The sequence below is a fragment of the Ceratotherium simum genome, chromosome 32, assembly GCF_057802395.1.
Source record: "Ceratotherium simum simum isolate JZ-2026a chromosome 32, ASM5780239v1, whole genome shotgun sequence".
Lineage (NCBI taxonomy): Eukaryota > Metazoa > Chordata > Mammalia > Perissodactyla > Rhinocerotidae > Ceratotherium > Ceratotherium simum.
In genome coordinates, this window is record NC_141931.1 from 10,643,263 (window position 1) to 10,787,441 (window position 144,179).

The 144,179-nt window shown below is 40.0% G+C and overlaps 1 protein-coding gene across 1 annotated transcript; it reads left to right on the plus strand.

The window, feature by feature from the left end:
* The first annotated feature begins 18,357 nt into the window (after window positions 1–18,357).
* Window positions 18,358–111,426, plus strand: PRTFDC1 (phosphoribosyl transferase domain containing 1). The gene is made up of 9 exons (XM_004425293.3): window positions 18,358–18,499; window positions 26,742–26,848; window positions 32,313–32,496; window positions 94,624–94,689; window positions 104,074–104,091; window positions 105,478–105,560; window positions 106,017–106,063; window positions 108,966–109,042; window positions 110,167–111,426. The coding sequence occupies exons 1-9, from the start codon at window positions 18,452–18,454 to the stop codon at window positions 110,212–110,214; spliced, it is 678 nt and encodes a 225-aa protein (XP_004425350.1). The 5' UTR covers window positions 18,358–18,451; the 3' UTR covers window positions 110,215–111,426.
* The last annotated feature ends 32,753 nt before the right edge of the window (window positions 111,427–144,179 follow it).

A 144,179-nucleotide genomic window follows, 5' to 3' on the forward strand; every position in this document is an offset into this window, starting at 1 on the left:
GGTGATAGCTAATGTCTTTCAGCCTTGGGTGTGTCGAGCCATAATTATTTGGCCAGCTGAGATATATTAAAAATATATATATATATATATCAGCTGGCCAAATAATTATGGCTTTTATTACACACATACATGTAGGTGTCACTACTCTCCAAGTAAGGGCAGAAAGGAGGGTCAGGATCATGATGAGACTGCTGAAAAGTCTATTGTAAAATTTTTGTTCAACTTGAATCTCTATGCTATACACCTGAAACTAATATAATATTGTATGTCAACTATACTTCAATAAAAAAAGGGTTTGCTCAAGGATCTAAACATAGAATTAAGCAAAGAGTAATGCAGTCAGAAATACTAGGGCTTAACTGAAAGAAAGAAAAGAAATAGAATTCATGATCTTTCATGCCCTACCTCCATGGTGAGTGTTCAGCTCATTTGGAGGGATATTCTCATTTGTAAGAGCCAAAGCCTTTCATCATTTCTGGGCAGGGCATCCATTAAAAGCAGACCAGGTGGCAACAGCTGCACATGATGAAGGAAATCACACGGTTTCATTATGTAGAGTAATGACAGAAGAATGGGCAGTCCAGACCAGCTGGATCCATCTCTGCCACTTTTTCAGCATGTGCGGGCGTGCACACACACACACACACAAACTCATTCAAAAGAAGACTCAGAAGCTCTGAATTTCTGGAGGCAGAAATTGAACCTGGGACCCACAGAACCAAAATCTTCCTGGTCTGTTATGATGAGCAAAGCAGTGGGTCGGACTCATAGTGCAGAGTAAAAACTGCTTATTAAATTAGGTAAAAAATAATAATTAAATTTTTATAGGGCTTTTCAAAGCCATGAATAGCCAGTAAAATGAAAAACACAGATATTGCCACATTTTCTTCTCTATAATAGTAATAATAGCAAACAAATATAGCAGTTATTAGGGTCTGTATTGTTCTAAGTACTTAAACTCAATTCTCATAATAATCTTGTGATGTAAGTATGATTATCACCCTCTTTTAGCAATAGAGAAACTGAGGCACAGAAAGGTTAGGTAATTGTCCAAGATCTCACCATTAATGACTGGTAGTGGAAATGTTGATGGGGGACAGTGTAGATACCCATAAGTAAAGGCACATACTCAAGCACCTAAAGGAAACTGACATACGCCTCACAAAGATTTCACTTAATCTCTAGCATCCTTCTTATACCATATTCCATCCACTTTCATGCCTACTTATGTGGAGTGGCACATTCTAACAGAGCAAGATTGCATAATAGAAAAGGCGCCCAGGAACCAGGCTGGCAGCACTGGCTGCTCAGTTGATGCTAGAAAGTGTCTCAGAGGAAGGTGTTTCTGGTGTCCAGAAAAAACCCCAGGGCACTGGGGGAAAGGATGCAAGGAAAGAGGATGGTGCTATGGTCCAAGAGAAAGTCAGCACTGGTTTCAAAGTTAATGAGAAAGTTGCATATAGCACACATAACTGCGTCTCTCCTTTCTTAGCCACTTTATTAAGACCTTTCCACATATTTCATATTCTCTCTAATTATAAAGGCGGCGTAGATGCCAATATGTCAAATTGCATAAGAATAAAGTTCAAGTTTCTTTGGCTATTTTCTGGACATACCATTGAGGTTTTAATTCATACTTCCCATGGAGTGTTTTGACACTTATCCTTCTGGAGGAAGGCTGCGAATCTGAATGCGGTCTTGGCAAAGTATTCTTATACGCATCCTCTATGAAATCAGTATCCGAATACCATTGCGGGCAAAAACAGATATAACTCATTTTCTCTGCCAGTTAGTTCTCTTATTCTGAAGTTTCGATGTCCGTACTCACTGTAAACCTTTTATCTGAAGATTCAGATCACTGAGAGTTCAGTCATCTTCCAAGTTATACAATCCCCACTAAATGTAAGAAATGAGACTAGGTTTCAGATGGTTGTGTGGCTATAGAATTAGTTTCATTATTTTGTATTTGATATATTCACATGAGGTGTTTAAATGCAGCAAATGTGTAAGCTGATGACTTGCCGATGGCCGTGAAGCCCATTAGTGAACGAGGAAGGAGATGCAACCAGTGTTGTTCCAGAAGAAAACCCAAAAGATACAGGCAGCACAGTACAGAACTTTCCAGTAATTAGAACTGCTCAAAAATGAAGTGGGGTGCCTGCAAAGGGCTGAGTACCCAGCAGTGACAGTATCCTGACCATGTGGTGAGAGTGCTATACTGGGGATCCTCTCTGGACCAGATGACCTCTAATATTCCTCCTGCCCCACCGTGAAGACTTTGGCTATTATTTTCACTGAGAACCTAATTTTTTATATTCATATACATCTAAGCATTTGAAAATTTAAGGAAATCATTTCAAGTAGTAAGAAATTGAAATATAGAGCTCTTGGTTAATTTTATGAGGCCCGCGAACTTGGTTTTCTAAAAACCCCAGATGAGTGTTAGCCAGCTCTCTGCAGGGCTGGGACTCAGAATCCGGGCTGAGCAAGTACACAAGCGCTGCAGCCCCTGAGATCCTAGGCGTGCGCAAGGAATAGACACAAGTGGGGAGGAGAGGAAAAAAAAGGAGAAAAAGTGGAATAATATGAGCAACAGTCGTCGTGACACTCATGTAATCATCACAACAATCGCATCAGTTAATCATGGTTGTTCTCATCTTGCACACAGAGGAACTGAACCTCAGGGTCATGAGTCCCAAGGTCACATGGTGAGTGGCAGAAGCAGGGCACAGACATCAATGCCATGACTCCTGATTCCAGGATCGCCCATGAGATCAGGAGGGCTCACCTGTGCAGTGGCTTGCTCAGCCTAGAATGGATGGCTCTGTGTTAAAGACAAGTCTAAGAAGGGAGGCTCACTTCAGAGTCCTGCCATAAGCTTCATGAATTTAAAATATCAGTACTTTGGGCAGTCTTAAGGACATTGCTCATCTTCCTCTGAGACTCACCTTTCTTTATATGAAATGCAAATAATATATTTTTTTTAATGGGAGAAAACCAAACAGAAGCTTAATAACATGCATGCCTCCTGTATACATGGGAGATACCCAGGAAAACTGAGTAACTCCAAAATGGAAATAATATTAATGAACCTTAGAGGCCTCTTAATATTATAAACTCAAATTTCTATTTTGAAGGACTAGGAGAAAATGGAAAATGATTGAGTCCCTATTAAACAGAAAGTGCAGAAACCAAATTTGGGTTTGCTTTTTGATCTGAATTTTATTTGATTTATTTTTCTCTGTGTTTGAAACATCATCAACGTTTTCTTTATGTTTGGTTATGTTTCTCTATTACAGGAAGCATGAAAGAAAGAAAACCTTCCCACAAACCCTTCTCATATTATTCCATAGCCAAGAGGGATATAGACTTATTGTTTACGGGTCTATTGGCTATTGACTGAACATTCTCCTTTACCTCTTCAAAATAGTGTTGGAAAGAGTCGAGGCCAGTATAAGAGCTGTTACTCCAGGACAATGATTCTTAAAGCGGGATGATTTTGCTGCTCCCCACCCCCTCATCCCCAGGGAACATTGGCACTTTGTGGAGATACTTTGATTACCACAACTGGGAGTGCTATTGGCTTCTAGTGGGTAAAAGAAAGGGGTGCTGCTAAACATCCTACAGTGCACAGAACAGTCCCCACAACAAAGACTGATTCAGCCTCAAATGTCAATATTGCTGATGCTGAGAAATCCTGGTCTAAGGCCAGGTAAAACGTATGGGAGTTTACGTGCCTGGCACCCCCATTGGCAAAATCTTCTAGGGCTCCACATCAAGAAAATCTCAGCTATAGCTTTTGACAGGCAGAGAGGGTACATCTTTCCCTGCATTCTCCATTAACTTTCAGAAGTTCATAGAATGGGCTTAAATAATTATTTCCACCATCTTCCTTCTCTATTTTTCTCATTACACAAAAGCAAACTGGCTTTAGAGAATTTTTGCTTGTCTGTTTATTTATTTATTTATTTATTTATAAGCAGAAGATAATGTGGAAGAAGATTTTGAAAAACATTTTTAAAATGTCTAATCTCTCTAAGAATAAGAAAAATCACTGGGGGGCGGGTCCAGTGGTGTAATGGTTAAATTCACATGCTCCGCTTCGGTAGCCGAGGGTTCACAGGTTCGAATCCCAAGCACAGACCCACACATCACTCATCAAGCCATGCTGTGGGAGCCTCCCACATACAAAATGGAGGAAGATGGGCACAGATGTTAGCTTTGAGCCAATCTTCCTCAGCAAAAAGAGGAAGATTGGCAACAGATGTTAGCTCAAGGCCTATCTTCCTCACCAAGAAAAAAAAAAGAAAAAGAAAAATCATTGGAAACCTATGTTTTAGGTTTTTGGAATTAACACAAAGAGATTTCTGAATAACTACCCAAATGACAACTTCAGTAACCATTCTCAATATTTATCATTTTTAAAAGTCTGCTATTTCTATAAATTCAATCCAGTTGATTAGACAACTGGACTGAACCCAAAAAGTATGCCTAAAGCAAGAACTCAGAAACACAAACTAGTTTTCAGACTTAGAAAAAAATGTTAGAAAAGAATGCAGAAAGGTCACATGTAACAAAAAAGAAAACCCGTAATATAAAGGTAATATGACTTGACTGTCAAGATGAAAAGGTAATGAGCCTAAAGCCCAGGTATGACATTTATAATTTTTAAGACAGTCTGTCTATATCACTTAAGCGTTGGCAAAATCCCCAGATCCACAGAGAAGCCTGAGCCACCCACCTCTCATTCTTTGATTCTCTGTAAAAGGTGACCCGGGTGTATGTTCTGTGACTGATTGTGCTGAACATGCTGAGAAATCTGAGAATAAAAAGCCAATGACATCAACCCTACAGTGAGAAATAAACTATTTCTTCATGAATCATTTGGCCTTACCGTACAAACTAGATTTTTCTGGTATCATATTTCTTTGAATGGCCTTAATTTAAAGATGTGTGGAAAATTTCTCACCTTTGTGACTTTTAGAATTGTTTGCTATCTGTGTGTTTGGTATGAACCAAAGAAAATCTGAAGGTTAGATTTTCCTTCAAGAGACAAAGTCAACAACATTGGCCTGAGCTTTGAGTGCAAAAGGATCATGACAGTTTTGCTGAGCTAAGAAATAGTGGAGAATTTGAGGTAAACTGAGTGCTAAAGCAAGAAACCCACTGACCACAGTAACTGAATGGCATCTAAAATGGCCCATGGAAACAGAACACTGCTTCCCACAAGTACCAAATGCAGTGCCCACTTCTGCATCGAGGGCCAACTTTTCACTGTAAGACTTTCCTCAGTCACTCCCTACAGAGGCACATAGAAAAACGTTGTCATTTTTTAATTTGATCCATTTATCCTTGTTTCTTAGGCATAAACTATAAATATTGAGATTATTGATATATTTACATTTGATATAAGCTCACTTGAAGAATATTCATTGATTTTGAAGTTAACTTTTTTTTCGGTGAGGAAGATTGGCTCTGAGCTAATATCTGTGCCAGTCTTCCTCTATTTTGTACGTGGGATGCTGCCAAAGAATGGCTCAATGAGCGGTGCGTAGGTCCACACCCAGGAACCAAACCCGCGAACCCCGGGCCACTGAAGCAGAGCATGTGAACTCAACCATTATGCCACTAGGCCAGCCCCTGAAGTTAACTTTTATTGTTGTTCTTCATATTCCAAACATTAAAAGCATTAAATCAAGCTAATCTTTTCTTTCTAAAGTAACATAAAAAAATAAAACAATAAGTAAAAAATACACCTCTTCCTTAATTCAGAATCCATTACTATTTGTACAAATTAAACAAGGGCTTTTCTTGTAGCTTACTTTTGTTTTACACACACACACACACACACACACACACACAGGATATACAGAGAGAACAAGGTGATAACACAACAATTATAATTTCACAGAAAATGTTAGCTCATTTACATGAAGAAACTTGTCTAGATGGTAGGTTTATTGATTAAAAACTCTTCAACTGATCTGTTTATTAATGCAGAAATTCTAACTGACCAGGAATTCCTTTTAAAATTATTCTATTTTAATAATAGGTAAAATATACTGGGTACTCCTTAGGTACTCAGTACTCTGAATACATTATTTTATTTAAGCCTCACAATAATGTTAAGAAGTAGAAACTAACATTATCTTCATTGAACAGACACAGAAAATAAGGCAAAGAAATTAAGACACTTGCCCAAGGTCAGGTGGTAGGTGGTAGAATCAGATTTTAAGGCTGAGTCTGCCTGATTTGGAGCCAAAACCCTGAAACAGAGAACCATAAACTTTTCATTAGTCTGGGTACTACTTTATGGACTACAACAATAAAAGCACAGTGTTTTAAACTAGTCTATAGTCAAGAATTAATCACAAATCCAAGCTGACTTTTCTTATTAGTTCCAGTTACTAGGCTTTTAACATATGTTAGCTAATATTCTTTTCCCTCAAACCTCCAAGTGTTCTTGCAGTAAAATTTTATTCACGTTCAGTTAAAAATCCCATGAGATTTACTATAATTTTCCATTGAAGAAAGACATTAATATTGTAAGCTAAATTTAGAAATATAAATCAAGAGCCTTAAAATATTTATACCCTATAACTTAGAAATTCCATTTCTAGAGAATTTATCCTCCAGAAATAGTTAAAATGCATATAAATGTTTTATTACAAACATATTTATTTATATATATTTATAAAATAAAAATTTGGAAGTAATAAAAATGTATTGGGGAGTTATCAAATACATGATGGCATCGCCATTTCAGGTGATGTTTATAAAGAGTTTCTTATACCATGGAAAAACACTTGTGTTATGTGCTTATTTTACTTAGACTGTGAAGCAGAGAAGCAGGGTATAGAAATATAGAGGAAGCATTTAGTCACAACTATGTGAGATAAACTCCAGAATCACAAAATTGGAAGACACCAAAACATGTTTAAAATGCCTTTTATTTTTCTTTTACTTTTCTATATTTTCCAATTTAAAATAATTTGTACATACTAATTTTGAAATGGAAAAATACATTTTAATTTACTTTTTAAAGTTATAGATCAGCAAGATGGTAGAATAGGAGGTCCTCTGCTCATATCCCCCTAACAGCAACAATAATTCAGCAGCCATCCTTTGACAAAAGTGCCTTTGTGGGAGCTTTGGATCCAGGTAGGAGGTTGTGAAACCCTGGCGGGGCCCAAGACCAAGGAGGGCCATTTCAAGAAGGCAGGCCCACACCCAGGTGGCAGGATCACTGACCATGGTCCTGGCTACAGACCCAGAAATAGCCCCTTCACCCCGTGGACTTGCTACAGCCCCATTTGGCCTTGTTCCCAACACCAGCACCATCTACCGAGGTACGCAAGAGGAGTCACACCTGCCGGTGCCTTGAGCATCAGGCCCGCCAACCTCAGTCCCAGCTGTGGACCTTGAAGTGGCCTGTAACCCAGCCCCTCTCAGCTGCAGTCCAGGAGCAGTCCTGTGCACTCAGGGACCCAATGGAAAAACATACTCATCAGAGCCCCGGGAGGAAGACCCACCAACATTGGTCTTATTGTGGAGCCCGAAGTGGTCCTGTACCTTGGCTCTAGCCCCTTAGCCGTGGTCTGGGAGAGGTCTTGTCCACCTAGGAATCCAGTGGGAGACATGGTCCACCATGCCCCCAAAAGCAGGCCTGCCAATTTGGCTTGATTACAGATCCTGAAGCAAACCTGTGACCTGGCTCCAGCCCTGCTTAGCCACAGTCCAGAAGCAGTCCTGCTCACCCAGGAAGCCAACAGGAATGCACCCTATCTACTTCCCTGGAGGCAGGCCTACAGACCTTGGTTCCAGCTGTGGAACATGAAGCAGCCCTGTGTCTTGGTTCCAGTCTCTCTCAGCCATTGTCTGGGACTGGTCCTGCCTGCCTAAGGGTCCACCCAATGACCTGGAAGGAGCCCTCTCAGGGACCTGGTGGGAGCCACACCAGTCTGATGTGTATCTGGTAACAGTCTTGTTATGTGTAGACCCAAATACAGACCCTGAAGTGGGCCGTTGTCCCAGTGCCAGCCATACTGACCAAGGTCCTGGAGGCAGTCCCATCTACCCAGGGACCAAACAGGGTCCTCACCCACCTGAACCCCTGGTAAAAAGTCCACCAACACCACAGACCCCACCGTGGACCCAGCAGCAGCCACACAGCCCAGCTCCAACCTCGCTCTTTGGCAATCCTCAAGGCAATTTCATCAGCTCAGGGACCCAACGGAAGAAGGTCTCTACCTGCCAAAACCAGTCTTTCAAGGGTGGAAGAGGCGTTTGCTCCTTCAAATGCACAGATACTAATGTAAGGATACATGGAACATGAAGAATCAGGGAAACATGACACTACCAAAGGAAACTGATAAAGCTCCAGTAACCAACTGCAAAGAAATGGAGATGTACAGATTGCCTGAAAAAGAATTCAAAGTAGTCATCTTAAAGATGCAGTAAAACACAGACAACTAAATAAAATCAGGAAAATAATACATGAACAAAATGAGAAGTTTAATAAAGAAATAGAAACCATAAAAAGAATCTAACAGAAATCCTGGAGCTGAAGAAGAATAAAAGAACTTAAAAAAATTCAGTACATGGCTTCAACAACAGATTTGATCATGTAGAAGAAAGAATAAGTGAACTTGAAGATAGGTCATTTAAAATTAGTCAGAGAATCAAAAAGAAAAGAGAATGAAAAAGAGTAAAGTAAGCATATGAGACCTACGGGATATCATCAAGCAAATGAATGTACACTTTATGAGAGTCCCAGAAGGAGAAGAGAGAAAGAAAGGGGCAGAAAGCTTACTTAAAGATATAACGGCCAAACACTTCCCAAATCTTGGTAGATATATGGACATCTAGATTCATGAAGCTCAAAGGACCCCAAGCAAAGATCAACCCAAAGAAGATTACCCTGAAAACACATTATAATCAATGTCAAAAGTCAAAGCCAAAGAGAGAACTTTAAAAGCAACAAGAGAAAAGCAATTCATGACATACAAGGGACCCTCCCAACACACACACATTAAGGCTATCAGCAAATTTCTCAGCAGAAATTTTGCAGGCCAGGAAGAGGGATAACATATTCAAAATGCTGAAAGAAAAAAACACTAAGAATACTACACCTGGCAAAGTTGTCCTTCAGAAATGAAGGAGAGATGGATTCTCAGACAAACAAAAGCTGAGGAAGTTCACCACCACTAGAACTGCCTTACAAGAAATGCTAAAGGGTGTTCTTCAAATTGAAAGGAAAGGACATTAACTAACAATATGAAAATATATGAAAGTAAAAAACTCACTGATAAAGGTAAATATATTTACCTTTGTTGTTATCAGCTTAAAATAGACTGTTGTAACTATAACATATACTATGTAAGCCTCATGGTAACCACCAAGAAGAAACCTTTAGTAGATACACAAAAGAGAAAGGAATCAAAACATACCACTGCAAATAATCAACAAATCACAAGACAGCAAGAGAAGAATACAGGAACAAAGGAACTACAAAAAACTCATAAAACAATTAACAAAATGACAATAAGTCCTTAACTATCAATAATGACTTTAAATGTATATGGATTAAATTTTCCATTCAAAAGACACAGAGTGGCTAAGTGGATAAAAAACAAGATCCAACCATATACTGCCTAAAAGAGACTCACTCTACCTTTAAGGACACACACAGACTGAAAGTGAAGGGACTGAAAAAGATATTCCATGCAAATGGTAGCCAAAAGAGAGCACAGGTGGCTACTCTTACTTCAGACAAAATAGACGTTCAGTCAAAATCAATCACAAGAGACAAAGAAGGTCATTATATAATGAGAAAGGGGTCAATTTATCATTAGGGTATAACATTTGCAAATACTTATGCACCTATCATTGGACACCTAAATATATAAAGCAAATATTAACAGAACTGAAGGGAGAAATAAATAGCAAAGCAAAGGTAGAGGAATTCAATACCCTGCTTTCAACAATGGATAGATCATCCAGACAGAAAAACAATAAAGAAACAGCCGACTTGAATATCACTATGGACCAAATGATCCTAACAGACATATACAGAATATCCTACCCAACAGCAGCATATGCATTCTTTTCAAGCACATATGGAACATTCTGCAGGACAGGTCATATGTTAGGCCACAAAAAATGTCTTAAATTTAAAAAGATTAAAATCATGCCAGGTATCTTTTCTGATCAGAATGGTAAGAAACAAGAAATCAATAACAGGAAGAAAGCTGGAACATTCATAAATACAAAAAACACACTCTTGAACAACCAATAGGTCAAAGAAGAAATCAAAAAGAAAATCAAGTATCTTGATACAAATGAAAATGGAAACACAACATGCAAAACTTATGGGATACAGCAAAAGCAGTTCTAAGAAGGATGTTTCTAGTGGTAAACATCTACAGTAACAAAAAAGAAAGATCTCAAATAAAAAACTTAACTACACCTCAAGGAACTAGAAAAAGAAGAATAAACTAAGCCCAAAGTTAGCAGAAGGAAGGAAATAACAAAGATCACAGAATAAATAAATGAAATAGAGATCAGAAAAACAATTAGAAAAGATTAACTCTAAGAATTAGTTTTTTAAAAAGATAAACAAAATTAACAAACCTTTAGCTAAACTAAGAAAAAAAGAATAAATAAATTAAAATTATAAGTTATAATTTTATATAATACATAATACAATTATAAAACATCAAAAATAGAGAGGAAATATTAAAATTGATACTACAGAAATACAAAGAGAATACTATGAACAATTATATACCAACAAATTGGATAACTTAGAAGAAATGGATAAATTCCAAGAAACATACAATCTACCAAAACTGATCATGAAGAAATAGAAAATCTGAAGAGAGCAATTACTAGTAAGGAGATTGAATCAGTAATCAAAAATCTCCCAACAAAGAAAAGTTCAGGACCAGATGGTTTCACGAGTGATTTCTACCAAACTTTTACAGAAGAATTAATGACAATACTCAAACTCTTCCAAAAAATTGAAGAGACAGAAACACTTCCAAACTCTTTTTATGAGGCCAGCATTACCCCCATACCAAAGCTACAAAAGCACACAACAAGAAAAGAAAATTACAAGCCAATATCCCTGACAAATATACAGTCATGTGTTGCTTAACGACAGGGATATGTTCTGAGAAATACATCGTTAGGCAATTTTGTCATTGTGCAAACATCATAGAGTGTACTTACACAAACCAAGATGGTATAGCCTATTCCACACCTAGGCTATGTGGTACTAACCTTATGGGACAACTGTATATGTGGTCTGTCATTGACTGAAATGTCGTTATGCAGCGCAAGACTATAGATGCAAAAACCCTCAACAAAATACTAGCAAACCAAATTCAACAGCACGTTAAAGAGATCATACACCATGATCAAGTGGTATTTATCCCTGGGATCCAGATGGTTCAACATATGCAAATCAAAAAATGTGATACACCACATTAACAGGATGAAGGATAAAAATCATATGATCATTTCAATAGATGCAGAAAAAGCATTTGACAAAATTCAATATCCTTTCATGATACAAACCCTCGATAAATTAGGTATAGAAGAATTGTACCTCGACACAATAAAGGCCATCATGACAATCCCACAGCTAACATCATACTCAGTGGTGAAAAGCTGAACACTTTTCCTCTAAGCTCAGGAAAAAGACAAAGGTGCCCATTCTTACCACTTCTATTCAACACAGTTTTGGAATTCTTAGTCAGAGTAATTACGCAAGAAAAAGAAATAAACAGCATCCAAATTAGAAAGGAAGAAGTAAAATTGTCTCTGTTTGCAGAAGACATGATCTAATATATAAGCAACCCTACAGGCACCACTGAAAATCTGTTAGAACTAATAGATGAATTCAGGAAAGTTGCAGGATGCAAAATCAACATACAAAACTCAGTTGTGTTTCTATACACTAGTAATGAACTACCTGAAAAAGAAATGAAGAAAACAATCCCATATACAAAAAAATCAAAAAGAATAAAATATTTAGGATAAAATTAACTAAGGAGTGAAAGATCTCTACACTGAAAACTATAAGACTCCAATAAAAGAAACCGAAGAAGGCACAAATAAATGGAAAGATATCCCATGTTCATAGATCAGAATAATTAGTATTATTAAAGTATCCATACTACCCAAAGCGATCTATCAAAATTCCAACGGCATTTTTCACAGAAATATAAAAAACAATCCTACATTCATATGGAACCACAAAAGACCCCAAACAACCAAACCAATCTTGAGGGACAACAAAGCTGGAGGCATCATGCTTCCTGATTTCAAACTAAATTACAAAGCTATAGTAATCAAAACAGTATGTTATTGGCATAAAAACAGACACATTGACTAATGGAAAAGAATAGAGAACCTAGAAATAAACTCAGGCATATATGGTATCTATGACAAGGCACTAAGAATACACAGTGGGAATAGGATAACCTCTTCAATAAATGGTGTTGGTAAAACTGGATATCTACATGCAAAAGAAGGAAATTGGACCCTTATCTTACAACATAAACAAAAACTAATTTGAAATGGATTAACGACTTCAACATAGGACCTGAAACCATAAAACTCCTAGCAGAAAACATAGGGTAAAAGCTCCTTGACATTGGGCTCAGTGATGATTTTTTGCATATGACACAAAAAGCACAGGCAACAAAAGCAAAAGCAAAAAAAAAAAAAAAAACCAAGTGGGACTGCATCAAATTAAAAAGCTTCTGCACAGCAAAGGAAAAATCAACGAAATGAAAAGGCAACCTACAGAATGGGATAAAATATTTGCATACCATATTTTGGATAAGGGGTTGATATCCAAAATATATAAGAAACTCATATAACTCAATAGCAAAAAACCAAATAACCAATTAGAAATGAGCCAAGGACCTGAAAAAACATTTTTCCAAAGAAGACATCCAAATGACAAACAGGTATATGAAAAGGTGCTCAACATGACCAATCATTAGGGAAATGCAAATCAAAACCACCATGAATTATCACCTCACACCTGTTAGGATGACTAGTACCAAAAAGACAAGAGATAACAAGCGTTGGCGAGGATGTGGAGAAAAGGGAACCCTGTGCACTGTCAGTGGGAATGTAAATTGCTGCAGCCACTAAAGAAAACAGTATGAAGGTTGCTCAAAACATTAAAAATAGAACTACCATATGGTCCAGCAATGTCATTTCTGGTATATATCCGAAGTAAACAAAATCAGTTTCTCAAAGAGACATCTGCACTCCTATGTTCACTGCAGCATTATTCACAATATGCAAGATATGGAAACAACCAGTGTCCATCAACAGATGAATGCATAAAGAATATGTGAGATATCTCGACCTATACCTATCTCTATCTCTATCTCTCTCTATCTCTATCTCTATCTCTATCAAATTGCCTTTGGAAGCCACCACAGTATCATTGAGAGAGACCAAAGGGAATTGCCACAATGAGATGGCTTTCATCTCTTTTGCTACTCAGAAGGCTGACCTTGTTCATACCTAGGGGGAAAGGAGAAAGTATGAGTGGTGGGGGATGTGCTGGTGGGAGTAAGTTCCTTGTCTTCTAGGACAATACAAAGGTTCATATCAACCTGCAGGATGGCACAAATTGCAAAGCCTGGGCCTTTCTTATTGCATATTTTTAGGAAGAAAAAAAATCAATGTACAGTTTGAAAACAATGTTATATTTTAAATATTTAGTCCTTTCCAGTGTTATCTTTAAGACCATATAAAACCTCGTCCTTCAAGATAACATTAAAAGTATAAATTTAAATATTTCATAATAATGCAATTTTTTAAAACTTTTATAAAACATCCCCTAAAAAGATTTCCATGGTCAAAAAAGTTTGGGAAACACTGCATCTTGCTACAATCTTCTTGAATATTGATGGTGCACACTGGCTTATTAAAGGCGCCCAGAAGTCCCACAAGATAGAAGTGTGTTTAACTTTATCTCATTGTTTCTCAAACCTAAGGGATCACAAAAAAGTGAATCAAAACACACTTAGGGAAGTGTTACTCTAGGTAGGTCAGTGTCCAGTCTCTTTTTCTTTCTCAGTCTCTTCCCCTATGTGAGACAACTCCAGACTCCAGGCCACATCTCCCCAACCTCTTTCCCGAGATCCCCCAACCTCAACTCTAACAGATACTCCAGAACCTGGCAATAACTGGATCAGCTCCTGGGATGTTGCCACCGGGCGCTGTACATCAACTCTGATCAGAGGAGAATCCACGTACGGCTAAGAGAACAAACAGCTCAGTTCCCATTCCAGTTGCTCCTTAGTGTTCCCACTACACAAGCCAAAGATTTTGTCGACTAAGGAGGTCTCCTTTTTTTTTTGAAGTGGACAACTTTCCATCAGAAACTCAGCACCGGCTGAGGCACCAATTAATTTTGCATAATCTGCCACAGCACCATTAGATGCTAATCTGTTCATTCACAACCACAAGGCATTGTGTTAGGGTCATGTACATGACTTGTGCCTCCAGCCCTGTGGATTTATTTAGTGCTTAGCCCCTCATTCCTGCAGCTGTGTCCTTTCAATGACTGCTTTATGGTGGCCAAGAGAACTGAGGTTGGCTGCCAGGACTCTGAGATCTGGAGGAACACATGCACACATTATTCTTCTACTCTGAAGCAATCTAATTCCTGTTCTGGTCAGATGGGGAGATAGCGGGAGGATATCTCTGAAGCAGCCCAGCACTTACTGTCGATATTACTCATGCCTCCTCAAAAGAGCAGGCTAAAATTTACCTGCAGTGTATTCTTTGGTGGAAGGTTAATTACCAATGAAAGTGTAATAATACAAAACATAATTCTGAATGTAGCTCCTGCCTGTATTTGTAAAAACTACTATGGAGCCATTATTTCCTTTACTCTAAGACTACACATTGGATCCAGTCTCCTTCAAACAAGGGGCCAGGAAAGAGGGCTTACTATGCTAATTGAATACTAATGAGGTTTTTGCTTAAGTCGTTTTGTGTTACAATTATTTGCAACTATATTTCTTCTGTATTTATGTAGAGGGAAAAAATATATCTCAAAGGTAGCAAGATTCTTACTTAGCCTGAATATTTGGAAGAAAGTGTCTTGCCACTTTTTCTTTTGTACTTGTAACATTTGCAGAGGATTTTGTTCAGCACTGAGGAAAAGCAAAATGTCACCATCATTATTGCTGGCCCTCGTCCACAGTGGATTTCATCCAGATTCTAACCAGTGACTCTGTGACTAACAATCTGAGTCACTAAGTTTCATATGTTTATGTATTTCAACACAATTCCCAGGCTGAGAGTTTTTTATTTATTTTCATGTTTCAGGACTCATAAAAAATTAAATGCCCTTTTGTATTTCGAATCTAGTGTCACTGAGTGACTGGCTCTGAGCAACTCAGTGCAGAGATTGAATTGCTCCTTCAATAATCGATTACTATTGGCAAAAGTTAAAGAAATACCAATCTGTCAAAAGATTAGTATATACTTTCAGGACAAAAGTCTTTAGCTAGGTGGAGAACTCAGGTAAATATAAATATTTGTGTTTTCACCAGTGTAGTAAAACAAGATAATTTCAGAATTTAAAATGCAGGGAAACTACAACTAAAAGAGAATAAAGAGAATGACAGAAAAATACAAGTATGTTTACTAGTTATTAACTTTGTAAAGATGTACAGCTTTATTCTTACAGCTCTTCCAAGGAATATCAGAAAATGGACAGTCTGAACTAAAATATCCCTTTTTATGGAAAATTCCATTATTTTAATAATTTTCTCATTTTACTGTATCCATTCCCATACCAGCCCCAACTAGTCCCTAGGTTATAACTGTCCTTGATTGGTCACCCTACACTCATATTAAAAAGGCAATTACCCTGTCATTTTCACATCAAATGACTTTATAAACCTCTAGTCATACATTTTCACAGTTTCTCAGATTAATAACACCTTACAGTTTTATAGCATTTTTCACAGGATTCTCTTGCATGTTATCTCATGTTAATATCATCATATGTGGTAGAGTGGAAATGTACTGCCCCCACTTACAGATGAAAAAATTGAGACACATTACATTGATGTAATCGGCTTACCCTCATTGGCTAAGGTCAAATGGATTGTTACTAGAAAAACTGGAATCCTTGTCCAAAGCTATTCCACTAGACATGTAACAGAAATTTGAGATTTAAAAAGAATTTTGCCTCTAAATCCTCATAATGCAAGATTAAGAATAAAGCCCGGACAGATGAGGTGTTATTCTTGGATACCCGTCCTTGCAAATACGATTTGTGATATCAAGTATTATATTGTATTACATTAACGCTGTCCAAAGAATCCAAGTGAAATCAGATCATACAAAGTCTTATCAAAAAGATAAAAAAATAAAATAAATCCTATTTTCATCATTCTGTGGTCTTCATAGGATGTCCTATATAGGTCTAGATAGGATGTTCTTGGATGTGCATTCATAAGATTCCTGTTGTCATTCAAGCAAGTTTCATTTTTTTCATTGTGAACCTATTGGGCTTTACATTTCCTTTCTAAGGAAAGATTTATCAACCGTTTATTTCCCGTACATCTCTCAAAATGCCTGGGCTAACCCACAGTTGTTGCTTTTTAACTTCTGTATAGTGGCTACACCTGTAACTTATTTTGAAGTCCCTTGCCCCTAATCTGGCCCCTGCACCCACACCGAGCCTCTTATGGGTGAGTCTGACTTGGCTGCAGTAAGACGGTCCAGTGGGATACCTTACAGTATGGCTCCTGAACCGCCCGCATCACCCTCATGTGAGTGTCTCGGCAGTGCCGATTGCCGAGTCCCATCACACAGCTTCTCCACAGTAACCTGCCAGATACAGGGGTCGGCTGGGGTCGGGGGGGCGGTGGCGGGCTCCTCAAGAGAGTCTTGTGAACCCTAAAGTTTGCTCATCACGACAATGATAGCACTTTTCAGTTCCTGGAAGTTTCAGTGACATTGGTTGTGAAGATGCTTCCTAGGGCTTGGTCTCTGACAATGAAAACAGAAGACCGTCCTTCCTCTTTGGAAAAGAGGTGAGAGGCAGACTATAAAAATGGCCCCAAACAAGGACCTCCGACAGATACGGAGAGAAAACGTTCACCTGTGCGCCAGGAAACACTGTCACCTCTACGGGAGCCAGTCTCAGCCATCCACGGAGCTGTCTTCCTTCCTCGGCGCTGGCTTCTCGGAGAGACTGACAGCAAACGGTGCTGAGCACGGCCACGTCTGAAATGACTAATATTTTTCCAACCTAGAACGACATTGACTGATAACTACCTTCCCCTCAAACCAGGCAAAATCAGCATTTCTGTCCCTGCCGTGTGCCAGAACGCCAAGACGAACAAAATAGTCTTCTGGAGAGGCCTGAGTCAGAGAATGTGTTCAGCTCGAGGCTTCAAACCCCTAGCGAGGCTGCAAAGAATGCGGCGAGATCGCGGACACCAGGGGAGTGAATACATATAAAGGGAAAGCAGGGCCCTTGACGGACGGACAAAGAACCCGTGAGAGAAGCCTTGGATTAGGGGTGAATTAACAAAAGATTCACAAAAGAAGCCTTTCTAATCTGAGAGCAATTGCCTTAAACTGCAACCTGACACAATTAAAATCTGACCATATGTTCTTACAAAAGTGGTAAAGTAGATAATTTGTAAAAATCACCCCCCCACACTCCCACCCCCACCCGCCTCCCTCGGCCAGAATGCGGTTAAGGAAAGGCCCTATTTCAAAGGCCAGATCCTATCACCGCGGGCACGGTCCAAGGTAAAAGCGATCGCATGTTCTTTGAAACTCCTAGCTGGCGGTTCAAGGATTTTAAAAAACACATCCGGGATGGTTTCGTCCACAGCCGTACTTTCTATATCGCAGGCTCGTTCACGGATTTACTTGGGATAAAAAGTGCATAAAAATTAGCAGGAAGGATTCAAGACATTGTTAGCCTGAAAGCTGGGACGACAGCCGTAGGGAGGCAGGGGACGGGGCCACACTTTCTCCTCCCGGAAAGATCGAGCGGCGGGCAGCCTGCTGCTCCCGGGTCCCCGCGGGGCGCGGCGCAGGCGGCGGGGCTCCCGAGCTCGCAGACGGGCCCGCGGCGGGCGGCGGCCGCGAGGGACGCGCCCCGGGCCCGCGCTCAGGTGGAGCGTGCGCCGCTCCGCAGCTGCTCCCCGCGCCGCCGCCGGCTCCGGCGCCCCGCCCGCGCCCCGCACCCCCGCGTCCCCGCCCCGTGCCCCGAGCACCGGCCGGGGGAGGGGGCGCCGCGGCCGAGGCGCTGGAGCCGCGCCAGGCACCGGGTCGGCGCCGCTTCCTAACCGCCGGCCGGCCCGGGGCGGGGCGGCCCCAGCCCCCTCCCAGGTCCGTCCCGCGCCCTTCTGTCCTTCCCGCTTTCCCTGGGAGAAACATGGCCGGGAGCAGCGAGGAGGCGCCAGACTCCGGGCGAGGCGTGGTGGTAAATGCAAACTCTGGATTTCGGGCCTGAGCCGTGCGCTCCCCGCTCTCCCCTCCCCTCCCTTCTTGGCACCCTCCTAGATTAAATGCCTGAAATGCATTCGGGTGACAGAGCGGGCCGCTGCTTTGTCTTCCCTCCCAGCGAGCATCGCTTCCGTCCTCCCCTCCCCGCTCCGCCCTCCCTGCGTGCAATCTGACCCAACGCTTAACATCCCTTCACCCGGTTTCCCAGTGTCCCCCTTCCGCATCCCCCGCGCCCGGGTATCCGCTACTCCAGCCTTAGGCCAGTGTGGTGCCGGGTCCCCACTCCTGCTAGCCACCAGGAGTCACCTCGGGGAGCGGGGAGGGTCTGGGAAGACCCCCGCGTGCTACTCTTGTGGGCCTCTTTCCTTCTGTGCTTCCTCCCGACTCCTCCAGCGCGGGCTTCGAGTTTTGTTTTCCAGAAGGATACTGAGGATACTCGAGGGCAGCTAGGAAATAAAGTAGCTCAAGTGGATAGAGTTTGAGCTTTGAAACCTGTGCTAGGACCTCGTCTATGGGGCCTTTGCTAGTGCCTCTGAGCTCAGTTTCCTCTTCTGCAAAAAGGCGACGCAGCACGCTGGGCCTGTTGAGCGAATTGCAGAGGATGTGTATAAAATATCTAGTAGTGTATGCAGATGGGAGGATGTGGGATGATGGGTTCCCAGATCAGAGCCGCTTTATCCCTGCGAATCCCTTGAGGAGCCAACCAGAGGGTACCCATCTCTCAGTGTTCTGGAATCAAATCTAGTCTTGACCTGTGGCCGCCAGCTTCCACTCCTGGCTCCCTTCAAGAATGGTTTCTATAGAAGGTGGTGGTTATTGCAGTTTCAGGTTTAGTGGAAACTAGTGGTGAGAGTGGTGGGTGGGGTCAACTTGCTACCCTGAGATTCTTTGTTCAGATAGCCTGTAATTCACAGATGATCTGTCTGTGATTATGAATGAACTGCAGGAGTAAGGGAGTTGGGAAGGAAACACCTCACACTCAAACAGAACTGTTCAGATTTAAATGTGTTGCTCAGTCCTTAATTTCACAGCAGGACCTTTCCCTCTTAAAGCATGAGGAGTTCGTTTAGTTATTCATTCCACACACAACGATTGTCCTGCTGGGTTCCAGGCGGTGTTCTAGGCCCTGGGACACAGCAGGGAACAAGACACAGCCCTGTCTTCGTGGAGCTTACATTCTAGAGAAGGAACGTAGGCAAGCAGTGTCACAGCAAATAAACAAAGAAGATAATTTCAGATAGTGATATGTGCAAAGAAAAGAGGGTCATGAGATAGTGATTGGAGGAGGGCTGAGGAGCACTGCTTTTGCTCAAATGGTCAGGATGGCCTCTTTGTAGTGATGCTGGAGCCACAATCTGAAGGATAAGCAGGAGGTAGCCATGGGACGACTCGGAAGAAGAGAACTGCGAGACAGCGCATGCGGAGTGCAAGGAAATCATTATATCCTGAGAAGCGATCATTACATGCAATTTATGCTTTGAAAAAAATCACTCCAGTTGCCAAGGAAAGGATGGTCAGGGTGGGGTGAGTGGGAGGAAGATGAAAGTGTAAAAATGGAAATAAGTTCAATTCTGGACAAATTGAGCCTGTAGGGCCTGTAGGGCCTAGAGGTCGGGATGCACTGTAGGCAATTTGAAATTCATATTTGGAATTCAGGGGAGTGATTGGATAGATCTGGAAATCATCAGCAAATAGAAAACTATCTGATGCTTGGGAGTGGATAGGGATGCCCAGTGAAAATGGAAAAAAATTTAAAACTACTGCTAAGGGTTAGAAACCTGGAAAGCCTCAAATGTGAGAGGCAGAGTGTCCGGGAGAAGCCTGATAGAGAAACCAAGAATGAGTCACAAAGTAGGAGAGAGCAGGCAGAGGGGTAGGCACGTAGGGAGCAGAGCTTTGTGGAGAGGGGTGAGGGGGCTAAGAGGTCAAGAGTGTCGGATGCTGCAGAGAGGGCAAGTAGGATAAAGATGGAAAAGAAGCCATTGTATTCAACAATTACAAAGCCATTAGTAGGAGAATCTTTTAAACAACCATCTCATCAGTAGAATGGTTGAAATATAGTACTACTACTTAATAATAGATACTCTTAAAAAAGAATGAGGTAAATCTATATGACTAATAAGGTAGATAGATTCTTAGAGTCTAAAGAGCAAATGATGGAACAGTGTAAATAGCCCAATCTAATGGTGTCACAAGAAGCCCTCTTGAAAGCAAGGTAATTTTGTGAAAGATGGAGGGATGTAGTGAGAGGCCCGCCAAGGTTGGAAATAATCAATGTAAAATGGAGATAGTCACTGCATTTATGTTATTTTCTCCAGTAGAACTTGGGATAATTAGATTAACCTCAAGTTGGATATAGGCAGGGGGGGCAAATTCAGAGTGAATTCAAGGTGCTGGTGGAAGCCCCTGGCATCTAGGGTAGAGAGGAAAAGGAAAGCTCTAGAGAATATGTATACTGGGAAAATAGAGAGCCCTCAAGGATGGGTTGCAAAAAATCTAAGGGAAATTTTAGTACCGATAAAAAAGGGGGCAGGTTATAATAGTGAGCATTTATTGAGTACTTACTATGTGGTTTTCCTGTATTATTCCGTTAATCCTCACAAGTCTTTGAGGTAGGTATATTATATTCCTGTTTTACAGAGCAAGAAGCTGAGGCCCTGAGAGATTAGGTAAATCACGAAGCTCACATAACTAGCAAATGGCAGAAGCAGGATTTGAAGCCAGCTTTTAATCACTGTGCTACGTAGGAAGCTGTGATTGCAGGGAAGGATTTCAGAGGTGGGGCCGCTCTGCAGGATTGGATGTGGCTAATACAGAATAAAGATGAAGTGGTTTGGGTTAAGGCAGGTGAAGGAGCTACAGGATGGAGTAACAGGATCATCAAGGTAGGTATTGGAGTTGTCCAATTGGAGAAGAAACTTCTGAGTTGGTAGAAACTTGGTGATGAAGATGGCAAGGGGCATTGAGCCAGATGACTATGCTTAAGTCATATGCTTAAAACGAGAAGTATATTTTCTGCAAGAGAAGGGAATGTTAAGAGTTTTAAGATGGCTCTTGTCTGCAGACAGCTTTCAGTTGTATTGAGGAGATAAGACATAGTAGATTATTAACAATAAATGGTAGCAAATGCTAATTGCCAAATAAGAGAAGTAGATCCTGAGTTCAGAAGCTTTGCTTGGGGTTGACTGGTCACTTGATCTGATGCTAGTAAGGTCTCCAGCCCCCGCTTGGTGCATCTTTGTTTCTTCTCAGGGAGAGATGAAGATCTCTTCTACCCGTCTGTCCTTTTTGGATCAGGTTCTTAGATATGTTTTGTTTTTACCAAGCCATTATCGAAAGAACCATAGTTAGTACCTACACTGTGAGTTTGGTAGGGATAAAGAGGAGAGAAAAATCTAAAATGATTGCTGTGTCTCTGTTGTGGGGGGCTCTCCCCTCCCCCCTCAAGGAGATGGCTTCAGTATTGGAGATAAGTAATCAGATAATCCGTCTAAAACACAATTTTACTAGGTTGTAGTGAGTTTCACTTTCTGGGTGCCAAACCCACCACAAAGAGGAAAGCATGTGTGATACAAAGTGTTAGTTGGTGTCGGGTGTCCCCGTTCATTCCTCTGGTAGCAGAACCTGGGGCCTTTCTTTTAGGGAACTGCTTCTCCCCATTTTCTCGGCATATGGTCTGAGGTGCCCATCACAGTGCATCTCCTTCCCTGGGCCAGTAGACGTCAGCATGTGAGATTCTTGGAAGCAGAGCTGAGGGATGAGGGGTAGATGTGAGCCTACATATTGGCAGCAGCCATGGTCACTGCCTGAAGGAGAGAGTGGGGCCCAGAATTGGGGGGTGAGTGGCAGAGAGGAGCAGAGAGTCACTTTTTATAAGTGTTTCCAAATTATTTTTCTCTCTGGGGGAAAAAAATGTGAAAAATAATGTAAGAAATATTCTAAGCAAAAAATTATTTTTAATGACTCAGAAAGAAGGTTTTCAATATATCTTCAAATGAGAAAAAAGAGAACTCAAAGGAGCACTGGGATTTGGATGTTGTATAAAATGGCTCGGTTAATGTGTTTGTCACTTCCTCAGCTTGGCCGTGTTTTGAGTCTTTGAACAGAGAAAGCACTGTTCTGAATACACTTAGAGCATATTATCTGTGATACTGAAACTATTTAAAGACTTCTTGTTTTGATTTTTAAAAAGCAGATGAATAACATAATTATCTACAGTTCATAACAGCCTCCATTCCTTCAGGTTTAGAACTTATTTACAATGCAATTTACGTGCATCACTGAGGATTACAAAGGGCAAACCAAGTAGTTCCTTTATCTCTAATTGTCTTTTATCTCAGCAAGGAAGACTCACTATTTCAGACTCATTGGAAATAAGGCCAGTTTGGATTATAGAAGAGTTTTAGAGAACTACATTTCTCCTACTTTAAAGTTTCTAACTTTGACTAGAGTGATAAGATTTTGGCAAATAGGTTTGAGGCATTTCTTTGAGTTAATTAAAACATATAATTTGCAAGTAAACTAGTGATGTTTCAGTACATCTAAATGGTTCATATTTATTGTGTAAGTACTGTAGACCAGATACTGGTATAAGAGTTTTATAACCATTATCTATTTTGTTTAATCCTCATAATAGCCACGTGAGGCTGGCATTGGCTCCGTTTTACAGCTGAATACACTGAGACTTAGAGAAGTTAAAATGCCCAAGTTCCCATGGCTAGTAAACTCTCCCCCAGGTGTGTTCGACTTCTAAGTCCATGTTCTTTTTTTTGTTTGTTTGTTTTTTGTTTTTTCTTGTGAGGAAGGTCAGCCCTGAGCTAACACCTGCCAATGCTCCTCTTTTTTGCTGAGGAAGACTGGCCCTGGGCTAACATCCATGCCCATCTTCCTCCACTTTATATGGGACACCGCCACAGCATGGCCTGACAAGCGGTGTGTCGGTGCCCGCCTGGGATCTGGACCGGCGAACCCCGGGCCGCTGCAGCGGAGCGCGCGCTCTTAACCACTTGCACCACCAGGCCAGCCCCATAAGTGTGTGCTCTTAACCAGGGCTCCTTGCTGCCTCTGAGCTATGGTTTGTTTTGTTTGTCATTTTCCTATCATTTTTTCTTTGGCATCATTTATTAGGCACTTATTATACACCAGGAAATATACTAGGAACTCTGAGTACATTATCTGTTCTGTCTCTGCATCCTCACAACAACTCTGTCCATAGGTTGTGTTGTGTCTTATTTAAAGGAGGGGGATACTAAGTCTCAGAGAGGATAAGTAATTTCTCTGCCATCACAGTTAAGTGTCAGAGCTAAGCTCTAGAACATGGAGTGGGAAATAGTCTCTGAAGATTCAGCCCGAGCAGAGGGCAGCAAAGGATTTGCATGGTGGGAGGAATAGGCTCAGAAGACCACTAGTTAATGATGCCACCACCTGGAAGGACTCTGGAAGGGGAACCAGAATGTGCTGTGCACTTGGATGATCTCCGGGGCCTGGTGCTGGTCAGGGTTCTTGTCTGGTCTTTAGGTGGCCTGCCAGAGTCTTCTGGAGGCTCCTCATGTATGGCTGGTGGTTCAGGCTCTGACCAGCCAGTGTGGTATGGATGGTTACAGCAGGCCCAAGGAGTTCTCAAGGGTGGAAGCCAGAGTTGCTCTGTGCAAATTCAACAGTTGCATCCAGCCAATTTGCTGGTAGAGGCAGAGCAAATGTGATACTCTTCAAATATGCAGATGACATACACCATTTGGCTATCAGTCTGCCCGTGATAGATATGAATTTCCAGAGCCTTGAACAGTGGTGCTCTTTGTCACGAGGAGACAAACGGAGAGTTGAGGCTGGAGTTCAGGGAGTATCGGGTAGTTAGTGGCTGGAGAGTGTGTCATTCATTCACTCATTTAACATTTTTGAGTGCTTACCACATTCCAGATCAGTGTTGTGAGCACTGGGGTTTCAACAATGAATAAGACAAAGTCTCTGCCAGAAGGAGCTAACATTCTGGTGGGAGGAGACAAGACACAACACACATGCAGACATACATATGTCACATTCAGTGGGACTAATGCTATGAAGGAAAGTAAAGCTGGGTAAGAGGGAATCAGAGATGAGTGGGAAGGAAGGGGGTACTATTTTATATAGGTGGTCAGGGAAGGCCTATCTGTGGAGGTGACATTTGAATGGAGACTTGAAGAAAGTGAAGGGTAAGCCACGTGGATATCTGAGGGAAGAGGACTGTAGGCAAAAGAAATAGATGCAAAGCTCTTGAGGCAGCAGTGTGCTTGGCACATTCAAGGATCAGCAAGGATAACAGTGGCTGAAGTAGAGTGAAGGAGGAAGAGAGGGCCTGGGACGAGTCCGAGAGGTAGACCCTGTGGGCCATGGTGAGGACTCTGGATTGTCCTCAGAGTGAAGTGGGAAGCCCTTGAAAAAATATGAGCAGAAGACTTCCGGGATATGATGTATGTTTTTAAAGGAGCACTCCAGCTGCCATGTGGGGGGCTGGTGCCAAGGTGGAAGCAGGGAGGTGAGTTTGGCAGCTATGGCATAGTCCCGGGAGAAATGCTGGTGGCATGGACCGGGGGAGAGGCAATGGAGATGCTGAGAGGTGGTCCTGGTTAAATTTCTGAAGGAATTGATGATAGGATTTGCTAATGGGTTGTGTGAGGGAATGAAAGGAGTCAATGACAACTCCGAGGTTTTGATCTGAGCAACTGGAAAAATGAGTTGTCCTTTACTGAGATAGGGAAGGGATACATTTGGGGGGATATACCATGAGTTTGGCTTGGCTGGCATTCCAGAACCCAGAACTAGGGTGGGAGTGGATCGGGGCTGGACCATAAGTTGCCCTTCTCAGACCTGAGCAAAAGAGAGCTGATTTTGAGTCCTGGGTGAGGAGGAGGGTGGAAAGCAGGGGGATATCCCAGCATTAAATGAAGTACAAATGGATTCTAAAACAACAGAAAACAGATAAGACTGAGTGAGCCAGAGGCTGGAAGGAACAGGAGTCTTCTCAAGGAGCCTGATTGGGAGCCTTTGGGAAGACAGAGAGCTGCGAGGGGCACCAGGAGTTTGGGTGAGAAGATCGGAGAGCGGGAGCAGTCAGCAAGGCATCTGGAAAGAAGTGGGGCCTCACCTGAGCTTCTGCGGAGGGAGCTGAGCTTGGGATACAGAGGGAGAGGGGGAAAGAGAGGGAGAGTGTGTAGGTGCAAGACAGACAAACAGAACACAGTGCTGGGAAGGATCACAACCTGACTGAAGACCAGTCTGAGGATGGGAAGGGCTAGGCTGAGGAACTGGGCTGGAAAATTAGGATAGCTCTGCATTATGAAAGACCTTGAAAGCTTAAGGCTGAATAGAGGAGTCTGATGGAAGTGTGCAGGAGTAACCCAAGAGTGGGAATCTGCGATACAGCTGTGGTATAATTTGAGTGCGTGACATTCTCTCTTTGCATCCTTTCTTGATGATCTGAAAGTAAAAGTAACTCGGTCTTTGCCTTCATTTTCTCTCCGACCTCTTTAGTATTCTAACCATAAAACTTGCACAACCAGTCCTAAGCCAGAGGAAGACTTGCTAGCAGTCTGTCCACTACCTGAATAGGCCAATTTTCTGGAGCAACAGTTTCCCAATAGGACTGGCTTAAGTTTCCACCATAGTACATCCTTTTGAAGTCTTTACTGTAATGGCTAGACCACTCAGAAGTTTGGGTCTACACTAATCCCTGGAGACATATTTTTAGTAGGTAATATTTCCCAGGCAGATGAGGCATTTACAATGCATAGAAAGTAATAGTATATATAATAATAATAATGGATTATGATACTGTCTATATTAATACAGTTACAAACATAATTTTACTTATATCCATGATACTATTCATAATTTAAATATAAATTATGTATTTACATATATACACTCACAAACAATACTGTCAGGTTTGCTATAATACATTAAGTTTATAATTTATTGTATGATGCCAAAAGTTAGGAATAGAGTTCTCCATTCCCTTCAGGACAAGATCCTTTATCAGGTTGCGTGAAACAAATTACCTTATCCCCACTGAGCTTTTCGTAGATTGACAGAATATAATTTAATGCCATATTGATCATCAGACCTATTCTCTATTTTCAATATTATTCTTTTTTTTCCAGTGATATTCTTTTTTTGGGTTTATTTATGTTTTTAAAATAAATTTCCAATGAAAAGTATGGTAACCAAAATAATTTGATTTACAGATTATGGACGATTGGCCAGGATATGACTTGAATTTATTCACATACCCACAGCACTATAATGGAGATTTAGAGTATGTCCTCATACCCCATGGCATCATTGTGGACAGGTGAGTATCATTTTCTGTGTCAGTCTTGGGCCTGCGCTGGTTGGCCCTCTCTTGTGGGAATCATACAATACACTTTAGGACCCTATTCCTGAGTCTCTCTTTTTTTCTTTGAGGAAGATTCACCCTGAGCTAACGTCTGTGCCAATCTTTCTCTGCTTTGTATGTGGGTCACCGTCACAGCATGGCTGACAAATGGTGTAGGTCCGCGCCCGGGAACCGATCTTGGCCCGCTGAAGTGGAGCGCACCAAACTTAATCACTAGGCCGTGGGGCTGGCCCTCTGAGTCTCTTTTATACTGTGGAAGACAGAACTTTTATAGGACAGAGAATTTGGAATAAAATGAGTCTGTCCTTTAACTGAACTGTTTACCTGGACATTTGTTCAGGGAAAATGGTAAGAAGGATATACATATGTAAGGTATTACATTATAAGTAACAGCCTCAAAATAACAAAGTCCTGTACAAACTGATGAAGATGGGGGTTGGAAAAGCATTGCTCCTCACCCCAGGACCTTTGTCTCACGTTTTTCACAGACTCTTGAGTTAACGAGGGAGAGTTAAGAGGTGACTTTTGCCTTCAGTTGCTTTTCCTGCAACTTGCGTTTATCTCGGATCAACTCATGGATCACAGGTCACCCAGTCTGTGCACAATTAAGTGTTCCAGCCAGTGGTAATGTTTTGGGAATAGGAATATTTGCAGCTTAAAAATATCTGCACAGAACTATTTCTAGAATACTATTTCTAGTTCTTTCTGACCCATCCACATAGATATCCTCTGGCTCCTTCGTAGCCGATTGGCTTTCTGAAGGCCAACGTTTCTCTCCTGTTCTAAGCCCCTAAGTCACCCCCATTTGTTCTTGGTTTTCAGAGAGCCTCTTCCAGTTCAGCCCTCCATAAGCATCCAGATGTATAGGTCATACCCCTTCAACAAAACTGCCTTCATGTCCAGACTATTACCTTTCCATGTACCTCTAATTTCTTGTACAAAGGTCAAATACTTAAGCCTTCATATTTATATGGAAAGCAAGCTTCACGGATTTCATAGTGCACTCCCAGGAATCATAGAGATTCTTCAGAGACCCGGAATCGGAGTAGGGGAGGCACTGAAGAGCAGGAGCAAATTGAGACTTTGGGCTCCCCGCCCAACCCTTTTCCTTAAACCTTAGACTTTTGCCTCTATCTTTTTAAATCTGTTGTATTCTTCTGAGTTAAAATTTAACTTTATGAAATAGGTCCTCAGCCAAAGGAAAGTTTTAAAAACTCTAGATGGTCACTCTTCCCAGGATATTACTGTCCATCAATTCCTGTCTGTAAGCAAAAGGAAATGTCATGCTTTCGCTCAAATTCTAAGATTTTCCATTGGATAATACTAGCATATTGTGCATTCTCTCAAACTATATTACTAAAATAACGTCTAGTTTTGGATTTCTCATGGCCTAACATGGCTTTCCATGGAATACAAGTTCTGATCCTCAGAGGAAAAAAAAAAGGTTCTGTGATCAAATAAGCTTGGGAAATTTTGCATCTCCCAAATTGCTAAATCTTCCTGTTGATAATTCATATTAAAGATATGGAAATTCCTGCAAAAGAAAAAAAGGAAAGAAACGTGCTTGACTTTAACAATTAAACCAACTTTTGTCTTTGTACTTAGTTCACCTCTTAATAACTCTCAGATTTTTCCCTTAATACTGGTTTGGGGACCTCCTGGTTTAAACAAATTCCTGATTTTCTCACCTGAGTTTTATGACTTAATTGCATCCTGATTTAGTACATGATTGAGTCCTGGTAAGGTTACCCGAAGCCAGTTCCCTGTACAGAAGACTCACCTACTGAACTTGTTAAAATGAGTATTCGTAAGCTTTATGTCCAGAAATTCTGATTCAATGGTCTGGGTTGGAGCCCAGGAAGGCCCACACCCACCTTTAAAATGAATTTATTAAGATATAATTTGCATACTACAAAATTCACCCATTGTAGGTAAATGATTCAATGATTTTTAGTAAATTTTTATGGTTGGGCAATGATCATCATCATTGTTTTACAATATTTCTATCATCTCTCAAAATTTGTTTGCTGTCAACCCCTGCTTCTACCCCCAGCATCAGGCAATCATTAATCTGATTTCTTTCTTTATAAATTTGTCTTTTCTGAACATTTTATATAAATTAAATCAGACAGTATTTAATTATTGATTCACCAATTGCTGGACATTTGGATTTCTAGTTTTTGGCTATTATGAATAATGCTTCAATGAATGTTCATGTGTAAGTCTTGTGTGGGCATATCTTTTACTTTCTCTTGGTTGGATTCCTTGGAGTAGAATTCTGGGTTTTATGGTAAGCTTAAGAAATTGCCAGTTATTTTCCAAAGTGGCTGTCCCATTTTACATTTCCACCAGCAGTGGATTAGGGATTCAGTTTCTCCACATACTTGCCAGCATTTAGTATTGTCTGTCCTTTTGTTGAATGCCATTCTAGTGGGTATATAAAGGTATCTCATTGTGGTTTGAATTTGCATTTTCTTAATGATTAGTGTGCTTGTTAGCTATTCGTATGTCTTCTTTGGAGAGATGTCTATTCCAGTCTTTTGTCAATTTTTAAATTGGGTTCTTTGTCTTCTTATTGAGTTGTAAGAGTTCTTTATATATTCTGGATGCAAGTCCTTTATTATATAAATGTTTTGCAAATATTTCCCCCCAGTCTGTGGCTTGTCTTTTCATTTTCTTATATCTTTTGAGAAGAATGTTGGATGACATATTCTATAAATGTCAATTAGGTCCAGTTGGTTTATGGTACTGTTCGGTTCAATGATATCTTTACTGGTTTTCTGCCACCTGGATCTGTCAGTTACTGAGAAGGGTATTGAAGTTTCCAACTACAATAGTGGATTCATCTATTTCTCCTTACAGTTCTATCAGTTTTTTGACACTCTGTTTTTAGGTGCATATACATTAAGGATTGTTATGTCTTCTTGGAGAATTGACCTCTTTATTATTACGTAATGCCCCTCTTTATTCCTGATAATTTCTTTGCTCTGAAGTCTGCTTTATTGGAAATCAATATGGCTACCCCAGCTTTCTTTTGATTAGTGTTAGCATGGTATGTCTTTCTCCATCCCTTTACTTTTAATCTGTATGTGTCCTTATATTTAAAGTAGGTTTCTTGTAGACAATGTATGGTTAGGTCTTGTTTTTTTATCCACTCTGACAGTCTCTGCCTGTTAATTGGTGTATTTAGACCATTCACATTTAAAGTGATTATTGGTATAGTTGGTTTAATATCTACCATATTTCTAACTATTTCCTATTCATTACTCTTGTTCTTTGTTTCTTTTTTTGTCTTCTACTTTGTGAAATGTCTCCCCCACAATATGAGGCCTCTGATGACATGCAGATTATTTTTCTTGTTTAATTTTTTAAGCTTCGTTTATTAGGGTTCACCCCTCTGTCTGAATAGTCTTCAGCCTAAGATTGGCTGGAGATTGTACTCAAACACTTGGAGCCAGTAAGGCTTCCACTCTCTGCTGATGAATGTGTGTGGGGGAGCTGGCAAGCACATTGATTTCCAGCCTTTTTCAAGTCGTCTTGGGCTTTCTTGTGTCTCCTCTGCACATGCTTACAGGCTTCATTATCCAGGGATGTGTGGGTGGCTTGGGCCCACGCTAGTCTCTGTCGTGCATACGCATACTTCTGGTCAATTTGGGATATGTGAAGAGGTTACTGTGTACCCCTTTCCCATGACTCCTGGAACTCCCTGTCAAATCTCTAACTAGTTTGCCAGTTAGTTACTCAAACAGGACTGCAACTTCAGGATAATGGAGCCACTGGCCCACCCTGTTCACATGCTACCAAGAAGGCCATTTTAGCTGACAATGCTCCCAGTCAGATGAGCTCTTTCTGGCCGTGCCCCACCATGGTTGAACTATGTGGTTGAACAACAGGGCTGAAAGTGGGGGGCTGGTTGGGAGCATTCTTGGGCAAGAATGCCATAGACTTTTACTGTTTCTACCCAGTGTTCAGTGTTTTCATGAATAAATGATTCTCAGTTTCTTGTATGCCTTTGGTTGATTTCTGGAGTCCTGAAATGGTTGTTTTTGACAGTTTTGTCCAACTTTATAGTTGCTGATTGTTGAGAGGATGTGTTAACTTCCTCACTCCATCATACTGGAAATAAATGTCCCTTTTATAGAATATCTGGCATGTTGATGTACATTTTTTGATGATCATATTTTGAGAAACATTGTCCAAAACCATGGCTGCCATTTTAGATGTATATGTGTGTATGCATATATATACACACATATAAAAACATATATAAAATATATTACATATGTAGAACATACATAATATATGTATATATATATTCAGATCATTGTTCATCTATTTTAAATCTAATTCTATTTGAGGTATCAGTGGAATTTTAAAAAAAAGTATGCTCCTTAGATCCTGCCTCTATTCAAGGTTTTAACGTTGTATGGGTATATGGGCAATGGACTTATGAGACAATTAGAAAAAATACAATGACAGTTCTATATTAGGCATTGGGTGCCAGCCCAAGTCTGCATCACTGCATAATTCCAGGAGGCATCATTCACACTGTGTTCCATGGAAATGGTGCCTACTGGAATTGTACTCTTGGGCACCTTTCACAAAGGTAATATGCTATCTTTGTCAAATATAAGACAAATGTTATTCTTTTAATATTTACTATGGGCTTGACTTTTCCTCCAGTCTCCTATAATGTTGTATGGTGGGTGAATCATTCTCCATTTCCTTTTTCTCTGCTATAAAATGAGCATAATATCACCAGATACCATCATAGCATTGTTAAGGTTAACAACCAGGCCCCGTAGTGATAAAATAATAGCATTCATGATCTTTGACATTATATTTTACACCTTAATGATTTTTGTGACACAGAGGAGCAAAAATGTACTGTTGATGACGTGGTTATCAGAAACATGTTTTGAACACTCTCTCTTTGTCCAACTGTAACAAAGCTTCTTTATCCATAGGCTTCTGTCTCCCAAGCTCTTCTCCACATTCCTCTGTTATGTGTAATACACAATGATGTGTATTACACATACAATACACATACAATGTTACACATCATTCCTCAAGATGTGTAATACATCATCCTTTTTTTTTTTTTGTGAGGAAGATCAGCCCTGAGCTAACATCTGATGCCAATCCTCCCCTTTTTTCTGAGGAAGATTGGCCGTGAGCTGACATCCGTGCCCATCTTCCTCTACTTTATATGGGACACCACCACAGCATGGCTCGACGAGCAGTGTGTCTGGTGCACTCCCGGGATCCAAACTGGCGAACCCTGGGCCGCCGCAGCGGAGCACGTGTACTTAACTGCTTGCGCCAGCGGGCCAGCCCCGTCACCATGCATTTTTTTGAAAGGAACAAAAATATTCAGAAGTAGTTATGCTTTAATACATCTTTTAATCCCTTCTTTCAGAATTGAGCGGCTGGCTAAGGATATTATGAAAGACATAGGATACTGTGACATTATGATCCTGTGTGTGCTTAAAGGCGGTTTCAAGTTCTGTGTGGATCTTGTAGAACACCTGAAGAACATCAGTCGAAATTCAGATAGATTTGTCTCTGTGAAGGTTGATTTCATCAGGCTAAAAAGTTCCAGGGTAAGTTATTATTTATTCCATTTTCATTATGTGATGTTTAGAATGAACAATGTTAAAGAATAAAAGAACTAATAGGTTATGAAAATGAAGAATGTAATTTTTTTTATTGATGTTTTAATGGTTTCTAACATTGTGAAATTTTTGGGTTGTACATTTTTGTTTGTCCATCACCATATATATGACTCCCTTCACCCCTTGTGCCCACCCCCCACTGCCCCTGGTAACCACAGTCCAGTTTTCTCTGTCCATGTGTTGGTTTATATTCCACATATGAGTGAGATCCTACAGTGTTTGTCTTTCTCTTTCTGGCTTATTTCACTTAACATAATACGCTCCAGGCCCATCCATGTTGTTGCAAATGGGACGATTTTGTCTTTTTTTATGGCTGAGTAGTATTCCATTGTGTATATATACCACATTTTCCTAATCCAGTCGTCAGTCGAGGGACACTTAGGTTGCTTCCACTTCTTGGCTATGGTGAATAATGCTGCAATGAACATAGGGGTGCATAAGCCTCTTGGGATTGTTGATTTCAGGTTCATTGGATAGATTCCCAGTAGTGGGATGGCTGGATCATAGGACATCTCTATTTTTAATTCTTTGAGGAATCTCCATACCGTTTTCCATAGAGGCTGCACCAATTTGCATTCCCACCAGCTGTGTATGAGGGTTCCTGTTTCTCCATATCCTCTCCAACATTTGTTGTTTTTTGTCTTGGTGATTATAGCCATTCTAACGGGCGTGAGGTGGTATCTTAGTGTTGTTTTGATTTGCATTTCCCTGATGATTAGTGACGTTGAGCATCTTTTCATGTGCCTATTGGCCATCTGTATATCTTCCTTGGAGAAGTGTCTCTTCATTTCCTCTGCCCATTTTTTGATCGGGTTGTTTGTTTTTTTGTTGTTCAATTGTGTGAGTTCTTTATATATTATGGAGATCAACCCCTTGTCAGATGTATGTTTTGCAAATATTCTCTCCCAGCTGGTTGGTTGTCTGTTCATCTTGATTCTGGTTTCATTAGTCTTATAAAAGCTCTTTAATCTGATAAAGTCCCACTTGTTCATTTTTTCTTTAGTTTCCCTAGTCTGGGTAGGCATGTCATCCGAAAAGATTCCTTTAAAACCAATGTCAAATAGTGTGTTGCCTATATTTTCTTCTATGAGTTTTATAGTTTCAGGTCTCACCTTCAGGTCTTTGATCCATTTTGAGTTAATTTTTGTGAATGGCGATAGCAGATGGTCCACTTTCATTCTTTTGCATGTGGCTGTCCAGTTTTCCCAACACCATTTATTGAAGAGACTTTCCTTTCTCCATTGCATGTTCTTTGCACCTTTGTCGAAAATTAGCTGTCCGTATATGTGTGGTTTTATTTCTGGGCTTTCAATTCTGTTCCATTGATCTGTGTGTCTGTTTTTGTACCAGTACCATGCTGTTTTGATTACTATTGCTTTGTAGTATGTTTTGAAGTCAGGGATTGTGATGCCTCCTGCTTTGTTCTTTTTTCTTAGGATTTCTTTAGCTATTCGGGGTCTTTTGTTGCCCCATATAAATTTTAGTATTCTTTTTTCTATTTCTGTGAAGAATGTCATTGGGATTCCGATTGGGATTGCATTGAACCTGTAGATTGCTTTAGGTAATATAGACATTTTAACTATGTTTATTCTTCCAATCCACATGCATGGGATATCTTTCCATTTCTTTATGTCATCATGGATTTCTTTCAATAATGTCTTGTAGTTCTCATTGTATAGATCCTTCACCTCCTTGGTAAGATTTATTCCTAGGCATTTTATTCTTTTTGATGCAATTGTAAATGGTATTATCTTTTTGAGCGCTCTTTCTGTTAGTTCATTATTAGCATACAGAAATGCAACTGATTTTTGTAGATTGATTTTGTACCCTGCAACTTTGCTGTAGTTGTTGATTGTTTCTAATAGTTTTCCAACAGATTCTTTAGGGTTTTCTATATATACAATCATGTCATCTGCAAATAGTGAGAGTTTCACTTCTTTGTTACCTATTTGGATTCCTTTTATTCCTTTTTCTTGCCTAATTGCTCTGGCCAAAACCTCCAGTACTATGTTGAACAGGAGTGGTGAGAGTGGGCAGCCCTGCCTCGTTCCTGTTTTCAGAGGAATGGCTTTCAGTCTTTCCCTGTTGAGTATGATGTTGGCTGTGGGTTTGTCATATATGGCCTTTATTATGTTGAGGTATTTTCCTTCTATTCCCATTTTATTGGGAGTTTTTATCATAAATGGATGTTGTATCTTGTCAGATGCCTTCTCTGCGTCTATTGAGATGATCATGTGGTTTTTATTCCTTGTTTTGTTGATGTGACAGGTTCGAATCCCGGGCGCCGACCTACGCATTGCTTATCAAGCCATGTGGCAGGTGTCCCGCATATAAAGTAGAGGAAGACAGGCAAGGATGTTAGCCCAGAGCTAATCTCCCTCAGCAAAAACAGGAGGATTGGCAACAGATGTTACCTCAGGGCTAATCTTCCTTACCAAAATAAAAAAAAAAACTAGCTTACTATTGAGTGAGGAACTGTTAGAGTCAATGTCGTGAAAGTATTCTCATTGATTAAACTTGCTTGACGCATTCACTCTTTGAATTCATTTTCTATTGCTGTGTGACAAAGTCACCGCAAACTTAGTGGCTTAAACCAACACACATTTATCATCTTTCAGTTTCTCTGGGTCAGAAGTCCGAGCATGGGTTCTCTGCTCAGAGTCTTCCCAGGCTGAAATCAAGGTGTTGGCTGGGGCTTTGATCTCATCTGAGGTTTGCAGATAAGTGACCTTTTCCAAGAAGACTGGTTGTTGGCAGAATTCAGTCCCGTTTCCCTGCGTCTCTAGGCTAGAAATGCTCTCAACTCCTGGAGGCTGCCCTCAGGTCTTTGCCTCAGGGTCTCCTCCACAGGCAGTTCCCAGCAGGGCAGGAGAACCTCTCCATTCAGTGAGGGCCCAGTCCCTCTTTTAAGGGCTCACCTGATTAGGTCAGGTTCAGCAAGGATAAGCTCCCTTTTGATGAACTCAAAGTCAATTGACTAGTCACCTAATCATGGGAATGAATTCCCATGATATTTACAAGTCTCGCCTACACTCAAGTGGAGGAGATTATACAGGGTGCGTACACCAGGGGACACGAGTGAGCAGGGCATCTTAGAATTCTGCCTACCACTCTCTTTCTGTGATTCGGTTGCCTCAACTCGAGAGCAGCTGGCAAGTTATTGCTCATTTCTTAAGATACTCTGTATATTCCTGATGACTCTCAGGCCAGGTTGAAGCTGTTTTTTGCAGACATCTTAACCCTAATTTATTGGTTTCATCTTCTCTTGACAACCTTTTCTCTCTCTAGGTTCCTTTTACCCTGGATTAAGCAGCTGTGCTTCCTTCTTATGAGATTTTTTTCTCGTTTGCTTGGGTCTGATCTTTACCGTATTTTACCCCAGCAAACGGCTCTTTAAAAATCTTTTTAAAATTAAAGTCAGGTTTATTGAGGTGTAGTTTACATGCAGTGGAATTCACTCCTTTTAGTTTACAGTTCTGTGAGTTTTGACAATTGCATACAGTCATGTAAATCACCACAATCAAGATATAGAACAGTTCCTCACCACAAAACATGCCCTCGTGTCACTTCATGGTCAATCCTTCCCCCAACTCCCAGGTCCTGGCAATCACGGGTATATTTTCTGTCCCTAGACTTTTGCTCTTTCTAGAATATCATATAATGTAACTATGTACCATGTGACCTTAGTAAATCTGTAAATCTTAGCATAATTCGAGATTCGTCCATATCGTTGTGTGTACCAGTGGTTTATTTCTTCTTATTGTCAAGTAGGATTTTATTATGGATATACCACAGTTTTTTAATCTGTTCATCAGCGGAAGGATATTTGGTTTGATTCCTTTTTGGGGCAATTACCAATAAAGCTGCTATAAATTTTCACATTAGTTTGTTGTGTGTTCTTATGTCTTTATTTCTCTTGAGTAAATATCTAGGAGCAAGATTGCTAGGTCGTATGGTGAGTGTATGTGAGAGATTGCCAAACTGTTTTCAAAATATGAATAATTTGCATTCTTACCAGCAGTATGTGAGAGTCCTGGTTGCTCCACATTTTCAACAGCACTTGCTATTTTGTCGGTTTTTCTTTATTTTACCCGTTTGAATAGGTGATAGTTTCTCATTGAGGTTTTAATTTGCATTTCCCTCATGAATAATGATGTTGAGCATCCTTTCATTTGCTTATTTGCTATTCATATAGCTTCTTTGATGAACTCGTTGTTCATATAGTTTGCCTATTTTTAAAATTGGGTTATTTCCTTATTATTGAGTTTTGAGAGTTCTGTATATATTTTGGCTACAAGTCCTTTATTAGATATGTGTTTTGAATATATTTCCAGTCAATGGGTTGTTTTTTCATTTTCGTAACAGTGCTTTTTTTCAAAGAGCATAATTTAAACATTTTTATACAGTCCAATTTACCAATCTTTGCCTAATTCAAGGTGACAAAGATTTTTCTCCTCTGTTTTCTTTGAGAAGTTTCATAGTTTAGGTTTAAATTTAGGTCTATGATCTGTATTGTGTTAATTTTTTAATATAGTATAAGGTATGGGTCAAGATTTCTTTTCTTTTCTTTTCTTTTTTGAGGAAGATTAGCCCTGAGCTAACATCTGTTGTCAATCCTCCTCTTTTTTTTGCTATGGAAGATTGGCCCTGGGCTAACATCCATGCCCATCTTCGTCTACTTTATATGAGATGTCACCACAGCATGGCTTGATAAGTGGTGCATATGTCCACGCCCAGGATCCAAACCTGTGAACTCTGGGCCGCCGAAGCAGAGTGCATGAACTTAACCCCTATGCCACTGGGTCAGCCCCTCTTCTCTTTTTTTAATATGTGAATGTTCGATTGTTCCAGGATCGTTTGATAAAAAGACTATCTTTTTCCATTGAATTGCCTTTGATCTTTCATTGAAAATCAAGTGACTCTATATGGGTCTATTCTGAACACTGTCCAGTTCCATTCATCTATGTGCTTTTCCTTTTGTTAATACCACACTGTTTTGATGACTGTCACTGTGTAATAAGTCTGGAAATCAGGTAGTATGCATCCTCAACTTTGTTCTTCTTTTTCATAACTGTTTTAGCTATTCTAGTTCTTTGCCTCTCCATATAAATTTTAAAATCATGTTATTGATCTCTAAAAAATAATCTGTTAGAATTTTTAATGGGATTGTTTTGAATCTTTAGATCAATTTGGAGAAATTGACATCTTAACACTAGTCTTCCAATCAATGAACAGGGTATATCTGCCAATTTGCTCAGGTCTCATTTAATATCAGTATTTTCTAGTTTTCGAGTCAGATCTTAGACATATTTGGTTAGATTTATACTTAAATATTTAATGTTTTTTGATCCTATTATATTTGGTAAGTTTTTCTTTGAATTGCAGTTTTCAATTGTTTATTGCTAGTGTATAGAAATACTATTGATTTGGTATATTGAATCCTATGACTTTTCAAAACTCTCATTACTTCTAATAGCTTTTTGGTAGATCCTTCAGATTTTCTCTGAAGACAATCATTTCTTCTGTGAGTAGAGGTAGTTTTACTTCTTCCTTTCTAATTTGTATAGTTTTTATAGCCTTATTTCTCTGGCTAGGACCTCCTGTACAATTCTGAATAGGAATGGTGAAGGAACATATCCTCACCTGTTCTCAGTCAGTATGATACACGTTGTTGGTTTTTTGAAGATGTTGTTTACCAAGTTAAGAAAGTTCCTTCTATTCTTAGTTTGCTAAGAGGTTTTTGTTTTTGTTTTTTTAATCATGAATGAATGTTGAATATTGTCAAATGCTTTTTCTAAAAATATTGATATGGTGAATTACGTTAATTGGTTTTTCTAATGTTGAACCGTCTTTCCACTTGGTCATGACATATCATTTTTTTGTATATTCATAGATTCAGTTTGCTAATATTTTTTGAGGATTTTTACATTTACATCTATGAAGGATGTTAAACCATAGTTTTCTTTTCTTGCAATGCCTTTTTCTGGTTCTGGTATCAAGATTATGTTGGTCTCATGAAATGAGTTGGGAAGTGTTTCCTCCTCATCCCTTTTCTAGAAGAGTTGGTGTAGAATTGGTATTAATTCTTCCTTGAATATTTGGTAGAATTCACCAGTGAAACCATCTTGGCCTGGAGTTTTCTTTATCAGAATGTTTTTAACTAGGAATTCGATTTCTTTGGTAGATACAGGACTATTCAGGTTATCTTCTTCAGTGATTTTTGATAGTTTGTGTCTTTATCTGAGTTTTCACATGTAGGGGCATAAAGTTGTTTATAATATCCCCTTACTATCATTTTAATGTCTGTAGGGTCTGTAGTGATATCCCCTCTTTCATTCCTGCTATTATCAAATTGTATCCTCTTTTTTGTTTTTTTCTTCACCAGTGTACCTAGAGATTTGTCAGTTTTGGATCCTTTCAAAGAACCAGTTTATGACTTATTTGATTTTCTCTGTTGTCTTTCTGTTTTCAATTCCATTGATTTATGCTCTTATCTTTATTATTACTTTCCTTCTGCTTGCTTTGGGTTTAATTTGCTTTAATTTTGCTAGTTTCTTAAGATGGAAGCTCAGTTCACAGATTTGAGAACTTTTGTTTTCTAATATAAACATGTAATGCTATAAAATTTCCTCTAAGTACTTCTTTAGTTGCATCCCCCAAATTTTGATATATTGTTTTCATTTTCATTCAATTCAAACTATTTTCTAATTTCCTTTATGACTTCCTCTTTCACTCATGGATTATTTGGGGATTTTCCGGAGATATTTACGTATGATTCCTAGTTTAATTCTGTTGTAGAAACTATACTTTGTATGATTTCAATTCTTTTATATTTGTTGAGGCTTGTTTTTTGGCCCAGAATATGGTCAATCTTGCTGAAACTAACAGCATTGTAATCTATGTCAGATTAGACAATACTGCTATCTCTTTCTAATTTTTCATGCTTTTTCCATTGTCCATTTCTCTAAACATCTTCTCTTTATTTTATCAATGTTTTAACCTAGAGGCACACGTTCTAATACTTATATGCCCTATAACTCATGTTTATGTGATACTAGTTCAGAACAAATATTTGCATTTCTAAAATTCCAGTAACATTTTGATGATTATTGCTCATCTAGACAGATATTTTCAAATCAACCCATTTTTCCTGGGGACAAAGATGTGAGGGCTCCTACCCAGGGTTCTTATGAAGGAGGAAGGCAGTAGCAGACTTGCAGTCTTCACTGCTTTCATCCATTCTCACACACTGTGTATTTTAGCTTTTGTCCCACACTTGAATCCTGTAGGACCCAAGGATGATTGTGGTGTCTCTTCTCTTTCCTTCTAACCAAATGTTCCTCCTCTTGTCTATCACCAAGGTGACACAGATCATCTCCTGAGAGATTACTTCACATAAAAGCCTACCTGCTCACTCAGGGCAAGCTTTTACCTTAAATAAATATCTTCGGAAATGGATGGAGAAACCATATTCATCATCTGCTCATAGCACCTAAGCTGTGCTCATCCAGAGATGAATTAATAGCTGTGTCAGGTTAGGCTTGAGCCTGCTATCCCTTTGCATACTTGAGCTCTTTCAACATTCCTAAGGACAGAGACCTATAAAAAAAAAAAACAACAACTAATAAACACCACTAAATAAGCGGAACGGGACTAGCTCATTTTCCTCTGAAAATGCAGGAGCATTTGGTGCTCCTGCATACCTCTAAACCTGTTCATCGGAAGCAGACATCTCAAAAACATCTCAGCAGAAACAATGGCCGATAAAGTGTTATTTTTATTCCTGTAGAAATTTCTGGAGGGTGATCAGGACTCTGTACTGTTGTGGGTGCTGGTCAAAAGCGTTGTGTGGTTTTACTCCCTCCTACCCTCTTGCTCTGTGACTCTTTTTAAATTTCTTTTTTGAGGAAAACAAGATGACAGTTCAGTTTACTCACAGGCAATGGTTCTCCTTGTCTCAGCCATCAGCATTCATAAGTCACTTTAAGAGCTCTTTTTCCAGGGCTGGGGCTCAGCTGCCTGATGCGCTCCACTGTTCACTCAAGAACCTTCCTAAGGGATGGATGGCTGCAAACATCTCTAGGCTCTAGGCAACTTGACTTGTCTTTGTTGTTACACTAACCTTTCCAAAAGATGTGAAATGAATTTGCATAAATGATAGCAATCTAGACAAAGATGGTTTAGAAATTAGCATTGGGCTAATTCATTGGAGGGCGTGGCCAACATACTCCTGTTTTTTAATGAAATGGGGGGCACTCATTCCTTTATGGGGGGCAACCTGAATTCCTTACTTTACAAGTTTTCCTTCCTCTCTCCCTTTCTTTTTCCTTCTGTCTTTCCACTAATGTTCATTCAGCACTTGCTAGATGAATTCGTTATCTCAGTTAATCCTAACTGCAACCCTACCAAGCATCTTGCATCTCATCTTTTGTTGATGAAGAAAAGGACGCTCCAAGATGTTAATTAACTCACCTAAGTCACATAGCCAATAAACAGTAGACATGGCATCAGAGCCTAGAACCATCTGTCTCTCAAGTCTGTGCCCTTTGCAGCGTATCAACATTTCCCATCGAATTTTCTAAAATTTTCCAAAAAACTTTACTGTTCCATGAAATATTAATGTTTGCTAACATTTATAGAGGAGTTGGTTATATTTTTCTCCTAAAATATTTTTATGTAAGATAAACATTAAGTACATATGTGCAATTATTATTATCGTTATACAATAATTTGCCTTTAAGACGTGGTGACTATACTTGAGAAAATCTGGAAGTTGCATGAGAGAGAGAACATATTACATGTATGACATCCCTTATGCACACAACGGGCTATACTTTGTAGTTTGTAAGATCAACAAAATTTGTAAAAGTATTCAGTTTTTGTTTCATTTAACAAAGAATCAAATAGCAATTATTTCTCAAAAGAATTTATTCAACTAAGGGATCTAATTTTTTGGCTGATCTGATCCAAGGATACACCACATCTCATGAACATATATTTGTTATAACTACTATATTACACATTTTAATAATATTTTCTTTTTCTCAAAGTAATATATTCAAGTTAACAGACCAAACAGAATTTGATTGTGGCAGTTTTATGGAATAGACAACTTGAAAATCCTCTTGCCACGAACACCTAAAAATGCTAGGTGAAATATAATAATAAATTTTAAAAATCCTTTTAAATACTTACTGGAATTCACAAGAAGGTAAGGGATATTGAAGGGGCACAAGTGATGAGTCTGAGAATCAGAACTTTAGTGTGAACTGGGGCCTCCCAAGAGCAGGAGTTGGGAAGGAGTGTCAGTCTTAGTCATCTGATTTTCACACCCATGCAAAGACAGATAATAAAGCCTTGGACCCATATAAAATGGGAAGTTGAATGAGACCCTCATGTAAAGCCAGTGCCCTCAAAGAGGTATGCCTTTGGTGAAAAGATTCTTCCTTTAGTAATGGGAGACCCTATGAAACTGGCTTGTCTTTTTTGGCCTGGGCTGGAGTGGGAAAGTAAAATATTCTGTGGGAACTTTTATTTATTTATTTTTTTTAATTTTTTGTTTATTGCAGTAACATTGGTTTATAACATTGTATAAATTTCAGGTGTACATCATTATACTTCTATTTCTGCATAGATTACATCATATTCACCACCCAAATACTAATTACAACCCATCACCACACACATGTGCCAAATTATCCCTTTCGCCCTCCTCCGTCCCCCCTTTCCCTCTGGTAACCACCAATCCAATCTCTGTCTCTATGTGTTTGTTTATTGTTGGTATTATCTACTACTTAATGAAGGAAATCATATGGTATTTGACCTTCTCCCTCTGACTTATTTCACTTTGCATAATACCCTCAATGTCCATCCACGTTGTCACAAATGGCTGGATTTCATTGTTTCTTATGGCTGAGTAGTATTCCATTGTGTATATATACCACATCTTCTTTATCCATTCGTCCCTTGATGGGCACTTAGGTTGCTTCCAAGTCTTGGCTATTGTGAATAATACTGCAATGAACACAGGGGTGCATGTATCTTTACGCATTGGTGTTTTCAAGTTCTTTGGATAGATACCCAGCAGTGGAATAGCTAGATCATATGGTAGTTCTATCCTTGATTTTTTGAGGAATCTCCAATCTGTTTTCCATAGTGGCTGCACTAGTTTGCACTCCCACCAGCAGTGTATGAGAGTTCCCTTCTCCCCACATCCTCTCCAACATATGTTGTTTCCTGTCTTGTTAATCATAGCCATTCTGACGGGCGTGAGGTGATATCTCATTGTAATTTTGATTTGCATTTCCCTGATAGTTAATGATTTTGAACATCTTTTCATGTGTCTGTTGGCCATCTGTATATCTTCTTTGGAGAAATGTCTGTTCAGGTCTTTTGCCCATTTTTTAATTGGGTTGGTAGTTTTTTTGTTGGTGAGATGCATGAGTTCTTTATATATTTTGGAGATTAAGCCCTTATCAGATGTATGGTTTACAAATATCTTCTCCCAATTGTTAGGTTGTCTTTTCGTTTTGTTGATGGTTTCCTTTGCTGTGCAGAAGCTTTTTAGTTTGATGTAATCCCATTTGTTTATTTTTTCTATTGTTTCTCTTGCCCGGTCAGACATGGTGCTTGAAAATATGTTGCTAAGACCGATGTCGAAGAGTGTACTGCCTATGTTTTCTTCTAGAAGTTTCATAGTTTCAGGTCTTACATTCAAGTCTTTAATCCATTTGGAGTTAATTTTTGTGTATGGTGTAAGGTAAGGGTCTACTTTCATTTTTTTGCATGTGGCTATCCTGTTTTCCCAACACCATTTGTTGAAGAGACTTTCTTTTCCCCATTGTATGTTCTTGGCTCCTTTGTCAAAGATTAGCTGTCCATAGATGTGTGGGTTTATTTCTGGTCTTTCGATTCTATTCCATTGATCTGTGTGTCTGTTTTTGTGCCAGTACCATGCTGTTTTGGTTACTATAGCTTTGTAGTATATTTTGAAATCAGGGATTGTGATACCTCCAGCTTTGTTCTTTTTTCTCAGGATTCCTTTACCTATTCGGGGACTTTTGTTGTTCCATATAAATTTTAGGATTCTTGGGGCCGGCTCCATGGCTTAGCGGTTAAGTGCGCGCGCTCTGATGCTGGCGGCCCGGGTTTGGATCCCGGGCACGCCCCAAGGCACCACTTCTCCGACCAACCCGAGGCCGAGTCCCACGTACAGCAACTAGAAGGATGTGAACCTATGACATACAACTATCTACTGGGGCTTTGGGGGGAAAAAAATGAATAAATAAAATCTTTAAAAAAAATTAAAAAAAAATAATAAAATAAATTTTAGGATTCTTTGTTCTATTTCTGTGAAAAATGTTGTTGGAACTTTGATAGGGATTGCATTGAATCTATAGATGGCTTTAGGAAGTATGGACATCTTAACTATGTTATTTCTTCCGATCCAAGAGCATGGCATATCTTTCCATTTCTTTGTGTCTTCTTCAATTTCTTTCAGAAATGTTTTATAGTTTTCAGTGTACAGCTCTTTCACGTCTTTGGTTAAGTTTATTCCTAGGTATTTTATTCTTTTTGTTGCAATTGCAAATGGGATGGTATTCTTAATTTCTCTTTCTGCTACTTCGTTGTTAGTGTACAGAAATGCAACTGATTTTTGTATGTTGATTTTGTATCCTGCAACTTTACCATATTCATTTATTACTTCTAAAAGTTTTCTGGTGGATTCTTTAGGGTTTTCTATATATAAAATCATGTCATCTGCAAATAGTGATAGTTTCACTTCTTCCTTTCCAATTTGGATCCCTTTGATTTCTTTCTCTTGCCTGATTGCTCTGGCTAGGACTGTTTAACCAGTACTATGTTAAATAGGAGTGGTGACAGTGGGCATCCTTGTCTGGTTCCTGTTCTTAGAGGGATAGCTTTCAGTTTTTCACCATTGAGGATGATATTAGCTGTGGGTTTCTCATATATGGTCTTTATTATGTTGAGGTACTTTCCTTCTATACCCATTTTATTCAGAGTTTTTGTCATAAATGGATGCCGTATCTTGTCAAATGCTTTCTCTGCATCTATTGAGATGATCATGTGATTTTTATTCTTCATTTTATTAATGTGGTGTATCACGTTGATTGATTTGCGAATGTTAAACCATCCCTGCATAAGTGGGAACTTTTAAACATGAGTCTATACCACATGTGAGTTTGAGGTTTTAATTTACTTGCAGAGTCTGGGAAATCCCAACCTGAGAATTTAATACTAAAATTGGTCTCAGACCACGGTACCCCCAAAGTGTCTAGTAGAAGTAAGTCCAAAACCTCTTTGGAGGGAATACCTCAACTTAGACAGGATTCCAGTAGATACAACCTCAGTTAGCCTGAGCTCACAGACCCAACCGGAGGATACATGGAAACAACCCACCACGGACAAGATCAGCTGGCAAGGATAAACAGCAGAAGTAGGTAAACTATCTGAAAGAGAATATAAAATAATTATGCCTAATATGACTAAAGACATAAATGAAAGGATTTTAAAGAAGAGATAAAACAACATAAAAAAATAATGGGAACTTTTAGAAGTGAAATAATAGAATGTCTAGCAGTGAAAAAGATAGTAGTTGAATGGTTAGGATAGTAACTCAAATAATAGGATAAACAGCAGATTGAATGTCATTATGGATATGAATCTGAAAAAATTACCCCAAACAGCATGGATGGAGATGGAATATAAGAAAGGATAGGTGACATGAAAGATTGAGTGAAAAGACCTAAAATATGTCATATGGGAATGCCTTAAGGAAAGACTAGAGAGAATTGCACATAGTCAATTTTTGATAAGATAAAGCCTAATCATATTTTAGAGTTGATGAAAGACATGAATATTCAGATTCAGGAAGCACAGTGAGACCATAGCTTGCCGTGTCATAGTGAAACTGAAGAACAAAACACCAGAGTCAAAGAAGATTGTAAAAGCAACTGGGGGGGAAAATTGCCGCTAAAGGAATTACCACTATCCTATCAGCAGGCTTCTCAAAGGCAATGACAGAAATCAGAAGACAGGGAGTAGTATCATCAACATGAAAATAACAGTTAACCTAAATTTTCATTCCCAGCTGATCTTTAACTCTAGTGTGAGTGTCAGCTAAAGACATCAGTCATCACATTCTAACAGTTTCCTGATAACAGACACTGGCCGAAAGCACCTCCTAAAGGGTATATTTCAGTAAGACGGAAATTGAACCCAAAAGAATAAATGTGATGCCAAGAAATTGACAAGCATGTAGGTAAATCAAAAAAGTTTTGATTGGTTAAAATAATAATTGATGAAATAATAATATGAATTATGACATGCTTTGGTGGTAAAACAAACAGGGTGGAATTAAAATAGCAGTCCACACTCGGTTGTAATTGACCAGAATAAAAACATTCTAATATTCTGCGTATCCTTTAAGAGAAGCATAGAGATGTTAATGACTTGCAAACTTTAGGTATGCCTATTAAAAATTTAATGGTAAACACTGAAAGAACAGGAATGTTATGTATACGTTCCCAGCAAGTAGAGAGGATAAAAAGGAATAAAAAAAAAACTCAAAAGCTTGATTAATTCAGTAGTAGACAGAAAATAACAAACAATTAAATAATCTTATTATACCCATTTTACAGATGAGGAAACTGAGCCCTAGATGTTAAGTAACATGTGCAATGTCAAACGGCTTGTAAGTGAGGATCTAATGTTCAAACCCAAGTTCAGCTTCAGAGCCCAAGACTGTGCCCACTAAAACATACTGTGTCTCTAGAGATATGTTGATATGTCGAGATGTATTAGGCTAAAAGGAGGAAAATTTCACCAAATGAATCAGCATCATTTTTTCCCTAGGATTTATTTTGATATTTACCGAAGTAGGTTAAGCCAGCTCCTGTAATTACTGGAAGAATAGCAATATCTGTAAATAGACAATTAAGTGCTTATTTTTCTGAAATGGTTTATACATTCTATTAATAAACTATGAAGAGGTACCTTCAAGAAAATGAATAATAAATATTGGCACCTAATTTTCTTGCAAATTATGGGAAACTATGATTTTCTGTTCATCTTGCCCCCTACACCATAGAGATTTTCCAAAGGATGTGAACATTGACTACACTTGCTTGCGCTTGGAAGTCACTTAAAGCTGGGGCTCTTGGGAAGCCAATCCAGCAGAATTGCAAAGGACCCGGCACACCAAGCTCCTTACCAGCTCCTGAAGGTGTAGGGACCTGAATCAGAGAGAAACAGGCATAACTCAGCTACCTCTTGAGCTACCCAATTTAGTGTGTTCTGAGAAAGCTCTGTCAGGGGAGCGGTGGGAGGCCTTTAGGATAAGGGGCTTGGGAGAAGGAATAAGGATTTAAGAGGAGTTGGAAGAGAGTATTGGCAGGTGCCAGCGAGTGACTTATCACCCAGCTTTTGGTATGCAGATAGATTATTTGCCAAGCTTGTTTCCTTTATTCCCTCTTAAATGTCGCCCTGATTTAAAGGTTCATTAATTTATGTACAATCCAGTGTGAAGAGAAAGTGCAATTCAGGGTGCAATACTCCAGTTTCTTTGTGTTCCGCCAGTTTTACTGTGAGCAAGGTAAAATCGTCATCAAACTTGGAGACTTTAAAAACGGAAGGGAAACTTAATTTTAAGCAAGCTATAGTTGGCCTGGATCCCCCTCCCCATTGCTATTTGAACATGCTCGGCTTTGTATTAATTAATAATTCCTGTGTATTGGCAGCACCAAGAGAAAGCTTTTTGAAGATAAAAGACAATCCAGAGTGGGACCACAGTAGGGCTGAGAGAGTTGCCATGCAGGGTGTGTGGGCCCCTGGGAAAGCTGGCATCTTTATTAAAGAGGCTCATTAGAGCTAAGGGTTGGCCAGAAACCTGTCCCCATGAGGGAAGGGAAAAGCTAAAACGCCTTTCTTCTCTCTCTTTCCTGGAGTTCAGAACAAAGAGTTGAAGTCAATCCTTTATCATCCATGCCTGTGAGGAGTGGGGACAGGATAGATAAACCAGGCCTCCATCCTTAGTTTTAGCGAGTAATTTTCTCTTTGTCCTACACAGGCCTTTTGCTGAACTTTTTCTACATAGTAAGAGGGCTTTGAGTTGAATGTCCCCTTTCTTTTCGAGGCTGGAAGTCCACCTTAGCAGTGTTCCATCTTGGGCTTGGGGTGAGGAAAAGGACTCCAATTCAATTCTTTGGAGATGACAGGTGGAGAAGAGAGGTCCCCAGTTCTTTAGGGGTGCTGGTTGGGTCCAAGACAGGTGTATATGTGTGTGTGCGTGTATATATAGAACTTGTATATATTCATATCTAAATATAATTTGTATATATGTATGTGGATATAGATATATATAGTGATGCGTTGCTTAATGATGGGGATACGTTCTGAGAAATGCATCATTAGGCAATTTGGTCGTGTGAATATGATAGAGTGTACTTACACAAACCTAGATGGTATAGCCTACTACACACCTAGGCTATATGGTACTAATCTTATGCGACCACTGATGGTCCGTCATTGACTGAAACTTTGTTATGCGTTGTCTGTATACATGACTGTATATGTATATCTTTTTAAGTGAGAAAGGGAAGAAAACTAAAGGAATAGGAAAGTAAAGGAAAATAAAGGAATAGAAAAGGGAAGATGAGAGACAAAAGAAATTCCAAAACTTATCATATTTGCTAAATCTAAGACATCATAGATTGTAAAGTACACCGTTATTTTATGTACCACTAAGAAAGAAAAAAGTGCTATAAATTAAGCCAGGATATGACTTGGATTATAAGATGCATCCTGATTTGGGATATATTAAATTGTGAAAAAAATGTACGACTTGGAATTGATGAAGTGGTAGCTCCTCCTTTTTTTTTCGCAATATAATTTGCCAGTGTTTGAATAGCTGAAATGTAACAGAAAACATTGTCTTTACCCTGTGGTCATCCTTAAATCTTGGGTCTTGTAATGTTATTCCAATATTCTTTTGCAAATGGTGTGGTATTCCTTTGAGGCTGAATATTTTTCCCACCTCAGTATCTAAAATATTTTTAACATCCTCAAAACATTTTTGCAGACTTCAAAGGGAGAGTTACTTACTAAAGAATTAATCAGGGAGAGGCCTGGGTGGTTTGAATCAATCCACATAAATCCTTAAAATTAATCAAAAGCGCTTATGGAAATCAGAACAGAATTTCCCTGTGACCTCTGGATAGAGACGCTGAAACATCTGTCACGTTCATACATTTACTGAAACAAAGAGTGTTGACATTACCTGTTTTGTCTTTGACCTTTGGTTCTTAAGATATATTTACTACTGGCTTTCAGCATGCGTGGATGAAGAAACTTGGCATGAAGCAAATGTCTAGTGTGACCTTAAAAGAGATCATCTAACATTGTTCGATGGAAGTTTACTTTGAGATTTCTAATTCTATCAAGTAAAAGATTAAAAAAAAAAAATGAAACCAAAGCCCATTTGTGTAATCAGGTTAATGGTAAGGTTTATAAGCAACATTTTTAGTTCTCATCCCTTACAGCCTTTATTTTGTAAATATCTATGCATTTTATTAATGTACATTCTTTGTATTCAAATTTAGTTTTTTATAGAGATGCTTTTTAGGATTTGTCTTTCCTTATGAAAAGCAAACACTCAGAGGGCAAATAAGAGAATAATGCAGAAGTAATTATTAAATGATAGAGGCAACCAAGTTTTCAGAGACCACTCTGGGGGAGGCCCTGCTTATCTCAGTAAATGCCACACAGGCTGTGCTTATCTCCCTGACTGCCACAGGTTGAATCCAGGATTGGGAACAAGACCCGGCCTGGAGCCGGGCGCCCTGGGGAATGGACTCTGCTGCCACTGCAAGTTGAAGGCCACTGCCACAGGTGTAACAGATAGCTGAAAGGTGGAATGAAAGACCACAGCTTTTAGGGCTCCAAACACTGGGCTGGTAGTATCAACCGGCTTGTGTTCTACTCTTGGTTCTACTATTAATAAAACCTAATATTCACTGAGTACTTATATATTGTAGCCAACTATTGTTCTAAGTGCTTTATACGTATTAACTTTTCACAAGTGAGGACACTGAGGCCAGAGAGCTTAGCTGGACCCCCAAGGACACACAGCTGGGCGGTGGAGGTCTGTCAGGCTCTCCAACTAGGTCTTTTAACCACAACGCCACGGCCACCTCTTGGAGCTGTGGAGGAAAAAAAGGACTCCAATGCCTACGAGGTGGACAGGCAGGAGAAGGGAGCTCCCCAATTCTTTAGGAGTGCTAGGCAAATATCTAGGAGGGACTTGTGCACAGGAGACAGGACAAGGCAGAATTCCAGAGTGGGTGCTGGATCTTGGGTGCAAGGCAGAATGCCAAAGCCCGCAGGAGAGGCATAATACTGAGTCATGGGGCATATATTTCCAAAGAGCTCCAGTCCCTTTGAAGGTTGAGTTTGTTCCTAGAGATTTATGAAGTTGAGCCAGTAGGTGAGGTGGGAACTAGGGGCAGGTGATATAGCTACTAGGAGAGAAGGCTGCAGAACCTGGGAACTGGGCAGGGCCTGGCCCACTGGAAAGTGTGTGTCCTAGGAGCACAGATTGCATCCGATGCCTCAGGGTTCCAGTCATATCTCATATCTTCTTGTTGCCCCATTTATCTTTCACGTGTATACTGGGCCCATGGAACTTGAGCATGCTGCAATATACACAGTAAATATGCTGTTAATCATTTTATTTGTACCTGACCTTTTCCAAAAAGGATACAATGTGACGTTTTACTAATTATGTACAGATAATTTCTAATTTTTGGCACAAAATAATTGCAGCAGCAAAAATCCTTGCCCATATTTTATAAGTTAGGCTATTTTTATCAACATTTTGTAACTGATGTAGAATATAAAACCTAGCATCAAGGCCATAACGCCTTTATGACATTAGATATTCCGTAGGTATTTTATAAACACATGGACTTTATATGCTAGGAGAGTTACCAAGGAATAATTTGGATTTGGACGGAAAAAAGTAATTGAATAGGGGCCAGCCCGGTGGCGCAGCGGTTAAGTGCTTGAGCTCCGCTTCGGCCGGCTGGGGTTCGCTGGTTCAGAACCCGGGGAACGCACCGAGGCACCGCTTGTCAAGCCATGCTGTGGCGGCGTCCCATATAAAGTGGAGGAAGATGGGCAGCAATGTTAGCCCAGGGCCAGTCTTCCTCAACAAAAAGAGGAGGATTGGCATCGGATGTTAGCTCAGGGCTGGTCTTCCTCACACACACACAAAAAAGTTGGATACAATAAAATGACTTGTGAAAAATATTTATGAGAAATTAATCTCTTTAAAAATCTTTTATGAGGTTCATTGTGCTATAATACAGTTTGAATTGAATGTTTTTATTCTCATTTTAGATTATAGTATGTGTTACTTTATGGCATGAGTTTGTCATTATTAAATATAATATGATTATTAACAACTTAGGTAATTTCAATATTAAAATGCTTGAGATTCATAGCTTTCAAGGCCAAAATTATTTAACTTTCTTTTTATTAATTTGGCATTCATTCGGAGGATGGGTTTGAAAATACTTCTTCTTTTGTTTGCCTAGCATTATTGTCTCCTCAGAAACAGAAGTGGAATCCAAACAGACATTGACAAATTAGACAATAATACCATGAAAACAGGATGACTCTCGGTGAGACAAAGGGCACAACAATACGTCAAGGGCCCTAAAGCTCACGCCACAGATAGAAATGACTAGGCAGAAATGCCTCAGGAAAAGACTCAGCACTCACAGTAGACCAGTAGTCGTGATGAATCAGCAGTGCCTTTGTGAAAAATGCTAATCTAATACAGTAGTAGGAAGTATTGGTAGGCATGTGACTCCTAGAAGCCGGGAATTACTCCTTCCTCTCTCAGAGCCCCTGCTGAGGTGCTGGCGTGAGTTTTGGTGCCTTACTGACCTCTGTGTGTTGTTTTGGTTGTAGAGCCTCTGCTAATTAGAAAAGACAGCTGGAAGGGGCACTCAGAAACTGCCCCACCTAGAATTCTTGTAAGGGCACACTTCTGAAGTCATCTTGGCCTGTGGTTAAGAGATCCAAGAAGTGAAAATGTATGATGTTATCTCTCCTCCTTCTGTTAAGAAAATTTCTTACTATGAAAATAGATTTTTTCTTATTCCGCTGCTTTCTGAGCCCAAGTCACTCAGGAAGCTATTAATTATGCCTCTATTGTCCAATTCTTTAAATCACTTTTAACTGTTGTTGAACTGTAGGCAGGGAAATACTTAACTAGGAAAGAAACATATCCTAGTTTTATTTCTGTATTTAAAGCAAAATCCACTCACTTTGAATGCAGATCAGTTTGCACCAGCAAAAAAAGATACCTTTGATGATGCTTTTAGGTGGTGTGCTTGTAAGAATTAGAACTGTTAGTAATTTTAGCTGATTAATGAGCATATTTTAATTTGAAAACCATTATGTAATTCAGTTTGTTTCTTTCTTTTTTTTTTTTTTTTGGTGAGGGAGATCAACCCTGAGCTAATATCCATGCCAATCCTCCTCTTTTTTTTGCTGAGGAAGACTGGCCCTGAGCAAACATCCATGCCCATCTTCCTCCACTTTACATGGGACGCCGCCACAGCATGGCCTGACAAGTGATGCATCGGTGCGTGCTCGGATCCGAACCCCGGGCCGCCAGCAGCGGAGCGCGCGCACTTAAGCGCTATGCCATGGGGCCAGCCCCTCAGTTTGTTTCTTTTAATGGATAAATTTAAATATATTTCAAATGGATGGATTAATGCAGACTTTTCCAGGGATAATAATTTTTCTGTCAGCAGCATTGTTAGGCTAATCTCTACATACAGAGCATATATATCTACAATAAATTATCTCTAATATTATTTATACAAATTCTTAAGACCTTTCTACTTTAATAGTACTATGCATGAGTTTTTTAAAAGTTAAGTTAGATTTATCCAAACTAATAATAATAATATTGATTGACTACTATGTGAAAGGACTATTTTAAGTGCTTTACAAATGTTAATGCATTAATGCCAACCATAATTAGATAACTATTATTATCCCCATTTTACCCACGAGGAAAGTGAGCCAAAGAGAGTTTAAGAAACTCTCCCAAGATCGTAGATAGAGCTGGTTGAGTATGGGGCTGAGACACAAAACTAGGCACCCTGACTCAAGAGCATGAAAGCCTGACAATGTCTTCTCGCTGCCTCCCAGGAGGACCCCATTACTACGGTTCACTTTGGCAAGGAACTCATTTGTCTGGGCTTTCCTTTCTTTTGTGAAATGCAAGGTCGGCTTTCAAGATGGGTAGGGTCCCTGACAGATTTGAATTTATATAATCTATAAAGTCCTGGAATATCTGTATAAAAATGACAGATTGACCACACATATTTGATTTGCATTATCCACTAAAATGACATTAATATATTTTATACACACACACACACACACTGTATACAGGTCCCCCTCCCCCAATCCGAAAGTAGAGCGTTCCTATGAAACCTTTCGTAAGTCAAAATGGCATAAATCGAAGAAGTAATTACATTAGGACACATCTTGCTAATGGATGCACAAAATAAATCGAGATAAAGCCCAGATGCTCACAGACACAGTTCAAAGCTGCGGCAGTTTGATGCTGAGACGCTGAGTGTATTTCCCGGGGAAGGAGCTTGGCTGCGCCACTCTCACTGCTGCGGGTGCGCACTGCCACTGTAACAGCTCACTGCAAAACAAACGCTAAAATCCTCTTCGGATTTCTTTCTTTAGTGAAAACAGATACTAATGTAGGTCTTTTGTAAAAGGGAAGTGGCGTAAAGCGAACTTTTGAAAAGCAGGGGATACCTGGACGTGAAACCTCAAATGACCAACTGAACAGGAGAGGAGATAACAGCGCCAGAGATGGTGGGCCTAATGTCATGGAGGTGAGCAAGACCCAAGTGTCTGTGGAGAGTGACACCAAAGAGCAAGTTCAGCAGGCCCATGGGAGACCCAGGGCTCCAGAGACCTCAGGTCCAGCAGATAGTGGGCTGAGGTCTGTACAGACCGTCTGGACTTCCTGGTCCTCCAGCCTCCATTATTTGTAGTCAGGTGACTGCTTTCCTCTCCTGGCAACCTGCCCTCATCTCCCTCTTCCACTGTTGCAGGAAACTGAAGATGAATTTTTCAGAAAAACTGAACCAAAGAGGTGCCAAAAGTGTGGATACCACCTAAAGCAGGGGCCTGGGGGAATTAAGCTAAAATTTCTACATGAGATTCTGGAACACCAGCCCCCTTCCTTAGCATCCAGGTGCCTTACCTTTCCCCACCCCTATTAACAAGACACTGAGATTTGAGAGTGAATGTTCTTTTTCAAAGAAACTGAGTGATCCTAAAGAAGAGATCTCCACACATTGCATTTGGGAGTCCCCCACTGAAAAGGACATCTCTCCCCAGGAGAACCCTCTAGTAAATCCATCTGCCATCACTCTCTGCCTCACGATGGACACATAACTCTTTCCAATCAGCTCTTTTCGTGTCTCACTTTTAAATATGAAAGACAAACAAGGAGAACAGTCTCTAACATGAAGAAGAAAGACCGCGTAAAACAAAACAAAATAAAAACAAAAAACATATAAAGAGAACTCTGAGAAAATAGAGATAAAGCAGGGAACAGGGGCTGGCCCCGTGGCTTAGTGGTTAAGTGGGCGCGCTCGGGTACTGGCAGCCCGGGGTTCGGATCCCGGGCGTGCACCGACGCATCGCTTCTCCGGCCATGCTGAGGCAGCGTCCCACATACAGCAACTAGTAGGATGTGCAACTATGACATACAGCTATCTACTGGGGCTTGGGGGAAAAAAAAGGAGGAGGATTGGCAATAGATGTTAGCTCAGGGCCAGTCTTCCTCAGCAAAAAGAGGAGAATTGGCAGGATGTTAGCGAAGGGCTGATCTCCCTCACAAAAAAAAAAAACAAACAAATACAGGGAACAGAAGAAAACTTCAAAATATTATATTTACTTATATTAATATGATTGTTTAATAATATTAAACATGAGACAAAATAAGATATTGTACCTCTAAAGCAAGAACAAGACTCTGTAACAGAAAAAAAGAAGATAGGAGAAGAAAAATGTCTTGGAAGTCAAAAATATGTGCACTGTGGCAGATACTCTTCCTCACCTATCCAACAACATCCCCCCCACCAACTACAGCTTTTCTGCCTCCCATTGCAAGGCTGCTGATGCCAGCAACTCACTTTTCCAGCCTCCCTTGTGCTTAAACAATGGGCATTTGACACAGTAAAGGGAAGCCCACGGCAAGTCTTCCCAGAGGGAATAGTTTGTTTCCTTAATGAAAAACAAACAATGGGAGGACATCTCTCTTCTTAGCAAGATGTTATTTTGGCATAAAGAGACCCTCTGGAACTGTGGCAATCTTCTTGGGACCACAAGAAGAAAAGTATAAGGACTCAGCTGATTACTGAGGATGGCAGAAAGGAAAGGGTTAGAGCCTGGGTCCTCCATGACACCAGAGCCCAGGAGCTAACTCTGATCTATAGGGCAATGGGAAGATGTGAATATATGGCAGTTGGGCCATAAGGGAAGATGTAAAGTTTAGGTGGAGGAGACAGCCTTGTCAGGAAATAGGAGATGATGCTATTGGGTGTTCTATGAGCACAATTGCCATAGCCCAGTCATTCAATAAATAGTTATACTGTGGATCAGGTCCTCTTCCAGGTGCTAGGGAGACAAGAATGAACAAAACACTTTCCTTGCAATTCTGGACCTTAAATTCTAGGTAAAACAGACAGGAAATAGAAATAAAACAAAAACAAGAAAATGTCTCAGTGAAAAATACTATGGAGAACAATAAAGCTGGATCAGAGAGATGAGGTGGGCTGAAGGAGGTTGTGTGAGGAGTGATCAGGGAAGGTGGTCTCTAATTGGTGGTCACTTGAAGCAGAGACCTGAAGGAAACAGGGAGCAGACCATGTGGATAGGGGAAATGAATTCCAGGCAGAGGAAATAGCAAATGCAGCAGCCTTAGGTGAGAATGTGCTTGCCACATTTGAAGAAAAGCAAAGCAGGCCAGAGAAGAGTAAGTGAGGGGAGATTAATAGGAGATGAAGTCAGAAGTAACAAGAGGTGAAATCATGTAGAATCTGGCAGGCCATTGTACAGACTTTGCCTTTTGCTCTGAATAAGTGGGAAGACTTTGTTGGGTTATGAGCAGTGACATGATCTTACTTATGTTTTAAAGAATAAGTCTGTCTACTGTGCTGAGAATAGAATGAACGGGGTAAAGGTTGAAGCAGGACACATTTGAAAGGCCACTGCAGTAATCCCAGTGAGAAATAATAATAGCTCAAACCAGCGTGGTTACAGAGGAGGCGGTGAGAAGTATTTAGATGCTGTATATCTTAGAGTAAAGCCAACACCATCAGCCAGATTTGCTGATGGATTTGACGTTGCTTTTCAGGAATGACTCCAAGGTTTTGAGCCTCAGCAACAGTAAGACTGAGTTGCCAATTACTAAAATAAGGAAGAGTGTGAAAAGAGATCTGGAAGGGGAAACCAGGAGTTTGATCTTGAACTGTTTTTCCTCTTGAACATCCACGATGAGCAGGCCATTGGACATACCAGCCTGCAGTTCAGGGAAGAGGCTGAGGATGAAGATACTGGTTTGAAAGTGGTCAATGTATAGAAGGGATGTAAAGCCATCAGAAAGGATGAGGTCACCCAGAGAGTGAGGGTAGGTGGAGAAGGGATCTAAGGACTGAGCCCTGGGGCACCCCAATATTTAGAAACTAGGAGGACAAGAAGAAACTAGCAGAGGAGTCTGAGGAGGAGCAGCCAGGGAATCGTGTCCTGGAAGCCAAGTGAAGGAGGGGTTGATCATCCATCAAATGTGGCTGATAGATCAAGTGAGAAGACTGAAAATTGACCACCGAATTTAGCACGATGGATCTTGTTAGTGGCCTTGACAAGGGCCCTGATGTCTTTAGGAACAAAGAGAGAAGGACAGGTTCAGCAAATGATGATCTGTCAGCAATAGCAGCTAATCTAGACAACCAGCCATAGGAAGTGGGGTGCGACATTGAAAATGACTCCTTGCCTAGGAGGTGTGTGCAATTCTAGCATCGCTTATGGGGGTATGGAAGCCAAATGTGGGAAAGGGTCGTTAAAAGGAAAATGAGAAGCTCTGGTTTTACCATTTAAGCAGTTATGCTCTTTTCAGCTCTTACTTATTTGGAAGCATGATAAAGGAAGCTGGGTGACCCATTTCCCTGTCCAAATGTCAGACATTACAAAAAGGAATATAGAAGCCATAAGCACCAACTTCAGAATAAAGATGCATCTGGTACAAATTCCAATATCATATACTAATTTTTGATACCAAGTTACTGAACTTTTCTGAATCTTAGTATTCTCATGTGTAAAATAAAGCTAATCATGCCTATCTCAGGAGAAGATTTTATGAGCAACAAATTGGATGATGTATGGAAGGTCCCTAGTACAGAATCATGCAAATAGATGATCGATAAGTAACAACTACTATTATTATCATCACTATTATTATTATATCCTAGTTAGGCCTGATGTAGAGGCCACTTGCTTTGATGTGGAAAAGATGAAGATTTGTTGATATGAACCTAGTCGGAGAGGGGGTTGGCTGTGCCTGCATTTTTAACAAAATTCTTTGAAAGGGATTTATTATGGCCTAGACCTTGTACAAAGGAGAGCAGGGCTCAAGGCCTATTTTCTTGATATATTCCAAAACAAATTTCACTGACTTCTCTTAAACTCTGCTCTTTAAACCAGATCATAGCATGTGTAAGGTTAAGATAATACCACACCCTGGAGATGCTGAGGCCAGAAAAGAGATCACCTTGTTGCCTAAGAATGTTGCCAGGCCAAGAAGTACATCTTTGTGAGGTACTCAATGGCCTGAAGCTCACCTCTGTTGTATGTTTTTCTTCTCAGCCTTATGTGTTTTTACTTTAGAACACTATGTACACATGGGTGTTGGTTTTATCCTCACTGGTTCACAAAATAGAAGGCAGATAGCACATGCTTAAGAAATAATTTTGTGAAAGTACATTATGACTTTTTTTTTTCACAGTAACTCAGACCAAATTGGAATGTTTCTAGTGGACATAGTCACATTCCTCACATTTGAATGAACTATTTGGAAATTTAGCAAATAGGTTCTATGTCCTAAAACAATGTTTACTTATTGCTACTATTAAGTTCATTTTCTTATTTAAATATATAATTTTGAGCCCTGCTTCTATGATTTACTTTTTCTAGCCAACTTGACTGTGAAACTTTATGGCATTAAAGCACTTTAGCCAAGAGATTCATAGGGCAGTGTTAATTTTGGATTTTGGTTTTGTATTACAGTTGTGGTCATTCAATTTATCAACATAAAAAAATTCAAACAAAATGGATGTTCCCAGAAGTTAAGTAATTTCCCCAGAAGCAAAATAAAATTTCATTAGTGCCAAAATTTAAAAATCTGCTAACCCTATTTAAAAATAATCGTGGAAATCCTATTTCTTCACATGTGACTAAAGCAAGGTTTGTTTGTGCATCTTGAAGGCACAGTTGTTTTGTGTGTTTCCTGACCTTCACTTATATGAGTTCTAGTTTCTTTATTAGAGGTTAAATAGATTCTAAAAATTGCTTTAAAATCAATCAGTTGATTTGATTGAATTAAATCAATTGCCCAAGTGGTCTTCCCCTTATTAGCATCTGACCATAGTCTGAATGCAAATACATTCTAATAGGAGCATTAAAAGTCGTAGGCTAACTTGAAAGGATCATTTCTGGCAGAAATGACAATTCCTAAACACTCAAATTAGATGAATTAAGCCTGACTTGGTTCTAATCTCTCTTTGTTGTCATGATAGTAGCAGAATTTTGCTTAACAAATTCTCTGGGCATAAAGAATTGTCAGTTTGGGCCTGAAATAGGTTCAAGTATTTGGAGTCACAGGAACAAGCATGTTAATGGTAACACTCAACAGAGAACTTAATTACAATTAAGAACTGCATAATTAGTCATCTCATCAAGCTAATGTAGATACATGAAGTTACTTAAAGCTAAAAGGAAGAGTAAGATTGCTTGGCATCCCTCCCTGAGAGCACCCCCCTCTCTTAGCTAACCTACCTCTGAACCAACAAGAGGAAGCTAGTTACAGGGTTATCTCTTTTTCAGCATAGACTTACTCAACTAGGTGGCTCTGCCTTGGAAGCTGGGAAACCCTAGAAAAGTTAGTGTTTTCTCCATAAAGTGGCTGAAATTTCAATGGCAAATGGTATTAGAATTTCTAGATGCCATACTTGAAATCCTTTATGTTCGATGTAGTGAAAATATTTTGTTAAACTGTACTGTCAAATCTTATTTCAAAAATGTAAATGGAATGTTCTCTGTTTTTAGAACTGTCTGTAGTTTTAGACTTAGTAAAAGGAAGACTTTGGAAGGTTTTGAGTGGAAAGGTGACGTAATCTGGTTTATGATTTAAAAGGATCACTCAGGATGCTATGTTTAGAATAGAATGAAGGAGCAAGGGAGACCAACAAGAGGTTGCTGCGATAATCCAGGTGGGAGATGATGGAGCAGCGTGGTGGCAGAGGAGGTGGTGAGAAGTGTCGGGTTCTGGAGACATTTTAAGGTGGTCGGGAGGATTGGATTGTGAAGGAAAGGGAATGAGAGGTGTCAAAGATGACTCTAAGGTTTGGGAGTTGGGCACCAATTGGAAAAAAATATCTGCAAAACATTTCTGATAAAGATCTTGTGTCCAGACGTATAAAGAATTCTTACAACTCATTAATAAGAAGACACATAACCTCATTAAAAAAATAGGCAAAATATTTGAATAGGCAGTCCACCAAAAAATATATAAATGGCAAATGAGAACATAGGAAGATTCTCAGCATCATTAGTCATCAGGGAAATACAAATTAAAACCACAAGCAGCTACCACTTCACACCCACTAAGATGCCTATAATCAAAAAGTCAGATACTAACAAGTGTTGGTGAGGGTGTTGCAAAATTGGAATCCTCATACCCTGCTGGTGGGAATGTAAAATAGTATAACCACTTTGAAAAACTCTTTGGCAGTTTCTTATAAAATTAAATGTATATTACCTTATGGCCCAACAATCCCACTCCTGGCTCTTTATCCAAGTGAAATGAAAACGTTTTTACACAAAGACTTGTATGCAAATATTCATAGCAACTTTATTCACAATAACTCAAACTAGAAATAATCAAATATCCGTGAACTAGAGAAGGGATCAACAAACTGGGTACTTCCATGAATAGAATACTACTCAGCAACAAAAAAGGATGGAATACCTGGAGGGAATGATACACGCGACAACATGGATGAATCTCAAATGCATTATGCTCAGTAAAAGAACCAGACTTGAAAAGCTACATACTGTATGATTCCATTTACATGAAATTCTAGAAAAAACAAAACTCTCATAACACAAAGTAGAACACTATTTGCCAGAAGCTGCAGGTAGAGGGGAGGGAAACAACTGTCAAGGAGCACAGGGGAGCTTTTTGGGGCGATGGGAGTATTCTATATCATCATTGTAGTGATGGAGACATGACTGTATACATTTGTCAAAACTCATGGAATTGTATGCTCAAAATTGGTATATGTAAATTAAACCTCAAAAGAGCTGATTTTTAAAAGAATAGTGCTAAGTATTGCTGTTTTTATTTTTGAGGTTGGCACATTTTAATTGTTCGGGATTCGACAAATAAATGCACACGTGTACAGCACATAAGCCATCTTGAGAACAACTACTTTACTCTCTAGGCATCTGTCCCCTCAGCTGTAAAATGGAGACCACTGTTCCTGATTGAGTGCTTTTCTAAATCTGAAAATTCATGTGTAGTAACTATTTTTGTAGATGGTGTTAAATTTTAATCGCCTCAAGTTCAGTTTTTATTTAGTGGAATCCAATGGTAATTCATTTTGTAAAGTATCCTTTGGTAGTGAAATAAGTGGGCTTGAATTGTTTTGTAGACTTGTATTTTTTAATACTAGATTTTATTAAAGCTGGATGGGTCTATAATTATATCGTCTGGAGGGAGAAAAATGCTTGCTCTCATACCGACAACTAGAAATTCTAGGTTCTTGGTTGATTGACCCTCAAGTAGCATTGATTACGGTATTCTCTGTGATCGTACACTGCATTTTCACATACATTACCTTAATCTTCCACAGCCTTTCAAAATAGGTATCATTATCCCCATTATGCACAGAATGAGATAAAAGTCTGTGAGTTGTTAGATGACCTGCTCATGGTCATCCAGCTTGTAATTAGTAAAACCAGAGTAAATCTTAGATTTTCTGGCTCTATGCTCTTTCCTCAACCAAAGCTGCCTTCTTCCCGTAGTCCTTAAGATATATGTAAGTTGTCAAGATAATAATTGTCCTTAACTTACTGAATACCCAGCTTCTACCTTTGCTCAGTTAATTGGACAAATGTATGCATTTTATTGGAATACATTTGTATAGGAGTCTAGCGGTGTTGATGAAGTCTGGCTATGGCATTGAGAATGGTCCTTGGCCTGCTGAGTTAGTCCCCTACCTGATTTCATTGTTGTGCTAAATGCTTCCTAGACTTGCAGTAGGAGGCGAGATGAAACAAAGTGGCATTTTTCAGTATAGAGGGTAAAATACGGAATGAGAACATTCGAAATCTAAATTTAATGCCACGTTTAGTGTGTTAGTCTTTCACTGTTGGAAGAAAGGGACATTTTTTTCCCTATACAAAGCTATAAAAATTAAGAAGAAATATATGCAATATTTTAAAATTCATCCATTCGACTGACATTTGCTGAAAGTCTGTGCATCAGTAATTCTGCTAGATCCCACGCCTTCGGGAAAACATAAGGCATACACGATCCTTGTCCTTAGAGGGACCCACAGCCTAGTGAGGGAAACAGATGTGCCGACAAATGAATGCTGAGCAGTGAGGTAATGGGCACTGGAGATTTTTGTGATAGAAAGAGGGCTTGCATCCTACCTACTTATTAAAAGTCCTGCAATCTCTCTCTCTGATCTTTGAGGTAATTGTTATCTTAACACATGAGGTGACCGAGCCTCAGGAAGATGCCCTGTTTAATGTTGATCATCCCAGGATGGAAGTTTATGTTTAAAACGGCTGCTGCCTTTCCTACATGCTCACCCCAGCCAGAGATCTATTTTTCTCAAAGTAGCTGGAATCAAAGGGGCTCTTGGGAAGAGGGATTGACTCCAAATGCACAGCCCCTGCCTCCACACCCCACCTCAGTTACCAGGGCCAGAGTGGAAATAGGTCTTGGATCCAGTGAGGTGCACAGTAGCACATAGAAAGTTCTAGTACTCACCCTCTTCCCAGCCCCTTCAAGCCCTGGCTATGCCAGCAGTCCTCAGGGAAAAAACAAGACACTGTCACTTGGTGGTGTCTTCCTGCCTGAGATGGTGAAAACATCAAAATGCCTAAAGAAACATTGTTTAGGCATTAAAAATATTGCCTTGAAATATAATCTGGTGGTCTCCCAGTTCTTTATTTGGGAAAAGATAGAAAGCATGTTCAATTAAATATAATTCAACAAAAATGTATTGAGAGTGTTCTGGACCACAGTGGTGGAGATACAAGTGATGTAGGCCTGCCTCTGGGGACTTTGTTGCAGATCGAGCAATAGTCAGTGAAACTTTATTCTAAAAGGCCCTATTCAGCATTCATTTTAAATGTCTTGGACCATATCCTAGAAAGCAGCATTGCCCTCAAGTAAAATTTTCCCACGTTTAATGTTCAAAGCACTTGGTTGCTAGAAAACTCTGTAGAGAAATCTCAATAAAATCAAACTCTTAGGGCAAAGGTCGTGACATTTTGTTGCCTGGCTCCAGAATGAAACAGTCTTTTATTCTATGTTCTCTATTTATACTGGGGTAGAATACTCCACTTTGAAATGCATTTGGTTGTAGCTTTAAAATTAAAAAGGACAGAAAGGAAAAGAAAGAAAACAATCATTCCAAATATTTTTTCTTATTATTAGACGTTACACTTGAAAGAATATAACTTCCTCAATGGTGTTGACGAAGCTCCCAGGGATTTCCAGAACTCAAATGAAGTGTAATAACCCCCAAAATGATTATGTTGCTATTTTCATAGAACGGATTTTTTTTTTCCTGAAGAATTTGCCTTGAAGTGGTTTAAGTCATTTTATCCCGTGGCAATTCTAACTCATACACTCACTCTCTCTCAGTCTCCATCGCCAGGGTAATTTTCCAGTTTCTTTGTTTGTTTTTGGTGAGGAAGATTAGCCCTGAGCTGACATCTATTGCCCATATTTCTCTTTTTTGCTGAAGAAGATTGGCCCTGGGCTAACATCTGTGCCCATCTTCCTCTATTTTATTATATGGGACGCCACCACAGCATGGCCTGATGAGCGGTGCGTAGGTCCACACCCGGGATCCGAATCTGCAAACCCCCGGCCGCCAAAGTGGAGCACATGAATGTAACCACTAGGCCACCAGGCTGGCCCCATCCAGTTTTATACTTATCTACACTAGCCCATTTTTCTGTAATGGGTTCATATGACTTTTATATTCAGGAAAGTCAGACATAAGCTGCTTTATATCCTCAATGGATATAACCATACCATAATTATATGCCTGTACTCCATAGGAAATCCATTTAAGGAAAGATAAACTAGCAGCAAAACCAGGAGGAGTGCCAAGATTTCATGACATCTTGTCCATTTCTCTATTCCTTTGAGCCCATGCCTTTCAGAACCAGAGCCTGTGCTTCTCAAATGGGATCATGCAGCTAGCAGTCCTCAAGACAGCTCTCAAGAGCAGCTGAGGAAGACCTCTTACACGTGAACTTCGTGGCCGCAGTTGCTCATGTGAAATGAGGTCTTGTAGCAATCTCATTTTTATTTCCTTGATAAATAAAATTGTTCCAGTTCACTGGCCTCTTAGCAGAAATGCCAAGGATATCACACAACTAAAGACAGGTTTTCGTGTTCCTTCTGTGTCGTCTATGTTCTGGCCATTTACCAAGGGAGGTATTGTTCTCTTTGTTCCACATGGTGAGACGCATTCATTCATTCATACAAGTCATTTGTTTCAGGTATCGGTGTAGGCCATCTGTATTTAGGAATGTGTGTGTGTGTTTGTATGTGTGTTATGTAAGCATTCAAATTATACCACATTTTTGTAATTCTTAAATTTCTTCATAGTCAGTATATCAGGATCTTCATAAGATGGGTGGCGCAGGCCTCTCTTGACTTCAGAGAGGACCTGGCTGTCACAGTTTAATCAGAATTGCAATGAGGCATATACATAAAGTATGGGAGCCGAGAGGGGGTCGAGTAGGCTTCCTCAGCTGAGTCATGAATGTGGAGTAGGGCTCTCCCTGAAGACGAGAGGAGACGAGGAGTTAGAGGCTGAGAAAGCAGCATCTACAACTGCACGGGGACAGGAGAAAGCCTGATCTGGGATGGGTGGAGGACCACATGCATGGCATGTGATAGGAAGCAGATCTGCAGAGATGAGCCTGGTCTGAGGAGCTGGCCCTGACCCTCTGGGTCTGGAGGATGGGAAACCATTGAAGGATTTTAAATAGGGAATTAATACAATCAGCTGTGTTATAGAAAGTCATTCTGAAGGTAGTGTGGCCCACTAGAGGCAGAAGAGACTAGGGTAGGGAGGCCAGTTGGGAGTCTATTGCAATAGTCCAGGCAAGACATGAAGAGGGTCTGAACTAAGGCAATGATGGAGGGGAGGCAGCAAATACAGCAGGCTTAGCTTGAGACTATGTGGAAATACTTTGAAGGCAGTTGGACATCAATTGAGTCTTCATGAGCCTGAAATTTCTTATCTGTAAAGTGCATATAATAACACTTACTTTGAAGAATTATAATCAGGATGAGAGGAGATAACGACCACCACTAACGAGTCCTCCCTCTCCTCACTCCTCATGCCAGTCATTCTGGCCTCCTTGGGTTTCCTTAAATAAGCCTGTGTGCTCACACTCAGAGCCACCGCAGCCACTGCCCCAAGCTGCAATGCTTATACCCTCACATCCTTCAGACCTCTTCTCAAATGTCACCTTATCAGAGATGTTCTTTCTGATTGTCCTATATAAAATAGTATCCTCTCCATCCTTTGTCCCCCTTATCATGCTTTATTTTCTTGATAGAATTTAATGCTGCGTGATATATTGTTTATTTATATGTTCCTTGTCTCTTTTAACTAAAATATAAGGTCCATGAGAGTAGATACTTTGTTTCCTTCTCTACGGTATCCCCAGAACCTAGAAGAGTGTCTAGCACATAGTTGTTGTGATACTGTGATTAATAATAAAAAAATAAAAAATATCTATTTGGTCTTCCATTTGGTTCCTGTCACAGAGCTCCTAAAACCCTTAGAATTTGCTGTGATGAGAGCAATAAACATGTCTTTGGTTATGTTATTGAGGCAATTTTTGAAAAACACGTCAGGATGGGGGCTGGTTGCCAGAGGAACCAACTGTGTGATCAGAGGATTGGAACTTTCAGGTCCATCCCCTGACTTCCTGGGAGGGGACAGGGGCTGGAGATTGAGTTCAATCACATATGCCAATGATTTAATTAATCATGCCTATGTAATGAAGCCTCTCAAAATACCCAAAAGGACAGGCTTCTGAGAGCTTCCAGACTGGTGAACCAGAACGCGTCCACGTGCGTCTTTTGCCCCAGACTCCACAGGAAAGAAGCTCCTACATTCAAGACCTCACCCTGTGTATCTCTTTATCTGGCTATTGATTCATATCTTTTAATATCCCTTGTAAGAAACCAGTAATCTAGTGAGTAAACTGGTTTCCTGAGTTCTGTGAGGTCCTCTAGCAAATTAATCAAACCCAAGAAGGGAGTCATGGGAACCTCGACTTATAGCCAGTCGATCAGAAGCATAGGTGACAACCTGGACTTGCGACTGGCATCTGAAGTGAGGATAGTCTTGTGAGACTGAGCTCTTAACATGTGGAATCTGATGCTATCTCCAGATAGTGTTAGAACTGAGTTGAATTATAGGACACTGTGCTGGTGTCAGAGAATTGCTTGGTATGGGGAAAGAACCCACACACTGGAATTGGTGTCAGAATGTTAGTCTAGTACACTATAAATATTTTTGAATGAGTGAATAATGAATGTAAAGTGCCAGATACCTGCCATTCTATCTATGCATCTATTCATCTATCCATCTATCTATCCATCCATCCATCCATCCATCTGTCTGATCAAAGCAGCTATAGTAGTAGTGATAATACTCCTAGGACTGATAATAGTAATTCACTGAATATTTACTATTCAGGCACTGTATACATGATTTACATGGACTTTCTCATTTAATTCTCAGAATATTATGAAATAGGCAATCAATAACTACTAATTCCTCTGGGTTATTAAATTAAAAGATAACTCATTGAATATGGTTGATATGACTCTTGGTTTCTGGCTTGGGTATCTAATGGATAATGTGCCATTATTGAGAAACAGAGGAAGAAATCATTCAGCAGGAAAGATGACAGGCACTTTTGTACAAACTGACTTTGAATGGCCCATGAGATACCCTTGTGAAGATTTCCACTAGGCTATTAGGACGATGAACCTTGGCAATGTAAAAATATCTTGCCAAGAGGTAAAAATAAAGCAGGGAGTCATTAGCATACAGGTGGGAGTTGATACTATGGAAGAGATTGCCTAGAGAATGTGACCTTGGGTTGAAGGTGGGGGATAAGATCTTGGATAATATCTACATGAGAGGTGGGTTAAGGAAGAGGGGTCCACACTAGAGAGGATCCGTATTGCAGGTAAAAGACCGAGTAAAAGTGGTCTCTATAAACCATGGTTTCGTCTTTTGTGGGTACTTCTGGGAAAGTTAGAGGTCCCTAGAAGTTCGGATGTATTCTTAGGGTTTCTAGAAGAGAGGGCTCTAGAATGTTAAGTCAGGTAGGAGGGATCTAAGAGGTGTCATAGACAGTGACACTAGCACTAGCGCCATGGGCCTGAAGTGTTCCAAGCCTTCCATGCAGCTGACTGGCATGCCCCCCAGACGTGCCCTCACAAGTACCGGCATGCCTACCTCCTCAAAGCCTTGCAGGAACCCTTTGGTACCACTTTCTTTTGATGTAGATGCATGGTTGGTTCTCTAAACCTCTTTGGGGAGAGAGATCTCAGTGAAGATATATAATAGTGTGACCTGTTCCTCAAAAGAGGGTAATTCCCACATACTAGTTTTTGTCAACTTCAGAAATGATGAGAATCTCAGACTTGCAAACATACAAAAGGAAACATTTCTGATGAAAGAGTGTGTAAGTTTGTGTAAGTTTGTCAGTGGTGCAAGTTTGCAGCCCACTTGGGGTATAGAGGCAACCCGCTTTGTTCCCATCAGATAAACTTCATCTAAGTGAGTACCTCTATTCAATTTCAGTACTTTACAGTTTAGTAAATCAAAAGAAAGACTAAAAATTTCAACTTACAGTCTAGAAAGACTAGAACAAGGCCAGGAAGAAATAAAGTGGTACATTTTCTCAGTGACTCTCTTCAAAGATTGCCCTTAGAACAGAATGCCATACTGATAAAGAGAGGAATCAGTGTGAAAATAATATCAAACCAAGAAAGCCAGGTCCTACTCCTGGCTCTTCCCAAATCAGCTGTGTGATCTTTCTAGGCTTCAGTGCTCTCTTTTGTAAAGTGAAAGAGGGGGGTTTCTTGTCTGTAAATATTATGGGATGACTGTATTAAAATATAAGCTCCTTGAGAACTGGGATTGTGTCTATTAATTGCTTCTTATAGTTTTTATCTTTTAAAAACTTTTTATTGAAGTGTAACTACATGCAGAAAAGTGCTCAAATTGTAAGTGTACAGCTCAATGAACTTTTCACCAAGTGAATATGAATACGCTCATGTAATCATTACCAGTTAAGTACAAATAGAACATTACCACTGTTGGCTTTATTGGTTTTCAACTTATAGGGGATTCTCAGTAAATAACAATTTATTTAGTCAATGAAGATGACCCAATCCTCTTTTTCACAACACCGTCTATACCTTGTTATTCCATTCATAGAAGGGAATTGGTAGCAAATAATCTATTATCATCTATTATAATCTTTTATGGTCTTAGGAAAATCAGCAGATATTTGTTGAAAGAATAAATGAATAACTACCTAAGCCAACAATTACAGCAGAGTGCCAAAACAATGAGGAAGCAAGAAATCTACCTGCAGTCTTGTTAGACTACAGTTTGCTTGCTTTCGCTCATAGTACCTTATTTCCTATTACCATGTCCCTGTGTGGTAAGAGAAGAAAGTTCTCTAAGCTTCAGTGTCACTCGCTTTGGTCCAAATTGTGAAGACAAATGTAAAAGTCAACTTCCCCTGGGGCTTCTAAGAAAAGCCTCCTTTCCTAAAAGAGGCAGTTTACACCGAATTAGATTTATGAGGACTAGATTCCATTGTGACCTACCAAATCAAAAAGGTCTTGGACAGAAGTCGACTGGGTCTCTCATCTGTGAAAGGACAGAACTGGACAACTGCTAGAATTCATTCCTGCTCCAAGATTCCAACAACACACACTTCTTCACAACGACTGGCTGTAGTTAAGGGTGCAGTCTGTGGCCATGGAGCAGATAAAAATGAACCAGGGCCCTGCAATAGTGAGCCATTGGCATGGGTCCACGGCTCTATGAGTTGGCTGATCAAACTAACCAGGCAGAGATTAATGCCTAACTAGAATGGGAATTGTTGCTTTGCAAAAGAGCAATTTAAAGATTAAGAGAAAAAAAAAAATCCTAGGCAATCATGTCCTTCTACCTTCCAGCTAAACGGGCAGCTTTGATGAGTAATCCATCTGTTGCCCTAAGCTATCCATCAGCTTTCTTCTTTCACCCTCTTTGCTGCAGCAGAGTTTTCATTGCCAAAAGCAGCTCCACGTGTGCAGGCTCGCCTACCTAACCACCACCGGAGAGATGGTGCAGGAGTTGCATGACATTCATGGGGGAGATTCCGGGCTTTTGGTCCCTGTGGATGGACTCCTGTGACAAGTCACCATGCCTCCATCCACTTTGGGGGAGTTGGATATTCATATATGTTCAGGGAGAGAAATTCACCACAAATGCAGAGTGATTCGATACAGCACCAAGACGTTGCAGGTGTGACTAGTACAACAGCGTGGGAAAGATTAGAAACGTTCTATTTCAGCCTTTTAAAAAATGCATTTTAGTGTGTGTACCTCAGAAGTTAGGGCATGCGTATAGTCATTTCTCTTTAAAAGCAACTCTCCGTCTCTAAGTTCTGTTTCTAGCTGACAATTTCAACATGCGCGTGCACACTCATGCCAGTTTCCCTGTTCTGATTGCTGACATTACGCGCGCCAAGAAATAGCCGCTTAGTTTCTTTCTCATACGGTTGCAGTTTCTTTTTTTCTTACTGACTTGATGTTACCCTGCTCGGCCATTCAAGAAACAAGAGCCTGACAACTGAGAGATTTTAATGGTGGCCTTGTGATCAAATACACATACATCAAGGAACCCAGGATACAATTTTCTATTAAATTGTGTGATGATGTCTGAGGCATATTGCTCTGAAACATTTTAGAAGACTAGACACATTTCCGATGATAAAATATGATTTCCAGGGTATAATTACTTCGTTCTTTGATAGTTTGAGGTTCAACTTTCAGACCCAAAATTTCAGATTCTAATTTCGTATACCGATCAGTGACAGGTCGCCATGAAATAATCTTATTCCTTAGGGATATGCACAGGAAGTGGGGTTCTTCCTTTTTAAATACAATCTTCATGCATAGATTTTATTTGTATAAAATGTTCATCCTGAGTCTTTGTAAACAGCACTTACCCTAGTTGTTTGTTTTGTAATTCTAAAAATAAACAGGAACAAAATTTAGCAACTATAATTCAGACTCACTGGACTTGCAAGTAATGTTATATAAATTTGTTGATTTGGTTTGTAGAAGAAATGATTGATTTTTTTTTTTAATCCAATGAATGGATTTAATGAGAATGTTTAAAAACATAAAGAGCTACGTTCCCCAAAGACCTTATTTTTTTTTACTGGGTTACTCTTTCACAAATTGGTTAGCACATTCTTCTCTCTTTATCCACTCAAGATTCTAGAAGAGTCTGAGATAGTGCCTCTCTGTTAATTGGCCAGAGTAAGAGGGCAACTTCTCTAGAGTTGCAGAAGTTGATGGCAAAAATTCACTTGCAAAAATATCAAGTTACCTTAGGTTAAGTAAAAAGTCAGCTGCAGAGCCACGGCCTCAGAGTTGCTGGCTTTTTGATTTCCGTTCCTCTTTGAGCCTAGGCATGAAATGGTGTGTGAACTACACACCCAGGGCTTAAAGAGGCTCGGAGCAAGACCACTGCCATGTTCTCTTTCTCACGTCTCCTCAATACTGGTTTAGGTTTTCACAAGAATTTCTATTTGGAAAGAAACTCTGAAGAGGCAAATATTTAAATTCTCTCAAATTAGCAGTATGAGAAATGATATAAAATAAAAGGTGTGGTTTTCAAAAGGGAGAATTAGGTTGCATCAGTAAATTGGATGGGCTGTTGAATTCTACCTATTGATGGGCAGTAAGGAATGACTGGAGTTTTCTTTTTTTTTTTTTTAAACCTTCACCAGCTAGCAGTCTCTACACATCTACTACTCTCTTTATAAATAAAATCTGTGAGTTCATTTCCAATCCGTCTTCTACTCACTTCCTTAATCTCTCAATTCCACGAGATGAGAATACAGATATTTATGACTGTATAATAAAGAAATCCGTAAAAGCAACATTATTGTTTAATTCAGAATACTTCCTGCAACATTCTTGGCTATTCTCTAATGGAATTAGAGCATTTCACTGTTGTGGTAACATGTTTAAAAGGACCATCATTTGTCATAGTCATCTGTCCCTGTTGTCTTGAGATCTTGGATTTGTAAAGACTCATATTGTAATTCTCTCTCTCTCTCTCTAGTTCAGATATGGCATCTCTAATGATAGCATCTAAAAGAGTAATTTACAATATCACTTTTAATGGCTGGGAAGCATCCCATTATATGCATTTTTTACAGATTTTTTTTATTTCCTCTATTATTGGACATTTAGATTGCTTAAAGTCTTCCTGCATCATAAAGAATGCTGTGATAAACATCCTTATTCATAAAATGTTGTGCACATGTCTGATTGTTTCATTAGGCTTGCTCCTAAAACTCGATGTACTTTGAAAGCTTTTGATGTTATCACCCGATTTCTCTGCCAAACAGTTATATTTAATGTGTATTTCCAACAGCAGTTCATGAAAGTGTTTTTTCAGCACCTCTGTTTGTCACCACCCTGTTTGTCTCTGCATATGATCATTCTGTTTCTTTAATATGTTTCTCAATTTTACAGGCAAAAAGTGCTAGCTCATTGTTTTTCCCTAGTTTGTACTACTTGGGAAAAACTGGTCATCCTTATGAAGAAGCCCTGGATTTCCCTCTACATCATTTCCATGTTGTAGAGCATCATGTTGATGGCCCCTCTTATCGCTCCACGGAGCCTTGGTTGCTGACTGACTCACTCTATCAAAATGCTAACAGTTTCCTGCCCTCGGAGGCTTTTGTCAAAACATCATGTTGGCTAATTTTGGTCCAAAATACCAACAACCTTCTTGATTCTGAGAGGAGGGGAAGAGAAATCATCAAGAAAACATCCTCAGAAATGATAGCAGGTAGCAGGAGCAGTTTTGCTATTTCTGTTTGGTTTTCTTAAGTTTAGGCTTAGTGAGAAGGGGGACTGGGATGCCCTTGAACTGGCTAGGAAACCAACCCTAAGGAGGAGACTTTCGTTTGACTCAGATTGCTCCCAATTTTTATTTTTAGTGCACTCACAATAGTTTTTTCTTTTGATATGGAGTTGGAATGACCTTGGCTTTCACAGAGGCATTTTTTAGGACTCCTCCACGTCATCCTTTTCCAAAGTGTTTGCAATGCTCGCCTGCCCAGTGCTCCTCACCACAGACCGAATGACACACTTTCTGTCTTTCCTCTGTAGTGGTTCCAATTAGGGTGCATTTGCTCTCATCTTTTCCTCCCCTTCCATTGGGAACAGACTAAAACTAGCATTACGTTGTCAGAAGTTGAATTTAGTGAACTCAGGGATTCTCATGAAGAGGCTCTGAGTGAAGATAGGCCATGTCTTGTAATTAAGGGCTTGGGGAAGCATCCTTTAGAGCACGTACTCTTGACTTCTGTGCCCTTGTCAACAGGGCCAGTACCAAAAACCCTTCTGTGCGCAGGTGGGATGAGTGTGATGTGGCCAAAGAGTTAGCTGATGCTTGAGATTTTTCACTGTGTCAGTGCAGTAAAAGAAAGACATATACATATGGATATGAAATATATACATACATCAGGCCCCTCCATGTATAGAAAACCATTCATTTGAATAAGAAAGTTAGAAATTTCAAGAAGAAAGAAAAAACCTACATGGATATAGAAACAGAATGGTTTTAGAGCTTAGGTTTCTAATTTAACCTTGGTGCAAGTCACAACTTCCCTGGACCTCAGTTTTCACATTTATGCCAGCAAAGGATTGAATTTTCTCTACGATGGCATCCGGTTTTATAATTAGAAGATAGAACACAAGTAAACCCCTCTCTTTACTTCAGAGCTGTCTGAGGAGCCAGGCCCCAAAGTCTTTCTTTTACAAAGCACTAGGCATTTCCCCTTCTCTTTTGGAATTTTAACATGATTCCTCTCTAGCTCATCCTCCACCAAAGGGTCAGACAGTAGTGTTAATAACTCCCATTTCCTGATGCCTGTTCTGAGTCAGGATATATTTGAGACTCAGAAGGGTTGATTAAATTGCTTTGTGAGACACACAGTCTGGGAATGGTTTAACTTGGATTTGAACCCAAGTTGTCAAGCTCTCAAGCCGTGATCTTAACCACCATGCTATGCCTCTCCCAGTTAGGGGTCATTCTCAAATGGTTTTTCAGCACTAAAGCTTTTTAAGTGACATCTGCCATAAAACCTCAAAAGTGGAGCTGCTCTGGGTAAAGCAGAGTGGGAACCCGGGTGTCGACCACTTTGCCTTGTCTACAAGCCTAGGTTGGCGCCCCACGGTGCTTTCACAGAACACTGAGCTACACGAAGTGAAAAAAGAAACCACTATACTCCCATCACTACACACAACCGTGACAGCACAAAACCCACCTTGCCTCCTTTCCAGAGTCTCTGGGTGAAGATCAAGCAGTCAGTGTCCTCAGAGGCAGAGGCCCAAGAGCATGACTCACAGCTTAAACAGCAGTTCCAACAGCCAAAGAGCTGCCCTATTTTAATACTTCCTTTGAGGGCCTGAGTTATCAGGACTCAGGCAGTTTCTGCACTTCCTCTTTCTTGACCCCATCACATTTCCATGTTTCCAATAGACATGATAAGGTAGGAGCCTACGGGCCTTCATTTTTGAGTACTGCTGCCACTAGTATTGCCAAGTTGATTAGTATTAATTTGTATCGTTTTCCTGAAGTTCAACATACTGGTCAAGTGTAAAGATATTGCTATGGACAGGCCTGGGTTCCCATTCTGGCCCTGCCAATTACTGAGGGGGCTTGGACCAGCTATTTAATTAAGATTCCATTTTCTCATCTGGAAAATGAGATAAAGTCCGTAAAATCCAGCCCATTATCTATCATAATAAAGGCTAGCTATTGATATTGTAACTTAACAAAACTTATATTCTTCTAGTTATAAGAAAATGAGAAGAATCAGTGTTTTCAAAAACTTTATTAATATAAATGGTTATCTAATTATTAAGAGAAGGACGCATGAAAACTTTTTTTTTTAGTTTGGATAGTTTCCTTCTGAATTGCGTTTGATTTTTTTTTAAGGATCACCACAGTAAGTCTAGTCAACATCCATCATCACCTATAGTTACAATTTTTTTCTTCTTCTTATGAGAACTTTTAAGATCTACTCTCTTAGCATGATGTAATGTACACCATGGTGACTATAGTTAATGATAATACTTTATTGTATATTTGAAAGTTGCATTTGAATTTTAAGTGCGTTTTCTTTTTCAAATATGTAACGTTATGTAATATAGGATGTCCTACTTCCATTTTCCTCTCAGTGAGATGTGCTTACAAAGACAGATGTTATCTGATCAGAGTTTGGGTGGATTTTATTATCTATAGATAGCTAAATCGCAGGGTTTTAAGAGAAGCTGGGAACTCTTTCCTCCTTCCCTGTCAGTCAAATAAAGTTTGACTTTATTTGGGCAGTTTGAGAATCATTAAGGCATCCGTAATATGTAGCCATGTCTGCTAATGGCAGCAAAATTTACTTTTAGGTCTTTAATGCTCCAAAAATAACTAATGCTTTAGTAGAATCTGAAATGTCATTTTCTAGTGAAGAATATTGCTTTCATTGCTACTTGCCTCCTGAAATACTTCAGTCCCTTTCTGCTTGTGGACCAGTGTGTTCATAGTCCCCACAATTTGTTATTGGATTTCAATTGTTACGTTTCGTGTGCTGGAAGAACATGGGAGCACAGACCATGTCTGCATCACTTAATTGGCCCCAGCAGCATTTATCATAAGATAAATGGGAGGAGAAGAGGATTTAATTTGACTGTAGGGTAAAGATAATAGTGCATAGCCAATGTGAGCAGATGAGAATCAGGTGAACATGCGGAAGAAACAGATGGCAATGAGTAAAGAGAAAGAGGCTAGAAGTTTTACATAAGAAGTGACTTAATCAGAACACTGGTGACTTGAATGGGATCCGGAAGGCACAACTGAAAGAAGTCTGACTTGTTGGTCTCTGTGGTGGAAATGGGGTTGAGAGGATTTGCGGCAAATTCCTAGAACTTTTGGCTACGGTAGAGTGTAAATTATTTAAGATTAATCAAATATGTTTATTGGTATGTTAAAAACTGAGCCTTTTAAAAAAACATTTCAAATACTTAAACCTGATACGAAATCCTTTTTGAAAATGGCCAATCCACAAGCATTGTTACAGGCACAGGTAAGCACAACACACTTAGCACAGGCTTATTTATGGGGATTCATTCGTCCAGGCACCAATGTGAGGATTTTTCGTTTTCTAGTGGTAGCACTCTCCTCTGAGCCCACCTGCCTCGCACCTGTTGATGGACAGGTGGCTAGCTTCCACTTTGGGGCTATTACAAATACAGCTGCTATAAATATTCGTAACTGATGCATTCATTCATTTGTAGGACATACGCTTTCTTTTCTCTCGGGTAAATACCTAGGAGTGAATGACTGCACTTTAGACTAAATACATATTCAACTTTCTAAGAAACTGCCCAACTTTTCTCCAAAACAGCTGTACCATTTTATATCCCCACCAGCAGTGGGTGAAGGTTCCACTACCTCCACATCCTCACCCACGCTTGCAATAGATTTAATTTTAGCTGTTCAAAGGAGTAGAGGTATCTCGTGTTTTAATTTGTATTTCCTTAATGAATACTGATGTTATATGTTTTTCTATCCTTTTACTTTTAATCAATTTGTTTCTTAATATGCAAAGCTGGTGTCTTGAAGGCAGCATCCATCCAACTGCCAATGTTTACCTTTTACCTGGGGTGTAGAGTCTGTTTATATTTAATGTGATTGTTGATATAGGGGGGTTCAATTCTGTCATCTTACTACTTGATTCTATTTATCCCATGTGCTCTCCTCTCTTTTCCTATTTTCTGCCTTTTTTTGAATTAATTGTTTATTTTTATGACCCCATTTTATCTCCTTTGTTTGCTTACTAGCCATGACTCTGTTTTGTTAAGTTAGTGGTTGCTCTAGCATTTATAGAAACATCTTTAACTTAACATAGTCTACCTTGAAGTTATAATATACCCCTTCGCCTAGAGTATAAGGACCTTTTAAAAGACAGTTCCATTTTTCCCTCCTGGACTTTATGCTATTGTTGTCATACATTTTACTTATACATATGTTATAAATTCCACAATACGTTGTTACTATTTTTTGTTTAAACAGATAATTATCTGTTAAAGGGATATAAATAATATGAAAAAAAAGTCTTTTATGTGTACCCATATAGTCATTATTTCTGACGCAGTTCTTTCCTGTGCACATCCATATTTGCACAATTAAGATAAATTCTAAGAATTCCAAGCAATTTATGTAGATACTCCTCTCCCCAAGGAGGTGGGTCTTAATTCCCTACCCTTTGAGTGTAGGCTGTGCTTAGTGACTTGCTTATGAAGAGTAGAGAATGAGAAGGAGGGGGAGTAACTGTACAGTGGAGAAATCTGGCAAATGCTACCTTGACCAGTGATCAAGGTTAATATCATCAGTGATAGGTCATGTTTATAGCATGCACCTTTGGTATGGTGTAATGAAATTGGTACTTCACCTCTGTGATCATCTTGTCAAAAACCCATAACCCAGTCTAACTATGAGAAAAATATCAGACAAACCCACATTGAGGGACATTCTACAAAATACCTGACTAGCACTCCTCAAAACTGTCAAAGTCATCAAAAACATGGAAAGTCTGAGAAATCATTACAGACCAGAGTAGGCTAGAGACATGATGACTAAATGTAATGTAGTATCCTGGGTGGGATCCTGGAACAGAAAAAGGACATTAGTGAAATCTGAATACACTGTGGAGTTTAGTTAATAGTGAAATCTGAATACACTGTGGAGTTTAGTTAATAGTGATGTATCAGTGTTGGTTCCTTAATTGGAACAAATCTATCATGGTTGTCTAAGATGTTAAGAATAGAGAAAACTCAGTAACGAGTATACAGGAATTCTTCATACTAACTTTGCAACTTTTCTGTAAATCTGAAATTATTCCAAAATTAAAAGTTTATTTTTAAAAAATATTTAAATATTAAGAGAAAAAAACTTCTATATTTATTCATGTAGTTACCATTTCTGGTACTGTTCATTCCTTTGTACAGATCCACATTTCCTTCTCATATCATTTTCCTCCTGCCTGAAATTCTCTTTTAACATTTTTTGTAGTGAAGCTCTGCTGGTGATGAATTATTTCAGTTTTTGTATGTCTGAAATCGTCTTTATTTCACCCTCGTTTTATGAATGGTAATTTTGCTGGATATGGAATTCTAGATTGACAGTCTTTTCTCAGTAGTTTAAATGTGCTGTTCCATTATCTTCTCACTTGAATTGTTTCCAACCAGAAATCTATTGTCAGTATTATTTTTATGGTTTCGTGTCGTTTTCTTCACATTACTTGTACTTGATTAGTTGTACTTGTAGATTTATACTTTTCATCAAACATAGAAAATTTTCAGCTGTTATTTCCTCTAATAGTTTTCTTCCCTACTCCCCCATTTTCAGGGACTCTACTTACATGTCTATTAGGTCGTATCTCAAAGCTGTCCCATAGCTCACTAATGATCTTTTTATTTTAAAAAAATTCTTTTTTCTCTCTGTGTTCCATTTTTGACACTTTCTGTTGCTGTCATCAAGTTCGCTAATCATTTCTTCTGCAATATCTCATCTGCCATTAATCCTATTCAGTTGTATGACTTCTCTCTTGCTGCATGACAAATTACTACCAATTTAACAGCTTAAGACAATGTACATTTATTATCTCACATTTGCATGGGTCAGGGGTCTGGCATGGTGTAGCTGGGTCCTCTGCGCAGGGTCTCACAAGGCTGAAATCAAGGTTGTCAGCTGGCTGCGTCCTCGTGTACTCAACTGAGGAGATACACACTTTCAAGCTCCTCCAGGTTGTTGGCAGAATACATTTCCTTGAGGTTGCACAGCTGAGGTCCCCGCTTTCTGTCTGTCGGTGGTGGGCAGTTCTCAGCAACTAGAGGCTGCTTGCCAGTCCCTGCCACTTGGCTCTCTCCACCACACGACAGTTCACAGCACGATTGTTTGCTTCCCCCAAGTCAGCAGGCAGGTGTCTGCTGCTGCTGCTTCTTTCTTTTAAGGACTCCCCTGAGTTGTCAGGCCTACCTGGATCGTCTTCCCTTTGGTTCACTAAAATGAACTGATTTGGGACTTTACATCTGAAAAATCCCTTCTGTCGTATAAGGTAACGTAATCGTGGGAGTGATATTCTATCATATTCTCAGTCCCTCTCATACTCAAGGGTGTGTACACGATGGAGTGGGAATCTTGGGACCGTCTTAGAATTCTGCCTACAATTCCAGTGTGTTTTTCATCTCAAACATTTTACTTTTCATCTTTAGAAGCTCCATTTGTATCTTTTTAAAAGTGTGTATCTTCCGTGTCTTTTAAGCAGATGGAATATAATTCTAAGAACTGTTTCAAGTTAACTGTTTTAACTTGTCTTCTAATGGCTGTGTCAGTTTTGGGTCAGTTTTGGTGGATTCATTATTTTCTTCATTTTCTTGCCTCTTTATGTGCCTGATAATCGTTAATTAGATGTCAAACATTGTGAGTTACCTTATTGTGTGATGGATTTTTGAAACTTTTTAATTGTAAAAAACACATAGCATAAAATTTACTATCTTAATCATTTTTAAGTATACAAGTCAGTAGTGATAGATATTCCACATTATTGTGCAACAGATCTCTAGAACTTTTTTGTCTTGCAAAAGTGAAACTCTCTACCCATTGAACAACAACTCCCCATTTCTCCCTCTCCCCATTCCCTGGCAACCACTATTCTACTTTTCGTTTCTATGAGTTTAACTACTTTAGACCCCTCAAATAAGTGGAATCATACAAGATTTGTCTTTGTCTGACTGCCTTATTTCACTTAGCATAATGTCTTTCATGTTCATTCATGTGGTAGCATGTGGTAGGATTTCTTTCTTTTTTAAGGCTGAATAATATTCCATTGTATGCTTGTATGCTTATACCACATTTTGTTTATCCATCCATCTGTTGGACGTTTGGGTTACTTCTACCTCTTGGCTATTGTAAATAATGCTGCAATGAACATGGATGTGCAAATATCTCTTTGAGACCCTGCTTTCAGTTCTTTTGGATATATATCCAGAAGTGGAATTGCTTGATGATATGGTAATCCTATTTTTAATTTTTTCAGGAACTACCATACTGTTTTCTACAGAGGTTGCACCATTTTACATTTGCACTAACAGTGCACAGGAGTTCCAATTTCTCTACATCTTTGCCAATCCTTGTTATTTTCTGTTTTTTTTTGATAGTAGCCATCCTAATGGGTGTAAGGTGATATCTCATTGTGGTTTTGATTTGCATTTCTCTAATGATTAGTGATGTTGAGCATCTTTTCATATGCTCGTTGATGGATAATTTTTTATTCCTATAAATATTCTTGAGCCTTGTTTTGGGATGCATTTAAGTTACTTGCAAGAAATATGATCCCTTCAGATCTTGCTTTTATGATTTGTTAGGTGGATCCAGAGCAAAACGTACTCTAGGACTAATTATTCTTCACCATCGAGGCAAGACTTTCTAGAGTACTCTACACAACTCCCCATCCATCATGGGATTTTCCATTCTGGCTGATGGGAACAGGCACTGTTCTGGGCCCTGCTTATGTTGGGCACTGTTCCCTCTAATCCTTTGGGATGGTTCTTTCCTGGGCATCAGTTAGTTTCTTCATCTGCATCTGCAGATCTGCTGAATACTCTGCTGATTCTCCTTCTGTGCAGAACTTCTATCCAGTGTTCTGTCCTGAGAACTCTAGATACTGTGGTCTCCTCGACTCTCTGCTCCATCTCCTCCAGTCAGAGAGTCTGCTGGGCTCCGCCTGGGTTCTCCTTCCCTATGTTGTGGCCTGAAAACTCCAACAAGACAGTTAGCCAGGCAATCATAGGGCCCACTCTGTTTTCTGTCTCTCAGAGATTGCTGTCCTTCATTGCCTGATGTCCAGTGTCTTGATACTGTTGTTACATATATTTTATTTTATCTTTTTTATTTTTAAGGAAAGAGGGTAAAGCTCGTCTTTGCAATTCCATTTTGGCAAGAAGCAGAAGTCACAGGGACTTATCCAAAGTATAATGAAATTTTTAAACTACAACAACAATAAAAATCATTCCGTTAAAATTTTTTAAAATTATAAAACAAGGTGCCATATTAGGAAATAGTTTCATGAACTCCATTATGTTGAGGACATCATGAATTTTATAACAAATGAATCTGACATAATTTGAGGAAGATTATATAGATACCAAATAACCTGAAATTTCTGAAACCCAAATGTCATTTTCTATGTAGCATTCACCTTTGGCATTACCAGTCAGTAAATTTAAAATTGGATCCGTTTATGAGTATGCCCAAAGTACATTGAATTTAGGTTGAACTTTTCCTACCTGCCCAATCAAGAGTTTATTCTTCAGTTATTTCTGAGGGTCCCCAAGTGGGTCCTCACACATGTCTACAAGTCAGTGTGTCTGCTGCAGTTACCACAGAGCATCTGCCACCTCCTCTGCCAGCCCCTGCTGCAGTCCCTGCTTCTCATGTTTCTGCCTGAGAAGCCTCTCCTAGGATCATTAGTGAAGGCTTTGCTAATGGTGCCTGTTGTGAGAGTGCCCATGTCTGTGCCAAGAGTGCTCTCAAAGCTGCCAGTCCTCCGGGTCCCAGGGCAGGGCCAGGTTTGTCGCAGCAGCATGGACCCCAAACAGCTCTGCACATCTCTTGCTTCAGACCTTTCTACTCTCCCAGAAGTTTAGTCTTTAATGAAAGCAGTTTACTCCTCTAACGTCAGGGCTCGAATGCAGTCAAAGGAGCCAGACAGGGAGCAGAGATCATCTCAGCCTCCAGCCTCCTATTCTCTCTTCCCTGTCGCTGACTCAGTCAACTTCCTCTCCTGCCTCCCCTTACAAAACAAAGGCCTCCGTGCTCATCAGCCAATGACAACAAATATTTGATGGGGCAAAGGGAGATAAGAGTAGGTTTTTATGCATTAGCAATATCTGGTTGCAAAACCCAGGCAGCCCGAGTGCCCTTTTCCATAGCTGCTGGCGCCCGTTAGGCCATGTCACGTGGACATTCTGACATTCAGAGCCCAGAGGTGGTCGGGTCTGGACCCTCAGTTGAGTGTCTCAGGAAGGAGTTGTTCTTAGATCATCTGGGAAAAGCTAAGAGCAAAAGCCACCCTTCCGAGGTGATTTGGCATCTTTGTTGGCAGTCTAGTATAAGGTATTCTAGAGGAATCTGTTATATGGAACCCTACGTTTCCCATATTTTGTTGTTGTTGTTGTTGTTGTTGTTGAGGAAGGTTCGCCCTAAGCTAACATCTGTGCCAATATTCCTCTATTTTGTATGTGGGTCACTGCCACAGCATGGCCGCTGACGAGTGGTGTATGTCCGCGCCTGGGAACCGAACCCAGGCCACTGAAGTGGAGCACACCAAACTTAACCACTAGGCCACGGGGCCAGCCCCCAACATTTCCCCATATTTAAAGAAGTCACAGCCTCTCTAAGTCAGACACAGCTGCAATCTACCTCCTTCTCCTGCTCTTCTTCCAGGCTTCCACCAACAAATTGGTACAGCAGAGTCTCATTTCCTTTGGCGTCCTGGACTTTCTTTTTCACTGTGATTATAAAAACATTTATTAGAGAATAATTTATTCCTCAGGCACATTAATGGAGTCCAGATTCTGTTTGTATAATATGGACAGACAGATGTACAGTGTTTTGTGCTACTTTTAGATGAGCAATGCTGTTTACACAGAATTTTCCCGAGACCACCCAACTCAGTTCACATGTAGTCTTCAGCTACTTCCAAGCCCTGGCCTCCAGAGAAAAAGAAAAAATTTAGTAACTCAGCGCCCCACCCAGTTTTGAAGACATGACTTAATACCGAAGGAATTTGCAAGCCTGCACTGCCAATCAACATGCCTACATCAAATAAACCATCTTTTCTTATTCTGAAAAATGGAAGGTGGCTCTAGAAGCATTCTGCACTCTGACCTTCTCACGTATTATTCATGTCTCATTAGATACCTGGAGAATTTTGAGCAAAGACCATAAATCTAAAAAATAATAATAGATGAAATACTTGATATTTGGCCCTCCCAAGTCTTTCACTTTCTGTATATTTCATATAAGTGGCCTCTTCCCTCTAGCTCTGTATTATGCCTAAAGATACTGTTAATAATTTTTGGCAAATAGAAGGTTTGCTATATTTTACATACATTTTATTGGCAATTTGTTTGATCTTTACATGATCTCTGAAAAGCTAGTAAGGCAGCTAGTTGTAGCTCCATTTTCCAGATGAAGTAAATGGAAATCAAGAGTTTGCCAAGGTGTCCCAGTGAGTAACTGGTTAAGGCGGTCAATATGGCTGATCAGAATCATTTCTTTTTTCTTGTATGATCATGTTTAATGTGGAAACCATTACCTATTTTTAAATTTGGTCGTTTTGAGTTACATAGACATACCACTACATTATAGATGTATATTAAATATATCATGTTACTTTTGTTTACCAAGATGTAAGGACACATCAATGCTTGTTATTTCTAAGCCCTGTTAGAATTTGCGTCAGTGATTTGTTAGAAAATGTGAACCAGGAAATAATATTTCAGTTTTCTCCTGTAAGTACTGATAAATTTTAGTTACGTGAATGACTCGGGAGTTACTCACATAACCAAAATAAAGTGAAGTAGAGCTTGATAGAGTGGAAAAATCATTTGAATTAAAAGTTAAGACACCTGGTGCTATGTCTGGCTGTGTCATTAATTCACTCCCATGTCCACCCCCTTCCCTTGTATGAATAATAAAAGAGGAAAATCCAATTCAATTCAATAAATACTTATCAGGGGCCTACTGTGGGCAAAGTATTTTGCCCACAGTATTTTGCCCAAAATATGACATTCAATTTATACCTCACAATAATCCAAACAGGTGGGTGTTATTGTCCCCATCTTATAGAAGAGGGGACCAATGTCAGGGAACTTAGGGAAGGGACAAGGCAGAGTCTGAGCCCCTCTTTCTTTACCACATCATGTTCCTTTCTGCCTTCAAGGCCATGCTCAGTGTTAAGGAACCTATAAAGATGAATGATATAAAGTCCCTATCCTCAAGTTGCTTTCAAAAGAGCAGAAGTGAGCAGATGCATAGACAGTGAACAAGGAGTAGCCAATGTAACAAGGAAGGAGCAAGCACTGCCTGAATTGGTAAGTGCAAAGGAAGCACGTTGACGGGAGAGATCAATTCTGGCTGAAAGTGGTGGGGGAGTGAGGATCAGGTGATGATTTATAATGAAAGTAGACCTTAACTTGTATATCTGATTATGATTTTGACAGGCAGAGATGTGGCAAAAACACATTCTTGGTGGAGGGTGCATCAGTAAGATGAAAGATGATCAAAGTGCAGGCTGTGCACTGGACTTAGCCAGCAGGTTGGCGTGTGTTGAACATGGACTCTGAGTATGGCCTATGGGACCTGCCCCATCCCCATCACCTGGGAGCTCATTAGACATGCAGGCTCTCAGGCCCCACTCCAGACAGGAGCACAGTCTGCACAGGTGATTCATGTACACATGATGAAACACTGGGGTAGAGGGAATATAGTGGCAAGTCACGCGGAAAGGGAGATTCTGATCAGACCCAGGAGAGAAGCTGTGGAACTTCTGATGAAGCCTTTGGAGCAAGACGAAGGTTAATCTCTGCTCCAGCTTCAGGTCCATCACTCCAGCTGTGGGACCTTGGGCAAAGTTACTTAACAAAGTTACTTAAATTGGTGTGATAACAGTACCTGTTACCTCCTAGAATTTTTTTTTAATAGACTTAATTATTTAGAGAAGTTTTAGGTTCACAGCAAAATTGAGGGGAAAGTACAGAGTTTCCCTATCTCTCCTGCCTCCACACACCCCGGGCTTCCCCCACTATCAATATCCTGCGCCTGAGTGGTACATGTGTTACAATGGATGAACCTATACTGACGCATCATAATCACCCAAAGTCCATAGTTGACGTTAGAGTCGACACTCTTGGTGTTGTACATTCTATGGGTTTAGACAAATGTATAATGACGTGTATCCATCATTACAGTATCAGAGAGCATTTTTACTACCCTAAAAACTATCTGTGCTCCACCTGTTCATCCCTCCCTCCCCCCAACCTCTCCAACCTGTCTCCATAGTTTTTTACTATTTACTGTCTCCATAGTTTTGCCTTTTCTAGAATGTCTTATAGTTAGGATCATACAGTATGTGTTTAGCCTAGTGCCTCGCATTTGATAAATGCTCCATAAGTGGTTCTCAAAGTCAGGCTGGCCCCTAATATTGACGGGGCCCAGGGCAAGGGTACAAATGCACATATGCACCATATGTCTAAATGGTTAAGGTTTTGAAACTCTATAGCTTTGTCCGTGACCAGGCTCACGTTTCTACCCGGATCACCTGAGCTGGAGGCTGAAGGAGCTGTGCTTGGCCCTGCAGCCTGCAAGCCTGAGCAGAGCCGTGTGTCTGCTGGGCAGGGCAGGGCATAAGCTGGGCTCAGGACCAGCTCCTGGGTGGTGACTGAGCCTGCCTGAACCCCGCATGGGACTGACCCGGTTAAGCTCTTCAGGGAGCTGGGGCAGCCAGGGGCTTCTCCTTCAGGCTTCTCTTTTCTGACTCGGATGTCCTCTTCCAACTCAGACTGTACCTTCTTTTTTTTTTTTTTTTTTTTTGCTATCTCTTTTTTTTTTTTTTTTTATTGCAGTAACATTGGTTTATAACATTGCAAAAATTTCAGGTGTACATCATTGTACTTCTATTTCTGCATGGACTACATCATGTTCACCACCAAAATACTAATTACAACCCATCACCACACACATGTACCGAATTATCCCTTTCACCCTCCACCCTCCCCCCTTCCCCTCTGGTAACCACCAATCCAATCTCTGTCCCTATGTGTTTGTTTATTGTTGTTATTATCTACTACTTAATGAAGGAAATCATACGGTATTTGGCCTTCTCCCTCTGACTTATTTCACTTTGCATTATACCCTCAATGTCCATCCATGTTGTCACAAATGGCTGGATTTAAATCGTTTCTTATGGCTGAGTAGTATTCCATTGTGTATATATACCACAGCTTCTTTATCCATTCGTCCTTGATGGGCACTTAGGTTGCTTCCAAGTCTTGGCTATTGTGAGTAAGGCTGCAATGAACACAGGGGTGCATGTACCTTTGCAAATTGGTGTTTTCAAGTTCTTTGGATAAATACCCAACAGTGGAATAGCTGGATCATATGGTAGTTCTATCCTTGATTTTTGAGGAATCTCCATACTGTTTTCCATAGTGGCTGCACCAGTTTGCACTCCCACCAGCAGTGTATGAGAGTTCCCTTCTCTCCACATCCTCTCCAACACATGTTGTTTCCTGTCTTGTTAATTATAGCCATTCTGACGGGCGTCAGGTGATATCTCATTGTAGTTTTGATTTGCATTTCCCTGATAGTTAGTGATTTTGAACATCTTTTCATGTGTCTGTTGGCCATCTGTATATCTTCTTTGGAGAAATGTCTGTTCAGGTCTTTTGCCCATTTTTTAATTGGGTTGGTAGTTTTTTTGTTGTTGAGATGCATGAGTTCTTTATATATTTTGGAGATTAAGCCCTTATCAGATGTATGGTTTGCAAATATCTTCTCCCAATTGTTAGGTTGTCTTTTCGTTTTGTTGATGTACCTTCTGAGCAGAGAGGCAGGAGGGAACACGGTTATCTGGGGAGTTGTTCTCTGAGACACCTGCTTGGGTGATTTAGGGTGGCCAACTTGAAAAATATCAGCCGTTCTTTGTCTGGTTTCCCAAAGTAAGGCTGTGCTTTTCTCCACCGCCACCATTCCCGCTGCAAACCTGGCCCTGCCAGGGGGTGAGGGGGTAAGGCCCAGTTCAGCACATATATATCCCTGTTGTATAATTCCCATTCACTCAATCTGTTACAGAACTTTCCAGAAAACTTCCTTACCAAAAAGAAGAAAGCAAATGTCTTTGTGTTTCAGTATTTGTGATATGCAGGGCCCCTCTTGCCTGACTCTCAGGGTGGCCCTGCCTATCGGGATGACAAAATCGGACTTTATTTTGCGGTCATGGGCGTCTTCAGAAATATTTTGAGCTAAGAATTGACATCAGGCAGCTGAACTTTTTGGACCCGGAGTACAATTGGTTAGGAATGAAGATAGATCCAGTCTAATGCCAAAAAGCAGTGTGTGTTCTAGAAGATTCCCCGCTGTGGAATCTGCCTGCAGTTCTCTCCCTCGGCCCTTCCTGTTCACCATCCCATGCCCTGGCAATCTTTTTTTTTTTTTTATAATTTTTTTTTAAATTTTTTTTTTATTGCAGTAACATTGGTTTATAACATTGTAAAAATTTCAGGTGTACATCATTATACTTCTATTTCTGCATAGATTACATCATGTTCACCACCCAAATACTAATTACAACCCATCACCACACACATGTACCAAATTATCCCTTTCACCCTCCTCCCTCCCCCCTTCTCCTCTGGTAACCACCAATCCAATCTCTGTCCCTATGTGTTTGTTTATTGTTGTTATTATCTACTACTTAATGAAGGAAATCATACGGTATTTGACCTTCTCCCTCTGACTTATTTCACTTTGCATTATACCCTCGATGTCCATCCATGTTGTCACAAATGGCTGGATTTCATCCTTTCTTATGGCTGAGTAGTATTCCATTGTGTATATATACCACAGCTTCTTTATCCATTTGTCCCTTGATGGGCACTTAGGTTGCTTCCAAGTCTTGGCTATTGTGAATAACGCTGCAATGAACACAGGGGTGCATGTACCTTTACAAATTGGTGTTTTCAAGTTCTTTGGATAAATACCCAACAGTGGAATAGCTGGATCATGTGGTAGTTCTATCCTTGATTTTTTGAGGAATCTCCATACTGTTTTCCATAGTGGCTGCACCTTAAAACAGGTTCATGAGAGGTGGTTTAAGATTTCATTACTGTTGAACAACAATTTTCGTGTGGTTATTTTTTTTTTTTAAGTTAAAATTATAAATCTTCCCTGAGTTATTTAGGAAAAAAAATTGTGTGGAGAAAATGATCTTTCAAGAAATAGTTGGGATATGCTGGTCCACACTTTAAAACATAGATTTTACTGAAGTCTTTGGGGTCATTCAGATGTGTCAAGAGGCTCAGCTTCTCTATCTTTCTGCTCCATGATTTAAAAACATAATTTAAACCAAAACAAGTCCATACCAAGGCTCGAAACAGGACAGCCTGCTTCAAGGTTTCAGACAGCGTTCATATAAAGCAAAGCTGCTGAATCTGTTTTTATACCATTTCCTCTTTCCTGGGGTCTGTTATGACTAAAGTGAAGTAAAGGTCCATTTTCTTCTCCCCTCTCCCTTTTTTCTTTTTCTTGGGGACTCCTCATTATTTCTGCTAGCCTGTAGCTTCTTCTCATCGTTGTGGCCCCTTCTTCTGACCCAACATTCCTTTATTTTTCCTAAAGAAAAGAGCCTTTCTCTGTTGGGTGGGGATTACTCCTGCCTACCCGAACCCCTCTTGGAGACTGGGTGGAGTAGATCACCAATAACAATAGAGTAATAAATCATTGTCATTAAACAGAAAGCCATTTTGTCTTCGAATGAAGTCCCATCATGTTTGCAAAGTTAGACACACCAAATTCAGGAAATGCAAAATGTATGTGTACTTTCAAATGAGCTAAATTGTATGTGCTAATATATATATATATTTTTTTTATTTTTCCTGGTTAAAATGTTGGTTTGGCTTTAAAAATGTATCCTTTACTAATCATGAAATGAATTACTGATATTAAAATACCTTAATAATTAATATTTTCATATTTTTAGTATTCAGCATTCCCATGGATTTTTGCATTTAAGTTTTTAAAAATATTGAGGATGCTTTTGGGAACTGAGATAATAAAATAATAATGATGAGAATAGACAAATATGGTTTTGGTGGGAACCACTCAGACATAACAGAGGAAGGTCTGTATTTTTTCAGTCTCCAATCTTCAAAGTTACACAGGTCAGCTTCATTTATGTCCCTCTCACTTGAACTTTACAGATATTTCCTCATATAGTTGTTTATAATTTTTATTTTTTTCCTCTGTCTTCTGTTGGGCAATAAGCTCCTTCAGGAGACTGGATAGCCAGAGAAAGAATTTAAAGCAAGAGAAACCAGGTGCTGTTTGAGAACACTTAGTGTCTACAGTGAGTAGGGGAGAAGTATTAAAAATATAGCTAGAGCCAGCCCCAGTGGCCTAATGGTTAAGTTAGGTGCACTCTGGTTTGGCGGCCCAAGTTCAGTTCCTGGGTGTGGACCTACACCACTTGTCTATTAGTGGCCATGCTGTAGTGGCAGCTCACATAAAGAAGAAAAAGAGGAAGATTGGCAACAGATGTTAGCTCAGGGTGAATCTTCCTTAGCAAAAAAAATATATATATATAGCTAAGAGGTGTACTCAGATGCTTCAACATCTGACATCTCAACAAACACTGATGCCACAATGTGCCAGCCACCCAGGGTACAATTAGGATGAAAATAAGGCTGCCGTGCTGAAGGAGTTTTCATTCCATTGGCAATTGTTACATTCACAGAAAAGTCCAGCTGGATGTGGTCTGTTAACATGCATATGTGCATAGAGTGTTATTGGGACACAGACGAAGTACAGGGAACTGCAGGAAGGCTTCCAGAAGAGATAATGCCTGAACTGCATCTTGCAGAGAGAGTAAGAATTACCCATGTGAAGATGGAGAGGTGTGGCAGGAACTAAGACACAGAGGATAAAGCAGCGTGTCGTGTGCAGGAACTCCCAGGGTCTCAGTGCAGCACAGTGGTGTTCACTGGCAGTGGTGAGATGTGTCATAAATAATTTGTCACTAATAATATTTATCAAAATTTGCAAATACTGATTTTTCCTGTAAATTATCATAATATCTTAGTCAAGGTCCTTTTGTTTACAAGTAGTATAAATCTATTTTAAATCACCTTAAGCTAAAATGGTGGATTTACAGGAAGGAAGTGGGCTATCTCATGATCCCCAAGGTAAAAATACAGCCAGGCTTGCAGAAATATCAGGAACCCAGCCATCCATTCTTGTGTTCTACCACAGATCATCTGCCACCAGCTTATAAAGCAGTTTCAAGGTTAACACCTTGCTCTACTGACTATATATGGCTCCGGTAGAATCACCAGGGATCTGAGGAGAGATGATAGGTGCAAAAGTCGGTCAGAGCATGATCTCCAGGTGGCTTCTGTCTATTGAGGAAAAGGATGAAACCAGCAAAGTGGAATGATGGAAATTATGCCCACAAAATGGTCCTCTTTAAAGCTCCAGACACCACAGCATGGGAACTGGGGGGTCACTGAGAAACCCCAAAGGAACACACAAATGAGCTCATTTTTTAACCAAGGCTTTAGCCACGATACAGAGCGGCAGTGGAAGGACAGGAGTCCTTCTTGAGCATATGCCTCATGGGTAGCAGTCAGCCTCAGTAAACCCTAACCATAGAGCACATGGCATACACATCTTAGTCATGTGCAGAGTGAACTGAACAAAGGACACATCACAAATCCAGTGTTAGGAAACTCAGGTAGTTGTGCAAGTTGCTTCAGACTAGAGGTAGATGGTGAGAAGACAAGGCCTCCTTTATAAACATTTATTATTACATGCCAGGCACTTTTCTAAGTGCTTCATGCATATTAATCCATTTACTCCTCCCGATAATCCTATGAGGTAAGATTAAAACATAGATTTTACTGAAGTCTTTTAGGGTCATTCAGATGTGTCAAGTATATCAATATTTGACATACTTTTTTTATAGGTAGGAAAACTGAAGCCCTGAGAGGTTCAGTGACCTCTTCAAGGTCATGCAACTAATAGAAGGTAGAGCTGTGACTGGAACCCGGGCACTGGTCCCTGAGTGCAGGGGACACCAGCTGCCTGTTCACTTAGTCTCCGTATTTTCCTTTCTCACACTTCACCCCACATAGGTTTTAAGAGTAAGTTTCCAAACAGAAACAATCTCAGAAGCAAATGGATATTTAAATGAACAGGAAACTGATACTGAACCTCTTAATCTCAAGTTCATGTGCCCAGTGCACAATAAGCCAATCACTGAGACAGCAGTGCTTGGAGATGGAGAAAATTTATTCGAATTGGCCACAACGAGAAGGCGGGAGGATAGGTTCTCTCAAATCTGCTTTAAGGAAAGAAGAAAGCAGGGGGTCTTTATAGAGCTAAGGGGCTCGGGAGGAGGAGTTTCAGAGAAACAATGGGGAAATCCATGTTTCTTTCACTCCAGATAGGCCCTTGGGCAGCCAGACTTCTGAGTGTCACTGGCAGCTGGGGGCTGATTATCTGGTGATTGTAACTTCCTTAAAGGCATTCTTTTTCTTCTGCAAAACAAGCTCATACATCCTTGTGACCCTTGAGTCACCCTCAGGTTAAACAAGAAAGCAGCAAATTAACAAGATTAATTTCTTTTCATCTGTGTCTGTGTTGGGAACAAGGTCGAAGGGTAATCATGTTCTCATTGAATATTTACAGTAACCCTCAGGTACCCGGCTTCAAAACCAAAAAAAAAAGGTGTCAGTTTCAAAGGAAGAAAACATTAACATGATAGTTTTCAACTTTCTTTGCCCCACTGTCTTACTTTGAACCCCATCAATATAACAGAGACAATCGTAGCTGCTCCAGGTGAAGCGAGGGGCAGGCACAAAAGCCACACCAGCTCTGGCTGCACTGTGACCTCCACTTTGACCCCAGAAAGCTAAAGGACCAAGGGGCCCAGTTAAGAGTCATGTCCTACATCAACCACTGGTTGAAAAGAGAACTGGGGGTCCTGGAACCAAGTCACCTGTCCTTGTTATAACAATTTTATCAGTTTGCAACATTTTAATTAGAAGCTCTCCAGTTTGATCAGTAAAATTTGTTATAGTGAACTGTTTTTGTTTCTATTTTGCACCTCTATCCATCTGATACAGTATTGACGACCTTATTGAGCACAGAATAGCTGAGAGGAAGGATTAGGCTGAAAGGGGTGCGTGGGGAAGCCAAGTGAAGGCATCTGTGGGGGCTGAGAATATTGAGAAAGCTTTTGCTTGGTCAGATTTTGAAGCCAGTTGCTCTGACTTTAGAGGTGAATGGCTTACAGAGTGGTTCTTTTGTTCGTTTGTTTTCTTTATTTTTCCCCTTCCGGTTCCTCGAAAGGACGGGAATTCAGGATATTTATTCTTCCTCGGTTATGTTTTTTTCTAAACATTATCTAAGCAGTCCAAATTCTCTGTGTGAGGAATCACCACACCTGTGGAGCTGTTTGGGCATGATCTTATGTACCTAGAGATCAGGTCACCTAAGCTAGTAAATTTCCAAAATATGTCTTCCAAGGATGCCTAGACTAAATATCAGAGATTTCCTTTGCTACTTAAATAAATCCATACAACCTCTACCAGCATTTCTACCAAGATGCTGATTTCTCCTAGCCATTTCAGCTTATGTATTTTACTCCATTGGTACAACCAGGACCCACTCCTTCTCCACGTTACTCTCAAAGATATACTATGTGCTTCTTTCTTTGTAGGAATATTGGCGGTGGGGGAGGCAGGAGGAGAATACATCAGAATAATATGGAGTCAGGCAATTCTAGGATTGAACTGGATTCCTTCACTTACTAGCAGCTCTTCTTTGGGCAAATTACTTAATCTCTCATTGTCTCAGTTTCCTCATTTGTAAATTAGGAATTAAATAATACCTATTTATCTGAGATCTACTGAACCTTAGCAAAACAGGTAAATCCATCCACATACAAACTCTTCTAGAGCATAGAAAAAAGATAAAGAACCACCCAACTCATTATACTAGTATACCTTTGCTTAAAAAGTCCACAAAGGTAGCAAAAGAAGTGAAAACTATACACCAATCTTACTTATGAAGATAAAATGAACAATCCCAAATAAAATTTTATTAAATCAAAACAAATAAAGTAAAAAAAAAAAACAAAAAACAGCAATCCTGGGAATGTAAGGATGTTTTTGAACCATTAGAAAAATATCATGGATAAAAACATGAATATGTACAATTAACTCCATTGGTTCCTGAAACCCCAGTGAAACGACCATAAAGAAATAAACAACATATAGACTCACGAGGACAAAGAGAATGGAGACGACCTCAGTGGGCAAGAGATGTCAGTGTTTTTTAGGAGATGAAACTGATTAAGGAAGGGCCCTGACTCACCAAAATGGAGAAAGAGAAAATGTAAATGTCTGTAGAGGGAAATGTCAATGAGAAGAGAGGAATCCTGCCACAGCATTCCTGAAAGGCTCATGGGCTAGAGTCACCAGATTCTTAGAAGGTAGAGTGAGGGAGGAGTAGGCTGAAAGCATCAATCATCTTGCACATGAAGCACGTGAATGGAGAAGTTGAACCTCTAAGTCTCCTTCTGCATCCCAGCAAGAGACAAAGTCTTATTTTCTGGAGTCATTAAACCAAGGGAGCTCCAGTACCAGTGAGGACCTGGACCCAGTACCAGGGAGGATTGAGGAGTGACTGTTTCCTGGGAGAGGGAATGAGGGAGGGAAGAGAGGGAGAGGGGAAGAAAGGAAGGAAGGAAGGGATCGAAAGGAAGGAGGGAGGGAGGGAGGAAGGAAGGAAGGAAATTAATCATTTCCAGCATTTACTGAGTACCTACCGTGTGCCAGGCTCTGTTCTAAATATTCTGTATATTCTATAAGTATTAATTCACTTGATCTTCTTAACAACCCACCAGATTGGAGAGTAAATGTACAAAAGTAGCCAAGACAATTTTTAAAAAGAACAAAAAAGTGGGACCTGCTCTCCCAGATACTAAAACATACTAAAATACTAATTTAACAGTATGGCTTGGAAGCTGAAATAGACATTTTAGGTTAATAAAACAAAAGAATATAGAAATTGACCCTTACATATGAGAATGAAGGATATGATAAAAATGACATTTCAAACCAGTAGGGAAGAAAACAATTCAATAAATGCTGTTGGGACCATTGACTGTATACACACTTGGGAGGTGTAAGTTCCAGATGAATCAAGGAGAAATCTAATATTAAAAACATGTTTATAAACTTGGACTAAGTAAGGCTGTCTGAAACAAGACTTGCTTGGCAAGACACTGAATGTGACTTATTATTTAGCTTTCTGATGTATTGTGTTTTTTGTTTTTAATCAATAGTATGGAGATGATAAATAATAGAATTATTGTGAAATTTACTCTGATCTGGCAGAGTATAAATCTCATTTGTTACATTAAACTTTGTGGTTTAGTAGTCGCATCCAATTCTGCATACCTCGGTCCTCTGGATGTACTGAAATTTTATTTTTTCTGCTGCTATTAACAGCATATTTGAGTTGAATATGCAGAAATCTCCCTATGTTAACTCCTATATCTCAGCACCTCTAAAGTGACAAGAAAATTTTCTCCTTTGACATTTTTGACAATTTCTTGACCTACCGACATGATCGCTTGTGAATATATGATTATATATGCCTGTACAAAAACAGCAAAAGATCCTCGAATTCTGGATATTCTTTGATTTTCTCCTTTTGGGATCAGTTCCCATAAGAAGGAAATTATTGGTTGTATCTAACTTAATGGGCCATTTTCAAGCATTCTCTCCATTCCTTTGCAGTAAGGAGTGAATCCTTTACCAAGTAAAAGGAAAAACATTTTAAAGTCATTTTTTTTTCAACAGCAGTAAGGTAAAAAGACAAAAGGTACTTCATTGGTAAAACGGTTGCATTGGTTGGTTGGCTGTTTTTTCTCTACCCAGATGACCAATTCTATGACAAAGTAACTCTATGTCTAGATAGAGATTCTCAGTTACAAGTGACAGAATCCAATTTAAACCAACCCAAGAAAATTCGTAAGGGAATTACGAATAGACTTTCCAGCTAAAGTAGCTGGAAAGTCTAAAGCTGGATGTAGCTTCAGGCGTAGCTGGATTACACACGTAAGGCCTGGCCCCACCTGATCCATACGGAATGAACTCCCCCTAGAAAGCACTGCACTTGGCAAAAGCAACAGCTGTCCCCAGCAGTCACCAAAGACATTTCCTAGTTCAGCGCATCATACATGTGGTGCCTACATTGTTGTCTTCTCCTTTAAGTTATCGTTTGGATGAATGAATTGCAACATTCTTGCTTGCTCATGAAGCCAACTGCCTGTAGGATATCTGCTTCAGTTCCTTTAATGCTTCTCCTTAATGAGGCTAGAAAACAAGTTGCCTGCTGTTTCCTATTCTGCCTCCATGTTATTCTGTTCTGATATTCACTATGTAACAATCCATATTTTGTATATTTTGTGTGTGTGTGAGGTTTAATTAGGACAGGATGATGTGTCATACAGAAACATCAGGGAAGTGAATGATCATAACATCTAATGGGATTTGAGTAAAAAATCTTCTAAACATGGCTCTGGGTCTCATATTCCTGGAACTGCAGAAAGTTCCTGAGGCTTCACCATTCATGTCTGAAGGTCGAAGTACAATAGTTCTTGACCCGTGGCCTGTTAGAATTACCCTGGACATCAGAGGAGGGACTGGACCGGCACTGGTAGGGAGTCATTTCTTTGGGAACCAGAATCTAATTGTTCCCCACTGCAGGGCTGTGAGTGGGGCTTGTTGGCACAGCTGACAAATGCTCGGCCCACTCCTGGGGCTTCTGTGGCCCCCTCCACCCCAGGGAAGTCCAGGAGTATCACTGTCTTCTCTAATTCCATCTGCCTCAGGAGAGCTTCAGACACCTTCCATAGTTTTTTGTTCCAAAATTAGGTTTTTTTGTCCTCTCTCCACCCCTTCCATCCCCTCTCTACACAGTCTCTCCCTCCCAGCCATTAGAATGCTTTGTCTCAAGCACAGTAGCCAGAGAGTGGCTCTTGGTAACCATAGGCAACCATGAGTCTGTACTAGGTATTTGTTCTATATTTGCAAGGCGCAATCTAGCCACTCGCTGGGTAGATGGGAAAACGTGCTTTAAAGGTTTTCTTGTACAGTAAAATACCGTCTTCCCTTTTTTCCCCCTCCCCCCCTTTTTCTTTTAGAACGACCAGGCCATGGATGAGATGCAGATAATTGGAGGCGGTGATCTTTCAACACTGGCTGGAAAGGTTTGTTAATGTAACTCTGCTCAGCACGCATTGATGTCTTGATGTCGTGGGGAAAACAGTGACCTTTATTTCAGGTCAGCACTTGTGATACATTTCAGACGCTCTCCCGGGTTTGCTAATTCATGCAAATGGCTGTGTGACTCCTTTGAATGATTTCTCCTTTATAAAACACTCCTTTTAGAATGCTTCCAGGACGTGATGCTGACCAAATCTCTCTTCTCCAAGCTTCCTTCCAATCTTATTTCAGACAACCTTGTATTACAAAACCCCTTGGTCCTCCTGCTTCTCTCTCTTTTCTCCTCACTCTTTTAGGTACCTCCTGAAAAGGAAGCTTTTTCCTTTATTTGTCTGCTTTTTGTCTCTCATCTATGCCTCAGCACCTAGGCGCTTCAGGCAGACATTTAAACAGGTTTGTTGAAATATACAGAATTTGGAGAGGGAATAAAAAAGGACTTCTTGGCAGCACATTTTTCAGCCCTCTGCCTTTTTTTCCTCGTATTAAGAAGAGTGTAACTCATTAGATTATGGAACAAACACCTCTAATTTTAACATGGAGTTCCAAACCTGCCAATGCTTAATAAATAAGTGAAAAAACTGTGTGGATTCTGACATGAATATGTACATTGGAAGGAAGAGTTGCTTCATAAGCAGATGGTCTTTATGGAAATGTGACCTGAAATGCAAGTTTTGCTGTGAGTGAAACCAACACAGAATTTTCTTTTGTTCAGCTCTCCTGATGTATCTTGTATTCATCATCCCTGAACGACTTCAGCTTTCTAAGTAAAATAGATCACTCTGTTACACAAGCTTAATCTCTCATATTTGTGGTTGGTATTGCTATGCAATGCCAGGATGGAGAAAAGGAATAGCAGCCACATTTAAGAAAAATGTGTATATAATAACATTCGGAACACCACAGTGCCACAAGGACTCGATCTACAAAACAGCTTACTTCCCTCTACTCTGAACACAGCATTGTTGCATCCAAATGTTAAGTTGCTGTCTACTAGTAAATTATGTTCCATAGAAATTGGAATTAACTTATCGATGTTAATGTATCACTAGGCCATCATTTGATGTTACTCCATCAGTGCATAAAATAACATCCTAGAAAGCTAAAATATTCAAAGCAATGTCCAGAAATTCATAAATTGTAACAGCCCTGGAGTGGTCTTTAAATGGTAAGTTATTTTAGTACTTTGTTGTATGACATTGCCTTCCAGGTTTATTACACGAGAGAAATATCGTGCCTTGTGCTTTTAGCATGGAGTCTGTCGAAGTGACAACTCCAAGAATCCCAAAGGAATGCCAAGAAAAAATTTGCATATAGAATTGTGGTCCGTCTCTCCTTCCTTCTGAGATCATCTTCTATTTCATTGTAAAGTGATTTCTCTCTTAGGTGAGCACTGGATGTTCCCTTCCTTTAAGAGATAGAGAAGAGGTTGAGGAAAGGGTAGTTTCTTACTGGGAGTGGAATGAGCAGAAGGGGTGACAGCCCTGTGACTCAGTACCCCCTCCTATAATTACTATAAAGACCCCATGAGAAAGTGGAGATCATGGAAGTTCAGGTAGGAGAGGTGGAAATCCAGCCAGCAGTAAGTACAAGGAGGAATCAGCTTCCTTTTTGCTAGCACGACAAATGATTCTGCCAGTTTCCTGGGTGCTATTTCATGGTTTCTTCACGCTCTCCGTGTGTGCATAGATGCATTTCTGCAGACGTTTAAACATGTGCCAAGTAAACCCATTGGGCTTAGAACGCACTGGGTAAATATTTCTAAGATAAATCATCATCAGTTAGCCAGGTTCTCAACTGTCACAACAGCTTCGGTTTAAAGATTCTGCAGTTCAGGGTGCCTAGGCTCACATCAGAAGGGAATGGTTAACGAGCCGGTGTAGGGCGCACTCTGTGCTTTCGAATGTATCTTGAATCTGCTCCCTTCTCTCCATCCCTATGGTAATCACCCAAGTCTACACCCTTGCTACTCAAAATGTGGTCTAGGGCAGGGCTTAGTAAACGTTTAGGTAAGAGCCAGGTAGTAAATATTTTAGATTTTGTGGGTCATATAGTCTCTGTTGCAACTATGTAACTCTGCTGTCTTGCATGAAAGCAGCTGTAGATAATATGCAAACAAATGGACACGGCTGTGTTTCAATAAAACTTTATTTACAAAAATAGGCAATAGGCCAGATTAGGCCAATGGGCCACACGTACTTTGCCACGCTTTGGTCTAGGAATCAGCAAGGTTAGCACCACCTGGGAGCTTATTAGAAAGGCAGTATCTCAGATCCCACCCCAGATCTACTGAATTAAGTCATTTTAACAAGATCCGGAGATGATTCCTATGCACATTAAAGTTTGAGAAGCACTGGTCTTCTAGGGCAAGGCCACCACTGCCCCTCCTCTGGGCAGCTATGACAGCCTAAGCAGTCTCCCTGAAGGGTCTACCTTCACTTCACTTTTGCTACTCTCCCAGCTGTTCTCCAAGAAGCAGCCAAAGGGATCTTATTAAAATACAAATTGGATCACATCACTAGCCTACTGAAAATCTTACAGTGGCCTCTCAATTAGGGTTGTCAGACTTAGCAAAAAATAAAATGAAAAGTAGGATGCCCAATTAAATTTGAATTTCAAATAAGCAATGAATAAATTTTTAGTGTAAGTGTGTCCCATGCAATATTGGGACAAACTTAAGCTAAAAAGTTATTTGTTATTTACCTGAAATTCAAGTTTAACTGGATGTTCTGTATTTTACCTGGCAACCCTACTCCCAGTGCTCTGAGATTACAATCCAAACTCCGTACCACAGCCTCTAAGACCTGTGTCATCTGGCCCTGCCTCCCTCCCCACACACCCCCTCCTCACAGAGCTATAACCACACTGGCTAAGCTCCTTCCTGCAAGACTTTGGACAAGCTGTGGCCTCTACCTGGAATCCATATTCCTCCTACCCATCAGGTCTCAGCCTAAAGTCCCCTGTACAAGGGAGGCCTTCCTTGACTCTGTCTACAGTGAGCACATGCTTTTCCCCTCTAAGCTTCTCCCATTCCCCATTAATCTCTGTATCAGTACCCTTTTTTCCGTTGGAGCCCTTTCCACAATTTGCAGTGTTTACTTGAGGGCTTATTTTTAATTTGCCTGTGTCCGCTACCAGAACGTGAGTGTGATGTGGGCGGGGACGATGCCTGTCTCCTTCACCATTGCATCTCCAGCATCATGCACAGTGCCTGGCCCGTGACAGCTCAGAATAGTATTTGGTGACTGAGTGAGTGCAGGCTCCCCTTTCTCTTAGATAGAAATCAGAAAGAAGTTTTCAGTTAAGTTTGGGAAAGGGAGGATGTGGTGGAGGGAAATGGTAAATAGAAGCCCACCTGGTCACACCAAAGGATACGTCAACCAGCTGGTTTGGGGTTGGATGAGCAAGGTGTTGAGTGAGGGAGCATTCTCTGTAGAAGTAGAAGGGCTTCCGTGTCACAAGAGGTTCAAGAGGGAACTGAGTTGGTGAATGCTACACACCTGGAGGTGGAGAAGTAAAACGAGTTTCACCTAACTTTTGGAATCTCCTTTTCCTTAAAGAGATGAAGGCATTTGTATGGCCTGCCCTGCTCACCCCTTCTTCAGCCTTTCGGAGACAGGCTCTCCATTAAGAGTTTGAGAGAACCTTAAAAATAAATTTCAGAGGTGCTTCCAGAATCTTTCCATCATGCAGAATGTATACCAGCTGGAAAAAAACTTAAAAGGAAAGGGCGCCCAGCAATGAGTGGGTCCTTTTGGTAATAGTTGTGGAAGAGAGTCTGAAACCGCGGTAAATGTCTGCACTGGATGGGGGGGTTGTTGCAGATCATCACCTGGCTTCTCCCTTCTCATATCGTCATCACGCGATTTCTCAATCAACAAATGTACATTGACGTACCTTTATCATTATATTATGTCTCTGCCATGGACTTTTACACATCTTGTCTTATTTAATGCTCGACACCCAGGGAACAGCTCCAGGGGTCTTTCCACACAAGACTCTTTCCTTGAGCTTAAAGAAATCCACAGAAGGAACGATCTTTGGGACTGTAATTGTCTTAGGAGAGCAGGGTGAGGTTTTACTTGGGACCAGAAACTCTGGGACTGACACAGAAGAGGGAGGAAGAACAGAAGGATTGGGGGATGAAGGGGAGGAAATAGGAGAGCCAGAGGACAGGCGTGGGCCAGTGTGACTGAAGGAAATTAGTCAAAAATAGGGAAATCGTAATTTAAAAAACTGAAAATGTAAATTGGATTTGGTTTGTAGAATACATTGAATGTCTCAATAAAGAGTTGAACTTGCTCAGAAAAGCAAAGAGGAGCCACAAAAGTGGAGCAGAGGTGACATCAAGAAGCTGTGTTTTGAGAAAATGAACCTGGCAGGAGGGTAGAATTAACAGAAGGAAGGGAGAGACACTCCAGGTAAAGAAACCAGTTGGGAGGCTGTGTGGGTGGGGCAAGCTCGAGCACTTGAACTATGTGAGCAAAGTAAGAGTAAAAGAGAAGGAGGCCCAGCCTGGTGGTGTAGTGGTTGAGTTCACGTGCTCCGCTTCAGTGGCCCGGAGTTTGCAGGTTCTGATCCTGGGCACAGACCTACGCACTGCTCAGCAAGCCGTGCTGTGGTGGCATCCCACATATCAAATAGCTCAGGGCCCATCTTCCTCAAGAAAAAAAAAAGAGTAAAAGAGAAGGAATGGGGCTCTCCTGAGAAAATAATTTTTCCATGCATTATAAACCTTATAACTGTACTATTTAACTTCTTAAGCCCTCTAAAGATATGCAAGTTAAAATATTTGGAAAAAGGAGACTCTATACAGCCCAATGCATTTTTCTCTTTCTTTCCTTTTTTTTGACTTTTCTTTCTTTCTCTCTTTCTCTTTCCTTCTTTCCTTCTTCTTTTTAAAGCAAAGGGAAGGAAGCTCACAGGGAGGCTGGCTGAGTCATGGTTCTAAATAGGTCATGGCCATTGAATAAAGGGAGCCCTCAATGTCTAAGTTAAATGGCCTCTTCGGCTCACAAGGTTAAAAGCATTTTACTCAGGGTATTTGAGCTGTCTGCACAACATGCTCTCTGGTTGATTTTTTTCAAAGTTGATTTAATTCTGGCACTTCATAAAATGTGTGTATCCATTAAAGCAAGAAGATTTTATTCATGTTCAAGAGAAATCTCTGAAAGGGTGGAATAAAACCAAATGCATGGAAACAGGCCCAAATCTGGCAATGGGAAAACACAGATGTGCAGGTTAAGTGCAAGATTTCGGGAGACGGGCCCCTCCTCCCCCCAAATAAGTTCCTAATCAAATGCCAGAACGAAGCATCACAACCTGCCAAAATTTTCTCCTTGGCTGCCTTAACTATGTAAATCATTCCTTTTTATTGCCTCTGACTAGGCGGAGAACAATAATGGAAATGCCCACCGACTGAGGATTCTGGCAATTTTGTGAATTATCACATAAAATGAAATGCTGAGCTACATTCCTTTCTCCATGGGGTTTATATTCACACTCCCACTCCTGCTCGGCATCCACAGTCAGCTCATCATCACCACTGCCATCCCTCTGCTTGGTGTGACCACAGCCGCAAAACTACACTGCTGGGGCTTAGACTGTGGTGTGCTAATCATCTTGCATTTTAAAAGACTAAAAGTCGGAATAACCTATTTAAGAAAATCATTTAGATTTGTATCATTCTTTCCTTTCTTCCTCTCTTTTTCTTTGGGAAACTCAACGTGATTAGCTTCTATCAGGATCATGCAATAGCAAAGAGAGAACACGCTCCAGAGATTCCCCAGGGAATCTTTGCCTTCGGCTCCCAGGCTGCCGATTTTACTGGCTTTCTGGGAGGAAATGAGCGAGGTGTGATGAGATGACTAAGACAGTAACTGGCAAACATCTCAGATTCAGTGATCGGAGTAATCAGATTGGAAATGTTTAGGAGGCACAGCGTATTCTGAAAAAATTCCCAAGGCTGCCCACTCAAAACATTGGGAATTTTAGCAGATTGCTTAATGCAAAATTAAAAGCAGTAGACGTTAATTATAGCTCAGTTAAGAAGGAGTTGTACGGGCCGGCTCCGTGGCTTGGCGGTTAAGTGCGCGCGCTCTGATGCTGGCGGCCCGGGTTCGGATCCCGGGCACGTCCCAAGGCACCACTTCTCCGTCCAACCCGAGGCCGAGTCCCACGTACAGCAACTAGAGGGATGTGAACCTATGACATACAACTATCTACTGGGGCTTTGGGGGGAAAAAAATGAATAAATAAAATCTTAAAAAAAAAAAAAAAGAAGGAGTTGTACATCATTAAGGAAAAAATGGAGGGGATGTATCAAAATTATAAGGAACTAAAGGAAGTGAAAGAAACAAGGTCAGAATTGTTGATTTCTTCCATAGGCATTTCTTGAGCAGCTACTATATGCTGGTCTCCATGTTATGTATTGATTGTATAAAGTTGAGTTAGTCTTTGTCCCTTACCTTGTAGAGTTAATCTTGGTACATGAGAGTGTAAAGAGAGCAATTCTCTTAGACACTAGTGAAAACGCTTCCAATGTTGGGGTAGTCCCTTTCTCTCTACTTTTGGGCTACTTCTTATTTTGCATGGCAGAGTCAGGCTTCCAAAGGTACTCAAGGCATCACTTTTGGTGGGGTGGGCTTTTCACACAACAGGTAGGCCACTGAAAATCCAGACAGTAGCGTATAACACTAATGAAAGAATTTGAAAACATAGTGTGATGTTCTGTAAAGGAAAATAAATATATATGTAATGACTGCTCCATATATATAACTTACTAAGGAACTCTAGGTGTCTGCATAATTCCCTTTCAATAGCAGATGGTTTTTCTATCACAGTATTCCCTTGTATTATGAGCCACTAAATAATTTTACTTTTTTAATACTGTTTCTAACTCAGAGAGTTCTTTGTGTTGTTACAGATGTTATCAACCCATTCCTTAATCCTCCAGAATCCTCTGAGAAATATAACTAAACCATAATTAACCAACGTTTTCCTTGTAATAATTCTTCCAAGAAGGAAGAGCTTGCTAAAAAAAAAATAGAGGATTATTGCAATATAAAAAACGACTGGAAGATGATAAGAAAAACAATTAGGAATTCCAAGAAAAGAATAAACAAGCTCTAAAAGGAAATATAAATATAGTACACTACTTGACTCTTTAGTGGGAAGAAAGGTAAGCAGTACAAGAAGATAATAGTTGTAAAAAGCAGCTGCACTGAGGGATGGTAAAGGAAGTGAGCTAGTGTAAAAGAACTAAATTCTCGTCTATTATGTAATATAGTAAGTAGATGATGTCTAAAATTGTTAAATTGAGAAATAGAAGTATAGAAAAAAATACTATTCTAAATTAAAAGAGAATTAAAGATCCAATGCATGGTCTTAGATTGGACAAACCAACTACAAAGACCATTTTAAGGACAATTGGCGAAATTTAAATATGTATTAGGTTTTATATAATGTTAAGAAATTATTGTCATTTTTGTTAGATGTGATAATATTTTGACTATGCATAATAAAGAATATCGTGATAACTTAGTCTGTTTTGAAGTATGTAATGTCTTTTAAAATACATTAAACAGACACACATCAATGTTTATAAAATCTTTAGACTGTTCTATTTGATTTTGAACACGTATGTGCATTACTTTGATTTAAAAAATGTGTTTAGGTAATTTTGACAATATATCTCTGTATTAGTACACGAACAAGTCCCACTTCCCAGCCACCACTATATCTTATAGTTGAAGCTAATCTTTTCAAAGATGACTCTTGTTTTGCAAGGTTCTGAACTTCGGGAAAAAAAGGTTTAATTACATTCAGTGCCCTTACTTAATTAGGCAAGAGCACAGGCTAACAGTTTAGAAAAGTTTTTCATTATAAGATTGAAACAAAAAGAGATCGTAGACTAGGAAATTAAATTAAGCAAGTATTCTCCAAGTATCCTGGTTGGTTAATAGGCATGGTTGGAAAGCATCAGTCAAACTAAAAATGCACATCCTAACTAACTGTTATGGGTTGATGGTCAGGATCATAGCGAATGTATTCAGAATACCAAGGGGACTCCTCTGTCAGTGTGCTTCTCAGGGTAGAGAGGATACTGTGAGCATGACCTACTTTTAAAATGGACAAAATCTTACATTTTAATGATAAAATTAAGATATTTTTAATGGATTTAACGAACAAAAATACCATACCTGAGAGAAAAACATTTCTGGAAAGATATTTCCACCTAAAGATGCATTTGGCACATAAAGTAATATGGTACAAATTTAGAGTTTTTGGTTAGTTGGTTAACATTTTTATTACCTAAATCTCTTTTGCATTAGACATAAGTAAGATACCCAAGGTGTAAGGCTTGATCCAATTTTTAAAGTATTATATGAATCATAACGATAAATGAAATGTTTTCTAAAGAAAGACACCATTACATTGAGGGAATATTCTCTCTAGTTAATTGGAATGGCATATTAACACAGTCTTAATTTAACACCAATTTCAATTTGGTGGGATAGTATTGACATGTAACTACTAATCCATTTAACTGATTGATTTCAACTCATTCATAAGTATAATCAGTTATTATTCCTTCATTCAACAAATAATTACTGAGCATCTATATGCAGGTATTTATGCTGGGGACTGAGAATACAGTAGTAAGCAAGACAAACATTATTCCCAGCCTTATGGAGTTTATAGTCTAGTGGGGAAGACAGCTATCAAATAAGAAATTAAAATGAAACATAATCAGTGTTATTAGGGGAGATGTAGATGAATGTCTTGAGAGTATATGGCAAGAGACCTAACCATGTCACCAAAAATATAAACCAGGCCCCTCACAGCCCTCTCTCTAGCCCACCCCCTTCCTCAGGGTTGAAAATCCGAGAGTAAATACAGAATCCCCAATGATTTTGGTGGCTATGCAGGAATAGGGCTGTCCCAGCTGAATATATGATCCTTTCTACAGAGCTCTGTCTTCATTAGTGATGGTTTATGTTGGCTTGTTTTTCTGATAAATTCAGGAAGCTTTACATCCCAGAGAAGGCTGGGTGGGGGCACTTGCCAGAATTATGGAGGTGGGATGACTCTATGAACAGCTCTTCAGGCAGGTAACAGGGTCTAAGATAAGCCTGCTCCTAACCTGAATATAGATACCAATATGGCAGCACCAAGTAATTTCAGAGAGACTGTTAAAAAGAATCTGGAATACCTAGATTACCTCCAGGCATTTGGGTTAGATGGATGGGAGAGGACCAGCTAAGTGAATTGTAAAATTCTAACTGAAAGCAAAATGTGTGTTTATCTTGTGAGCCAGATTTGCATTATATTCTAAATAATTGGGTTGTTTGTTTTTTTTCTAATTTCAGAATGTCCTCGTTGTTGAGGTAAGTTGACTTTTCCTTACCCATATTTGGAAATTGAAAGAATCTAATGGTGAGTTTTGAAATCTAGAACTTGTATCAAATTGGCCAAGGATTTATTGAATTCCCACTGTGTGCATGACTCTCCAAACTTATTGAATAGGAGCAAACTGGAATCACTGACTTGAAATAACTTAGAAAGAAAGCTTTGCAATAATAGTTGTGTGGCACATTGTCCTTTTTTATGTCTAATTTCACACAGGGCTAAATTGGTTCTTATACCTATTTATGAATCAGACATTTTTACAGAAGAGAAAACTAGCCCACAGAACCAAATTTATTTAATAGTAAAGCCAAGGTTAGGACTCTCTTCACCCTTAATTCAGTGTTCTTGCTAATGACCCCTAATGACTTTGAGCAATTCTACCTTCAGCATCCAAATCATAAATACGATTAATTTAAAAATGGCAATCTAAAGGAAAGCTATGATTTAATTTAATTAGTTTTTCTATTAAAAGAAAGAAAGAGACAGCAGGAAGGAAGAAAGAAGGGACCCTATGGCTGCAGTGGATTAATACAGCAAATGGCCATGTTCTTTCAGGAGCACGTCTGTCTTATCAGCTGGCAAAAATTCAAGAGAGCTGTTTTCAAGCTTTTGTTACACAATTGACTGTGTGTGCCGTGTGTATCTGCAGTTCTTCTGGCTCAGACACAACCCATGAAGTAGACCCTCTAGCCAAATGAATTGCCCAACCCGGGCTAAATTCAGACCTGTTGTTTTGATAATCAGCTCCTGACAGCTGATTTCTGTCCCAAGGACAATAAATTTCTGCTGCCCATTCTACTCTAATTGTGTAGCACCTCATCAGTGGAGATGAGCCTCAGCTCACTGCAGCCCTGCGTCCTCAGAATTCACGGGCTGTCACCAGCTGCCGTCCAGACACATCTCACTTCCCAGCCACAGAATCCCCTATTGAGCGGGGAGGGCAAGAGGGAGGTGTTTATCCATTCAGTGTATTCAGATGTACATCCCATGTCCATGAAAATTCATGCGTCTCGTATTGTGTGACATAACCTCAGGGTCAAACTTGGTCCTTCAATGTGCGTGCGCAAGTCCCAGTGTACTCAGTGAGGAGCCCCACATGCTCTCCAATGGCTGAATTTAGCCTTCCAACACAGCTCAAGGATTCAAGGAGGAAATATCCATCAATATATTCCCCCAAACCCAGCTTCCAGAAAGAAACCCCTGTCTAAAAATATAACCAACTCCTCCTCCTGTTTTCACTCCAGTTTGATGGCAATACTGATTATGATGCATTATTAATAAAGAATATAAGCATCTGTCTGAGTGAAAGATCTGTTATGCTGCCCAAATGCATTTGGTTGAATTTGTCTGTCCTCTTTGCAAAGGATGTTGTTGGAACTGGGAGGTCCATGAAAGCACTGCTCAGCGGCATAGAGAAATACAAGCCCAGGAAGATTAAGGTAGCCAGGTGAGTCGGACATTCACATCCTCGTTGTTTCTGTCTCTCCCAACAAGCCTAGAAGGGACGCTGAGACAGGATGCTGTTTCCAAAGAGTGCAGTCTATTCCACACCAGTGACCCTTTGCCCTGGGGTATTATGGGTTGACCACACTGAACGCATAGCCCATCTGACTGCTAGCCGGAGAGAGAGGGCAAGGAAGAAGACATGCTTTGCTGTGTGTCTGAGCCCCTCTTTATGATGCCTCCATTAGCTGTTTCCAGGAGCAGCTGGCTGAGCCCAGGTGCCAGCGCCCCCCTCCCTTCCTTTTATCCAGAATCACTGATGTGGTGCTGCAGGAGCATGTGTTAGCTCAAGGAAAAAAAATACATATTTTAAATACGTATTTTAATGATGTTTAATTCTATTTGCAATTCACAGAAATGCTATCTGGATCACTAAAGCTTTCCTTTCTTTTAATGGTAGTTTGTTGGTGAAGAGAACACCTAGAAGTGATGGCTTTAGACCTGACTGTAAGTGTTTTTGCTTTTTGTTGGTTGGTCGGTTGGCTGATGGTGTTGTTTTGTGTTTAAGAAATTCCTATGTGCCCGAATTCCGTGTGAAGTGGAAGCTATAGAGGTTTGATACTCCCGCCATTCCCCGTGGTCTCCCCAGCCTTGTGAGGGAGGATAGAACCCTTTATAATGAGGGTTTTAGTTTTCTAATTTGCATCTTTGTTGTGTGCATTGGATATTTCTATTCTTAGGTTTTCCATAGCACCTTAACTCCAAAGAACGCAGCTAATCGGTTTCCTGAAACCTCTTAGAATATTAGGGTAGAGGGAGACTCGACCCCACAGGGCTGACTCAGATGGACAGGATTCCTGCCTTGGCCGCTGTCCCCACCCATCAGACATGGAGAGGCGCTGTAAAGGATCAGCGGGATTCTCATACTGTCTCCAGGAAGTGTTACCAGACAATACACAATGCTGACCTTCAGCGAGCCTGAAGTTTAGCACACAGATGGGGAAATCCCAGACATCTCCCGCCACCTCCAAACAGAAGTTCAATACCACAGAGAATGAGCAGAGCAAATAGGTCTAGATCCTGTCCTCACGCTTGACTTCAGACATGTGTTCTGAAGGACTAGCCTCATCTAGGGCACTTTCCTGCCTCCTCCCCATAAGACGAATCGTTCTAATGCCAGCAAAGATAAACGAGCAGCTTGATTATTTATTATTCTAACACTAGAGGCGATTTTTTTTTTCACTTGCATAGGCAGACTTCAGCTTGATTTTTATAACTTACATTTGCTCCAAGGTCTCTAGGATAAATTGGCTACAATTCTCATCAGCAAGCTGAACAAACATTACAGCCAGAGAAGCACGCTATGGATGGTCACGTGCCAGTGACTCTTGATTGTCAAAACAAGTTTCATTCCTATGCTGGATGTATTAAATCTAGACAATGGCAGTTCTGGGCTGATAGACCCCATAGCGTGTTCCTGTCCAGTTCCTGGCTTGGGGACTATAATCGGGGTGTAGCTAAGGTTGGACAAGGTTAGTAAACAGAAACCTTCTAAAGAAATAATTAATGTAAGATACTGTATAGATAAAATTTTAAGTGAATTTGAAAAACATTCACTTCAGACATATCCAACTAATTACAAATTTGTTGTTTCGTTGATAGCCACAACATTAATAAAATAATAGCAGCTGACACCAGTAAGAGGTTAGGATGTATCCAACACACTGTTCTAAGAGCTACACAGAGATTAACACATTTAATCCTCACAACATTCCTCTAAGTTGGGTGCTATTGTTATGCCCATTTTACAGATGAGAAATTGAACACAACAAGGTTAAATAGCTTGCCAAGGTCACATAGCTGTAAGTGTGGAGTCAGTATTGCACCCAGGGAGTCTGGTTCCAATCGCTGCTCTTACTCTTGCATTACATCTGCAAGCGACATCTGGAACTGCAAGTGTGATGTAGGAACTGCCTCCACTTACCAGCTAGTGATAGGTCGCTCTGATGGGCCTTCTGAACTGACTTTTCCCAGGCTGAGTTGCCATGACTGTTGTAAGGATTGCGTTGCTCACTGTAAAATCATTGTCGTTACTACAACCAGGGTTTCCTTGGATTCACTAAGATTCTTTTAGCTAGCTCAGAGTCTCTGTTTCTTCTTTCTCTCTGGATTTGAGGCTTTGTACTTTTTTGCTCCTTTCCCGTAAATGACTTTCTTCGATATGCTCAATGGCGTCTTTTATATGCTCAGACATCTTTTCTTCTGCTTTTGCATCTCCTCTTTGATTATTTTTCTCAAGAAACCTGCAGTTTGGAGGGATCAAACGGGCTTCCTAACAGTGACACATAATGCAATCCCCTAGAAAATGAGTCCCTCACCTCTAGCACTTTCTGCGAGTAGGAACCAGTTGGTTTCTCCACGTGAAAGCATCTTTGGTCCCAGGGATCAAAATGGTGGTGAGTAGTTGCCCTGGAGATAATTTTCTCCATGCTGTAAGTCCACTGACTGTACCAAAGTACAGTTTCATAATAGTAAGCAAGTATATCTCTCATCAGCAATACTGTAATAAACAAGCATAGATTCTAAAAAACTGGCAAGAATTTGAAAAATCATTGGGCCATAGGCACATTTATTCTGTTTCAAGACCTCTGAAGAAGGAGAGTTATTGTCTGGGTCCTGAAAGATTCTTTTCAATAAAAATCATCTTCCTTTCAATAAATTCTTCTTTGCTTGACCTAAGTACCTCGTACTGCATTTAAATCCATTTCCTGTCATTCTGTCCTCAATACAGATAAAGAGCTAATTAATATCATCTGCATTGTGGACTCAAAGACTAGCATTAGAATAACCCTTAGGATTCTCTTCCTCCAGCTGAACAAGCCCATTTCCTTTCATCTTGTTGCCCAGGTTTTGCTTTCCAGCCCTTTATCTGGCTGAGGACACTGAGTACAGTGGGAGGATGGCTTCCTAGTTGCAACAGCCTGTGCACCTGCTCACATATTGCAGTCTTATAATACGTTCTGTGTGAACTGCACTTCATGCTTCTCAAAGTGTTTCCTTTGGTGTTATGTCATTGGATACTGCTTGCTTTGGAACCACAGGGCTACGTGACTAACGTGCATACTTCTCGTTATTCGCTGGGCTGCCTGAGCCCTTTCTCAGTGCTGTCTATACAGCAGGAGTGCAGCCATTCTTCGTCATACGTTTGCTTGTTTATCTCGTCTCCTTGAATACTCACGCTGGTCCAGGTTCTATTGGGCTCATCCTATGTGTTATCTATCACTTTTCTCACTTGCTTCTGCCTAAATGCAAGGTCCTCCCAGTTTAAGAGCCAACAATAGCATATGGTGGCTTTATACTTATGTTATCTAAATTTTGTTCCTTTGTTTTTTTCTCTCTCTCTACTCAGATGCTGGATTTGAGATTCCAGACTTATTTGTGGTGGGTTATGCCTTAGACTACAATGAATACTTCAGAGATCTGAATGTAAGTCTTGCATGCAAATCCCTATCCCTTTTTCACAAGAACTTAACAGTGACATAAACTTAAATTATTGAAATAGTAGTAATGATGGCTGCTACGTATTGAGTATCTTCTGTGTCAGGAATATTCTGGGCACTTTGCATTCATAATCTCAATTCCCACCACAACTCTGCAAGGTAGGGATTCGGATGATGGAAGCAATTATGATTATCTATTTTGTACTAAAGAAATAAGGAAGCAAAAGCAGACTACATCTTGATATTGATTTTTCTCCATAGTCATTGCCTATGCCCACCCAAACATAATAATAATCAATATTCCATAAACTGTTTTGTGTCAGTGCTTGAAATCTAGCAGGTACCAAATACAGTGGCATGCAGCTCGTAACTATTCCCCCTTTGGGAAAAATTCTTCCTCGCCTAAGAATTAGAAACTAAAAACAAAAGTCATAGAGACCAAAGGTTTTGGTCTCAAAGGTTTTGGGGCTTAGCCCCTGTAATCACAGTGCCCCAGATACAGCACCCACAAGCACCGTGGACTGAGGTCTGGAGCTATCCCATTCCTGCTTTCCAGTTGCTTCATTGCTCAGCTCTTCCTTTGCTTCTGTGAGCTACCCCAGCATCCTACCAATAAACCCCCCTTTTTTGCTTACGTTGTTAGCCTGACTCCGTTTCTGTTGCTTGCAATCAAAATATTCCTGACACATTTCTTGCTTCCCAACAAGGGTCGAATAGGAGTCAATATTGTGTTTACCACTGCTGTTGCTCCATTCACCTTTGAGGTTGTAATTTTACCAGTAGGAGATTTCTGTCTCCACCATGGCTACCATACTGCCCCCTCAGCATTTCTGGTTGTTAGAGACCTAGGAAGCCAAATTCCAAAAAGAGCTCAAAACAAAAACAACGAAGAAACTTTTGTCAAGCACTTGAAAGGATCTCTTTAGATTTTACATACATATGTGTGCATGTATACATATGTATGCACATATACATATAAATACATACATATATATTTAAACGAACAGTAACCAAGTACAAGATGACATTCTGTTATTACTGCATCGAATTTTCTGCACCTCGTATTTTGTTAAGAAACTGATGCATTTAAATCCTTTATTGTTTTTTCAGCACATATGCGTGATCAACGAGCACGGCAAGGAAAAGTATCGAATCTAAAGAAGTCACTTCTCACCATCGAATCTCCAGATAGCATCATCCTTACAACTACACTCAGGAAGCCAACTTGTAAAGTTTGTCTCCCCAGGGCTCTTCTCTCAGCAGGATATGAAAGAAAAAAATGTTTTAATGAGAGAGCTTTCTTTTCTGAGATTATAACATAAAGAGTAGCAAAGGTTCTTAAGGAAAGGAAAGCAATGCTTTTCTGTGACTTGTTCCAAATTAAACACTCCACCTTGTGACTCACGCATTCTACCTACCTTCACACTCCCGAGCTACACCTTCTTTTGTTTTGATACAGTCATTATACTTGATTACTATACCCCCACCTAGTTACTCAAATATTTTTTACTTAACTTTTTTTTTTATCACACTCTATTTTGGTAATATTTCGCAATCTTAAGAACCTGGAAGCCTTTTAAGTGAGGCTCTGAGCCCGTCTGCTGCGAACGCAACTAGATTCCCAAACTAGAAAAGGAGGGAAAGGACAATTTAATATAAATTTCTGTTTGCGTGTTTCTGACAGGCCATGATTATCTGCTTTGACAAAGCCTTTCTGAACCACAGCATACAATGCATCTTAATGATGTTATGAAATGAGCCTTCGCTCAGTGCTCTTGATTGGAGCTTCCGGTATGTGATAACGGTATGTCGTGTATGCATGGATGTACTCAACTGTGTTTAATACTGTGAATTTTAATTAGAAAAAATACAATGGCAGCAAGGCCCTGGTTTCTAAGCGGCATCCTTTTATTCATGTGAGACATGAGCAAATGGCAGAATTAGGGAGGAGGGGGAAGTGTTTTCACTGCTCGAAACTAAGTGAGTATAAATTTTTCCTCTTATTTCCATCATAGGACAAGACACTATTATGTATTATCCTAAACATGAATGCAGAGGTAGAATTATTTTTCTAAGTGGCCTTATAAAATTGATCACAAAATCCAAACCACTATAGAAAACAAGCCGACTTAAAGTTTTTTCTGGATAACATTTTTTCCGTCTTCACTGTTTTATGAGATGATTTCTAATTTATGAGGATTCTAATTGAAAATAAACTTGAGTGCCAATAGAGCTGTTTTTTCTCGCTTTCTAAAAAGAGCAAATGCAAAATAAATAACTAAGCAGCCTTTGTTTGGCTCTAAACCGTATGTGGGCATATTGTTCTCAGGTTCTAGCTTCCTTTAAAGTAAAAAAGAATAAGAAACCTTGTTATGTTTCATAACTGCTTACTGTTTTTCTTCCTCCTTCATATTTTTTATACACTTTAGGCCATTAAAATGTGCGTCAGCCAGTAGCTTAAATATACTACTGCATATATCTTTCCTGTGGCTTTATTTTTGTTAACCTGGAAAAAATCCAATATATACTCCAGTGTAAGCAAATGATTAAGCCAGACTTGATCTGGGGCTTTCTTTTTTTGCTCCTTAAGCTTGTTTGCAAGAACAAGGAATTTTAGTTGTAAAAGAAGATTTTCCTGCATATCTTTGTTCCAGTGAGAGAAGAAAATAAACCACACCCAGATATTCCAACGGGGAAACCAGCAAAGGGAATTCCTTCTAGCTTTGTTCCATCGAAGACTCGGGATCCAAGTTACAGATTGATAATTCTGTCTAATGGCCAATTTCTTGAAATATCAAAATTAATGTTCTGAACATAATTTTCTACTATGCCACATTTATATCAGAGGATGTAGAAAAATCCAGGCACATTTGATTTTAGGTACAAAATTATCCATAAAGTATGTATTATTAAAATATTTTCTTAAAAATGTTGAATTTTAGTAAATATTTATATCGTTTTTGAGGACTGTATGTTTATTCAAATTAGAAAGGAAATTGATCTACTTCACAAGATTTTGAGAAGAACTGGTGCGAGTTAATGCTGAAAAAGAAAAATCCCTTAAATGTACATTCAATCATTCCTGCAGTTTTTTCCTATCAGACAATAATTTGACAGTGATAGCCAACAATGTCATCTTGGGCAAAATAATATTTCCTTTTCTCTTGCAAAACTCTGGTCTATTTAATACCACTGAGTTTATTCAACCTAGACCAAAAATATAAAAGCTTATTGCCTGATTAACAATGAATGCATTTGTTAATTTAGTATTCCAAAGCTGATTAGTAGGGGGAAAAAAGTGTGTGGCATGTTTCACTGGAAAAATTTAGATTCAGTTACAAAAATTAGTAATACTTTTACTACAATAATACAGTCACATAATTAGTAATACTTCAGGATCTTGCAAACAAATTAGAACCCCTCATTATAAATTGGCCCTTTCTTACTGGACTGGAATGTGTCACATATTGAACCATGTACCCCCAATGTGAACTGCAAATAGGCACATCGTGAGGTACCTCATTTAACCTGTGGATGTCTTTGGATATAACATGGTTTGCCATGTTTCAAGACTTCTGATGCAGTGAAAACAGCCCTGTCAGAGCATAAGCAGGCATTTCCTAAGCCTCTCATGGGGCAAACTTGTGTTTTCCCAATGGAGAAAGAAGGTAACCTATCCTGTTTCTAGAAACCCAGTGTCATGGAAATATTTCCTCACTTTCATAATAGAGGTAGTATGTTCTAGGAAATTGAAACCCTAAACCACAGTCTCCACCCAGATGTCTGGTTAATTTGGGCAAAAATAGCATTTGGGAGTTTTACTTACTTTGCTATCATAAAGTTCCTTTGGGTCCCCAGATGACACTTGAGGACTGGTGGGCAGGCTAGTTTCATGAAGGGAAAAGGGGATTGTGGAAGGGAGATTGGTGCATTGATGCTGGGAGGTATGCAGAGAAAGGAAAGAGCAGGTACAGGAAGAGGGCTGCATTGTTTCTTGACCCGAGTCATACCCTGGGATTGGTTCTGAACCCTGTGGCGAGAAGTAGACAAAGACGCAGCTGAAAGAGCAGTTTTCACGGTAGCCTTGGTGCCATGCAGTGGGTCAGACAGGCCACTCTCCTCATTTCATTGAAAATCATGGCTTCGCTTTGGCACGGGGAGAGGTGGGAAAGCAGCTCCGTTTTAGGATGCCAAGGGTTCTGCCATTTGGGAAGGTCTGGAGAGGGTGTCCACATCCAGGACGTTTCACAAAATGCCATCCTCCAGAGGCTTCATGGGTCCCAGGCATCCACAGGGAGACCAGAGTAGCCCATGAGAGGAATGTTGATGGACACGTGCTAAAACTTGGAGCATCCCGGAAACACAGCTACTGCGTATGGTTGCAGAGCCCGTGCTGCTGGTGCCCTGTGCAAGGACGCCTGACCGAGGGGAGCGAGTGAGGGCTGAAATCCAGCCCACATTCCACTTGCCAAGCCATGGACCCTAGCTAAGGACTACATCAGCCCTCAGGAAAGGGTGCCTTTTTCTAAAAGGGGTGTCTTTTTCTAATCCACTCAATAAAGAATTTTTTTTTGCAATTTCTCAGCCAGGAAGGGGTGGCTTTTTCTGTCAGGGTGGGTTTTTCTCAGAAATAAGTAGAGGAGAACAAAAAGACAGGGTAGAGTGCTGAAGTCCTGCATTTTCCAAGTGGGGGAAATAAGCCTGAACTAATGTTACTGTGACCTCATTTCCATTGAAAGCCTAGTGGGTGTTGACTAGTAAATAAGCTGTGAGTGAGGATGGTAAGTGTTGACGACTCATTCAAGAAACCTGGCTGTGAAGAGAAGAAGAGAGACATAACCATAGCTAGAGAGCTTTTAAAAGATGAGAGAGACTTGTGCATTTTTATTTGCTGCAGAGAACAAAAACAAACAAAATAGCAGAAAGAGAATTCATTATTGATTGCTGTGTAATAAGTTATGCCAAAACTGAGTAGCTTAAACCAACAATAATTATTTATTATCTCTCATGGCTTATAAGAGTTAGGAATATGGAGAGGGCACAGTGGAGGTGGCTTGTTTCTGCTCCATGTTGTTCTGTTGCCTCGGCTGGAAGACTCAAAGGCTGAGGGTTTACAACCAAGTGAAACTAAATTGTCCAATGTGGCTGCCATTAGCCACATGTAGTTATTTAAATTTAAATTAACTAAAGTTAAATAAAATTTAAAGTTCACTTCCTCATTCAGACTAGCTACATTACAATTTCTCAGTAGCCTCATGTGGTAGTAAGTTACCGTATTAGACAGCACAAACACACAAAATTTCCATGATCACAGAAAGTTCTATGGCTAGCTCTGATCTGAAGGCTCGTCTAGTGGTTGATGTTGGCTGTTAGCTGGAACCTTAGCTGAGGCTGTCAGTTGGAATTCTTCTGTGTGGTCTCTCCGTATGATTTGGGCTTCCTCACAACATGGCAGCTGGGTTCCAAAGGCAAGCGCACACAGAGACAGACAGAAGCAGGTGAAAGCCTTATTGCCTCATATCACAGGCTCACTTCCACCACAGTTTGTTAGTCTAGGCAGGTAACAAAAATTTGTCTTAGTTCAAGGGGAGGGAACATAGACTGCCACCATTCAATGGAAGAATAGCAGCAACATATTGTAAAAAGATCAAGTGGGACGGGATTTAGATTGCTGTGGCCATAATTGAAGACATGCTTGCTTGCATAGATTTTTAAGAATTACAGAACACTACCTACCCATGTGGGAAAATATAAGATGACACAAATAACACCAGACAGTAGCACACACTGATTACGAAGAGAAATACATGTTTTCCCACCAGTAGTGTTTGGAATAGATTAAGAAGACTTTGAAAAAGTAGTTTTATTTCTATTAAGGGGCTTAAGTTTGAAATATAAAAAAACATAGTAAAATAGTTGGTTTTTTGTTTTTTGGTTTTTTCTTTTTTGTGAGGCAGATCAGCCCTGAGCTAACATCCATGCCAATCCTCCTCTTTTTGCCAAGGAAGACTGGCCCTGAGCTAACATCTATTGCCAATCCTCCTCCTTTTTTTCCCTTTTTCTCCCCAAAGCCCCAATGGATAGTTGTATGTCATAGTTGCACATCCTTCTAGTTGCTGTATGTGGGACGCGGCCTCAGCATGGCCAGACAAGCGGTGCATCGCTGCGCACCCGGGATCCGAACCCGGGCCACCAGTAGCGGAGCGCGTGCACTTAACCACTAAGCCATGGGGCCGGTCCCAGTAAAATAGTTTTTACTTGCCAAGCATTCTATAAATATAAATTCATACTGACATTTTAGAAATAGTTCCACACTTATATGAAGAAATTGCATAATAATTTGGCTAAGAAAATAATCCAAGATGAGTCTCCTTAAAACAAAATAAATGTAACTAGGTAAACTGAACCCTGTCTATATATATTATTCTACTGGAAGCAGTACTCACCAAATCAATTAATAATCATTTTTAAAACAACAGATTACTAGGTACTAACCAACATGGCTTTACCACAAAAACTGGTCTGTCTGATTTATCTAATCTCCTAATATCAAATGACAGAGTTGGTTGACTGCAAAAAGAAATTGATGTAATTTGTCTTATCTGTATTTTAACAAGGCTGCCATGTGAAGAATATTCATCAATAGCCTGGGAAAATGATTTATACTACATAGCTACTTAGCTAGTGGGTGACTGCATGCATCCTTATAGTTAAATTCAAAAGAGATCTATCATGAGCATAACAAAGCATATTGTGAAAGAGTCAAGCCCAGGCGTTGAATGTGTTGACATTTCATGAAAGACTTGGCTGCAACTACTGTGGATCACATGATATACGAAAATTTGACAATAACTGAATTTAATATTTAGCACAAAACTCAGAGGTAGCAATTGGCATCTCCTTTTTAGAGATAAGGAAATGAGGATCAGAGAGATCAAATCATTTACCCAGGGTCACACAAAGCCAGAAATTGAATCAATGCTGTGGGACTGCTGAGTCAGTACTCAGTACATAGGACTAAGTTTATGGACACTGTAGAAAGTATGTCTACAGACTTATAGAGGACAATCAGATGAGGATAAGAAAGGATAATGTGGCATAATAAGAAATATATCTTGGGGACCAGCCCCGTGGCCTAGTGGTTAAGTTCAGCATGCTCTGCTTCGGCAGCCCAGGTTCGGTTCCCAGGCACGAACTTACACCATTCATCGGCAGCCGTGCTGTGGCAGCGGCCCACATACAAAATAGAGGAAGATTGGCACAAATGTTAGCTCAGGGCAAATCTTCGTCAAGCAATAAAGAGGAAGATTGGCAACAAATGTTAGCTTAGGGCAAATTTTCCTCAGTGAAAAAAAAAAAAGGAAAGAAATATATTTGGTCTTTATCCCTGTTTCCTGGTACAGAGCTCCTAAACTTTTGGAATTTCCAAAGTGATAGGAGTATCTTTTGTTATTCATAATAAGCCTCTTTTGATCATATCTGAGTTTATGCTAATGAGGTAACTTAAAGTGGGACCCCTAGATAGCCTCAGGATGGGGTTTGTCACCAGATAGACCAAGTTATTAGGGTTGGAACTTTCAGCCCCACTCAGCGACCTCTGGGTAATTATACAACTAGATTTCATTAGCTACTATTTTTGTGCATCTACTTTCAAATATGAAATGAAATTTTATTTTCTTCTATTATCCTTATTTGATTTTGGAATCAGGATTATTCTAGCCTCAAAAAGTGACATCAGGGGCCGGCCCAGGGGCTTAGCGGTTAAGTGCGCGTGCTCCGCTACTGGCGGCCCGAGTTCGGATCCCGGGGGCGCACCAAGGCACCGCTTCTCCGGCCATGCTGAGGCTACGTCCCACATACAGCAACTAGAAGGACGTGCAACTATGACATACAACTATCTACTGGGGCTTTGGGGAGAAAAAGGAGGAGGATTGGCAATAGATGTTAGCTCAGAGCCGGTCTTCCTCAGCAAAAAGAGGAGGATTAGCATGGATGTTAGCTCAGGGCTGATCTTCCTCAAAAAAAAAAAAAGGTGACATCAGCTTTTACTTTTTTTCTGTTTTCTGGAACAATTGTATAACATAGGGATTCTCTGTATATTGAAATTTTTATTACTTTTAAAAATCTCAATGCGTATACAGTCATTTCCTCTTTTTGTTCTATATTTTATTTGCTTCTAATACCTTTTTTTTTTTCCAAAGAAACCACTTTAGTTTTGTTATTCTTCTTCTAGTGGACCCTCTTTTCCAGGCTGGTGTACCTATCCTCAGATTACATGAGTATTGGCTCCTGCAGCACACAGTTGCCCCTTCTCTGCTCCCTGGAGATATACAACCTCCCCCAGGTAGTCATAGACAGTGATTTAGACACATAGGAGCACCATGAAAGGCCAAGTGGGATTCTCTGTAGTACAGTTCATGCTCCAGAACTCCCTGTAGGATCAGGCTGAAGCTTATCACCTCCTTGCTTAGCTTCTCCTGTCCTGGCCTGCTACCATCACTCTTTTTCTCCTCAGAGCACTCCCTCAATACAACGCCAAAGAATGAGTGTGCTTCAATCATTTTCTCCAGCTCTGCTTCTAGGACAGGGGTCAGCAAAGTGCAACCCATAGGTCAAATTCAGCCCACAGCCTGTTTTTATATGGTGTGCAAGCTAAGAGTGTTGTTTATTTGTAGAAGATTGTGAAAGAAAAAGAGAGAGAGAAAGAAAGAAAGAGAGAGATAGAGAAAGAAAGAAAAAGAAAGGAAGAAAAATATACAATAGACACTAGATGTGGCCTGCCAAGCCAAAAATTTACTAGCTAGCCTTTTACAGAAAAAGTTTGCTGACCTCCATTCTAGGAAATGTGACTTAAGATACTTCTCTATTCTTTTACACTCTGCTTCCGTTATTTCTGTTCTTATATTGCTCTATTGTTCTAAAAATAAACACACAACTACTTAAGTTGAATTGGTAGGTTTTCTTTGGTTTTTGACCTTTTGTTTCCTAATAAATGTCTTTAAAGTTACCAGTTTTACTCTAAGTACATTTATTGTAAATACTGGGATATTAGGACTTAATTTCTGCCATTTTTTAATCATATTTTTTATTTACAGTACTTTTTGATTCTTTTTCCTTTTTTTCTTGAATTTCATTGGATAGATTTATTTCTTATGCTGGTTTGAAAGTTGTATCCTCTATTTTGGTTCTTATAGTAATTGCCCTTAACTTGAGACCCATGCTCATGTTCTTGATTTTTAAAATCTTCTTAATATCTATCTTCCTCCAATGAGATAAGTACTATAGTATATTGAATCATGCTGCTATTGTCCAGAGTTTTAGTTCTATTATTATGTATATCATTTCTTTTATTCTTTTGTTCTAGCTATTTTATTTTTTTTAAGACAACATAAATTTTGCCAAGGTATTTGGTCACCTTTACTGTTCCTGTCTCCTATGCATCCTGGCTTTGTTTCTCTTCTTATTTGAATACTTCTTTCAAGCACATTTTCGATGTGGTCTTTCTATGATAAAACTTTAAAGGCTTTATGCCTGGGGATATTTTTTATTGTGTTCTCATATTTGAATGAAAAACTGAACTAGATATAAAATTCTAGGTTTACAGCTCTTTCCTTTCAATATGTTAACATATATTATTTGTCCATCTTCTTACATCCCGCATTGCTATTGAGAAGTGGGATGTCAATCTGATCGTCATTTTTTTTAAAGAGAATCTGATTTTGCTCTCTGGAATCTTTAAGAAAGGTCTTGCTTTCTCTTTCCTGTTTGTCACTCTTGAACACTGTAACCTGAGGATTTCAGTCTCTTTTTTAGTTCTGAGAAATTCATTTACATTATTTCTTCAACTATTTCCTCCTTTTCTTTTTTTCTCTCCTGGAAGTTCTACTATGCAGCTGTATGCTCTTTTATTTCAATCTTAACCACTCCTTCACTTTTCTCTCATATTTTAACTCTGTGTTCTTTCCTTCTGCATTCTGGGAAAGTTGTTCAAAATGATCTTGCAACTCACTAATGCATTCTTCAGCCATATCCATCTGGCTTTCCTTCTCATTTATTATGTTCTTTAACTGTTGTATTTTTCATATCTAATATTTCCATTTGATCTTTACTAATGTTTTCATGTTATTGATTAATGTCACCCATTATCTTCCCTCATTTCCTAAAGTAAATTTATCATGCTTATTTTAAATTTCAGGTCTGTATAGTTCAATGATTCTCCTTCTTGAAACACTCAAACTCCCAAAGCTCAATCAAAAGGAAATAACCTTCTCATCACAAGGAAAAAAATTTTTTCTTTTTTTCTCTTTCTTTTTACTGAATCTATATGAGATAATGGATGCTAACTAAACTTATTGTAATAATCATTTCACAAAATACATAAGTCAAACCATTATGCTGTACACTTTAAACTTATACAGTAATGTATGTCAATTACATCTCAATAAAAATGGGAAGAAAAAAAGGAAATAACCTGAATAGCTCTGTAGCTATTAGAGAAATTAAATTTGTAGTTAAAAACCATCCCACCAAGAAAACTCTATGTGCAGAGGATTTTCCTGGTGAACTCTACCAAACGTTTAAGGACAAAATAATATCAGTTATACACAAACTCTTCCAGAAAATTGAAGAAGGAATACTTCTCAACTCATTCCATAAGGCCAACATTACCTTGGTACCAAAACCAGATAAAAATATTACAAGGAAAAGAGACTACAGACAAATATTCCTCATGAACATAGATGCAATAAATTCTAAACAAAACTTGACTAAAGTGAATTTAACACTATATGAAAAGGATAATACATCATGACCAAGGGAGGTTTATCCCAAGACTGCAAGATCAGTTTAACATTCAAAAATCCATATAATTCACCATATTAATAAACTAAAAAAGAAAAACCATATGATCATTTCAATAGATATAAAAAAATCTTTCCCAAAACCTAACATCCATTCCAGATAAAAATCTCAGTAAACTAGGAAAAGAAGAGAACTTCCTCAACCTGATAAATGGCACTTATTAAAAAAAAAAAAAAAAACTACCACCAACATCATACTCAATAATGAAATATTGAATGCTTTCCCCCTGAGATCAGGAACAAGACAAGGACATCTGCTCTCACCGTTTCTATTCAACATTATGGTAGAGATCTATTCAGTGCAATTAGGCAATAAAAAGAAATAAAAGGCATCCAGATTGGAAAGGAAAAGTAAAACTATCTTAATTCATAGACAACAGGATCATCTAATGCAGAAAATCTGATGGGAACTACCAAAAAGATAGTAGGTCTAATAAGTAAGTTGAACAAGGTTGTAGGTTACAAGATCAATATACAAAAATCAAATGTATATACTAGATGTCTATATTTATAGACTAAATGTCTACATTTATAGAAAAATAGATCAATAGAACACAATGAAGAGTTTAGAAATAAACTCACCTACACATGGACAACTGAGTTTCAGCAAAGGTGCAAAGGCAATTCAGTAAAAAAAGTACAGCATTTGGTACTAAAATAACTTCCATGTGCAAAAAAATGAACTTTGATTCATATTGCACACCATAAAAATAAACTGAAAATTGATCATAGACCCATATGTAAAACCTAAAACTATAAAACTTCTAGACAAAGACCTTTGTGACCTTGGTTAGGCAAAGATTTCTTAGATAAAACACCAAAAGTGGGATACATAAAAGAACAAATTAATCAATCAGACTTTATCAAAATAATAAATTTCTGTTTTTCAAAAGACACTGTTAGGAGAATGAAAACAAAAGCTGCAGACTGGCAGAAAATATTTCCAAATCACATATTTGATAAAAGACTTGTATCTAAAGTATATAAAGAACTCTCAAAACTCAATAGTAAGAAAACAGATGACCCAATTTTTTAAATGGGCCAAGTACTTGAATAACTACTCTACCAAAGAAGATATACATATGGCAAATAAGCACACAAAAAGACTCTCAACATCATTAGTCATCACAGAAATGGAAATTAAAACCACAATGAGATAATACTATAGACCTATCAGTATAGATAAAATTTAAAAGACTGACCATACTAAGTACTGTGATGGATTTGGAGGAATTATTCTCGTTCACTGCTGGTGGGAATCTAAAATGATACAAACACTTTGGAAACCAGTTTATTTGTTTCTTCAAAAGTGAAATACACACTTACCATATGATCCAGCCATTCCACTCCTAGATATTTCCCAGGAGAAATGAAAGTATATATTTAGAAAAAGACACAAGAATGTTCATAGCAGGTTTATTAGTACAGTAATAGCTAAAACTGGAAACATTTCAAATGTCCATCAATAGGTGAATAGATAAAGGAATTGTGGTATATCCATACAATAGAATACCACTTGGCAATAAAAAAGAATGAACTATTGATACATGTTAAAACATAGATGAATCTCAAAATAATTATGCTGAGTGAAAGAAGCTAGACCAAGAAAAGGAACATACTGTGTGATTCCACTTAGATAAAATTCTAGGAAATGCAAAACGATGTATAGTGACAGAAAGCAGATCAGTGGTTGCCTGGGGACAGGGGATAAGAGAACAAAGGCAGGGAGGGGTGGGAGGAGAGATTACAAAGGGGCAGGAAGAAATTTTGTCGCTGTTGAATTATTTTGATTTCGGCGATGGTTTCACAAGTACATACATATGCTAAAACTGATCAAATTGTATACTTTAAATATGGGCAGTTTATTGTATATCAATTATACCTCAATAAAGCTGCCCAAGAAAATAAAACTAGGTAATGCAATCCCAACGAATTTAATTACAAACATATTATGTATGAGATGCACATTGTATTGTCAACCCTTTAACATTACAGGCTCCAGCTATTTTAAATACTGTACCTGACATGTGACATCTGACATATGGACCAAGTGAGGCCTCCCATGGCAGTCATATGTTAAATGCTAACTAGGCTTAGTTTCTTATTTTCAGATTTAAATTAAAAAACATAAACAGAAGTTTTAGTATTTTCTACCCACCCTCATGAATCATGTGTATCCATCTCGAGATATGAACATCCAACTCTAGAGACACCTGCATCAATGAGAAAGAGCAGGAACTGTGTCATTTCATCTTTGTCATCAGTGCCTACGCAATGATTGGGCCACAATAGGCATTTGATAAATCTTTGTTGATTGTGATACTGAACCTCTTAATCTCAAGTTCATGTGCATGATGCACAGTAAGCCAATTACTGAGACACCCAGTGCTTGGAGGTAGAGAAAGTTTTATTCGAATTGGCCAAAACAAGAAGGCAGGAGGAAAGGTTCTCTCAAATCTACTTTAATGAAAGAAGAAAGCAGGGGTTCTTTATAGAGTGAAGGGGCTTGGGAGGAGTTTCTGAAAAACAGAGGGGAAGTCCTTGTTTCTTTCACACCAGATAAGCCCTTGGGCAACCAGTCTTCTGGGCATCAGCAGCAGCTGGGGGCTGGTTATCTGGTTGTCGTAACTTCCCTGAAGGCATTCTTTTTCTTCTGCAAAAGAAACTCATAAGTCCTGTGACCCTTGAGTCACCCCTCAAGTTAAACAAGAAAAGAGCAAATTAACAAGCGTATAATGATGCATGGATTAACGTCTTTTCATCTGTGTCTGCGGTGGGAACAAGGTAGAAGGGTAACCATGTTCTTATTGAATATTTACAGTAACCCTCAGGTGCCCTGCTTCAGTTGCATGAAGTGGGGCTAGTAATACTATTTTGTCCTGTTGACCTAAGAACTAATTTGACTCTTTCTAGAGTACCAGCAAGAAAGTTCTAGTTCAAGTACTAGTTCTGGAAATAAGCTTTAAAAAGCAATGTAGAAGATAAGGAGAGAGCGGAAAATTGCAAAGAAAAGTGATATTAAGTCTCTAAGGACAGAATAAAGGAGTTTAGAGAGAAATCTAGGGTTAGGGTGGAGGGTTGGGGCTGTTAGTGTTTAATTTAAGCGTGTAGGAGGTGAGAGGCTGAACCGCCACTCTGGAAAATCAAGTCCAAGAGTTCCCATTCTCCACTGGAATAGAAGAGAAGGCCTGGCCTAAAGTGGCACCTGGATGTATTCTGATATAAGGAGGACATTTCCTCAATTCTCTGTCTGGTCAGACACTAATAATACTAAACTTCGACATTAAGACAAAAACAAACAAAAAAACGGATTTCTCCAAAATGTGCTTTCAGGGGTACAGAGGGAAGTGAAGGATTGTAAAAGTGACGGCCCAGACCTCTCCAAGTCCGTTCAACTATATGAAGCTATTAAGATTTTCTACAGGGAGGAGCATAAAGGCATTCTTCTCTGGTGTTTAAAATATACAGGCTGATGAACTTCTCCATGTCACCACACACTGGATAAACAAAGTTATCCATAAGATTATCAAAAGCCAAATGTTTCCCAAGACCTTTTTAGACTGATTGGCCCTAATCTAGTTTTTTAATCACACACTATGTACTTAACCACTGTTCACTTAAATGGCATATATTTTCAATATCATTCAAATTGCACCATTTTCAATATCATTATGGCTTAAATAGTATTCTGAATACTTATATTTAAATTTCCATTCAGTACAGAATCTATATTTTTTCATTTTGTAACGTTGTGGATTACACATACCACAACGTACTTTAATTAAAAGAGCTGCCAAATTTTAACTGTTGTTGCACCCTGTGACTCATCAGGTTTTTTTTCTCTTTTAAATTCAATTCAACAACATCTGGTAGCTTATATAAGGAGAGAGGATGTTCTTTACATTCAGTGATTTTTCTGGACGTGTTTCTGCAATTGGCAGATTTCCATTTTTCTCTGAGTTACTCTCTTCATGTAGTCTAACAGCAGCATCTTACTTTTTTCCCTAAAGATTAACACTTGCAGATATTTGGCCTAATATTGCAAGATAAATTTTATAGTGATTGGTTCCTAAATCTCTTCTATTAATTTGTTCTGAGTTGGTCCAACCTTGAAAAAAGAAGACTAGAAATAATTGTGAATGAAGCAGAATAAAGGAAAAATATTAATCTTATACATTTCACATGCAGAATGGTATTTCTTTTAGCGGCTTTTATGTAACGAAATTCTTTTAGTCTCTTTGATAACCACTAAAAAGAAGATAAGAATCAGATAGTGCAAAATATATCTCAAATACACTATTTTTTTCCTACCCAGATGTTTTTCACATCCCTTCTGACTCACAGGCCCTCAGACAGAGATAAACTATGCATGATAGTCATACTACTGAAGGATGAATCCTTCATGTCCCTGGATTTTTAAATGTTCCTGCTTTAGTCTAGCTTTTTATTAATCCTTGAAATGGGAGTAGGGAAAAAGGCTTGTTGTCTGCAACAAGAATTATATTCACTTAAATAAGAGCCTTCTAGAATTTTCCACTATTGTTTCTTCAGGCAGAAAAAGAATAACATTAGCTCAAGTTATTTACTCTCCATCTGTTTGCATTTCCATTTTGCTGAGAAAAACATACTCCAGGACTTAAAAAATACACTGTAATCAAACTGGGCAGACAATGAGATAATAATTGACTCCAGATACTTAACAGAGTCAAAATGAATTTTAGAAAAAAAGATGTTGACATCCAACATAGATTAATATTGATTATAGACAAGATGTTGTTCAACAAAAGCTATTTTACACTTATCTTTGCATCGAACTAGTCTAGCTTCCTAACTAATGGATGGTTCAATTGAATATTTGGTGGTTTGGAGGGTTTCAATAAATGTAACATTTCTACTTCCTCTTTCAGTCTTTATTCCTGGATATTTCATTAAAGACTAAATACTGTCATCAAGCTCAAGAAGAAAACAATTGATTTAAAATAATTTATCTTGAAAAGAAACTAGTACATACACTTGGAGATGCTTACAGCAAAATTGTTTGAGGTCTTGGCATAGTTTCAAATGTTGGTGATGCTTGAAGAGGGCTACCAGTATCTCCCCTCTCCCATTTCCACCCCTCATTGAAATCTTAAATCCACTCATTCTTCTCTGAGCAACATAATACCCCAGGTTAAGAAATTATTATTTCCTTGCACATGCACGTTCATACTAGCATTATTCACAATAGCCAAGGGGTGGAAGCCACCCAACTGTCCATTGACGAATGAATAGATAAACAAAATTCTGCACAATGGCATATTACTCAGCCTTAAAAAGGAAGGAAATTCTGTCACTTGCTACAATGTGGATGAGTCTTGAGGACATTGTGCTAAGTGAAATAAACCAGTCACAAAAAACAAATACTGTGTGATTCCATATATATGAGGTACCTAAAGGAGTCAAATTCACAAAGACAAAAAGTAGAATGGTGGTCGCCAGGGGCTGGGGGGAGAGTGGGTAATGGGGAGTAATTATTTAATGGGTACAGAGTTTCAGTTTTGCGACATGGAAAGAATTTTGGAGATGGACAGTGGTGACAGTTGCATGACAATGTGAATGTACTTCATGCCACTGAACTGTACACTTAAAAATGGTTAAGATGGTAAATTTTGTGATGTGTTTTTTACCACAATTATAAATGGACAAATAAGAAATTACTATTTCCTCAGACAGGTTTTTAATTCCTGAGGTTTATTTTACTTTAAAATTTCCCGCTGTGGTGAGAGAGGAATGGAGAGCTGGTCTCGTCTCTGAGTGTCCTGATGCATTTATTTCTTCTTTACTTGCTTCAAAGATGTTAAATAATTTAACCTGTCAAAACCTGACTGGGTTTTAGAAGTTTCCAGATTTCAGGCAGGAGAATTTTTAGAATTGAAATTTGAAAGGAATTGTGCACTGTATTTCTGTAAAAGGTATTGCATCTTGCAATTGGCTCATACCCTCACTCGCCTATAGAAGGGTTCATTTTCATCAAATGGGATGGGAGATTGATTTGTAGATAAAGAGAAAAGGACTTGGAAAGAAGGGAATGGGTATGTGGCACAAATACCAGGGTATCTCCTAGTACTCTTCTAGCTTCTTGGCTTTTCTCTCGTGCTCAGCCAGTGCTCTGTGGCCCATTTCTGTTGCGTGGGTGTTTAAGGCGGAGTCAGAGTGACTAAAATCTTGGTTTCAGATGCTCCCACATGCAACGTTCAGTAATCTGGCATTTGACTCATTTGCTAACCCGCTGCTGGTACACACAGACTTCAGGCAGCTGAATAAGTCCCCTTCTGCACTGGAGTCTATAAGAAGATAAGAGGCAGGAAGGCTGCTGATGAAAGTGACCTTCATCAAAGATTTTCTACCCTCATCCAAGATCTCTAAACCCTAAGTATAATTTCATTTATCTTTTGCTGAGGAAGATTCGCCCTGATCTAACATCTGTGCTAGTCTTCCTCTATTTTATATGTGGGTACCGCTATAGCATGGCTGACAAGTGGTGTAGGTCTGCACCTGGGATCCAACACTGTGAACGCAGGCCACCGAAGTGGAATGTGCAAACTTAACCACTAGGCTGTGGGGCTGGCCCCTAAATTTCATTTTTGTGGGAAGTGGGATGGTTTCTCCAGTTTCCAAATATACTAAGTATTTCAGTTATGTAGACGTTCCTAGTTTCTTTGGGTTTATGTAGGCCTCTCAATAGAGTTCCAAAGAGTATAGGCCTTTTCTTTGTGTCACTACAGGTTCATTCACTCATTTAACAAATATTTACTATTTAATAGACATTGGTGCTTAACCATACACGTCTATTTAATACTGCCCTTTAATATCCGAGATATCAGCCCTTTAAAAATCAGTGAAGTGTCTTGAAAATGACTCTCTATTTAGATTAAACAATGATCTTGACCACCAACTCAATGCTAGATACCAAAGGAGGAGTGTTCAAAAAAATTATACTGATTCTTGCCTCATTTCTGGAAATAAACAAACCAGCTCTCTTTCAAGTGTGATATTTCCTAAAATACATTTGGAGGGGCTGTGTACAAGCTTGCTCAAAAGGAATCCACCCTGGCCTTGAACACTGACACCTGTGACCTAGCTCTAGCCCAGGACCCACATGCACAGACCCGGAGACGGAAGCTCCATGCAGGGCCTCCAGACTGGGCCTGCTAGGTGTTGGCGCCTTGGGGGCTGAGGGCGGTCCTGACTGATTGGCTGGTTTCTGTCCACCCTGCCTTGGCCAGCAGAGACTCTGTCTGCTCACCTGCCTTCTGGACCTGAGCTCACCCCACAGGCCCCGCGGCTTCCTGGTATTCCCAGCCTGCTCCTGGCTTTGTGCCCTGCCTCCATCACCCACTGCTGCTCAAGCCGAAGCTTGACAGTTGTGACTAATAGGGGGCAGGTCACCCTTTCAGCTCGAAGACGATATCCCATCCACCTCATTGGAGCCCATCTTACTCAAACAAAGGCGTTTTCTTCCCAGCCCCAGCAACCTCCAGACTGCGTTTGTTTCCTAAAGTGTAAAAGCTAAGAGAGAAAGAAGTTTCCTTCATATTCCTTAGAAACAAATGGTAGCAAATATACTAGAAATCACTCTGCAGTTTATCTGCCTCTTACTGTCTGTGTTAGCAATACGTCATTTTGCCTCTCTGGAACTCATACTTAAAATGAGGGGTTGAACTAAACCTGTTCCTCCATTTCTCAGAGTATAACATAAATTGGAGGCAGGAGGTTAAAAGAGGTTTGGAGAGAGGCAGACCTGTATCTGAGTCCAGATTTTCCATTTGCTAACTATGAATCAGGAACAAGTGGCTTAACCTTTCTGAGCTTCAGTTAAATGGAGACAATACCTACCTCCTAGTATTGTTGTGAGGATTAAATGAGATAATATATGTAAAGTTCTTGACACTTAGTATTGATCAACACAATTATATCCAACATACAAAAATATAGCCATCCGTAAATACTTAATACTGACCTTTTCCTTGTCGTTCATCTCTGAGCATTCCCTTCAGCTTTATCTCAGTCCTTGCATCTCACAACATATTTTAAATAATTACTGAATATTTCTATGGTCATGTAATATTTTCCTGAACCTTGATTTTGTTACGAAGGTGCAAAATCATAGCTTTTCAACTTACCTTCGTCAAAACTATGGTTAGAACAATTGCGGTGCTGCTCCCATTTGAACAGATGGCTTTTTTAAAAGTCCAAATTATTTTGGCGAGCATTTTTAAAGATTTTATTTATTTATTTTTTTCCCCTTAAAGTCCCAGGAGGTAGTTGTATGTCATAGCTGCACATCCTTCTAGTTGCTGTATGTGGGACGCGGCCTCAGCATGGCCGGAGAAGCAGTGCGTTGGTGCGCGCCCGGGATTCGAACCCGGGCCGCCAGCAGCGGAGCGTGCGCACTTAACCGCTAGGCCACGGGGCCGGCCCTGGCGAGCATTTTTAAACTGACTATAATGAAAACTTTTAAAGAAGTTCCAGTTGTTAATCATGAAGCCAGAATGACTGGGTAAGTCATTTCCACACTGAGAGGAAAAGCCACCAGACAGGTGCTGTGTCCCTCTGCAAGTCTAATTACACAAGTTCATAAACACACTTTTTACAGCAACCTTCAAGTCAGGCACCAAAAAAGAAAGTGTGAGAGCAGAGAGGAGAATAAGATTTTTATTTTTTTGTTTGTTTTTTTTTTTGGTGAGGAAGATCAGGCCTGAGCTAACATCCATGCCAATCCTCCTCTTTTTGCTGAGGAAGACTGGCCCTTGGCTAACATCTGTGCCCATCTTCCTCCACTTTATATGGGACGCCGCCACAGCATGGCTTGACAAGCAGTGCATCGGTGCGCACCTGGGATCCGAAGGCGGGCCACCAGCAGTGGAGCACGTGAACTTAACCGCTATGCCACAGGGCCGGCCCCAGGAATTTTGATCTTGTCATAACTCTGAGTTGTAACTTCAACAATGGGGACCCAACAGGTTCCACTCTTCCAGTTGGAGGCAAAGAAGTGAAATATTGAAGCCAAAACTCAGAACCCAACTAATTCTGACTTCTACAACATAGAGCTACAATTCCAGATCCCAGTCCTCTCTATGCCTTGTTTTACTCATCTATAAACCTAGGAGAGACAAATCTCCTCATTGTATAGCTATGATGAATAATTAGTTAATAAAAGGAAGGCAAATCTATTGGCAATAGCAAACGTCAAGATGCTTGTAATTAACTTGGGGGAAAGAGAGAGCCAGAGATGCTTACCTTCATCATGAACTGCCCCTCTCTCTGAGGCAAGGCTGCTAAACTGCTAGCATTTGGCAAGACCTATTGTGAAGTCAAATGTCCTTGAATTTATATAAGGTCCAGGGCAGAGTTGTTCAATATGAGACAAATTGGGCAAGGTCATGTGGCGAGCAGAGGCTCTAGAAGGAAGTGCTGATGTGCAACATGCCTACTGAGATCAACAGAATAATGGTCCCCCAAAGATATCCACACCCTAATCCCCAGAGCATGTGAGTATGCTGCCATACATGGCAAAAGGGACTTTGCAGCAGTGATTAAATTAAGGATCTTGAGATGGGGGGATTGTCCCTGTGGACCCAATGTAATCACAAGGGTCCTTATAAGAGAGAGGAAGGAGAATCCGACTCAGAGAAGGAGATGCGATGGCAGACGTCAGGGTCAGAGGCAGAGACAGAGAAATTTGAAAATGTTCCACTGCTGGCTCTGAAGATGGAGGAAGAAGGCATGAACCAAGAAATGCAGGAAGTCTCTAGAAACTAGAAAAAACAAGGAAATGGATTCTCCTCTAGAGCCTCTAAAAGGAACACAGCCCTGACAACACCTTGATTTTAGCCTAGTGGAAGTTGTTTTGGACTTCTGGCTTCCAGAACTGTAAGGTAATAAATTGTGTTGTTTTAAGCCACTAAATATGTGGTAATTTGTTACAGCAGCAATAGGAAAGTAATACACCTGCTATAAACCAGTGCTAGGGGCCAGAGATTCAAAGACAAAAAGACACAATCCTCCTTTGGACATTTGTTTGACAAATATTTATTGGTTGCCCAAAGTCACACGATGTCTAATGTGTATTAAGGACCTCTATGTGTCAGAAATGCTTTGCATGCATTTCTTTAATCCTCACACCCATCCCACACTGCTAACATTTCTTGAACACCATATGCTAGACACTATATGAAACACTTGACATGTGTCATCATATTTAATTCTTACAACTCTTTGATGTAGATAATAATTATTCTCCCCCATTTTACACAAGAGGAAACTGAAGCTTAGAGAGGTTGAAAGTAGTTTCTCAGGGTCCAACTGCCAGACAGTGATAAAAATTTAAACTTGTCTGCTTCTAGAACCTGCTCTGTATTTTCCCCATTTTTCTGATGAATATACTGAGGCTCAGAAAAGCTAAATACCTTGCCAAAGCCAGACAGCTGACAAATGGCAGGGCTGATTCATCATCCACTGACTAGCACAGACTTTTATTTGCTCCCACTGCATGCCCTCCTCACTTGCCCGGAGCCTTCTGATTCTAGTCTGACACCTGTTCGGAAAATCTTGTGTGATGTAGTAACTAGATCCCTCCCAGCCTGATGCCCAGTTGACCAGTTCTTGGTACAGAGATTTGGGGGTAGGATATCCCAGGCTGGATGGCCCAAGACTTCCTTGCTGTCTTCAGCCCCCTTTCAGCTGGGGTTAATTGAGTTGCCCTAACAACACTTTCTTCCCTTGGAGAAGAAGCCACTACTCCAATAAGTTCCCCTCATCCCTTCTCCCTCCATTCTTGCCATGATCCCTAAGCCCTTCGAGAGCCCTTAGGACCAAGAGCTCTCCATACAGAATTCTCCACGCAGGTCCTAGAAAGCAATGTTTTTCAGAACTGTGAGCTCCCAGACTAACACAAACCCCAAGCTATGAACCTGCAAACTGCCACAGGGACTGAACAGAGAGGAGGAAAGAGGCAGATGGGAAGGCTCAGCTGCTCCACTACCTTCAACACCCTCAGTTTGACAATATCCGGAATGTTCCGTGCATTGTATTCTTGCTGCTGGCCACACAGCAGGCCACAGAGCATGTCTCCCCACCTAAACTTCTTAGCTTTCCATGGTATCCCAAGCTGACACTGGGAGAAAACAGGGCTAATGAAAAACTAAAGAATGACAATAAAGAAAAAAAGGACTAAAAGCATATGTCAGTTTCTAAATATGTCAATTTCCAAATTTCATATGTCTGACAGTAAGAAATGCATTCTTGGAGAAGAACGTTAAGGTGCTCCAGACTTACTATAAATGGTTCAGACACATACTAAGTACCCAAGAAACGTTGATTTAGTTGAATTGATTAGCTTGAAATAAACGGATTTGATGGTCTGGCCTATTTTAATCTAGACACACCCCTTTCCTCACCAACAGCCCCTCCCGCCACCCCATCAACAGGAGAGAGTCCTGTCCAGTCTATCCATCAACAAAGACAAGATATCTTTCTTATTAAAATTCAAACCCTTTCCTTGTTCCCCCTACCCTTCTATCTACCTTAGAGCCTTCCTATCAATTCTAGTTTAGAGCTTGAGGGAAATGCCTAGTCCCTGACTGATCAAAAGGAGAAGGAGCCAATGAAGGAGAATAACCGAGGCTTTCCTCACAGGGTTATTGAGTCCCTTCAGGAGCCCTTTGCTGTGACTTCTCCAGGTGAGTTCCAGCTGAAGTTGCCCCGTGATGTGGTCTTACAGAGTGGGAGCCAGCAGCTTCCCCAATAATCAGAATAACCCTGCATCTCTCCAGGCAGAGAGCACATGTAGAAACAGGGAGGGAAGTTGTAGGAACACAGCCATAATGCTACAGCGGCTCCCGGCCAGCAGAGCAGGAAGAGTAATAAATGGATGCCTGTTTCTCTGCTTGAGTCGGTGACAGGGCAGAACAAACCCAGTGACTTTATTCACTCATTTAAACATCCAGAAACATACTGATTACTAACTGCTTCTGAGAATTGCTGGGCTCCCTTACTTTTGAGTGACGTAAAGAGTGCTGATTTTCTCCTGGAACTGTTACGACAGAAAACACCTGTAAAACACACACCCAGAGCAGGCTGAGTCTGACTTGTCCACTGTATCCCTGGAGCCCAGCATCCTGCCTAGAATACAGTGAGAAGCCCCATCACCGTTCCCAGCTGATTCATGAAGCTCGGTAACCGCATTATGACCCCCTGATGGTTGTCACGTGGCGTGCTGGAAAATGATGTGTGTAATTTCATTGTTTTGCCTACAACTGGTTTTGTTCCTTAGCTATCAAACCAGGGCAGATTCTTCAGCGTCTCAAACGTCAGACAGCTAGCTGCCTCAAGGTATGACAGGAATGCTTTTAGAGTTGGTTTCTCTTCATGACATCATTTCTCGTTACTTCTTGATACATACTCTCCGTGCCAGCCCAACAAACCTGTTTGCTGCCTGTATTCATGGCTCTCATTCATTGCTCCTTTGTTCTTGGCACCCAGTTGTATTTATTTCTACACTGAATGCTTTTGGCTTTCTCTCTACCAATTCACACACCTCTTATCTATCTCAGTATAGAACAAGGTGCCCTCCTAGAAACCCTTCCCAGGTTACCACCACCTTATCCCCATGATCCCTTGAAGTCATGTCTCCTCAGTTCTTACATGTGTGCTGGATTCATGATGGAAGTGGAGAGACTGGTCCGTCGGTGTTTGCATCTCTCATGTGTATCTCCAGGGAAATTGTAAGCCTCAGGATGGGAGGAATCATGTCTTCTATTTCTTTCCTGTCACATCCCTCCCAAGACATTAATTAGTACAGCCTCAGTCTTCAGTAAGTACTTACCAAATAGTTCTAACTGGGTTTGTTCTTCTATACAGGAGAGGGCAGACCTTGGTTTTACTCCCGGCTCTGTTTTGAACCACCTGGGTGGGATTAGCTGGGACACTTCACCTCCCTGGCCCTTGGCCTCTCAATTATAAAATGAGAAGGTAGCTGAATGATCTCCAAAGTTCCATGTATATATTTCTGCCTTGGCAATGTTTCCTCCAGTCTGCCCTGTCCTCTCCCACCGCCTATATTTTACCCCTCTGAGACTCACCCAACATCCAGATCCGTTGTGAGGCACATGTGATGCTCGGTGACAGCCCGGCCAGCCTGAACAGTCAGGAGCATTCTGTGCGCAGGGCATGGCTTTCTGAACAGATCCCTGGGGAGTCTCCTCATGTTTGATTAATTGTCAGCCATGGAAGTAAGCAGCCCTGTGCATTCCCTTCTCAGACTAACACGAAAGAACGCTGGCTCCCCTGTAAGAACCGTCAGAGGCTCCTTACCCCTTCCTCTCTCTTATATCCTCAAAACACTTTGTACCCTGGAAGCCCTCTCAATGCTCCTCAAGAAATGCCTGTCTCGTGCAAGAGCTATTGATGCCATTTCATCACACACATAGGGGGAGGCAATTACCTGCACAGGTGTGATGCCGCCCAGCAAAGTGTGTTCATGGGAGGCCCTGGGTATATATTTGAAAAGACTTACAAGTTAGGAGCTTGGGAAACTTGCTTTGTGTCTCAGTTTCCTCATCTGTAAAATGGGACTAATAATGGTACCCACATTTTAGGGTCTTTATGAGGATTCAAGCAATTAGAACTGGGCTTGCTATCAAGTAAGTGCTCAGTAGATGTTACCTATTACTATTATTATCATTATCAGGGAGCTATCTTACACCAACTCCAAATAGGGTTTTTACCTGCCTAAGGATGGAAGTTCGGTGGGGCGGAGAGGTGACCTCACGTTAGAGCCAGATGGCTTGCTGGGAAGCAGAGAAGCGAGGGTGCCTCACGCAGGTATTTTTAGCAGCAATAGTGAATCACGAGCATTTAATGTCAGAAAGACAAAATTGAAATAGCTTCTAACAACTCTCCAGTATTTTTCCCACACTGTTTTATCTGGGCATAAAATATATATATATATGTAGTTTTAATTATATCTTGCTCTGTAGGGGGAAAAAACCCCAAACACTTGCCGTCTTGCTTCTTTTTGCCTGTGTCTCTTGTTCTTAATGAACAGCAGGACTCTAAAACGAGCATCTAAACGATGCTCAAGCGGAGCGTCTCCTGGTCAGGTGGATCAGCCCGCTGGGCCTCGTTTGGCCCCATGTTATTACAGGAAATGAATGCATTGTCCTGAAGGCTGTTTGTTGCCCCATTGTTTCTCAGGCCCAGGCCTGTGTGGGACTGTTTGTGCTCCAGCACACACAGCAGCCATTATGTCCCCGGCAACATCCTTCACGCAGCTGTGAACACTTGTGCCCAAGCCAGTTTATCAGCAGCGGAATTCACTCAGAAAGGAATTGGGAACAACACACCAAGTCAGGGCCCTACGTCTCTATGGGAATGTCCTGGGCTCTCCAACATTCCTCCTCCCACTTGGCCAAGAAAAACAAGTCCACAGAGGCCTGCTTTGATGTACGTACCTCTGGGCTATGCAGAGGTGGGGCTTTTTGGTAACAATTTCCAGTCTCCACATGGAATCTCCATTCACAACTTTCTGACCCAGAGCAGGGGATGGGGATGCCCGCATGGCCAGATGTGGCTTTCCCCAAGGCCACAGAGTCTAGCAACCACAACTATGTCCCCGCTGTCAATAAAGTTGAGGGGTGTCCAACCCGGTCATTTAACACCATGATAGCCGTGAGACTAACTTGCAGTGTGACTCTATGAAAACTGTGCGGTTCTTTCACGTTTCCCTGGCCCCACCTATCAGTGGACACAGATTTAAATCACCAGAACAAGAAATGGGTGTCAAGGAAGACTGAGGCAGTGGGCTTACAGACAGATATTTATTTTAGGGCTCAGCAATTGCGGCCACCACCTCTGTGGGTTTAGACGGGACCAAGTTTTGGTCTCACCTTGAGGCTTGGGTTGGCAAGGGCAGCCCTGCAAATGTTGACCATTTCCTCTTAGGCACAGTGCCTACAATTTTGGTTGATAAACGATGGTGTTTGAAGGTTTGGTTGCTTAAAGCAAACCAACCATCTGGGCTTCTCCTAGTTCTGCAGTGCTGATGGATGGCACATTTAGCATGAGGAGCCGTAAGTTAAACATTTCCCATAAAACATGTATGTGTATGGATATGTATGTGTACATATAAATATAAAACTGTGTGTTTCTACTCATCAATATAAATCTCTTGCAAACGTAATTTATCAATGTTTGCCAACAAATTTTAGAGTAGATGTCACGTAGAACACAACTTAAACACAGATACATAGACAGAAGTTAAATTCCTTGCTGGCTAAATCTCCAGTTTTCATGGTTAAATGTGACTCCGGTGTTCATCACCAAGGCAAAGGAGGAAACACCTTTAACTCGCTCTCGACTTTTTCTTCAGAGTCTGGAGCCTTCTGGGGCTTATGCTCAGCTTCTTTGCAGCAGCGTTGGCCTTAAAAGCCCTTAGACTGTTCGCCCTGCTGCTGGCAAAAATTGACCTTCTGCTGACTCTCAATGCCCAGGTAGAAGAATGTTATCTTTGATCACCGATCCCAAGGACCCCAATTCTCTGCAATTTCTTTGCTAAAGGGAATGCCTGTCCCTCTGCCCACAATGAACACAGCTGGTTCTCTCACAGAAGTTTCTCTCCATTTCCAGGCCCTGAGTTCTGCTCTCCTGTAACCAACAGAGAAGAGTATACAGATGTTTGAGGAAAGTGCACCCATGTGAGACAGTTTTCCCTGAGACAGTTATTCTTTTTCCAGTTAGGAAAAGGTCCCCTTGATAATCAAGTTACCCACTTTTTCTCAACTCTTTCCTCCTCGCTGATAGTTGAGGCTCGGAGTGGCGATAAAAACAACTTCACAGAGAAGACTAAGGATTACTCACTAATTATGTTCCCTTCCCACTCATCCTGATTGCCAAGCGATCTTGAGTTTTGCCACTTTTTTTTTTGGAACATTAAAAAGTAGAAAAAGAAGGAGGAGGCAGCAGAGAATGAGAACAGATCGGGCTTTAAAACAGAAGTGTTAACGTGGTTCCCTGCAAAGGTGTGTTCCTTCATCTAGAGGTTGGTAATCTGAGGTCGACTTGCTTTATGCAAGTATCTAGATAGCAGTAGACTGAGAAGCCTGTTCCAGATGGAGTGTGAGCCAAGTTAACGTAACTCTCTAATATGATTACTGTTCCTCAGGGTTTCCAGTGAAAAACAAATTCAAACAAACATAATATAAAATATTCCAATGAAAAAATAATTTGTGAAATAAAATTCATAGAAATCACTCTGTTGTTTAGAGCATATTTGCAAAACACTCTAAATTGGAGGTCTTCGAACATTTTTGCTCATAACTTGCCTCCCTCAAAAAAGAGAATTTTGAAAAACTCTGAACGTTCTCATCTGTTTTAAAGTTAAAATCAAAAATTTTTCAATGTAAGTTTAAATGATTGCCAAGGATATAATTTCCAGCAGATTGTAAATGCCAATATTTTAAATTAAAAGTACACATCACTTTTAAATGTGTTGGATGGAATCTAAATATCTGGACAATTTGATACTCATTTTCATCTGCTAAAACATACATGAAAACTCTTATTTAGTATGTGGAAACGGTATGTCTTTTATTTTCTCCTTGAACTCATATCCATTCCACTTCTTCATTTTATCCTAATGAAATTTATGTTTATCCTTAAAAGTCTTTTATTAATCACGCTGTCATGCTTCTCTGCAACAAAATAAGTTTACAAACTGTTTCTGGCTGGAATTAGGAAGGAGGATTAGAGAGAGATTTATGGTTTGCGGGACTGAAGCACCCTCAGGACTGCACTCGCCAGGTTGGTTCAACATAACACTCAGTGTGGGAGGAGCAAACCACCTGATGCCTGGGACAGAGATGTTTCCATTGGTTCATTCCCAGTGAACAAGCTGCAGAGTCTTAATGGATGAGAGGAGGGAGGTAAGTAAAACTTGAAAGTGCTGTTACCATACAAAACTCTCTGTAAGACTTTGGGAGCATAGAACAGCATTACTTTGGCCTGAAGTGTGAGAGCATGCCCTGACCGTGGGAGCAAAGGTTTATCCCTACTTCAGTAAAGCCATTGCTGCATAGGGCATCACGGACGTGGTGAGACGGCAGCCCCAGGAAGCAGCACACAGCATCAGCATTTGTAGCCCAACTCTGGTGGTGACTGCCTCACAAGGGTGGCGGAACCCACCCCAGAGCACTAGGGCAACATCTGTGGGCAGCAGCCTCATTGGCAGGCCCATGATAATGGCACTGGCCATCTCAGGCACAGCACCGCTGTAGCAGTGGTGCCCTCAGAGGTTGCTGTGGCTTCAGCAGCACCAGCAGCTAATGAGAGCAACTTTGACCAAGTATCAGTACTTTTGCTCAGATGAGGGGCTTTGCTGCTATTTCCAGGGCGACGTCCCCTAAAGGAACTAAAGTGGGAGAGGTAACAAATGGCCAACACTGGAAAGACTTCTTTGCCAAGCCTTGTGAAACACCAACTGGGCACCCCTCAAAAAAACTGAATTTTCAAGAGTCCCAGAGGTACTATGATAGCAAAGGGGAGCCAGAACCGAGAAAGAATTGCTTTTCACTCAACGCAACCCTGTCTTTGCCTCAGACCTTTGTTGGCCTGGGCGAACTTGAGGTCCGACAGGACCTCTCTGAAACTTCCAACAGACCAGTCCATCATTGAGATAAGCAGCAGCCAGAAAACAGAAGATTCTGAGACTGAAGTTGCCAGGATGGCATCTGAATATAATCCAAAGCGCATTGTAAGCTACACGGTCTGCCTTTACTTATTCTGCAAGACATCCCAGGAAGTTTCCTATATGGGAGACCACCCAGTTCACTTAAGGGCAAATAGAATTACTGTAGGTCAAATCAGGATGAAGGGTAGAAGTAGTAAAGAAAAGCAGAAGTTAGCATGGTGAGGCCTACCTTCCAATTCTTATACAAGAGGAGGAAAAAAAGAGGCATTTGCTGATAATCAACCTCTACTCCTTGCCTAGAAAATGTTGGCCACCAATAACCATAACCTTAACTGAAGGGCACTGAGTAGCTGATTTTAGTTGTATTTTCAGAGTTTGAAGTTCTATGAATGAGAAGCGGTATAGATGTGCCAAGTATTTGGCTGATGCCCGAGATAAGAGTCTCTCCATCCTCTCTGAGCATAATGGAGTGGGGCAGGCAGGAAGAGAATCTGTACTCTAGAAAAGACTGCATGCTATAAAACTGAGGCCCTACTTCTAGCAAATCACCAAAAATTAAAAATCAGTAGGCAGCAGAGTCTGGCCCAGAACATGTTCTGAAAAGAATTTGCTGTATCCATTAGCATTCTCTCTATGGTTTTTTCCCAAGAAGCTGAGAAAACAACTCTAGACTGAAACATATCTGGGCTGGGAAAGCATTCTGTCTCCTGAAGGCAAGTCTGCACATGCACACATTCCCAGAAGCCCCCAGAACCAAACCCCGTTGGTATGTAACTCCCCAAACCCCATTTAGCTTGGATGAGGTGAAGACATCTCCACCGAACACAACACTATTGCACAGAGGGAGCGAATAAGGTGTCAAAGCTAAGTCTCTCCCACTCCGAACTTCAACAAGTCCAGCAGACTTTTGTCCCCCGTCCATTACTAGAGTTAGTTCTATATTACTTATCTAGTTGTTTGGTTTCTTCCACAAAATTGCGTGCTCCTGGTTTCTTCCTTTATATCCTCTATAGTTCCTAGGGCACAGGACAGGGTTTAATAAACACCGTTAAATTGATTGGATACATGTGATTCAATTGCTGAGCGGAAACAAGCCATTATCAGAGGTAATTTAGGATAGCCCTGAAAATTTGACCTCTGTAGATCCTTTAAGTGAATGTCCTAGAGTATAATAACCAGGGCCCTGTGCATCCTGTTGTTCCCTGGACAGATCCTGTCTTGCAGTGGAAGCTGGGAGATGTATGTATGGACTGATAGTCATGTGTAGTAGGCAAAGGAGAGAAGAATGGGAGTAAAGGGAGTTCTAGGATATGTGAAATAGTTTTTGCATGTGCTAACCTACTCATTTGCTCCCCATTACAACACTGAGAAGTATTCATTTTACAGATAAAGAAACCAAAGTTTATAAAGCTGTGAGAAATTGAATTGGAGATAAAACTGGAACTCGAAGCAGACAGACTCTGGATCCTGGGCCCTTCCCAGCACACCGCAAGTCCTCCTTAGGGAGAGAAGTCAAGGTTAGGGCATCTTTAGGTCTACTCGTGCTTGCTGACCTCCAGCTCATTCCCTCCTGCCATCCCCTCACCTTCCCTCCACATTGGGCGAGGGGCCAATGCTGCAGATAAGCCAGAGCAAAGTATCCCACTTCTCACAAAAGCTTCCCATCCAAATCCAAAGTTAGTCATGGCCTTCCAAACATATTACATCTATTTATAGGAAAAGAATCAGATAAGAAAGGGGATTTCCTGAAGAGAAGGAAAGAGGAAAGCTAGGGATGTCACGTGAGCGCGTGAGGAGTCCCCTCGACCCACTCTATTCACATCTGGAGGACTTGCTTTATTAGGCAAACTTGAACTTTCTCCTTGGAAATATTGACAACAATTAATATAGAAAAGGAACATGATGGGTCTTCAAAAAGGAGTCTCTTATATGTCATTTGAGGCTTGGTTGCTACGGAATTAGCTCTGCGTCTTGTATCTGAACCACAGCTGCGATTCCAGACCATTCAATTTTGTTTTTCCTCTAATGAGTTTCTTTAAAGCCAAAGTAACAATCCCAACATCCTGTCATTTGAAATAACAACAGCAAAAATCATAGCAAACACTTACATAATACTTAAACAGCACAAGGCATTATGTTAATTTTATTCTCACAATTATCCTATGAGCCTGTTAGTATTGTGTTGCCATTTAACAGATGAGGAAACTGAGGCATGAGAGATTAAGTACCTTGCCCAAGATCACCAGGCTAATAAATGGTGGAGCCAGGATTCAAACTTAGGCAATTTGGCTCCCGTCTGGGCTCATAACAACCCTAGGAGAGAAACACTACTCTGAATGGGAAGGATATTCATTATAGAAGAATATCAAATGCATCATCAGAAATACAGCACAGCTGTGGTAGCATCACAGTGTCAGCATCTTACTTTCTTCTTGCCTTTGCTGAAGTTGTAAAAAAAGAAAAAAGAAAGAAAGTAATTTAGTCTGCTGCTCTTACAAGGAAGTAATATCTGGTCCCTTGGATGAAATGCTCTAACAATCTTCGTATTTAGGTCTGACTTGTGGACTGGCACTCAAATGACTCCTAGCCCCATGTTCATTGGTCAGTCCAAGCACATAAAACAATAGATCCTTTACTTCTTAGCAACCGAGGAAGGGCTGGTGAGGTCAGCAATAGATGTGACTTTAGTCAAGAGGGAAAGGCTAGAGTTGATTGATGTCATTTCTGTCATTTGCTGCCAGAACGCAAAGAGTTAATTTTACTAAAGAAAAGAGAAACTGTGTGTCCCTATTCTTTGTCCTGTTCAGAAACATTTCCCCAATAACTCCTTTGACAGCAAAATGGCCCTTTCTGGTTTAAAAGACTCACTTTAAAAGTTCTTTAGACTTCTGACCCATCTTAAATATGATGGGTTTAACACAAGCCTAATAAATCTTATAAAATGTCAGGAATAAAAAAAGTAAAAAGTCCAAAAGACCAAATCAATGATACGTTAACATCTCGTTAGATTAAAAAATAAAAATAAAAAGGATGGATGAGATATGACGCAGAATGGAGACACCAGCCATCCAAATGCCTGCAAGGGAAACAACAAAAAGCAGAGAGTCAGTTTGCCCCCTCGAGCCCTAGAAAGCTTCAGGTCTTGGAGTCACCAAGTAATATAGAAGGTTGTGAGACATGGAACTGAAAATGTGGATAAAAGGTTGCATACGCAATGCAGCTTTCTCCTGTTCCCCAAATAGCCAGGCAAACTACCTACCCCCCGACACACACACACACATACACACAGAGAGAGCAAATAGGAAATTATTTTCAACCTCAGTCTCTAGATTTAAAAGGGCATGTTAAGCACCTACCACAAAGGACCCAAGCCACAAATATCATTGGGAAATTTCAGAACATCAAAAATAAAGGGAAGATCCTAAAAATATCTGGAAGAAAAATAAAAAAGAGTTCATGTAAAAAGTGTCAGGAATCAAAATGGCATTGAACTTCTTCATAACAATAGTAGAAGCTACAGGTCAATGGATGGTACCTTCAAAATATCTGAGGGATTTTTTTTCCTGATGTAAGAGTTCTATATCCAGCCAAATTATTAACTAAGTATAAAAATCTAATAAAAGATCTTTTTAGATATTTAAGTCCTAAAATGTTTTACCTTTCGTATGCTCCTTCTCAGAAAAATACGGAATTATATTCTTCAGAAAAATAAGGGAGAAAACCACACAGAAATTATAGGAACCAGAGGGTCCAGCAGAGGATGACAGCTGTACAGGAGACTGAGTAAGCAACCAATCCAGGATGGAGGATGAGGAAGGAAGCCTCCAGAGAGAAGATCTCCGGGATAAAAAACCAAAACTAATCTACTTGATTGGGCGGAAAATAGAATCGAGAGGCATATTACAAAGCTATTGGAGTATTTAGAATTAATGATTGTACAAATTAAGAAAAAAAATTAGAGTCAATTAATAACTCCAGGAACATTTTAAAAATTTGAATAAGAAAGGGAACATAATTATGCTATTCTAGTTAGCTCAGCCAAAAAAAAATTTACATAGTCATAATAAAGTAAACTCACTATTGATTTACTCAAAAATTATGATATAAATTAAGAGGAGTGGGAATTACTATCAGCTTTCTAAAACTGTGTTCATGAGTTACTTTAATAAAGATTGAAATTAATTAACCTTCAAAGGCAGTGTGGACGTGCCATTCCAGGCATGGAGGATGGCAGATGCCAGGTTTTTGTGTTTGCTAAGCCTTGCAGAGGCTGCTACACATGGTGAAGAAAACAAAGATGTCTGAGAAACAAGCCTCTTGTGGTTAGCCAGTGAAATAGTAACACTTAATTATAAGACAAAATGCACAAAAATGAGAAAAATCAAAAAGAGTTCAAAGAAGAGAAAAGGTAACCAGCAATTTATACTCGGCTTAATTACTAAAATAATCACATAGTTTACAAGAGAATTCAAGAGATACTTAAGGTAATTGGAGAGTTTATTCTCATTCTATATAAATATATCTATGTATATAGAAGTAGTATATTTTATATATGTATATATATGCATATATATTTATAGTCAGTGATATATATGTACAGATATCTATATTTTACATACATTCCAAAATGCTGGTGGTGGTTGGTATTATGCTGATTGATATTGGTATTGCGAATGATCTTAGATTTCATCTCTGTGCTATTATTTTCAGAATTAGAAAAAACATAGTTTTAAAACGAGTTCCTTTTATAATGACTGTGTGTTTTCTGTTTACTTTTCCCTTTTCATTCATAAAATTATAACATTTAGAATTGGAAGGGACAGGAGATTGAATTAAGATGGTTAACTGAGCACAGATGCCTAAAAATGACAGAGAAGAGATTACACTTTTAAAATAATGAACCCACAATATAACTGGAAAACTAGAAGAGGTAATCCTGGTGGACCAGAAATAAGAAGGAATTCCTAAATAAGAGAAGGCAGGCAGGATTGGGATAATAGAGGAAGATGTTTTTCACAAAGCAAAAAGGCTGTTGTAGAACAAAGAAATCATTCTAGAATGCTCCAAGTCTCCAACCCCAAGCTTGGGGATAGCAGTCATGAGGAGCAAGAAGGGAGCCCAGAGGCAAACCTAGGGGTGACTGGTTACGGAAGCACAGTAGGAACAGTCAGATGGGACAATCTCTGACCCCTCCTTGCCAAGTAGAGATGTCTGCCTTCAGCAGGAGCGTGAATGCGAGTTTTGGAAGAATGCTTTGGAAACATCCAGAGATAATGGAGAATCCCTGTACCGAGAAGACTAACTACTGGCACACCCTGCCTGACAGTAGGTACAGCCCACTCCTGCTTGAGAATGCTAAGAAGCAGAGAAAGCATTCACAGACAGGCTACAAGGAGATTGCAGCCACAACAAGGAGCTCACAGCTAAGAATGGTCAATCATTTGAGAAAAACTAATATCCCAAAACATAGTACCAAACTCAGTAAGTGGAACTTCTTTTTTCTGAGGACACAGAGGTAATATCCTCAGAGAGATAAGAGAGGATATTGCCTTCCTGAAACTGAACAGGACTGTTTTTATTTTGAAGGAAATTATTAGAGGCTTGGAAATAAAAACTATGATGTCAAAACAAGAATCTGCAGGACTCAGTCTGTATTTCTCCTTCTACTGCATTCCTTACCATCTCTGTGTAGACAGGGAACTCACTATCTTATCAAGCAGTCTGTTCCATTGTTGGAGAGCTCAAATTTAAGTTTAACAGTTTCTCTTATATGGAATCTTGTCTTAAACGCATTGGTCCTGGATCTTCCTCTGGAGCAAAACTAAGCCAGCTTCCTTTACTACAAGAAAGGCTTTCAACTATTTGCAAACATTTATGATGTCTCTCTCTTTGGTCTTTTTGTCTCCAAGCTAAACAGTCAATTTATTCAACTGTTTCCCACCTGACAGCTTCTAGAATCTTTATTTTTCTTCTTACCTTTCCCCTAAGCTCTTTCTAGATTATCCCTAGTACCTAGGATAGAGACTACTTATGGCAGGCCTGGAATTGCACATGGTATTTAGGAGGTGGCCTAATTTTCCCACAGTGGTATTATTACTTCCTCTGGTTACTCAACTACTATTAATAACATCTAAGCTGACATGACTGTGGTGCTTTCCTTGAAGAATTCCAGGAAATGAGTAAGTAGGTCTGTTTCTCTCATATTTAGTATTAGGTTCATCTATCTAGTAAATATTTATTAACCACAAGCTATGCTGCAGAGTCTATACTAGGCATTATTGGGGCTTCCAAGATGAATTTAGCATAGCTGCTGCCCTTAGGAAGTTTACAGTTTAGCAGGAAACTTAAGATACATGTATAAAGAAGCTCCAGTGAGAAAGTGAGACGAGATGGCAGAGTAGTACAGACGTAGAGCTACGGGATCCAAAGGAGATGCATAACCTAAAAGCAGAAATCCTTTCTGGAACCAATATCTCAGGCGGCTGAGGATAGAGTTCCTGCTGCCCAGGTTCCTCGACCTGATTTGGACCTTGTTTGCC

Excerpts from the sequence above, each read along its gene's own strand:
- PRTFDC1 (XM_004425293.3), top strand. The coding sequence starts at position 18,452 with ATGGCCGGGAGCAGCGAGGAGGCGCCAGACTCCGGGCGAGGCGTGGTG. Across the intron at positions 18,500-26,741 it reads ACTCCGGGCGAGGCGTGGTG|ATTATGGACGATTGGCCAGG; the intron begins GTAAATGCAAAC and ends TTTGATTTACAG. Across the intron at positions 105,561-106,016 it reads AGGAAGATTAAGGTAGCCAG|TTTGTTGGTGAAGAGAACAC; the intron begins GTGAGTCGGACA and ends TTTTAATGGTAG.